Below are 144,179 nucleotides of genomic sequence, written 5' to 3'. Positions count from 1 at the left end.
CTTCAGACCGGTCTCTCCTTACAGCGTTAGAGGGCGGTGCTGTGGGTGTGTCCTGACAGCGGCCCGCGAGCTCATTCTGAGTTTTGACAGCACTGAGGACGGATGTTTCAACGTAAGATGATCAGGGCTTTTTCTTTTTGTTTAACTTTCTGTCAGTGCAGCTAATGGTAGACCGCAAGATAGACTTCGACAAGTATCTTATGCTGGTGTTTTAACGATCGCCGTAAGATAGACATTTGTTTAACTTTTCTAAGTTGGGACAAATGCTAGGTTTTCAATTGTAATGTGAGAAGATTTTACAGCTATCTTATGCTGGTGTTTTAACGGTCTGATATTTTTTATTTCACTTCACGGTAAGAGAACTCGTCTCTATATTATTTAACTTTATGTCTGTTATAAAGTCAAACTTTAAAAAAAAAGCAAGACATAGTTTTTTGATAAATATCTTATTGTTTTAACTAACGCATCCGATTCTTTTTTGTTATAGATAAACGAACGCGCTCGCAACTCTTCTATTTATTTAACTTTGTCAAAGGACCTAGTTTTAAATTCTAATGATAGGAAATAGCGTATCTAATGCTTTTTATTTGTTTTAGTTTTTCCTAAAACTGTTTTAACAAGACTAGTGTCCACTTGTAAGGGAAAAACACACGTACCATCGTAAGATAAAAACGAATCTATATTATTTAACTTTGTATCTGTTTTAAAGTCACAACTTTTTAAAACCGCAAAATAGGTTTAAACGAACGCGCTCACTTCTTCTATTTAACTTTGTCAAACAACTAGTTTTAAGATAGTGTATCTAATGCTTTTTTGTTTTATTTTCTACGTTTTTCCTGTTTTAAGTCTACACTTGTAGGGAAATAAACAGTCTTTGTACGTTTTACGTACATGTTTGATGTTTTTTTTCTTGATATGTATGTGAAAACACTTTAATAAAAACATCCCTTTACCCCATTTAACACAAATTCACCATTTAAAGTTTAAACCACATAACATTGGCCCCACACACACACATACACACACACACACATTGTCATAAATTCTTAAGTTCACCATAAGGTCAATAAAATGGCCGCTTAGAGACGGTGGGGGCTAGGGGTGTACAAAACAGGTGTCCAGTTATGGGAGGGGGGTGGAATTTTTATGAGGGTAATAAATCAACCATTTTGACACAACGTATACTACCATCTCTCTTACAAGTATTGAAGAAAGAAAAGAAGCAGAACTGTTTATAATCAAGTTGGCTCAGAGGAAAGCATTCAGCAGTGAAATCAGAGATATAAAGCAAGGCAAGGAAATAAAACCCAAAGACAAAGTAAACAAACTACACAAACTGAGTCCGTTTGTAGATGAGCATGGGGTGCTTAGGGTTGGAGGACGTTTGACAAGATCTGTTCTTCATCCGCATGTCAAGTATCCTGCTATTGTGCCAAATAAGAGCCATGTATCATCATTGCTTATTAAGCACTACCATGAAAGGATGCATCATCAAGGAAGAGGAATAACTGCCAACGAATTACGATCCAATGGAGTATGGATTATAGGATGCAGTAGTGCAGTTGCCTCACACATTTACAAGTGCACAACATGCAGAAAATACAGAAGGAACACACAAGATCCAAAAATGGCAGATTTGCCAGAGGAAAGAATGGAAATGACACCTCCTTTCACATATTGTGGCATAGATTGTTTTGGACCGTTCTATGTGAAGGAAGTAAGGAAGGAACTAAAGAAATATGGTCTTATTTTCACCTGTATGTGCTCTAGAGCCGTACATATTGAAATGCTTGATGACCTCACTACAGATGCTTTTATCAACGCGGACATGTAAGACAGTTGAGATGTGATCAAGGCACTAACTTCGTAGGTGCAAGAGGAGAGTTCATGAATGCAATGAAGAATTTGGATCATGAACAGTTAAAGGAACATGGATGTGAGTTCATAATGAACTTCCCATCATCAAGCCACATGGGAGGCGTCTGGGAGAGACAGATAAGGATGATCAGAAGTGTTTTAACCGCAATCCTTGACCAGTCTGCTAAACGACTCGACAGTGCCTCGCTCAGAACCTTTCTGTATGAAGTGATGGCTATTATAAATAGTAGACCTCTAACAACCGAGCATTTAAATGACCCAACAAGCCTTGAACCTCTCACGCCCAATCATATTCTTATGATGAAGTCTAACATAATATTCCCACCTCCAGGTGAGTTTGTGAGTCAGGATCTATACTTGCGCAAGAGATGGCGCCAGGTGCAATTTTTGGCAAACGAGTTTTGGTCAAGGTGGAAGAAGGAATATCTCCTTAATCTTCAGCAAAGACAAATATGGCAGAAAGAGAAGAGAAATACGAAGGTTAACGACATTGTCATCCTGCAGGAGGACAGTTCTCCACGTAACCAATGGAGATTGGCCAGGGTGACAGAGGTATATCCAAGCACTGATGGAAAGGTTAGAAAGGTGAAACTGTTAATTAGTGACTCGACCTTAGATAGCCAAGGAAAACGCATTTCCAAGCCAGTCTACCTTGATAGGCCTGTACAAAAGACAGTTTTACTGCTTGAAGCAGAATGAAGGTTATGGTTGCTATTTCATAAATACAGTATTTTGTTACTGTAAGGTTTAAGGCATACTTATGGTTGAAATTAAGGTGTGAAAGGATTTCAATTCTGAAGTTAAATGACAAAATAGTCATTTGGTGGGAGTATAACTGCTATACTTATTTTTTCTGTTATTTAACATGTTTTTGTTATATTTGTTTAATTCAATCATGAATATTGAGTGTTGATGTTAACTAGGAACTAAAGTACATTTTGCGTTGCACTCGGACATTTTAAAAAAGGTGCAACAGGAAAAAACACATATTTGGTCAGAAATTATTCTCTGTGTGTGTATTACAAAGTTACTCGTGTTTGAGTGAAGAAGTAAAAAAGATGGTTTTCATTTTTGTTTTTTGAACCGGATATTTTCAAGTGAACTCATTTCCCTCTTGGTTATATGCAGCCAGCGAGGTATGTGTATTACGTTTGTGTTTCCCGAGTGTATTTGTATTTACCTCTTTATAGTGTATGTGAACAAATCTTTACATTGTTATACTGTAGTTTGACGGTGGATTCATTGATGGTGAATGTGATGTGAAGGATGACAAGAGCAATAAATCCATCAGTAACCAGAACCATGGTGTCGTTTATTTCCTGGAGGGAGTGAAAACCGGTTTACCATAAATAAAACACAAACCCTCCCTGATTTCCTGACCATTAACGCAGTAATTCAACTGATGATATCAGTTTTACAACACACGTCCGAGCTCGTCCAACACGCGTCCGATCTCCAGATGCGTGTCCAACTCGTGACCCCCGGACAACCCCTCTCTCTCTCTCTCTCTCTCTCTCTCTCTTTTGAACAATAATTTTCTTTCTCTAACAGACAAAGAGACTCAATGCTTTGCTGAAGGATTGAAAAAAGAACAAATTATAATTGGTGCTGCTCTTGAAGCAATATACTCGGAAACAATATATATAATATATTTACAATATACATTAAGGTCGTATTTCATGACATTTATAAGCTTGCTGTGTTTTTGTAATCTATGGTATTGTTGTAATCTTTTGAGGTATAATTTTTCCTGATCACTATTGTTCAGTTTCACATGCTTGGTGTGATTTATTTAGAATTTAGGATCATTTAATCGATGTAGTACATAAAATTAAGGTATGTACTTTGTGTATGCCAAATACCTAATGTTTGATTTCGAATTAAAGCTAATTGCGTCAGCAGTAATCTGGTGTGGATGAAAATTGTCTTTTCTCATCAATGTATGATTAGAACACTTATAGGAGTCTGTTAGGATATGTGCTTTATTTTATGAAATAATGCAGCAAATGATTTTATGCACGGAAAACTGAGCCGTGCGGGGCGCCCTACAGAAACACTTGTGATTGGATCAAACAGCCACAGGAAGAATCCGATTGGGTCAGTCGCCCATGGGTGGATCCCAAATCCGTCTCAGCTGTCTCTCTCTGCTTGCTCACGCGCTGTTTGAAACTTCGGTTCCTGCTCTGATCGCGCTGCTAAGCGCTTCTTGCCATTAACATCATGGCTGAGCATTGAACAACGATCAAGACTCAGTCAAACTTCTAAAGAAACTTTAACACCTGAAGCCGAAAACTGAAACGAACTTCCTGAGAGCGTCATCACTTCACAGAGAAACCAACCAATTGCGAGAGGGGTTCCCCGTAAAGACACATCAGCTGCCAATCCAAACCGGGATTCCCTCGGAAGAGCAAAGGAACGGAAACTCAGCTGAAAGCAAGTAAAATCAAACAATATTTCCTAATTCTGCTGGAAACTGGTTGTATTCATCTTTAAGAGTAAAGATAGTGAAGTTCCATGGTTGTGATTCCCTCAGGTTGAAGTTAGAGCTTTCTTGAAAACGAGCATTAGAACCTAAAACTAAACAAATTCATTGTCTGCAGTGTGTGTGTGTGTTTACGTATTCTGTTTTGTGTTATTTAGCTTAGTATTGTGTTAGAGTAGTGAAATAAACTTTGATTCTATTAAGAAATCTCTTGTCTGTTGCTGTGATTTTCAAATCTGAAACTATTTGCCAAAGATCGCGTTACCTACGCTCAAAATTTACCTATGCTAATTTTACTTATGCTAAGATTACCTAATATCAACATTACCTAATCAATTCAGTATTACTGTGGCCACGGAATTAATCTGAATTGTTAAGGCATACTGGTTTAATGCTTGCTGTACAAGTCATTAATGAGGTATGGTCAATAAGGTATAAGTTGGACATTTGGATTAATATCAATTAATCGTATAAATATCGAATCTTAAGAATGATTCCCTAAAAGCTAAAATTAGAACAATAGTTCTAAAGTTACTACATTTGTGCTGATAGCAAAACTGTTAAAGATCCAAAGGAAATAGCAAACTACAGTGCCAATTTTTATAAGAATCTTTATAGTTCAAGGTATTCAGAGCAGACAACGTCCTCATTTCTAGACTTTCTAGTTAATTATGTTAAGGTTATATCTGAAAGTGATAGATTTTTTCTGTGATAGCATTGTTACTCCAGAGGAAGTACAAAGAGCAATTAAGAGTTTGAAAAACAATAAGTCCCCAGGGTGTGATGGACTTATAGCTGAGCTGTACAAATTATTTGCTAATTAACTTACTCCCTTTTTAACTCAGGTTTTTAGAGAAATTATTGAAAAAGAGGCTTTACCTTCTACTTTGATGCAAGGTATCATAACTTTAATTCCTAAACCTAAGAAAGGTCTTACAACTGGCACCCATCACACTCCTTAACAATGACTATAACATTTTTGCCATTAATATTTGCTAAAAGACTTAAAGATTGTTTGGATACTGTTATAGATGAGACTCAGTCTGGATTTACGAGGGATCGACATATAATGAATAATATTAGCTTAGTTTTAGACTTATTGGATTATAGCGATTTGGTGGAACATAATAGTTTTATTCTTTTCCTGGATTTTTTATAAAGCTTTTGATTCAGTTGAACATACATTTATATTTAAATCAGTGGAAAAATTTGGTTTTGGTGAATATTTTTGTAAGGCGGTAAGAACTCTATATTACAACTGTAGTAGCACAATTAAATTAAAATATGGTACTTTTCCTGGATTTTACTGGTATTAGGCAAGGGTGCCCATTATCCCCTTATTTAGTTTGACTAGTTTCCCATATATTCGCTTCTTATATTTCTAATAGCAGTCTTCATGGTATCTCTATTGCTGGCAAACAGATACTAATCAGTCAGCTGGCTGATGATACCACTCTTTTTTTGCAAGACGCTAATCAAGTTCCTTTAGCATTAAAGTATATCCAGCAATTCTCCAAAGCATCAGGCCTGTTCTTGAACCTCTCAAAGTGTGAACTGATGTCCATCAAAAAATGTAATTTGTAATATTCAAATCAAGGATCAAGTATCTTATTTAGGTGTTATTATAACAAAAAATGAATTAGAAAGAAGCTCCTTAAATTTTAATCCATTAATTGAGAGTACTCAGAAAAAACTGAATATGTGGCTCCAACGTGATCTCTCATTGAAGGGAAGAATCTTACTAGCCAAAGCTGAAGGTTTGTCAAGGTTAACATATGCTGCTCTCTCTTTGAATGTTGACACTTCTTAAAAAAATTGATTCAATGCTTCTCAACTTTGTTTGGAAGAATAAAACTCAGTAATCTGTATTTATGAACACCATTGAGAAAGGGAGTTTAAACTTTCTTGATTTCACCACTTTAAACAACATCTTTAAAATAAATTGGATAAAACACTGTATCAATAAACCCTCAGCTATATGGAATCTGATCCCTTATGTTGTTTTTTTCCAAACTAGGTTGTTTAAGTTTCTTATTAATCTGTAACTATAACATCATGAAAATCCCTGTCAAATTATCTCTTTTTCACAGGCAAATGTTATTAGCTTGGTCCCTAATTTTTAAACACAATTTTACACCTCACTCCTATCTAATCTGGAATAACAAGAATCTACTGTATAAACACAAATCAATTTTTTTTAATTGGTTTAGAAATTTTATCTTTTTTTTTTAAAGTCTCATCTTTTCAATCAAAATGGTTCAATCTGTAATTACTCTGAGTTTTTAGCTAAGCATGGAATTCCTGTTAGTCCGAAAGAGTTTGATGCAGTGCCACATGGAGTTCTCATGCTTTTTAAGTGAAGTGAAGTGACATACTGCCAAGTATGGTGACCTATACTTGGAATTCGTGCTCTGCATTTAACCCATCCAACGTGCACACACACAGCAGTGAACACACACACACACCATGAACACACCCAGAGCAGTGGGCAGCCATTTATGCTGCGGCGCCCAGGGAGCAGTTGGGCGTTCGGTGCCTTGCTCAAGGGCACCTCAGTCGTGGTATTGAGGCTTCACATCAGCACATCTCGTCTGCATCTGCAACGAGCTGCTGTACACCGATCCAAGACTTTCGCTCGCATTTCGGGACAGTTGACAAAATTGTAACTTGCTTAATCGGGTCATTGTTGCATCGTCACAAAAATGTATAATTTGCACGTCATTTTAAGCCAATCGGTACTCGCGCGCTCCAGAGGCTGTTTCAAGGCTGAGCGCTCACAGTCACATCCAAAGCCGCCTATAGCGAGTATCATATTGAGTTATTTTACGTAGTTTTTTGTTGAACTCAAGTGGCCAAATACATAAAAAATTACACAAAAATGGCCGTCCTGGCGAGTATCCAGGTTTTTTCTTAAGTAAATGTGAACAGTTGAAAAAACAAACAAAAATTGTTATGTTTACACAAATGGCTAAACAGAGGTCTGTGCTACGGACATGGGTGGATACATGGGAAAGTGTGGAGTGAATGCGTCATCTGTGTCAGAATGTTATGATTGGCCCGGAGTAGACATCTTACGTCAGCACGTTCTGAACTCATACGTGCTCATACCGGTAATTTTCCCTCTGCGTTCACACACAGCAGAATTCCGGCAATTTACTGGTAATGTTATGAACTTCTTCATAAACTAATTTACCGGTTCACACATGATCTCTTTACAGCAATTTACCGGTAATTTTCCGGAAAAATATGTATGTGTGAAAGGGCTTAGAAACTTGTTTTTTCTCAAAATCAGATCTGCTGCTTCTATTGCCTTCAAACGGCTGTAGCTCAGTAATTTTTTATCCGATTCCAACTGTCCGATTCCAACATTCTCCTCCCAACTGTCAACCATCCAGTGTTAATTTTGGCAGGCATTTTTTATTTAGTCTTAGTCTTTATCTTGAGACGAAAATGCTTAATAGTCTTAGTCACATTTTAGTCATTTGAGTCTTTCATAGTTTTAGTCTAGTTTTAGTCATTTGAGTCTTTCATAGTTTTAGTCTAGTTTTAGTCGACGAAAAGTCATTGCATTTTTGTCAACTTTTAGTCAAACTGCAGTTACCAACATTTATTTTGGTAGCTATTTTATATGTAGTATTTAAACAAAAGCAGTCACCAATTCTTCTCTCTTTAGACCAAATCAATTAAGCTTAGTTATGAGAAATTTGAATCAAGGATTGAATTTGGAAAAACTGGAATAAATTTTCATTTTTTGGTAGAAATATAAATTAAACTCATTTTTCAGATACAGTAGGTTTACTTAACAAGTATACATTTATTTAACATCGTTTGTTGGTTAACATTTATGACATAATTAGGAATGCTGTCCATTTAAGACGGAAGGTATGTATGTAATAGCCTACTGACATACATTCAGTTTTCACCCACCTGTTTAAGCTCACTTAAACCATAACGGACTGTATTTCCGTGAGATGCTCTACATGAGAGACATGTGGACTGCTGTGTGTGTATGTGAGCACTGAGAACTGATCGCGCGCTGTATGAGAACTGAAGAAGTGGAGCGCGCGCGAGAGAGAGCAAGCACTTCCATCAGCGCGTTTCCGCCTATCGCACCTTCACTGACTAAGTTAATCGACAATGAATTGTGACTCCCGGGAAAAACGGGACGTCTGGTCACCCACTCCCTAACCCTTCGGTTGCTGAGGCCATTGTTTCAGATCGCTAGTTCGCGTTTTGGTAGCCTATCCGTCCACTGCGGCTGCCATACTGAGACTAGATATGCAAACGCCCCTTATCCAATGACAGGGACGCACATTTTGAAAGACAAGACAGTTACTTAGCCTATAGGATGTATTTTGAATGTCCTGTAGTCCTCAAATAACATTTTAGTCCCGTCTCGTCTTGTTAACGAAGACGCGCATAAATTTCGTCATAGTTTTTATCATCAGATATTAGTTTTAGCTCGTCAACGTCTCGTCTTAGTCACAGAAAAAAGGTTCGTTGACGAATATTTTTCGTCGTCGTCTTAGTCAACGAAATTAACACTGCAACCATCTCTGCATCTGCTGCTGAAACACTCAGATCTGCAGTCTCAGTAGTGGTCACAACATCAACAGATAAAGAGAATACAGAACTCACATAAGGCTTCAATAAATTAACATGACAGACTTGTGTTTTCTTTCGACGATCAGGCGTGTTTAACAAATAGTTGTTATTAGGATAACATTTCATAATCGTATAAGGTCCAGTAAATCTAGCCTGGAATGGACTAGACACAACAGGCAATAAAGCCAACACTTGGTCGTCTACTTGAAAGTTTCTGGACTTAACCTTGCGATCAAACAATCTCTGCATTTTTTTCTGAGACTGCCCTAATTTTCGAAGAGCAATAGCTCTGGCTTCATAGAGTCGATAACGGAAACTGCTCACATAGTCCAAGACATTTTCAGGTGGATCAGACGTTCTCCATTCATCTGCCAAAACAGCAATAGGGCCTCTAACCGTATGTCCGAACACCAACTCATTTGGGCTAAAACCCGTGCTCTCTTGCACAACCTCACGAATAGCCAAAAGCATCCAAGGAAGTCCATCCTCCCAGTCACAGTCAAGTTCAACACAATATGATCTCAAAAGAGACTTAAGAGTCTGGTGGAATCTTTCAAGCCCACCCTGACTCTGAGGATGATAAGCACTCGAAATATTGTGTTTCACTTGGAGTTGTTGCATGACTTTAGAGAATTGTCTGGACATAAAATTTGAGCCCTGATCAGATTGAATGGTTTTTGGAATACCGAAAACAGACATGAAACTCGTTAAAGCCTTTAAAATTGACTTAGTTGTTATCGATCTCAAAGGATAAGCTGCCGGATAACGTGTGGACTGACACATTACAGTGAGCAGATACGCATGCCCAGCCTTTGATCGTGGTAAAGGACCGACGCAATCAACGATCAAATGTTCAAAAGGAGTGGTAACTACAGCAATAGGCTGTAAAGGAGCCAATGGAACCTTTTGATTTGGTTTTCCGGTCATTTGACAAATGTGACAAGACCGTATATAGTTAACCACATCTCTCTTGATTTTAGACCAATAGAACTTCCTTAAAATTCTATCATACGTTTTCCTTACCCCCATATGACCAGCAAGGCCCTGGTGTGATAACTGTAGGACAGCATGACGAAAAATAAGAGGAACTACAATTTGGATCCTAGGATCAAATGAAGTACCAGTCCTCACAGGCTGCTGTCTGCAAAGCAATCCCTCTTGAAGAAAATAGTAAGGAAAGGAAATCTCATTTCCTCCCCCACCAGCACCAACAACCAAAGAGAACAATCCTTCAAGAGTTTCATCTGCCTGCTGTGCTTTGATTAGTTCATCTCGAGTCACACTATAAAGTGGAGACAAAGAACAAGTGTTAACATGGTCATCCCAAATAAATGGTTTTTCAAACATGGAAGCCTTGTCAGTCTGATCGTCAACAGACGGTACTTCATGCACACGAATCTCATCTTCAGTCACGGTGTACATCGTATCAGGTTCTGTTGGAAGAGAATTTTCAAAAGCAATAAAGGTGTCATTAAGAATATTTTCAGGTTCATCAAGCACAGATTTCTTGGCCATCGCTCGAGTTATCGCACATGCAGGAAATAAATTTGGACAGTCAGACGATCCACCCAGTTTCTCTACATCAGAAACTACAATAGGTGGTACATCTGACTTATCCCAGACATTTCCCCCGGCCAAATCATTACCGAGTATGAACGTGACACCAGGAACAGGAAGTCTAGCACGCACTCCAACCACTACATCACCTGACACAAGTTTAGAATTAAAACGGATACGGTGCAGAGGAACTTCCATGTAACTCATTTCAAGCCCCGTGACCAAAACATGAGAACCAGTGGCCGTATGTTCGGACAAAGGCAAAAGTCCCGCTAACAAAAATGACTGCCCTGCCCCAGTATCTCTAAGGATACGAACAGGCACAATTTCTTCACAATCAGGCAAAGAAACACTTCCATCAGTGAGAAATGCCCCAAAGTCAACACCGCCCTTACCGTTCTCCCTCTCAGTGATATCAGTGCATTTATGCTGGTTGAACGGAAAAGAGGAACTCACACATGAAATTAACCCAACAGGTTTAACAGATTTGTCTTTCTTTTTAAGAGCAACACAGTCTGAAATTCGGTGTCCAGGCTTCCTACAATAAAAGCAAACCATTTCACCTTTTGTGCGTGTAACGGAACTATTATCAACAGAAGGCTTTGACACAACGTTCTGATGTACAACCATCCTTTTATTTCTCTCAGAGACACTCAATTTAGATTTGCTCAAATAACTAGCAGATACATGAGTAAGAACAAATTCATCTGCCATAAGAGCAGCATCGGACAATTTAGTCACTTTGTGTTCATTAAGATACATCGCAACAGCACTTGGAACACAATTTTTAAACTCTTCCAAAAGAATGAGCTCTCTTAGTTGTTCCTTAGTTGTAACTTTTACAGAGGAACACCAACGGTCAAACAAATTCTCTTTCACTCTAGCAAACTCAAGATATGTGCACTTCTCAGACTTAAAATGCGTTCTAAATTTCTGGCGATATGCCTCCGGTGCCAATTCATAAGCATGCAAAATAGCAGATTTTACAATTTCATAATCACCACTCTGTTCAATAGTCAGTGCTGAATACACCTCCTGTGCACTACCTACTAAAACACATTGCAATAACAAGGTCCAAAATTCTTTTGGCCACTTCAAGGACTCTGCAACACGTTCAAAATGTTGGAAATACTTCTCTACTTCCTTCTCCAAAAACGGCGGCACTAGTCTAATGTTTTTATAAACATCAAACACAGGTGCAACATGCACAGACTCATCAAGCGACAGAGGAATGGGAATTTCAGCTGTTTTTGCACTCAACTCCAGCTCAAGTTTCCTTAACTGAAACTCTCTTTCCTCCCTTTCTCTTTCCCTTTCCCTTTCAAACTGTAACTCAATTTTCCGTAACTCTAACTGTTGCTGCAATTTCTTTATTTCAAAATCATTTTCCAACTCTTTCTCTTTTAAAGCAAAAACATCCCGTTCCGCACGAAGTTTTTCTGCATCAACATGTAACTGCTTCTCTTGTAAAGCCATCTCGCTAGATTTTACACTTTGACCGACATTACTAAGAGGAAAGGACACCTCAGGGTCAATAACTTGAGCTCTTACCTCTAAAATGCCTCGCTCGGAAAGTGCGCTCTTCACAACTTTCATCAGCGTTTCCTTGAGCTTCTTATCACTGCTCGTTACCTCCACATCAAATTGTTCGGCAATATGCAAGATCTCTTCCTTCGTGCACCTCTCCAATAATATTTCTGAAGGATATGCAAGGAAATTCTCAACTAACGACGACGACGACATGACTGTTTAAAGAAACAGAGCAAACAAACAACAACGCGAACTCACGTGTATTTAGAGCTTTAAAACTGCAAATCCCATCAGCCACTTCGCCAGGGATCGTCACAGAAAACACGCTCCAAATAACAAAAACGCTTACCTTTACAAGATAAATAAAGACTTACCACAAGTCATCTGTCAATTTATCTTGAAACTCGGTAGGCATCGAAAACCCCGATACAGAATACAAAGTATTACCTTATGAATAATGAGAGACTTCAGTTCCTAACCAAAAATAAAACTAACTAAGCCTACCTGCTCTTCAAAGGTGTACCGGACTCGGGGCGGCGTTTAAACGCTGAACTCGAGGACATTTGGTATTTCAAACCAAAAGCCCGAAGCGTACCCCCGACAGAGATTTAAAACCTCCGCCCAGAATAACCTTCAAAAACAAGAAAGGCAAAATAACAAACTAAAATAACAAATAGTGCCTCGATGGAAGGATTAAAACCCAGCTGAGGACACTCTAACTACCTGAAGTCTCCTCATTTACACAGGTAAACACACTGAAAACACTATGCATTTCTTACAAATGTAGAAAATCCGGGACGAGCCCCCAGTTTTGTTACGACCAGCTCGTTTAAAAGCCGTAACAAAATAAGAAGGTCAAAGTCCAAAAGATATTAATACCAATTGTTTTATTTAATTAAAGTAAAACAACAGCAATCAGTAATAACATAAAGCATAAGTCTAGGGATAATAAAGAAATTAACAACAACAAGATATAAGAAATGCAAAAAGGAACATATGTAAGGAGTCAGAAAGAGACACTCTGGAGAAAACATCCCCACAGAGTGCCTGCCTCAAATAACAAAAACCACACTTATATATGCCACTAATTAACAATCAACACTGGGAACACCAATCAGAGCCTGCCACACTCTGCCCAATAGGATCCGGAGAAGACTCAGGGACGTCACAATCTTCTACCGGTTTTTGATTTTTCAGACATTTTGCTGGACATTGTAGTTGGCGGAGCCGAAGCTCTGGTCAAACGCTACAGGAGGCGCAAACGGGGGAAGAGAGCTGGTGCGCTCGTGAAGCTTCATCAGTGCGGATTTTGAACGGCGTTGCCTAGCATCCATCTGGCGAATCTCCGCTCTCTACCCAACAAAACGGACGAACTCCTTCTGCTCTCCCGGACAAACAAGGATTTTTCTAACTCTGCTGCTTTGTGTTTCACGGAAACCTGGCTGAATGGCGACATACCAGCGCAATTCATCTGCCTAATTACTAGCTGATCAGAGCAGATCGGGACACGGAATCAACGGGGAAATCGCGCGGCGGCGGGACGTGCTTTTACATCAATGAGAGGTGGTGTACAGATGTAACTGTGTTAAAGACGATGTGCTGTTCAGATCTAGAAACGCTCTTCATTAACTGCAAGCTGTTCTATTCGCCGCGGGAGTTCTGCTCGTTCATTCTCGTGAGTGTTTACATTCCACCGCAAGCGCACGTGAGCTCAGCTTTACAGAAACTCACTGATCTGATCACAGAGAGTGAGCAACAACACCCAGACTCTGTTTTAATCATTCTCGGGGACTTTAATAAAGCAAATCTCACCCGCGAACTGCCAAAATACAGACAGCACATCACATGTCCCACCAGAGACAGTAATATATTGGATCACTGTTACACAACATAAAGGACGCATATCACTCGGTTCCACGAGCAGCTTTAGGACTCTCTGATCACTGTTTGGTTCATCTTATTCCATCCTACAGGCAGAAACTTAAGTCTGCAAAGCCTGTATTAAGATCTGTTAAAAGATGGACTAACGAAACAGAGCGGGATCTACAAGCCTGTTTCGACCTGACTGATTGGACTGTTTTTGAAGCTGCTGCAAATGATCTGGACGAGCTCACAGAGACTGTAACATCTTATATCAGTTTCTGTGAGGACATGTGCATTCCTACCAGGACTCATCTATTCTACAACAATGATAAACCATAGTTCACTGCCAAACTCAGACAGCTCCGTAAGGCCAAAGAAGATGCTCACAGAAAGGGGGATAAAGTCATGTACAAACAGGCCAAATACACACTGGAAAAGGAGATCAGAGTGGCAAAGAGGAATTATTCTGATAAGCTCAGGAACAAATTCTCTTCCATTGATTCTGCTTCAGTGTGGATAGGAATGAAGGAGATCACCAGCTACAAGACACCATCCCCCAGCACTCTGGAGAATCAACACCTGGCAGACGACTTAAACAAGTTCTTTTGTCGTTTTGAACGATCACCCCACACCCGCCCAGAACACCTCTTCACACAACCATTCACACCTCCAGCAACCCCTCTCTCCCCCACACCTACAATTCAAATCAGCGAAGATGATGTGTGCCAGGTCTTCAGGAAGAACAAAAGAAGGAAAGCACCTGGTCCAGACGGTGTGTCACAAGCCTGCCTAAAAATCTGTGCTGATCAGCTGGACCCCATCTTCACACAGATCTTCAATAGATCACTGGAGCTGTGTGAAGTCCCCTCATGCTTCAAACGCTCCACCATCATCCCCGTCCCAAAGAAACCCAAAATTACTGGACTTAATGACTACAGACCTGTGGCCCTAACGTCTGTAGCCATGAAATCATTCGAAAGATTGGTTTTGGCTTATCTGAAGGACATCACTGGACCCTTACTGGACCCCCTGCAGTTTGCCTACAGAGCAAATAGGTCTGTGGATGATGCAGTCAACATGGGACTGCACTTCATCCTGCAGCATCTGGACAGACCAGGGACTTATGTGAGGATCCTGTTTGTGGACTTCAGCTCCGCTTTTAACACCATTATCACAGAAACCCTTCAAAATAAACTAACTCAGCTCTCCGTCCCCACCTCCGTCTGCCAGTGGATCAACAGCTTCCTGACAGACAGACAGCAGTTAGTAAAGCTTGGTAAATTCACATCCAGCACTCGAACCATCAGCACTGGAGCTCCTCAGGGCTGCGTTCTCTCCCCACTGCTCTTCTCCCTCTACACCAACGACTGCACATCTAAAGACCCCTCTGTCAAGCTCCTGAAGTTTGCAGACGACACCACACTGATCGGCCTTATCCAGGACGGTGACGAGTCTGCTTACAGACAGGAGGTTAAGGAGCTGGCTGTCTGGTGCAGTCTCAATAACCTGGAGCTTAACACGCTCAAAACTGTGGAGATCATTGTGGACTTCAGGAGAAACCCCCCTGCACTCCCCCCACTCACCATCATGAACAGCAGTGTGACTGCAGTGGAGTCATTCAGATTCCTGGGCACCACCATCTCCCAGGACCTGAAGTGGGACATTCACATTGACTCCATTGTCAGGAAGGTTGTACTTTCTTCGCCAGCTGAGGAAGTTCAACCTGCCACAGGACTTACTGAAACAGTTATACTCCGCCATCATCGAATCCATCCTCTGCACCTCAATAACGGTCTTGTTCAGCTCAGCTACCAAATCTGACCTCAGAACAGAGGGTAGTCCGGACTGCTGAGCGAATCATTGGTGCAACCCTCCCCACTCTCCAAGAACTGTACTCATCCAGAGTGAGCAAAAGGGCTGGCAAAATCACTCTGGACCCCTCACATCCAGCACACAACCTCTTTGAACTGTTACCGTCTGGTCGACGCTACAGAGCTCTGTGCACCAGAACGACCAGACACAGGAACAGTTTCTTCCCTCAGTCAATACATCTCATGAACACTCAATAATAAATGTGGAACACAAAACTAATACATTATCCATTCACCACACTCACTTATTTTATTTTTATTTTTCTCATTTCTAATTTGCACATACTTGACCTGTACATACATAGTTGTCTATATTATATATTATATATAGTGTTTTTTTTTTTTTTGCTGCTTTGTACATTGGTTATTGGCAGTGTTGGGGGTAACGCATTACAAGTAACGCGAGTTACGTAATAATATTACTTTTTTCAAATAACTAGTAAAGTAACGCCAGTTACTTTTTACCCATTTATTGACTGACAGTGCGCTGTCATTCTGTTACTGTAGTTCTAGACTAGATGTGAATGTGTATTAATTCATCCCACTCGCAAAAAAATGATTTAGTATTCATCAGAATTAATTCAAATGAAATTCAAACTCAGAATATGACGCAAAAAGAATATGCATCAGAATATGATCCAGTTCAACCATACTAAGCAGCAAAAATGACTTTAGATAAACTAACAATTGTACTTTGTTGTTTTTTTATTGCTGAAGAGTGTTGAACCTTCTTCTCCTGCGTTCTACTGCACAGACGTGAATTTACTCTTCCTTCAGCCTGAGGTCTATTCATTACACTTTTTGGTGTGAAAGGGCTTTTACATTTGCTATAATTAGAACTTTCTTGTATTAAAAACAAGCCCTGCTCGTATTTAAAAAGTAACGCAAAAGTAACGTAACACATTACTTTCCATAAAAAGTAACTAAGTAACGTAATTAGTTACTTTTTTAGGGAGTAACGCAATATTGTAATGCATTACTTTTAAAAGTAACTTTCCCAACACTGGTTATTGGCTATTTCTTGTTATTTTGTTTTTATTACCTGTGTCCTGTCCTGTTACTGTCTTTCTGTTGCACTGTGGAGGTTCTGTCACTACAACAAATTCCTTGTATGTGTAAACATACTTGGCCAATAAAGCTCATTCTGATTCTGATTCTGATTTTGCCAGCACAAACATAAATACCTGAAAGAAGTGACTCGAGACCTCAGTCCACTAATTTGTCCCTTACAGATTTCAAGTTCCTCTCTGAGGCGCTGTTTTCTTCCTGTAGCCCTTCTATTCTTCTTCGCATTTCTTGAACTGATTCATTTACAGGGGCCTTGAAAAGATACATAAGCAGCATAAACATTCAATGGGTCTCATTCACTAATAAGTGCGTACGTTTTTCGTATTTATACGCACATTTGAACTTCTTACGAAAACTTTCCGCCTAATTCACAACACGTGTGTACGCACATGAGCTTGTTCTTAAACTCGTTCTTCTGTTAGTGAATCTGGAGTCTTCTAAAAGAGCGCCCGCGTGCACGAGGTTAGTGATTAGCATAATACACGCCCAAACCAGCTCCATATAAGGGCTTTCCGCAAAGTGGCACTCGTCTAGAGAAAGACAATTATGGCATCGAAACATAAGACAAAGAAAAATAACTTTAACGATAATGAACGTGAGGTTTTGCTGTCGGAGGTGGAAGCCAGAAAAAATGTGCTATTTAAAAGCAACTGAACAGCCATTGGTCACTCTCAGCAAACATATCTGTGCGCCAGAGCCGGCACCAGGGCACCTCCATCGGAGGGCATTTAAATTTCTAGGGGGGGGGGGGGGGGGGTATTCGTGAAGAGCGTGCAATCTGTGATCGCGCGCAGTTGTTGACGCTCGCTAAAGCGTTCAATTGCTTTCTTATGTGCGCTGTTTTATCGGTACTTTCGCTTTCAAAATCGATCGCCGTTCAGCAAGGAGGGGAGAGGATGGAAAGTGGGGAGGCACAGTAACTCGTTTGGGGGGCCACGGCCCACGAGTGCCCCCCTTGGCGCCGGCCCTGCTGTGCGCTCTCTAAAGACGCGCTCTCTCCTTAGAGCACGCGCCGCAATATCTTCAAGCAGTACCAAGTGTGCCATACCTCCAAACACAAGGTGAGAAACAATAATCACCGTTTATATAAGGATAGATCAGGTGATTTGTTGTTTGGACCTATAATTTTTTATATATATATATATCTATTTATATAATTGGACCTCTAATTATACTTTATTATCAATTTTAACGTCTAGTTACTTTTCACCCACCCTGTAAATATATCTAATTATATGTGGGGTTCTTTATACATGCTTATAAGGCCCTGGGCGTACATGATTATTGCGTACGTGTGGTATAAGTTGTTCTTTAATTTTTTCGTACATTTAGAATAAATTTTAGTACGAAAGTTTTTGATGAATCATGATTTATTCGTGAAAACATCCGTACGCACATTTCACGCAAACATTTGTGCGTACGCATGTTTAGTGAATGAGACCCATTGTCTTTTGTGGTATTGTGTTTTGAAAAACTGGAATTGAGAGTGGCAGTACGGTTTTATAGTATTTAGCCTAATATTTTTTGCCTGTTTTCTTGTGGACTTATGTTTAATTAGTTGCTGCATTAAATGCTGTCCAGTCTTTGTTTCTGTTTTTCTTTTTTTATATAAAAGACTGGCAAAAAGAGTATACTTACTGAGGCTGAGCTGACAGTCTTTTCAGCATCATCTGAGCTTTTTCGGTTTTACAATTCTTCATTTTGTTAGCCTACCGGGTACATCAGCACCAGGCTTTATCTTCCCAGTTTATCTATCTCTCTCTTTACAGTTTTTTTGGATTGCTTACACACTAAAATTAAAAGTAGTACACTATTAGTAAAACCTTACACTCAAGAAGCAAAACATCAGCCCATATTTGCACAACTATAAGCACATTGTCAACCTCACACTTGTTGCAAAACTCTACACACAGTGATTTGCAAAACACTAAACACACTTAACATACATTACACACAAAAATCTATCATGAAGTCACTTCCTTGCAATACCAAAGCACTGACTGTCAAATTACCGCACCGTCCAACCAATTGGTTCAACACAGTCATCAGGTGTGCAAACACTTGTTTGCTTAATTGTAGACACACCAATCAGGTGTATAAGCACTATAAAAAGCAGCAGGTGAGTTCATCGGTCTTCAAGCACAATGGAAAGAGTCAGAGAAAGAGTAAGATGACGAGGAGGAGGAAGAGGAATCAACAGAGGAAGAGATGGAGGCCATGCTGGAGGAAGAGGAAGACAAGAAGGTGCTCAAAGAGGACCGAATCTGACAAATGAGATCCGCGCAACACTGGTTGACCACGTTGTCAACCACGGCCTGACGCTGAGGGAGGCTGGACTGCGAGTACAGCCAAATCTAAGCCGATACACAGTGGCAAGTGTGATAAGAACATTTCGACTGGAAAATAGGTATTGTAAAAATATCACCATATCAAAAACATCTGCACGGTTTCAGTAACTGCTTACAGTACTGTATTCTATGCAGTATCAGCACTTCTGTTACCTTTTCCTGTGAAATTACTGTACTATTGTATACTGTTTTCTACATAGGATTGAAGGTCAGGAACGACAAGGGGGAAGGCCTCCTATGTTCACAGAACAGCAAGAGAGGGAGATAGTAAACATGGTTTGGGCCAACAATGCTATAACACTCAATCAGCTCCAAGCTAACATTGTCAATAACCATGCCAGTTTCAACGATATCCATCAGGTCTCAACATCAACACTGGCACGCATCCTAAAATAAAACCATATTCAAATGAAGCAAATTTATCGAGTGCCTTTCGAGCGCAATTCCGAAAGGGTGAAACGACTGCGGCATGATTATGCAGAGGTATGCATTCACTTTAGCAGTGTGATCTTGCATACTGTCTCATAATCTTTTACTGTACTGTAATATGTATACTAGATCTACACTGAACTTCACAATTTTGCCTGACACTGTTCTTCAGGGAGTTTTACGAATGGATGGAGAGGAGATCCAGCATGAGTTCATTTACGTAGATGAGGCTGGGTTCAACCTGACGAGAACACGAAGGAGGGGAAGAAGCATCATTGGCCACAGGGCTATAGTCAATGTCCCAGGGCAACGTGGGGGTAATATAACACTCTGTGCAGCCATTACACAGAATGGGGTCCTCCACCGCCATGCCCATATGGGCCCTTACAACACAGCACTTACATTCTTGGACCAATTGCACAACATAACAGCAGCAAATCAAATCGATCATATGCAATACATTGTTGTCTGGGACAATGTGTCTTTCCACCGCTCTGCTCTGGTTCAGAACTGGTTTCAGCAACATCCACATTTCACCGTCCTATATCTTCCACCATACTCTCCATTCCTCAACCCTATAGAAGAGTTTTTCTCGGCATGGCGGTGGAAGGTATATGATCTTCGTCTCCAGGCTGAGGTACCCCTCATCCAAGCCATGGAGGAGGCCTGTGACCAGATGGAGGTAGCAGCAATGCAAGGATGGATTCGTCATTCAAGACGTTTCTTTCCAAGGTGTCTTGGTAATGACAACATTGCCTGCGATGTTGATGAAAATTCTCTGGCCAGATCCAGCTAGGCGAAGAGACAATGTCTAGGTTTTTTTTTTTTTTTTTTGTAACTGTAAACTTACAGTACAATACGTAAAGTGACATTTTGTTACAGTATTATGAATCTCCATGTCAACATTTTGGGCGTGTTGAGAAATAAATGAGTTTCTTCAGTCTGCAACATTGGTCTTGTGTAGTGTTTGGTGGATTTACTTTATATTTGTGCTTTGTTGATGGTAGCCTACTCTAATCATAGGGAAGTAGAAGTGCTAAAAGTGTTTTAGGTTTATCACAGCAGAGTGTAACTCGTGCAAACAGAGTATAGTAAAATGTGAAACGTGTTTCATATGGTAACAAAGTGTGGTTTTTAAACAGAAGTGTATAGTTTTTACAAGAGTGTTTAATTATGCAAAGGATCTGTAGTGTTTTGCTAATTGGGTGTGTGGTTGTGGTAATTGTGTGTAGTGTTTTGAAAACACGGGCCCTGTTTTGAAAATCGTGCTTAAGCAATCCAAAAAAACTGTAAGCAGGTTTTCATCCAGGCCTGGCTCTGTAATATAAATACACGTCAACAATAGGGCTGTCAGCTGATTGAACTTAGTAGCTGAGATTTTTGTTTTACTCATTAATATCCTTTTAAATGAAAAACAAATTTAACAATTAAAAGCTAGGATAGACAATCTATGTGAATGACAATTCTTATCTAAATATATGTAAGATACAATACGGAACAAAAGTACATTTCTGCAGCAGCACTCTTTACTTGTTTAACTCAGAAAACACATGATAGTGTATTACACCGAACTCAGTATGAATCTTATTAATCTATTAAATCATGAAAACTGGCTATAACTGATCCATCAATGTATTTAAGTTTACGAACATGACATTATTGAACTGGGCCTTTTTGGACAATTTCAGTGTCCAATTTATGAACAAATAACTCTTATGAACCCGCTCTTTTAATGAAGAGTTGTATGTTATTTCCAGTCCGTCTAAATCAAGTTTCGTGTACATTGATAGGCCTACTTGTTAGGCTACTATCTAATCTAAATAGAGTGGTATGAGCTCGCGTGGTAAATAAAACTGACAAATACAACACAGTTAGCATAACATATGCACATAAAAGTACAGCAGAAGCACTTACTCACCAGCAAAATACACGATTCTGGCGATGAACTGAGACGTCTGGTTTCACGCAGCGGGCTGACGATTATTTCCTCGGAGAAATACCATTCTAAATGTTTAGTCGTGAGTGCGTGTCTTCAGTGTAACTAATAGACCTGTTTCGACTATGTTTTCTTCGAAAAAATTAAATAAATTAACAAACTGTCTGGTTCGCGGTTGATAAAGGCTTGAAGACATGGTTCAAAATTCTGCCGCTCGACACAGCAAGATATGTAAAAAAACTGAGCCGTATTGGGTCGGACTGTTCGTACTTTGACTGGACAAACGACCCAACGGAAGGCCAGAGGTGTCGTTTCCGACACTTTTTGTTACCTGAGTCTCAGGCACGAGACAGCTTATGAAAGTAAACATCTGTCGTTTTGTTTTGCTTAATTTTAATAAAGTGATAAAGATTAGAGTAAAAGCTTGTCATACTTTTTATTGATATATTAAAAATAATTTTAACATTAAGAAAATATATTAAAGGTCTACTGAAGTGCCTTGAAATGCACAGCATTATGTGGTGTGCTAAACGTTTAGCCTAATCATTTTCACAAATACGTGCCGTAAAATAAAAAGATATAAAATAACATGAAAATATCCCTTACGAAAATTAACCGTGGTAACAACCAAAAAACATGGTTACTATAGGTAAACCATGAAAAAAAAAAAAAAAATTAAACATGTTTTGCTACACTAACCATAGTTTAACCATGCTTTGTAGTAAAACTGTTATAGGCTACAACTGGTAATAAAAACGTCCAAAAAACACGGTTAGCCTATAGCCTACTTTTACTATGGTACTTTGAATGGTTTGTTTTCCCCCACAGCATGAACGGATATTACATTTTTGTAGGCGTTCCTAGCAATGCCGACCAAGTCTATTATGTTAATGTGAATAATTATACTAATTTATATATATATATATATATATATATATATATATATGGTACACAAATATATATATATATATATATATATATATATATATATATATATATATATATAAACATACCAGTGTTGGGGAAAGTTACTTTTAAAAGTAATGCATTACAATATTGCTTTACTCCCTAAATAATAACTAATTACGTTACTTAGTTACTTTTTGTGGAAAGTAATGTGTTGCGTTACTTTTTAAATCTGGGCAGGGCTTGCTCGTTTGTTTTTAATATAAAAAAGTTATATTTTTTGGCAAACGTAAAAGCCCTTTCACACCAAAAGTGAAATGAATACGCCTCAGGCTGAAGGGAAAGTGAACTCACGTCTGTACAATAGAATGTAGAAGAATCTAGATTTTGCTTATTAGTATGGCTGAATTGGATCACTGAAGGTCAGCAAAAAAGACATTGGTTAATAAAATGGTATTAAATACATAAAGGATATTTGTATTATTTAACATTTAATTATTGCAGGTTTGCGTCATATTCTGAGTTGCATTTCACCGTTTTTATTCATTTTGAGGAATACTAAATCATTTTTTTTTTTGCAAGTGAGATGAATTAATGCATGTTCACATTTATTCTAGAACTACAATGACATATTACTCCTAATTTGTGTCAACATGGGGACAGAAGAGCTGTCAATCAATAAATGGGAAAAAAAATAACTGGCGTTACTAATTTGAAAAAGTAACTCAGATATTTATTGTAAATTAAAAAGTAATGTGTTACTTTACTAGTTACTTGAAAAAAGTAATCTGATTATGTAACTCTCGTTACTTGTAATGCAATGTAATTACATTAATGTAATGCTTGTAATGTTGGGTGTAATGCGTTACACCCAACACTGTATATAACACACACAATACATACTGGACTATATTTCATATCTTAGAAATATTTATGTTGTCATTACATTATACTGTAGTTGTTATAGTTACAATATAACACATTTATCATAAATAAAATTTAAATCATAAAACGAACATTTTTGTGAGAATGTGTTATCTGTGCTAGGGAATTAATTTGTAGTTTAATAACATTTTCAATTATGATAAAGTGAGATCAGACAATTGTTTATATTGTAAAATACTTTAGCAGTTGATTACAGCTTGGCATTTTTATCATATTAATTCAGATCTTATAGAAGCCTTAAAAATATCACATTACTTTATTTGACATACTGCACTCACCTGCATTATATATTTTACCAGGGGGCTGTTCCATAAAAGACGCTAAGAAAAGCGGGGATTAAAGTCCAAAACCTGACTTGAAATAACCTAACAAATCAATCGGGACTAAAGTGGTTCCATAAACGACAATTCAAGTTCACGCAATCTGACTAATGCTATCCAGGTTCAGTGAGTCAGGATAATGTGACGTACACACTTATTCTGAAGCAGCCCTTAATGTCGATCATGGATCAAATCGATCCACCATAGCAAACAGCGAATATTTGTGCTGTTTAACGCATTTGAAACATTGTGTTTTCCTCAGTGCATAACTGATACGTCACAGGTATATTTTTTACATCTGTAAATGTCAGAAAGCCATGCAAATATATCCATTTAGCAGTCAGGAGTGGGCGGGGCTTATGCGAGAGAACGAGCGCTGCCGCTACACAGACAGAGCAGAATAGAATACTAGCGCAAGAATTCTGAATAAAATATACATTCTGCTAAAATATTTGTTGATGGACATTAAATGTGACACATAGAATTTTACTACATATAAGTGTATTTTTATGATAGCAGCAACTGTTAATCACTAGCTCAAATGAGTTAAATGTGTGTTCCTCTTATCAGTTAAAATGTACTCTGATTTCTATTATAAATTTACATTTTTAATTCAGTGATTTTAACTTTTGATTGTGTTTTTATGCTTTAATGCTTTAAAGAGCCATTTTAGATTGTAATGTTTTAATGTTCTAATAACCATAAAAGGTACAGCTGTCATAAATTCAGAGAGAAAGGCTGCATGGCTAGAAACTTCTGATCAACTGAATGCACAAGTATGCTAAAGTGTCATTCGCCTACATTTTGGGCACAATACATTAAATACAGTTGGTTGTAGCCTATTTTTTATTTATTTGATTATTTAAGGTGTATTTTCTGTATACTTTTATTTTTGGACCGATAATAAATTAAACTGACTGTATGTGAGAGAGTCAGTGGTAATATCGATGCGTTCCTATTGGTCAGAGTTAGAGGAGCTCAGCTTAGCCTGACAGTTAGCCTGCTCCGGACCAGGTTAGTTTGCCAGCATAAGTTGCCGGGGTAACTGAGTTTGAACTTTAAGTTTGATTTATGAAACCGAATCTACCAAAAATAAGCCTGACTAACCGAAATAAGCCTGGCTTATACTCTAATCTTGGTTTATGGAACAGCCCCCTGCTAGATGTCATTGTTTTGGAAATATCACACAAAAACAATACAAATACAATACAAATACCACCCATTGTATTTTCTGTAGTAAATTCATGCTATATAGAAAGTGCTATGGTAATCCTGTCATATTTAGCGCTGTTCAAATACTTCAGTAATGCCACATAAAAACAACAGAAAAACCACATACAACATCTAATGGTAAATTCTTGTGATACTGTACAACAGACAGTGCTGTACTCGTATCATATTTAGCTCTGCTAATTTGTTGTGTGGTAAATTTATGTAGTGCTGCTGCAGTACCTGCTGTGGATTACCACAGGAGGTCTATAAAACACAAACAAAAATCACTTTTAATTGTATTGTTATTTTCGTTTGTGTTTTATAGACCCGTAGAACGGTGCATAAAGGGAACTAGTGAGGGAGGGACATAAACAAATGGAAAGCATGTCTGTTCCTGTGAAGGTGACTTTCGTGGACTCTTCATGACTCTCGAAACGTAGAATCAATTGAACCGATTGCTTTAAAAGATTCAATGTTTTGAAACTCTGCACGCTGAGGACATCTGCAGGTTGAAGTGTAAATGCAACGAGAACACAGCATGTTTATTGTTCCACAAAATCATTACAATTTTTGTCATTAACTTACATTTACATTTAGTCATTTAGCAGATTCTTGGCAGATGGTTAGCCTAGGTTCAACGTAGCAAGTTTTTATTTTTGTTATATATATATATATATATATATATATATATATATATATATATATATATATATATATATATATACTCTGTGTGTGTGTGTGTGTGTGTATACAAAAAGAAAGCAGTTAGAAAACGAATAGAGAGTGCAAGTCTTAGAGGGTCAAGTGTTTATTTATTTATTTTTTAGAAAACAAAGAGTGCTAGAGTTAGAGGGTTAAATAAAGATGGAAGAGATGTGCAATTACTAATAAATAATAATGTGTCATTACTATACAGTGTAATGTACAACAAATAAATACAATTAAATATATATCTGTATAATATTTTATTTGTCTAAAATAAGTTATAAAATATCTGCATAATATATAATATCTATACATATATAATATCTATCTATATTTCTGTAAAAGAACTAATAAATACACAATAACCAGGGTTCTGTATCTATCACCAGTATATCAAATTTTCTTCAATCTCATACATTTTTACTAAACGAATTCGCTTGTTCCACAACTAGGCATAGCCATTTTTTACAGAAAAAAATTTATTGTTCCCACAATTAATCAATTTATGCTGCTTCTAAGCAGTTTGAATTAATGCGTTTTGAATGCATATTATTATTTAAATAAAATCTAATTAAACTATGCCGTTTTTGTGTTCAGAAATCTTAACTGTTTCTTGCCTGTTTCATGTACGACCTACAGTTTACTGTTATTATTATTACTGTTGTTATTGCAATTCAAATGAATAAAATTAGGACAAATTTTTTTGTAAACACATACGCCGGTTCAAGGATTCACATATATCTGTCCGAAGCATTGATTCAAAACAAATGATTCGGAAGTTCCCGAACTCGCAAAGCACAAGTGACTCAGAGGGAAAGATGGCGGCTGCCTACTTGAGCCACCATCAGAAGGTCCTACGACTCTACAAGAAATCACTGAGACACATCGAGTCGTGGTGTATTTTCAGGTGAATCCAATTTCTAAATTATAATTGTAGTTTTATTTGTGTGTATGTGCATTTATTGGCTGTTTTGAGGAGACAAACACGGCAATCGATCTTAGCCTGTCCTGCTAATCCTCTGTTGAATTACTGCTAACGTTATACAGTTTAGCACATACTAAAATGAACTGTTGCTACATGTCCTGTCATGCACATTGCATTTATGTTAACTGCCATTACAATGCGCTGGGATGCATTTATTTGGTGGGGATCGCTTTGATCAGACTTTTCTTATACTGGGTGGGTGCAATTATGCAATGCGCAGTTTGTGTAGTGCAATGAAGCGAAATCGCAAGAAGAAAGCGTCTCTAGCTATGGCGTTTGAAAATGTCCAAAAATGTAACTTTGCTCCATGCACTCGTCTTGTTTGTTTTAATTCCATTAAATTTAAGACGCTGACGTGACGTAAATCACGTGAGGCAGACGTCACGCGTCATTCACGTGTTGCAGTGAAGTTATGCTCCTTAAATTTTAATCCATTAATTGAGAGTACTCAGAAAAAACTGAATATGTAGCTCCAATGTAATCTCTCATTGAAGGGAAGAATCTTACTAGCCAAAGCTGAAGGTTTGTCAAGGTTAACATATGCTGCTCTCTCTTTGAATGTTGACACTTCTTTAAAAAATTGATGCAATGCTTCTCAACTTTGTTTGGAAGAATACAACTCATTTTATTAGAAAATCTGTATTTATGAACACCATTGAGAAAGGGGGTTTAAACTTTCTTGATTCCACCACTTTAAATTGGGTAAAAAACTTTATCAATAAGCCCTCATCTATATGGAATCTGATCCCTAATGTTTTTTTTTTCCAAACTAGGTGGTTCAAATTTCTTATAAATCTGTAACATCATGAAAATCCCTGTCAAATTATCTCTTTTTCATAGGCAAATGTTATTAGCTTGGTCCCTCATTTTTAAACCCAATTTTACACCTCACTCGTATCTAATCTGGAATAACAACCCAGCTAACACAAATATGCAACTGTTACGTAACTGCAACGTAATCTGGTGACCAAAGTTACGTCGTGGCGACGTAACTAGTTACGTTGTCAACCGGAAAAGTGAAATGTGCGTACACGTCGCCACGATGTAACTTTGTGACATTGCTAGTTCGTAATTGCGACGTCGTGGCAACGTTGCGGATCAATAGTTGTGTGCTGGTAATCAGTTGGTAATTTATTATAATTATTTATTTTCAATGACCAATTATAACCACATATGAACATATTTCACACAAAAATGTAAATTCTGTCATTTAATTACTTACCTTCATGTCGCTCCAAACCCATAAGACCCTTTTGTGCAGAACACAAATGAAGATATTTTTAACAGATGCCTTGTGTACGCAAAAAACAGCAACAACAAAAATATTATGTTTTTATTCACAAATTATGTATATCCAACGCATTTTCACAAAAGCAGCATGAGATGACCAGTTCTCACGCCAACACAACACTGATGCATCATGGTGCTCTCGTGAACATGTTATTTTGTAAAACATCATTCACATCACTTCATAAATTGAGGTTAAACAACTGGGGCCTGTACCATGATGGTGGCTAAACAACCTCAGGGTTACAGGATTAGTTTTGAGTTGACAAAGCCAAACCAGTTCAATCCATGAAGCTGATCATCAACTTTCTCTGTCAACTTCAGGCTTGATCCTGAGTTAATGGAGCTCGTGCACATGAATGTGTGACATCAGTAATGAGCAGCCAATCACATGCCTTGAAACTGTGATTTACTTCTCACGAGAGTCAGTGCAATTCACTACCAAAGATTAAAAGATTGAACAATATGAAGAATTTAAACACATTTACACAGCAAGATGAAACAATCGATCCATGAAAGAGGAAAACTTATCTTACCATATAAGTGCAAGTAAAATTTGTAAAGTTTATAATATTTATACATATAAAAACACTTAAATTGAAACTTCTATGTAGTCATGTTTACAGCTATTGATTCTAAAACGTATTTATATTGCATATTATCTATATGTTTATATTAATTTAAAATAAAAGGGTTTCAGGGTATAATAATTATATAAATAATAAAAAATAATCATCTCTAAAAATCAGATGATTCTATCTTTAAAAATGTTTTTTATTATGTAGCGTCCATTAATTTGGAGTAAGAGAAACTGGAGGAGTGGCTTTATTGCGTCAGAGATGTCACTTTGCTTGAAGCTGATTGGTCAAATTTTGCTTTGAGATCTCTAAACCAGAACATAACCTGCCCCAGAGCAGGTTAGCTGTGGAGCGCAAGTTACTATGGCGATGAACACTGCTAAAAGCCAAACCACTTTCATGGTACCTAAAACCCAGAGTTGGCGCAAACTAAATGAAACTTACCTGAAAATTTCTCAGATTCTAAATTTTTGGTTTAACTAAGACATTAGGTAAATCGGTTCCCTCAGGCGCACCAGTAGATTTCTGCCAGATCTCTGTTCTTCTGGTTTTTCTGCTCCTTCCACCATCCCAATCCTGGATTGAGCCACGACAGAAGTTTCCACTTTGAATGCTTTAGCCTGGAGGTTTTTTCACCAGCATCTAAAGTGAGAAAGAAAACAATAACCCAAATGTAAAAAAAGTAGTAAAAAAATCTAAAATGTAAAAGCATACACTTGAGTTTTCCCTACTGTTAGAGCATTTCTACCTCAGGGCACAAAAGAGTGGGGACTTTCAGGATAAGAACAATTTTCTAGAATTATCCCTATACAGGGCTCCAGACTGTTTTGTGACCGATTTTTCTGCCGGTGCGAGTAAATTTTGTGAGCACTAGCACGACCACCACATTGCCCCAGCTCATAAGCACTGCTATTTCTGTTGCATATGAGAAACATCAAACAGCAAGCGCAACAAAAGCTAGTGAAACCGCGCTACTACTTTGAGCTGTGCAGTGAGGACCGTTTATCAGCTCAGATCAGTGCAGAGCAAACAAACTTCTCCGAGCTCAGAACAGGTTTACTCAGGAAGCAGTGTTGATTTCGTGTTACTGTACTCTAGAGATCCAGTGAGAAGCACTTGAATTTGCTGCAGAATGAATAAGGTTGCCGTGAGCTCTAGTGAGAAGCATTCAAATTCTGCACAGAAATCTGTTATAAACAGTGCTGACATGTAACGCTAACTAGGGGTGGGCGATATGGGAAAAATATCATATCACGATTTTTTATAGAAATATCACGATTCACGATTTTTTATCCCGATTCTTTGTTAGTTTTACTATTTTGGTTTTACAAGTTGTCTGAGCATTACAGCCAAACTAGAAAGACAAAGATGCATGGCAGATATTTAGGCCAAAGTGGGTGAAGATAAAAAATCTTTGTCATTATTTTATTTTTCTTATTAAAAAATAAGAACAAAGATACACATTACAAATACACATAATATACAAATAAAACAAACAGTGCTTTATTTCCAGGTACAATAGGTGTATTTAGCAGAGCATTCAATGAAATTGAATGAACAAATATAAAAATAAAACACTAGATAGACTGATTCCTAAAGCAACTGTATTAAAGTTTTTCAGTCAAGAATAGTGAGTGATTTTTCTCTTTGTGTTTTGTTGTTTTGTTAACGTTAAATGAATAGTTCCCCCACAAATTAATATTCTGTCATCTGTCTGTCAATTCTGTCATAATGTTGTATTTTTATATCATCATTTACTCAAAAGTTGTTTTAAACCGGAATGAGTTTCTTTCTTCTGCTGAACATTTATAAATGCCATTTTGAAGAAGGTGGAAAACCAAACAGTTGCTGGTCCTCAGTGACTTCCATAGGATTTTTCTTTCCTACTATCAAAGTCAATGTAGACCAGCAACTGTTTGGTTTTCCACTGAGTAAATAATGACAGAAATTCAATTTTAGGGTGAACTATCCCTTTAATGACAGTCGACAGCATGTTTAGTGTCCTGTCCCTTTAAGAGCTGCACGCATCTAATATACAGTACAGGCACGCATCCGTTTCTCTCTTAACTATTTACTTTCATTTTAGAGATAACCAACTCAGTCTGTATGTAAACCTTGTGTGTTTTGACAGTATTAGCGCAAAATATAACTTAGTTGAGTAATCAGGCGCTGTTAGACAGGCGTTTTAGTGCGCGTGCTTCAGGTGTATGCGCTCAGAACAAGCGCACGTCAGACCAGCGCGCGAATTAAACATTTAACCAGCAAGGCTTGTATGCAAATAATGTACTTTTGCGATCGCGAATAAGTGCAGTGTCCTGTCTGAGTAACTCTACTGCTGTATGTCGTGTTGTACAGTACATAGAGACGGCGGCGCCAGAACTGTATTTGACAATGTGCACGGTAGCGCGATACTACGATATTTCTTCAAAAGCAGATCGTGGAGACATTTTTATCGCCCACGATCAAAAATCGTCATATCGCACACCCCTAACGCTAACTATAACCATGGTGTTTCATTACATTATGCATATCAGGGTTTGCACAAACCTTTGAGAGAGAAATTCAAGCACATTTAAGTATTTCACACAGCTATTTACAGCACTTTAAAACTCTAAAAAGCATACAATTAAAATGTTATTTTTAAAGGGATGACCAATATATACTTTGTGGTAAACAAACACATTTGTAAAATTAAAAAAAAGGGGCATCAAATTACCACTATAACCAGTAGATGGCAGCAGAGGAACACTTATAGGCTTATTAGTCATTAATTTCTACTTTTTACTTTACATTTTGAAATGATAAAATCACTATTATAAAATTTTAAATCAAGAAAACAAATTTTGTAAACGTTTGCTCTTTTTTTGTGTATGAAGTAAGAAAAGTCACAAAATGCCTTGAAAAACAAACTTCTCTGACTGAATCACACAAAGCAAGAGAGCTCCTTTTATAATCACTGAAGTTGTTGGTCAGTTCCATATAATACTACAGAAGAATAATGGTACATTTAATAAGCGTAGAATGTTAATTTTCTATATAAAACTTACATTTTGCACGTTACTGTTGTTAATAAAAGTATTTTAAAAGTATAAAAAATGTTGTGATTCCTAACTCAAGCTCAGTGCTTTACTGTCACATGTGCATTACCAATGTGTAATATTACTAGTAACTACACATATTAATGCAAAACTATAATAATTTTATGATTTAATTATCTTTATTTTTAATACTGCCCACACACCACCCCAAGCGCTACCAAATCTGCTTCTGGCGCCACCATCTGTAGAACTTAGTGGCGCTGGTGCCACTGCTCTCAAAAGTTAGTCTGGAGCCCTGCTATATATGCATTGCAAATGTGGTACAATTAAAATTACTATGCAAGTACTAAAAAAAAAAAGTCAGCAGCTGAAATTTTACAAGGATAGTACATAAGAACCGCACCAAAACAGTGACTCTAAAGTGGTTATAAAAACCAAACCAAATATAAATACTGAGAATGTGTTTGACATTAAAAAAGAAAAGAAAAAAGAACTTACACAGCAAAAGATGCAGTGACCTGTGGCTAAATGGCCTTTGGTTTTATGTAGCTGTGATTGACACAAACAAAAGGGGAAAAAAGATAATAGCGTCGCTGAATATGAGTCAAATATTGCATATCTCTGTACAAATTAAAGTGTACTCATTCTTAATGAGTGATTATTAACTAATCAGTATGTCAGGGGTTCTCAACTCTGGCCCTCAAGGTCCACTGTCATACAGAAGGTGCGTCTCAATCAGCTTCATTGTTCGCTAGGTTGTAAATTTAATATATTGTGCACACAAATTCAGGCACTGGTAAGGACAGTGGCTCACTACACACTGGTGACTATTTTCATCCTCATTGTACAACATCACTTATTTTCATCCTCATTGTACAACATCACTACTGACATTTATGCACAACAGTAAAACTGATATATTTTTTTTATGCTATTTTCAGCACATTATGATAAATACTTTGTTACATGTATGTGCAAGATTTCAGTCACGTGTCATTTTGTAGCGAATTATCTCTTAAGTTTTGAGCTTCAGAACTTCCTATAAGGGAACATAGTGAGCATCGATGCTTCCTGGTTTTCACAGCTTTTTTAGGGAGCAAACTAAATTTTGTGATTGAGACAGCCCTTAAACACTGACTACTGAGCAAGGGACCTGAGTGATTCACGCCCAGAGTTTAGGTCCACACCTGATCACGCTCACCTGTTTGTGACTTTATATTTAGTAAAACTGAAGAACTTGATTAGTTTGTTCATGTGCACCGCACTAGGTTGGAGCAAAACTCTGCATGTAAGTGGACCTTGAGAGACAATGTTGAGATCTCCTAACATGACAATTCAGAGAGGCAGGATGACTTCTAGATTGATGACTTACAACACTGGTGTCCAGTCCTGGGCATGGAGGACCAACGTTCTGCAGAGTTTCTGGTGATACTTGATCAACTGCTCAGGTCTGCTTAATTGGGGTTGGAGCTAAACCAAACAAAAAAAAAGAGAAAGACAAAATAGTTAAATTATGATTCATAAATATGCACAACATCTGAAAATGCGCAAAGATGAGAAGAAAGCAATGTGTTTAATGAGAACTTTCAACCCACTGAAAAATAAGAATCAATTCATTTTTATTTATTCTTGTTATTCTTATTATTATTCTTCAAATAAATTATAATTACCTTTTGGTTTATTGATGATTTTCAGTCTCTGAAATAGAAACATTCTATCAATTATGGATGGCATCATACATATGTAACGATATTTAATAGGAGATCTAACACCATGTCTACACCGGATGGCGCAACAAAATGCAATAGAACCTATAATTATATGATGATGTCTACACTGGATGCGGTGCGGTGCAACACAACAAATCCCTGACCGTAAACTGATGCCTCATTCTATTTATGACGTACTGACACAAAGTTCAGATGATTTTCAATGGTCCCTTTGTCGCGTCCAGTGTAGACACGGTTTGAGAGTGTCTAGCTTGGGTATAGAGAATGGGAATCTATGTCATTGTGCATTGCATTCTGGGTATACAATACAAATCACCAGAGGAAAAGATGACTATTTACGTTAATATTTTTAAGAGCTTCTGGCATTTTATTAGAATAAATGAATGAATATTCGAATCCCTTGTGTTATTAAAGATTGTGGTCAGTTATTTATGTTTTTGAAATAAGTCTCTGTTCACCAAGAATGGGGTGGTGATGGCGCAGTGGATAAGACACATGCCTTTGGTGTGAGAGACCAGGGTTCGAATCCACTGTGAGACACAAATGTGTCCCTGAGCAAGACACTTAACCCCTAGTTGCTCCAGAGGCGTGCGACCTCTGACATACTCACCTAAAGGATTATTAGGAACACCATACTAATACTGTGTTTGACCCCCTTTCGCCTTCAGAACTGATTCAACAAGGTGCTGAAAGCATTCTTTAGAAATGTTGGCCCATATTGATAGGATAGCATCTTGCAGTTGATGGAGATTTGTGGGATGCACATCCAGGGCACGAAGCTCCTGTTCCACCACATCCCAAAGATGCTCTATTGGGTTGAGATCTGGTGACTGTGGGGGCCATTTTAGTACAGTGAACTCATTGTCATGTTCAGGAAACCAATTTGAAGTGATTTGAGCTTTGTGACATGGTGCATTATCCTGCTGGAAGTAGCCATCAGAGGATGGGTACATGGTGGTCATAAAGGGATGGACATGGTCAGAAACAATGCTCAGGTAGGCTGTGGCATTTAAACGATGCCCAATTGGCACTAAGGGGCCTAAAGTGTGCCAAGAAAACATCCCCCACACCATTACACCACCACCACCAGCCTGCACAGTGGTAACAAGGCATGATGGATCCATGTTCTCATTCTGTTTACACCAAATTCTGACTCTACCAACTGAATGTCTCAACAGAAATCGAGACTCATCAGACCAGGCAACATTTTTCCAGTCTTCAACCATCCAATTTTGGTGAGCTCGTGCAAATTGTAGCCTCTTTTTCCTATTTGTAGTGGAGATGAGTGGTACCCGGTGGGGTCTTCTGCTGTTGTAGCCCATCCGCCTCAAGGTTGTGCGTGTTGTGGCTTCACAAATGCTTTGCTGCATACCTCGGTTGTAACGAGTGGTTATTTCAGTCAAAGTTGCTCTTCTATCAGCTTGAGTCGGCCCATTCTCCTCTGACCTCTAGCATCAACAAGGCATTTTCGCCCACAGGACTGCCGCATACTGGATGTTTTTCCCTTTTCACACCATTCTTTGTAAACCCTAGAAATGGTTGTGCATGAAAATCCCAGTAACTGAGCAGATTGTGAAATACTCAGACCGGCCCGTCTGGCACCAACAACCATGCCATGCTCAAAATTGCTTACATCACCTTTCTTTCCCATTCTGACATTCAGTTTGGAATTCAGGAGATTGTCTTGACCAGGACCACACCCCTAAATGCATTGAAGCAACTGCCATGTGATTGGTTGATTAGATAATTACATTAATGAGAAATTGAACAGGTGTTCCTAATAATCCTTTAGGTGAGTGTATATAGCAATTGTAAGTCGCTTTGGATAAAAGCGTCAGCTAAATGAATAAATGTAAATGTAAGAAAACTGCATTTATTTGATCATAAATAAAAACAGTAATATTATGAAATATTGTTATTTAAAATAATTTATGCGAATATATTGTAAAATGTAATTTATTCTAGTTTTCGCAAAGCGTGATTTCTGAAGGATCATGTGACACTGAAAACAGGCATAATGATGCTGAAAATACAGCTTTGATCACTTTTTAACCTGTTACCGTTCACCAGAGCGACGTCGCACTGAACGCTCTTTGTTTGCATTAGTGTTGTCAAAAATATCCATTTCGATAAATATCGATACTGAAATATCTGAACAGTACCAATATTAATTTCCTTTAGTATCGATACACCGATACTAGCCGAGCTTTCACTTCTCGCCAAAGGCGCGTGGACAAGCACCACACGTGACCGCACTCGTCTCCTTCGCTCTGGTTAAATAGCAAAAGTGAAGTGAATAGAAAGATGACTGCTCTGGTTGTTAAAGAACACAGCAGGAGCGCTATCTGTAGGGATCTATGATCTCCGCGATGCAGAGACGCACGGAATCCAGTCATAAACACAGAATATACAGTTTAACGCGGAATGTCATGGAATTTGTCAAAGTTTGGATGAATTAATCAAAAGTAGGTCATTACACTTAAATCAAATCGCGATATGGACTAGTATCTGTAAATATTAAGCTGCAAAAGTCGATTTAAATATGAATCCTGCATGTTCTGCGCGTCTCTGTGTGAATGTGCTGCACGTGCGGTTTTGTTTACTATGTGGCGCTCGCGGTGATTTCAGCGTCTGCCGTCTCAATGAGGACATAAATACATCAACAATATCTCCAGAACTGATCTGAAAGGCACTTTACGAGCATTTTGCCATTTTAATTTGAGTAAAACTAGCGTCATATCATACACACACAGAACTTTAGAAGTATTCACGGCAACCCGTCAAAATAAAAGTTCGGATTAACAGCCTATTAAAGACCGTGTGCCAGAAATAGGCTATATTACTATTATTTAGTAGAATGTACATAAGGTAAGAAAAAAATAAAACATTTCATACGGCCCTAAACGTGTCATTTTTGTTACACTTTTAATAAATTAAATGTTAAATTGTATAATTTTCATGATTTTAATGAATTAGACATGCTTTTAGATTAATAGCATTTAATTTGACCATTAAAAAAAAAAGAGTCCAGAAAAATTCATACGGAAAAAAACGGAATCCGGAAAAATTCAAATGGAAAAAATTGAATGTAATATTTTGGTTATGAAGCAAATGAGAATATCAACAAATAGAACTTTGGATTTTAATTAGTACATGGGTCCGTGTAACGGTTTGCAGTTCTTTGTTCAATTTGCAGCATCAAAATTAACCAGATAAAATTTGGCTTCAAACTTTCATTTTTCGTTTTTTTCAAATACCTCACAAACGAATCATTGTCTCTCTGTTTGATTTTCCAGTCTACAAGTTTAGGTTGTGGCATCCGAATAAGATTTTTGAACAAACATAAAACATGACTCGTTATTCTGATTTTCCATTTTTTGTGTTTTGCGCTCGCGGTTGGTCCGTACCATTACTGCCGGGGGACGGAATGGGGGATTACTATAAGCCTGCAGCGGACCCAGAGCGCTGCCGCTTTATGTATAGGCAGGGTGCGATTTGCCGGGGGGACCTTTAATGCTTTAATGTCCCGTTTAAATCAAATGATTCGGGATACGTGCTTTAATGTCCCGTTTAAATCAAATTGTTCGCAATACGCACTTTAAAGTCCCGTTTTGAATCAAATAATTCGCAATACGGGCTTTAAAGTCCCGTTTAAACAACTGATTCGCGATCCGATTGAAGCGCTTCCAAACAGTGGTCTGATTCGGAGTTTCAAAAAGCTCCCTTGATAGGCTACTTTGTTGTTTGCTCGCTTTATCAATTTATTCGTTGTTTGAAATAATCATTACAATTAATAGGCCTAACTTACAATATTTTTATTAAATTGTGATCACGTTAGACAGTTTCAGTCGTTTTAAAAACATTTCATGACGTGACACTCATTACCTGGTATACTTGCCTAAAAAGACTGGTATCTAATGTGCGTTGTTAAACGATTACACTAATAGTTTGGTCAACCTCCGCCTATATGGAGACAGAATATATAGGCTATATTTTGTGTGTGTGTGTTCGGGTTTTTCTATCCCGATGGGGACTGCAACTTGAATGAGCACTGACTCATGGGTCTCCGTAGGAACCTAAATTAGGTCCCCATGGGGAAACAAGTTTATACAGAATGATGTTTCATTTATTTATTTTATTCATATTTTTGTTAAACCAAAAAAAATGCATAAAGTTGTTTTATGTTTATAGGGGAATGTTTAAGGTAAGGGGACATACAGCCATGAAGAACAACAGGAATATTTAAGAAATGCCGTCTAATCCAGGCCACAGACGTTCAGAGATTAGTTACATTCCTGCTCCAACACACTGTAGTTTTCAAATAATATTCTGATTCCTAGCTAAATCAGGTGATATTTAAAAGTGTTCTTTGTTTCTGTGCTGCATCTTTAGAGCAAGTGCTAAGCCCTTTTAGTCCATCCATCCACCAAATGTCATGCCTTCACATGCCTTATAAATGACAGCTGTGCTCACATTTGTTCCCCTTTTATTTGTTAAACCATTAGAGGACTGTGATCTCTACTTCTTATCCAATATTTTGTGTGTAATTACCAATGCAAGTGCCTTATGTTCTATAAATCGTGGAAGTCGTGGCCTAATGGTTAGAGAGTCGGACTTGTAATCCAAAGGTTGCGGGTTCGAGTCTCCGGCCGGCAGGGCTTGTAGGTGGGGGGAGTGAATGTCCAGCGCTCTCTCCACCCTCAATACCACGACTGAGGTGCCCTTGAGCAATACACCGAACCCCCAACTGCTCCCAGTGGGCATAAATGGCTGCCCACTGCTCCGGGTATGTGTTCACGGTGTGTGTGTGTGTTCACTGCTGGGTGTGTGTGTGTGTTCACTGCTGTGTGTGTGTGTGTGCACGTTGGATGGGTTAAATGCAGAGCACGAATTCCGAGTATGGGTCACCATACTTGGCAGTATGTCACTTCACCTTCACCTATAAATGCACTTCTCATTTTTATGTATGCTCATGTTAGATACATTTTAATTTATATTTGAAGATCTAGCTGAGCACTGTCTCTGTTCTTTTCAGGTGTGTTTAACTAGGGTTTAAGATAAACACTGTGACCAAGAATAAACATAGATTAACATACCGGTGGATTAAACAAAGCATGACATAGTAGTGATATGTTCTGCTTCAGCATCATAATTAACAACAATCCTTGGAAATCACTCAGAAAAGATCTGATTAAAGAAATAGGTATGCCTTTAAAGGACAGCTAGATTCTACTGGGTACCAGCACATGAAGGGATTTCTAGAAAAGAAGCTGCAGATGAGTTAGCAAAAGGTTTAAAACAGAGGTGCTCTAGCTCCAACCAGCACCAATATAGTTTCTAGTAATCCCATCTGCTTATCTGGTGTGTTTAATACCAGAACGATATATGAAAGAAAAGGGGTAATGAGAGAGAAAAAAAAGTTAATATTGCACAAGCAGTCCAGTAGATCAGAAAAAAGATCTGAAGAAATGTCAGGAGAGGCATTTGCACTTGGAACAGTAGGTGGCGGTGCGCGCTCTTGACAGAAGAAGCTACGGAATCTGCGTCATTGTCAACGACTGGGCGTGGACACACATCATACAAGAAGGCCAAAAGATGAATGAGTTGTATCAGCTGCAGTTCCTCTACTAACCTGCGGATTATACTTTCGTAATCATCAAGCGCACTCCACTCACACATCGTACAGAAAATCTGTAAAGTCACAGTTAACAGTCACAGTAGCCAATAACTTTTTGCAACTTATTAAAGCGGCAGCGCTCTGGGTCCGCTGCAGGCTTAAAGTAATCCCCCATTCCGTCCCCCGGCAGTAATGGTACGGACCAACGGCGAGCGCAAAACACAAAAAATGGAAAATCAGAATAACGAGTCATGTTTTATGTTTGTTCAAAAATCTTATTCGGATGCCACAACCTAAACTTGTAGACTGGAAAATCAAACAGAGAGACAATTATTCGTTTGTGAGGTATTTGAAAAAAACGAAAAATGAAAGTTTGAAGCCAAATTTTATCTGGTTAATTTTGATGCTGCAAATTGAACAAAGAACTGCAAACCGTTACACGGACCTTACATGTATTAGTAAACGTTAGTTTCAATTAACATTTAACTAAGATTAATAAAAGATTAATAAATAAATCAACAAATGCAGTACCTCAAGACATTTTTTTGTTCATGTAAAATATACCGCATGTTCTCGACTTGTTACATTTATCTTTAAATTAAAAAAATTACCCCCTTAATATTGTGGCAGTTTTTTTCTCCGTGGTATCGAAAATGGTATCGAGTATCGATATTTTTCAAGGTATCGTATCGAAGTTAGAAATTCCAGTATCGTGACAACACTAGTTTGCATGTGTCATTGTTTTCTAATAGAATAAATGAAACGGGACAAAGTTAATCTTGACAAACTATATATCATTCTGAGGGTCTAAGCCTCAAGCATCGACGACAGATCGCTGTTTTTCGATGGAAAGCTTATAAGGAATGAGTGGCACAAATTTGCTACATTTGTGTAAGCAGTACACATCCAAACACGCAGAGTAAAAAAGCCGTACGTACCTTTATCATTGTAATAACGAGCCACAAACGCGTCCACTGCTGAAATCCCAGTTTAGTTAGAGAGGTAAGGGTCCACAGAACAACATCCCAGCGAGCACTTTTAGTCCAGCGAAACAATAACGTTGTAATAAGGATGAATATTCCTTTGTTTACATTTCATTTCTTCAGAGAGTTATTGTTCGCGTCCGTTATGGAATAAATTACGCTCAAAAACAGCGTCTTGGTGGTAAAAAAACAACACGGTGTTGCAGCATACAGTTTTACAAACATAATGAGACCGTCCACGGAAAAAAAAGTCTCAGAAAAGCGGAATATAGATTATTTGAATTTGGCGCTCCCTCCTGCCGGCAGTGACGCAACTGTCATCTGAGCGGGGCGTAACTTAGCGATCTGCTTTATCCATAAAAAACTGTTTTTTTTTCTTCTACATTTTTTATGTGTGTGTGTGTATTGTATGGGGAATGTGGCCGTGTCTGCATGATTATAATATGTATGGACGCACATCAACGTGTTTATTAGCGACTCTATGACGGCTATCATTGTGATTCATTGATCAGCTATTATTGATTATATGGCCCATCTGTATGATTATCATCTGAATGGAAGCACATCAGCATGTGTTTACTGACTCTATGACCATGTCTGGCAATATCACTTCACGTCTGGCAGTGATATTTATCATTGTAATAACGAATAACGAAGAATACTTCAGTATACATACTATATACAAAGCATTTTTTTCTATTTTTTTTTTTCCTTTTTTATTACTCAAATAATTATTTTTGTATTTTTTAGTGCTCAAATAAATCTGTCTATTATTTTATAATTGAAAAACTATGCAGGAACATGTATAATAACTAAAATAGCTTGTATAATTCTGCAATCCATTTGGTGGTTATTTTTCCTCAAACAGGGGGGTGGGGGGACTATAAATAGTTTCAGAAAAAATATTGCAGGAATCTCATTTTTCATGGTATCTTCTTCAAATTTGAAATATGAACTCATGAGACACATGGCTTTCGATCCATTACTTTTTTGGATTGCTCCAGGACTTATTTCATGTATTTGTATATGAAATAAAAAAACATTCAGTGTGGAAAAATATTTTTCAAGGCACGTCAGTGCCTATAACTTTTTATCTTTTTGAGCATTATCAACTCTGGATGATAGATAGTAAAGCCCAGAGTCTCTTCTTTCCAAAGATACCTAATTTGTTTGTGTAAGCACACTTTGTCACAAACTGTTACCATTTTAATTTAGGTAGGTTATTTTCACCTGCGAGGCCCCAAATGGGGGTGAAGGTTAACAGGTTAAAGCATACAGAAATAGAAAATGGTTAAAAAAAGGTAATTTCACAATATTACTGTTTTACTGTATTTTAATCAAATAAATGCAGCAGTGGTGAGCATAAAAGACTTCTTTCGAATACATGACAAATCTGACCCTTAAACTTTAGGCAGTGTATGTTTGAGGTATTACTTACTAGTCATATGGTTCATAATGTCTAGAGATGTTCTTCGACAGGAGATACGCTCCAACTCTAGTGCACAGCCATCAGCGTGGAAGAATCTAGGAACATAAACAATCTCTCACAGAGTCAACAATATTTATTATACAATGCCAGGTTTATTTAAACTATAGCAGAGGTGAAATGCAGAAAACAAAAATAATTAACAGAATATACAATTTAATAACAATGTACATTATAGGTTTACTTATTTAGTAATGCTCTTACAGTGTTACTTATGTTTGGACATCAAAGCCCTTTTAAAATAACTAACAAGCAAACACACACACAATTTTGTAAAAGAAAATTACAGATGCATGGTGATATAGGCAAAATATGTTGTGAAAGATGCATATAAAGTTATTTAAGCTTTCTCAGATCACCTGTGTTTTCTATTTCTCTGTCAGCAGCTTCCTTCAGAAATGGTTTAAATCAGTGTGTAATAGAGGGTTTTTTCTGACACTTCTGAAATCACAGAACAAGTGGTATCAATATGTGTTTAAAGATCCATGGAGACTTCCTCCGCTCCAGCTCAGCGCGCGCACATTAAAGCACGTAGAAGTCACGCAGAATTTATGTAAATATAATATATAATACAATAGCTTTAGAAATGGTAAACATGGTGTAGAAATAACAATGAAAAAACATTGATTAAAAATTAAGGCGTATAAATAGGAATATATTTTTTCGTACACATGCATGCATCATGAACAATTTTTAAACTTTGTTTTATGTATTTTTCAAATATATTTCAATATATTTAACAGTTCTACTTTTCTATGGGTGTAATTAATGTGAATTTATTAATAGGGCCATATAAAGGTAGTTTATTATGGTTTTTGAACTACTGAGATGTTTAATATATTTTTAAGGATGCATTATAGGCATATTAATATTATATAAATGATTGTTAACAGGTGTTAACACACAGCACAAGCGTTTTCAACGAGATAAATTGCCCCCAGTGGGTTTTGCCATGCCAAATATACAGTATATTTACATATAGTTTGCGAATATTAATAACAAATAATCTATGGGATGTGCAGGTTGTGCGGGGACATAACTTGAAACTATTTCTACATCTATTTCTTCACTTCCTATATTAAAAGCAGTCGTCCATATTTGACTTGGTGAAAAGAAACACATTTTATCTTTAAGGAATGTTCAATCTTGTGTCTGAAGTTTAATTAAATAGCATTATGGTAATACGAGGTTGCAGTTACGTTGTCAGTAAGTCATTAAGTCACCAACATATTACGATTAGAGTACCTATCTGGGACGTTCTTGGTTATCTTGTTACGTTAGGAGGATGTACTGACGACATTGTGAGTTGGTAATGGGATGGTAATGAAATTACTTGCATACGACGTTGTGGTTACGTGGTGGGACTATTGGTAAGTCATGAAATTACCAAAAATTACCAATACGTTACGTAACGGTTATGTCTTGTGTTAGCAGGGAAGAATCTACTGTATAAACAGAATTTTTTTTTTTTTTTTTTTTTTTAAATTGGTTTAAAAATGGTATTTTTGTATCTCAACTTTTCAATCAAAATGGTTCAATCTGTAATTAGTTTTTAGAGAGTTTGCAATTGTTGCTGATGCAGTGCCACATGGAGTTCTCATGCTTTTTAGAGGTCTTTCTTTTCCAATCTCATGTCACTCTTTGTAAAACATTTGTTGGAAAACAGTGCCTTTCGTCATCCAAGTCAAAAAACAATAAGAAAATTAGAGTTTTGTTTCAGATGGAGTCTATTTCTGTGCCTTATGTATTGGCTTTCATGATTGTGAAAAAAAGGTGATACTTATTTCATAAACCTTATTTTCTTGTTAGCTAAATATCATATTTATAAATGTAAATTTTCCAAATGTACCCCTCTTTTTGTAAGATTCAAACTTGAATTGAAAATGTATTTTAAATCTATTGAATTCTCCACAGACTTGAATGCAATAAGAGCAGTGGCTTTGTTGAAGGACTTCGCACTTCCTCTGGACTGAAAAACTGAATGACCCTGGACTGTTGTGATTTGACGATGACTATTGTTTTTTTTTCATGCATTCAATAAAAAAAAAAAAAGGTACGTTCACGGCAAAAAAAAAAAAAAAAGGTGCATTCAAGCCGTATTGTAATAACCTTATGGCGTTCGGCTGGGGACTTTAATATGACATTGTTACATGCACTCTCACTGAACGAGACGTCTATGGAAACCAGACGGGGCCAAAAGTCTTTAAACGGAACGCGTGAAATTTGACCGCGTCAACACACACAATTTGTCTGCGTTAACGTGGCAATTTTGAGCACGTTTCTTTTGTACGTGTCGACACGCACATTTTGGCCGTGTTAAAGCATCGATTTTTGCCGCGTTTATTTGGTACGTGTAAAGACACAGTTTGACCTTAAGGCGGCAATTTGGCGCATTTGTGTCTCTACACACACATTCTGACCGTGTTAAGGCACTGCTAGTAAATTAATAAATGTAATGAAATGAGAAATGTAAAGAGTTTTGTTGTTGTTTTCTTTTGATGGGTTATTACTCTCCCAGGTCCCTGTACCTTCTGGTCATTTGAACAAAAATTTAAGCTAGATGTTTCTCTTTTTTTCATGGGTAAAAAAAAAAAGATTATGCATTTTTTTTTTTTTGACAGCTGTCTCGTCACACATGCTCATACCAAAGATACAAAATAAACAAAGATACATCAACAAAATACACAAAACAAACTGTACAAAACATAAAAATAAAACCTGCTGAGAGCAACAAAACAAAACCTGAATACTAGCTTCAAGGTACAACCCGACACGGCCGTCTCGCATCAGACATCAACATAGCTTCAGTATTTGGCTTCACAAACAACAGCCTACGGCCGCCCGTGGCCTGACTCCCCCTTCACACAGGTACCCTCGCATGTATATTCAACCCTCCCACCAAACATCAGCGGAACATACCATCAGCAGGGGTCGCTTAACACCCATGACAGGAAATTTTAGGAAGGAATTTTCAGGAAGTTTAACACAACTTCACTATTCACACATACACATACAACTGATAATCATGATTACGAATATCACAGTTAATCAAACACAAACAATCACACTTAGAATGAGACAATTACCATATCAAAACATTCAAATGAATCCCCGTGCCCATAAATGGTATAACCATTAATTAACAAAGGAATTCCAAATATCACGTCATCAGAACGCACCTCTCCTGAACTCAGGATCACACCGGCAATTCATATTACGAAATGTATTACACAATAAACATATGCAAAACAAAATAAATATGAAACCTTTAACGTCTCTTGTCCCCTTTTTATACTCCACTACAAGACACAATTTGAACCCTAGACATTGGCTCCTTACACATCAAATCATAAACATAAACGGCAAATCCATAAACACAATAACACTGTGAACTGATGTTCACAAGGCAACCTTGTTCATCACACTAGTTTTTTTTTATTTTTTATAAATCATCCAAGCACCCGATTCCTGGCCATTTCTAATATAGATTTGATATGACTAAATATTATTAAATTGTAGAGAAATTCCAGGATCAGTTGCCTCTTCTCATAGGCCTAGTATTTTCATCGGGTCAGTTGTAGAAAAATCTGATTGGTTGATAACTTTTGACATTTTAATCCAGGTGTGAAAAGAATTCATATCTAGTGCAAGAGCACGGAGAGATGTGTGAGTGCACAGGACAAAGTTTGAGCGCGCACACTTGAGCAAGAGGAGAGAGACACGTTTTAAGTATTTTTTTTTTTGTGCGAGAGCAAACGAAATCCGTGTGCGAGCTGGGAAGTTCCTGCTCGTGCATTATATTAATCTACTTTTGCCCTACAAAAATGCGCTCTCGACATTTGGTAGTAAAATAACACCATAACCGATCGTTCTACACGCTGCTGCTTCAAGTCGAACACACCTAATCTCACAGCCGGTCCGTTTTGATGGCACACTTACGCTCACATCCTGTGATCCTGTAAAATCACATTAACTGAGTGAAGCAGACACCAATTCGCAATTTGTATTACAATATTGACTCTCTTTGCTCAAGTTTGCTGACGAAGTTTCAATCAAAGCCACAGCAAAACTGTTTTGAGTCTCCGAGCATCACACAGCAGCGTTTCGTTACCACGTTGAATGAATCCACTCGCTCATTAAAACAGTCATTTACTGCCATCTACTGGTGGTTTGCTTTCATATATAAAAGTATTGCATTTTTATATCAAAAATATATTAAAGATTAATCTTAAATTATTTATGCATTTGAAATTTTGTGGTGTAAATGCATTTATGGCACATCAGCTTCATCAAAGCCAGATGCAAATTAGCACCTGCTATAATCTCTATGTGCAGTGCATTTTTTCCAGTCTTTGACTGGAATCATGTTTGTTGTACTGTCCCTAAATAACTAAATCTAAATAAACGAAAAAATAAAATAAACAACAACATGCAGAGATGGAATTTCATATTTCCATCTGGAATTTCAGATGCTCCACGTGTAAATGATAATTTCTGTGGAACTACTGTGAACGGAGCCACTGTGTGACGCACGTACGTAACCTACACGCTTGTAAATAAAGTGCATATACTGTATTAGAACTGCATCGCATATAATTATTTATTTCATGTAGCCTTGGAAAACTGTCTAATAATGTGTTTTAAGGATTCTCACCTGTGAAATGCGCCACTTCCGGTATTTTGCCGGTAAGTCGACGCGAGCAAAATTAAGTTGAGGATTTTTAAAAATCGAAGTGTCAAATAAAATCAACGAATCGCAACAGCCCTGTTACGTTTTAAAATGTAAAATAAAGCAAAGAAAAAATGAACACTAATCAGGCATAATGTATTTTTCTGTTATTGTATTATTATTTTACAGCAAGAGTCTCAGATCTAACAGACGATTGCGATCGACGGACTGGCCATCACTGTGCTGTAGGCTGCGTAAAAAATTTAAAGGATAAAAACACAATACCCCCAAATGTAAAACAAATCAAAAAGTTTCATAAAACTAACCGGCATGAGTATACCTATAAGCAACACAAACTTCACTAAAGGAATCCTTTCAGAGACATTTATTTATATTTTATAGATTTTGTATTTATACTTTTACAAGGAGTGTAATGAAAGTCAAAATATGTCTAAATTATTATATTATTATATGTTAATATATTTATATACATTATGTGCATATTAAATAAGTTAGCTGGGAAAAAGACAGGCGCACTAAAAACTGCAAAAAAAAAAAAAAAAAAAAGACAGACGCAGACATCACGTCCGTTGAGAGGAGTGAATAAAGGGCAAGTAAATTGTGCATTCAGTCACACACTGCAGTGAGCCATGATACGTGTTAGCGAAAAATAATAATAACTTCACTGCTACACGTGAATCACGTATGACGTCTGGCTCGACACTTCACTTCCACATGTGATTTTCAAATTCACATGACACGAAAATGAAAACATGGAAGAATTGTGTGATCATTACTTAAAAAAATCAAGTTTTAATAATTTTTGTAGTAGCCTAGTAGTAGCAGTATGTACATTCTGCTGAACAATAGGAATATATTTTTGCCGCAGTGTCTTCAAGTTAAACCAAACATTTATTTCGACGGGTTGCCGTGAATACTAGTGATGGCGAGATGAAGCCTCATGAAGCATTGAAGCTTTTCAGCCAAGTGATTCACAAAAGGGTCAATTTCTCTAAGCTTCATTTGCTCACAATACCACCTGGCGGCCAGAGTGTAAAACAAGCAGATACATGTGGCCTGATGTGATCAGTGATGCACTGTATTTTGCGCCAGTTAAGGCTTAGAAATAACAGTGAAGAAATCCATTTCTACATAGATTAATCTATTTATATGAATATAATGTGTATTTTATAGTGGTATGTAATGATTGCATAACATAACTGTATAATAAACCTATTGGCTTGAAATGAATGGGGCTATCAAATGTGTAAATCAAGTCTTTGCTCATAATAGGCAGGAGTGGAAATATTATTAGTCTAAAACTGGAAAGTGGCTGGGTTTAACAGGGCAGAGGACTGTGAATTTACAAGATTCGAACCGCTTCCTGAACCAGTCAGGCCAAGCGAGGCTTCGGACGTCATTGCTCTAAAGCGATTCAAGCCTCGATACACGCTTCACTGAAAGCTAACACACACTCCGAAACCTTGGCACAGAACGTAACATCACCAGTGAATATCTTTACAGTTGTGTGTATATGATATGACACTAGCTTTACTCCAAATGGAACACATCACGTGACATGTTCTCTGCTTGGGGCAACTCAGTTGCAGCTGAGCAAAAATAAACAATGCCGGGAAAATGTCGCTTTAATAATGTTTGGCTTCAATCTGAAAAGTATAATGCATGGCTTGAGAAAGACCAGGACCCGGGACGAGCAAAATGTAGGCTTTGCCATAAAACGTTCGACATTTCCAACATGGGAGAAGCAGCGCTATCTAGCCATGCTAAAGGTGCAAAGCACCAGTCTGCCGCTGCAGCTGCGCAACAGTCAGCTTCCAACCCGATCGCTGGCTTTTTCACCCAGGTGACTAACGTCGTGACACCCTCTGCCAGCTGCAGTGCTTCCCTCTCCTCCACCACAAAGCAAGGGACCATTTTGAGTGCTGTGTCCAGAAACGAAACCCTCACTGCAGAGGTACTGTGGGTGCTAAAAGTGGCTAATTCTCACTATTCTTACAAGTCTTGTTTCCGGTCATGTTCCCCGACAGTCAGATAGCTGCAAGATTTACATGCGGTGAACGCAAGTGCTCATATATGTGTAATTTTGGACTGGCTCCTTATTTTAAGAAACTGACTTTGGCTAGTGTATCAAAGCAACGAGTATATGTCATGTTATTTGATGAAAGCCTGAATCACTATTTACAGGCTAAACAGTTAGACATGCATGTCAGGCTATGGGACGGGTCCGAGGTGAAGACTAAATACATCGGCTCAGAGTTTATGGGCCATTCATCAGCTCAAGACATCGTTGAAAAAATCAGCAACTTGCTTTCTGAGACCGGAATCAAGAATCTTGTCCAAATCTCAATGGACGGGCCGAACGTAAATTGGAAAGTATTTGAAATTCTCCAGAAGCAAGTGCAGAATGATGTGGGAAAGTCACTAATCAACATAGGTTCGTGCGGGTTGCACATACTACACAATGCATTCAGACATTGATGTAAATCCGCTGGATGGGAAGTCGAACACGGACTCTCTAGCCTGTATTGGCTGTTTCATGATTGCCCTGCTCGTCACAAAGATTTTGTGACAGCAACCGGATGTGACACTCCCATGCTCAAGTTTTGCATGCATCAGTGGATTGAAAATTTGAATGTGTCAGAAAGAGGATTGCTGCTCTGGCCACATGTAAAAAAATACATCGACATGGTAGAGAGAGGTGAACTTCTGAATCCAAAAGTGAAGTCGTTTGATGAGGTGAAGATGCGATGTGCTGATCCTCTATTTCCAGTGAAAGTGGAGATATTTAACAGCATTGCGAGAGAAATCGACCCCTTCCTCACCATGTATCAGTCAGACCAGCCCATGCTGCCTTTCCTTTCTGATGACATGTACAAACTGATTAAAGGTAAGGATAAACATGGATTGTGTGATTTGCTAATGTTTTATTGTACACATTGCAGTAATTAGAAATGCATGCAAATATATTAAATTACATTTTTTTCTGTCATTTTTTTTCATTTTGCAACTTATCTAGAGCAAGATATTGCATAAGTTTAAGTAGGTTAAAAAAAGAATAGCGCGTTTTTGTGTTTCGAAATGCGAGACATGCGGCAATGGAATGAATTAAACGCAAATTCTAGAGAAGTTAAAATTTTTTTTTAAATTGAGCGACACCTACTGGCAAAGTGTTATTTTTTTGGTACTTTTCCCCTTATAACAGCAGAAATTACTTTAGATACTCTGTCATAGAGATTAAAATTTTTATATATATATATATATATATATATATATATATATATATATATATATATATATATATATATATATATATATATATATATATATATATATATATAAATATATATAAATATGATTATTTAAAGTAATTGTTTAGACTATATTTCATTTGTCTAGTGTTACACAGTTATTGTAATGTTCCTTCTTGAAGTCCAATAAATTAATTGATATTTAAATGTTTACAAAATGAAAGTGTTTAGCTCAAAAGATCATTTAGAACATTTAATTTGATTGTAAATTTGCAAATTAAGTGATCAAACTGCATAATAAAACCCCTAATTTTAAAAAAAACTTTTTTTGCAGGCCTCATGGGAAGATTTCGGAAAGAAAAGCACTTGCAAGAGGCCACATCTACACTAAAGCTCCTCCAGGTCCCTTTTCAGGACAGCAGTCTGCACAAGGATAGTTCTCAGGTTGATATTGCATTTGCAGCACAAGTCACTCTCAACCAACTCAAGTCTTCCAAAAACATTTCTGAAAGGCAGAGACTAGAGATTAGGATGGACTGCAAGAAACTCTTGATTGCACTCCTTGAGAAGTTGCTGAAAAAGGCTCCAGCGCATCACACATTAGTGAGAAGCATGCAGTGCCTTGACCCGAGACGTATGGCTGAATGTAAAGAACTGTGCGCAAGTCAAATGAGAAGAATGCTGCACATACTTGTAGGAGCTAAACATGTAAATGAGGCTATGTGTGATGACATCCTTCGAGAATTTAGGGAGTTTTGTGATTTGGCTGCTCTTCAGGCTAAATTCAGGGAATTTTACCCGAAAAACACTCGAGTGGACACCCTGTTGCATGAGACAATGGGGACAAAACCATCATTTTCCAAAGTGTGGGATGTTGTGAAAATTCTGCTTGTCTTGTCACATGGACAGGCCAGTGTGGAAAGAGGCTTTTCCATCAACAAACAGTTAATCGTTGAGAATCAGAGGGAGAGGTCTCTGGTGGCTCAGAGGCTCATTGTTGACCATGTCAGATCTGTAGGGGGCATAACCAAGGTAGAAATCACAAAAGAGCTGCTTCTTTCGGCTGCAGGAGCCAGGCAGAAATACCATGGCTACTTGGAAGAGGAGAAGAAAAAGAAAGAACAGCAAGCTGTTGACTTGAAGAGGAAGGCCCTCACAGATGATCTAGAGCAGTGCTTCTCAAAGTCCGGACTCCGGTCCGGATCCGGACCCGGAGGGAATTCAATCCGGACCCGCTTCTATTTCATATTTCAAGAACACTAATTATATTTCCTACTTTTGATAAACACACGTTAAACTTGTAAATCATTTGTTTATTTATTCTTATTTTTTTATGTCTTTTGGAGAAGGTCCGAAATTGCAGGCGAGATATTGAAACGTTTCCTTCATGACATTTGTTGTCATCATGACATCCAGTGAGCGTATGACGTTTGACGTAATCGGGTGACATTTCACCGCTAATATTTTATTTTTTTTTGTTTTGTTTTGCTATCACTTATATTATGGCAATTTGTCTTATAGCAGTGCCCAGTGTATACATTTATTTGTGGCGGCTTGTCACAATATCAAAACTGACCGCTACAAATAGATTTTCCAAAAGGCTTATACTTCGTTGAATAAACTGAGCACTGCGCGTTTCAAAAATAAAATGCTGCGCGGGTGTTTTTATATGAATGTATCTTTTAAAAGAACCGTCCGTTTTCTTCAGAAAAGCTTTGATGTCAATTTTCATTTGGTCTTTCCTGTAATGGCTGATAAAGTAGCGCTTATTTGATTACAGTCGTTACCGGGGAAACAGCTATATATCACGCTCCAACAGCGCCTCCTGCTGGCAGAGAATCAACTTGCATTTGCTAGTCTGCGGGAAACACTGTCTGTCAGCAAACATAAACAAAAAAGCATGCTTCAGAACTGTTTTGAGAAGGTGCTTAAGTTTTGAGCCATGTATTATTACTATGAATTAGGCTACTACTATTACTATCTTATGCCCTGCAATAACCATTTACGCAAACTCTCTTTTGATATAAAGGGAAAAAAAGAGAAAATCGGCCCAAAAAAATCAGCATCATATATCGGCCATAGGCTGCCCTGATTTCTAAATATCGCCATTGGCCAGAGAAAAAACATTATAGGTCGACTTCTACTGCTGACACTTAATTGTTTTGCCACTTTTGCACTTGTTATTAAAGTATTTTGAATGCAAAGGGAACCTTTTTTTTTTTTAAATGAGTGTTTATTTGTTATATGTTATGTATGTTTATTAAAAACACGTTTTGTAATAACCAATTGTTTCGGACCTTTGACACTGATGAAAATTCAGATTTGGACCTTTAAATGTAGACTTTGAGAACCCCTGATCTAGAGGATTTGAAAAAGAAGAGGGCTAGAATGGAGGCAGACATTTGTGCTCTTGAGAAATCAGCAGATGAATATGCTGAAAAGGCAGAATCTTCAAGCAATCTCACCTTTATCACCAAATCCAACAGTTTCCGCCGAACTGCAAAAGAAAAGAAAGCATCTCTGCAGAAAATTGGAAAACAGATTGACGAGAAGCTTGCAGAAATGAAAAAATAAACTCTGTTGATTATTTTTGGGGAATGGATAATTCAAATACAGATGTTAACTTGTTAAAAATGGTTATCCAGTGAAGTTAAATTTCCTTCAGTTAAAGTTAATGACAATGTTGCTGGACACTTTTATTTATTTATTTTTCGGTTTTACATTGTTGTCTCCCATTGATTTATGTTAATAAATGTCTGAGTTGTCAGGGTTTGACATTATTTATTTTTATTGTGTTACTGTGTCAGCATTATTTAAATAAATATTTATTTTGTATTAAACCGCATTGTTTGTTCATTTATTTTATTCAAGATACGCTGTGGTAAATTTGAACATGGATTTTTATTCTTATTTCACGTATATACGCAGACGTTTTATGGAACATTAAGTCATGAATCCACAAACGAGTTACTAGGAGTGCTGCTTGGGTGTTGAGAGATGTATTCCTCTGGTGCTCTTCAGCTTGGAGATCCAAAATGTTTCCCAAATAAACAGTAGTTCTGAGGCACTATATAACAATATAAGTTTAAAAAGCCTTTTAAACTTGGCTATCCATTAAAAACATGCCAACATGTTTCAGCCTCTGTGGCCTTCTTCAGGGCAAATTTAACAGCATTTTTTTGCCCTGAAGAAGGCCACAGATACTGGTAACCAGGTACTGGTATCTTTGGCAGTGTGTGCAGGTGCCAAGTCCTGTTGGAAAATGAAATCTGCATCTCCATAAAGTAGGTCAGCAGCAGGAAGTGCTCTAAAACTTCCTGGTAGACGGCTGCGTTGACCTTGGACCTCAGAAAACACAATGGACCAACACCAGCAGATGACATGGCACCCCAAACCATCAATGACTGTGGAAACTTTATACTGGACCTCAAGCAACGTGGATTATGTGCCTCTCCTCTCTTCCTCCAGACTCTGGGACCTTGATTTCCAAAGGAAATGCAAAATTTACTTTCATCAGAGAACATAACTTTGGATCACTCAGCAGCAGTCCAGTCCTTTTTGTCTTTAGCCCAGGCAAGACGCTTATGACGCTGTCTCTTGTTCAAGAGTGGCTTGACACAAGGAATGCTACAGCTGAAACCCATGTCTTGCATACGTCTGTGCGTGGTGGTTCTTGAAGCACTCCAGCTGCAGTCCACGCTTTGTGAATCTCCCCCACATTTTTGAATGGGTTTTGTTTCACAATCCTCGGTGCGGTTATCCCCATTGCTTGAACACTTTTTTTTCTACCACATCTTGTCCTTCCCTTCGCCTCTCTATTAATGTGCTTGGACACAGAGCTCTGTGAACAGCCGGCCTCTTTAGCAATGACCTTTTGTGTCTTGTCCTCCTTGTGCAAGGTGTCAATGGTCGTCTTTTGGACAACTGTCAAGTCAGCAGTCTTCCCCATGATTGTGTAGCCTACAGAACTAGACTGAGAGACCATTTAAAGGCTTTTGGAGGTGTTTTGAGTTAATTAGCTGATTAGAGTGTGGCACCAGTGGTCTTCAATATTGAACATTTTCAAAATATTCTAATTTTCTGAGATACTGAATTTGGGACTATCATTAGTTGTCAGTTATAATCATCAAAATTAAAGGAAATAAACATTTGAAATATATCAGTCTGTGTGTAATGAATGAATCTAATATACAAGCTTCACTTTTTGAATGGTATTACTGAAATAAATCAACTTTTTCATGATATTCTAATTTTATGACCAGCACCATTTTTATATATAATAAAATATGAGAATATATGTATATATAAATTTATAAACATAAATATTTAAAAATGTATACCATATTGACCCAAATATAAGACGACCCCCCTTATTTCCAGATGTACCTTTTGGAAAAGGATATTTTCATATTGCATATTTTTCCAATTTTTGTTTTAAAAGTATGGTAAATACTGGTAAAATGTACAAACAAAAATATACACTTTTTGATACCATAAAAATAACAGGTAGCCCATCTGAATTATAAAACATTTAGGCTATCCGTCTCATAGTAGGCTAACCTACCAACACTTTATTAACAGTAGAAGTGAAATCTTATTGTAGTCTTCAAATCTGGCTACTGGCTTACGTTTTAAAATCACTTACAGAGGAAGTTTGGTCCCATCAGGCTAACATGACAGTCACGACTCATGCCGCTGTAAGCTTTTCTTTTTCTTCTTTCACTCACGATCTTTACAACACACATTACATTACATATTTCATGGCACACACGTTTTACGCGTATTTGGCACCACCTATTGTTGTTGGGTGTATTATTGACATGTCAAAGTCTAGACCCTGAATATAAGCTGACCACGTTTTTTCACATGCATTTACAAGAAAAAGACACAGTCCTATATTCGTGTCAATGTGGTATATTTACACACATACATACACACGTGGTCAAAATTGTTGGTACTCTTGGTAAATATGATCAAAGGCGGCTGTAAAAATTAATCTGCATTGTTAATCCTTTTGATCTTTTATTTATAAAATTCGCAAAAATCTAACCTTTTATTGGAGAATAAGACTTTAAAAAAAGGGGGGGGGGGGGTGAATATCATTATGAAATAAACATTTTTTCTCTAATACACATTGGCCACAATTAACGGAACCCTTTTATTCAATACTTTTTGAAACCTCCATTTGCCAGTTTAACAGCTCAAATTTTTTTTCCTATAATGCCTGATGATGTTAGAAAACACCTGACAAGAGATCAGAGATGGCCCATTATAAGATTTTTAACAGAGTCAGTCACTTTTTGATTGTTTATCTGTTGGAATTTGATAGAATCATGATGCCATGTGTCTAAACAAGATGTCCAGGACCTCCAGCAGAAATATAGGCCCACAACATTAAAGATACAGCAGTATATTTCATTGTACACACAGGGTACTTTTTTTTATCCCTGTGTGCACCAAACCCATCTTGAGTCTTTTGCTGCAAAAAATAATTTTTTTCAGTTTCATCTGACCATAGAAGCCAGTCCCGTTTGAAGTTCCAGTCGTGTCTGATAACCGAATATGCTGGAGATTGTTTTTGATGAGCCAGGATAATTTTTCTTGAAACCCTCCCGGACAACGTGGTGATGTAGGGGCTGTTTGACAATTTTTAATTTTTTTTTAAAGGTTTTCTGGCCTGCATTAGGATGATATAGATGCATGTCCTCTTCCAGGCAGTTTTGTAACATTTTCTGTTGATTGGAAATGCTTAATTATTGCCCTGATGGTGGAAATGGGAATTTTCACTGCTCTAGCTCTTTTCTTAAAGCCACTTTACTAATTTGCGAAGCTCAATTATCTTTTGCTGCCCATCAGAAATACAAATATCAATACAATATCTCCAAAAATTTGAATATCGTGAAAGTTTTTTTTTTTTGTAACTTATTTAAAAAAGTGGAACTTTCATATATTTTAGATTCATTACATGTAAAGTAAAACATTTCTGTTTAAAATATCCTTTTTTTAATGATCTTATGTAATATTCTAATTTTCTGAGACACTGAATTTTGGATTTTTATTATCCTGTAAGCCATAATCATCAAAATTTCAAGAAATAAAGGCTTGAAATATTTCACTCTGTGTAATGAATCTATATAATATATGGGTTTCACTTTCTGAAATGAGTGACAAAAAATATTGACCTTTTTCACGATATTCAATTTTTTTTTTAGATGTACCTGTATATTCTTTGGTTTTTCTCATTGTGATGGGTGATAGGGAATTTGGACTGTTTTCCCTCCTATTTATATTTCTCTGAAACGAGAAGCCATGGCTGGATAATTTCATGTTCATAATCTCCCTAGAGTGCTCAAAATTGTAAATATGAATGGGAATACAGTGTTTCCCCAATACATTTTTCCAGCAGCGGTGCTGTTACGTGCCGGAGGTTGTTACCAAGCCGCTCGCGGGGGGTCCGAGGGCATGCACCCCCGGAAGATTTTTTTTTTTTTTCAATAACCCCTTAAACCATGACTTCTGGCAAGTTTTGTGGATAGAAATGCACATTTTGAGACATACAAACTTGACATACCATCAACAGAAGGCATTATTATTGCAGCACGTACCTTGAACTGGTCACAAACAAGATTAGGACAGGATTATTCATGTTTTTCTATTGTGTTAATTTTCAGCTGTAAGGTAGAAATAGATAGTGGAAAAATGAAACTGCACAACCCAGAAAAAGATTATTTACAATTTATTGAAGATTTTATCCTAATGGCAAGGGCCACACCCAATCTGTGAGCACTTAATTTTTCTGGGCTTTTCATAGAACATTCATATCATGTAGGGTGTCATATCAGGTGAGTTTTTATTGATCAGATGTTGGGTTATTTTTTTGTGAAAAAAGGTATGTACCAGGTATCTGCATGAAGAGATTTCAGTGTGCCTGGAGCTGTAGGTATACAGAAATCACGTCAATATGTCTTAATGAATGAATAATGGATCTGATTAAAATCACCCTATTCAGTGTGGAAAAGTCACGCTCACAGTTCACACTGGAGATTGGTATGCCACAGGATTTCACCCATCTGAAAAATGAATGGTATTTTCAATACCAGTGAAAATTCACGGTTTTCGGTACCAATTTCGCAGTTCGCTTTCTACTTTCCACAAGCGCTTGCTCGCTCTCCCATGGCGTCTGTCGTTGCTATGCAACCATGAACAGAGGAGCGCAAAACGAGAGTACCGCGTCGCTTTCCGCGCGCCCACATTTGAACTATTTGCATATGAACGTGAATGTGAACGGTCCCTTATGGCAACGTGACATTAGCCTAATCAAAAATAATTTCCATTTGTGGCTCTTTCCTCCTTTCTTGTCAACAAGTGGATTCAGAGCCATCGCATTAGCAGCGCCGCCGGTCGCCATGTTTGTGTTTTTAGGTATGTAAGTGAATGACGTGAATGTCGTGATATTACTGATCCCGCTGCTTAATACATTGTAGGGGAAACACTGGAATATACTTCAGAGATGTTTTACTTATACGAATTTCTAGGGGTACCAATAATTGTGTCCAAAGTATATTTGAGAAAAACATTTACAGTATTTCATAATGAGATTTTCCCCCATTTTCAATTGTTTTAGTTCAATGAAAGGCTAGATTTTTGTGTCATCATCTTTGATCATATTTACCAAGGGTAGCAACAATTCTGACCACGCGTGTATACATGCACGTGTGTGTGTGTGTGTGCATATATATATATATATATATATATATATATATATATTTAATTTTGTTTTTACTTTTTACCCAAATTATGAAAACCCGTGGATATCTATGGCATTTTGGAAGCAATAGTAAATAATACAAGAAAGGGCAGTGGAATCTAATATTTTTCATTACAATACTATATTTTGTTAATAAAAACCATAGTTTCATTTATGTAACCATGATAATGAGTCATCCATGATTTTATTTGTGGTTACTAGGGCTGTGTATTGCCAAGAGTCTGGCGATACGATACGCATCACGATACAGGGGTTGTGATACGATATATTGTGATACATTGCAATACTGTAAGCAAGGCGATTATATTGGGATATTTCTTATTTTAGGAATAGGATATATATATTTTTAGGAAAGCTGTCATTAAGAACACACCACCATATGCAAACCTTAGCAAAAGATAAATAAAAATATAAATAGTTTAACCAGAACACACTGCAGAACAGACTGGGATCTGCATTTGCAATAATCAGTCCCTATAACATTCAACATTATTGAACCACTTTTTGTGCAGTACGAGTAAATGGGGACATATTCAAGTGCTTACATCAGGGGTGTCAAAGTCAAATGGACGGAGGGCCAAATAAAAAATTTAGCTACAAGCCGAGGGCCGGACTGTTCGAATGTTCATTGAAAAATTTTTAAATGACGCATATAGTCTAGTGAACCTAATTGAACCTACTGAAAACCTAACAAATATATTCCAATATGATCAGATAAATAAAGCAATATTTTCTTATGGCTCTGTCAGTAATCTTTAATTTTCAACAGACACAAAAGACAAATTTCCTTTATATAAAAATCCCCATAACATGAACATTAAATGAAAGAAACCGGTATTCAAGGCACCATCAGTAGCCTATATTTTCTATTTTAGCAAAAGTGGGCTAAATTTACTTCAAAGAAAAAAACAATAATAGCAATTTTCTATCATCCACTCAACTGAAATATTTTTAAAATATAATTGGATTGAAATACAATAAAATAAAGTGCAAAAATCTATTAATCAAAAACAACACTTTGTTTAAGGAGAAGTAACATGCAGTGAAAACAAATATTAAACTTTAACTTTTAAACTTGAACTGAGTAAAAACTCTAAATATGTGATTGCACAGTAATGTTCACTTGTTTGAGGTTGATACTTGGTGGTGTCCCATCTTTTCCACAAGTTCATCAATGTTCGGGGTAAGGCTCTGAGCTGAGGAAATCCTCAGAATTGAGTGGAGGTGTTCAGCAGTAAGTCGACTTCTGTGTGATGTTTTGTTCAGGTTCATCAAAGAAAACAGTTGTTCACACAGGTATGTGCTGCCAAACATAGACAACGTTTGAGCAGCCTGGATGCGCAGCTGGGGCATTGTGTCGGGGAGGAAACGGGCGAACTCCGCAGCACCCACTGCCGCATATTTTGCCCTCAGTGCATCATTGCATTGGAGGTCAATCAACTCCATTTGGAGGTTTGGTGGTGAGCTTTCCACGTCAACAGCAAATGGGTTACCGAGCAGTTCCAACCTGCTTTTTTGTGCTTCAAAGTCAGCAAATCGGCGTCGAAAGTCAGCGGCAAGCATACCTATTTTATCAGCCAACTGTGCGCTCGGGAACGCACTGGTAGAGTGCTTCTCTTTCATGGTCTGGCAGCTGGGAAAGTGGCTCAAATTTTCTTTCCGCATCTGCGTCTCCCACAGAGTCAGTTTGGTTTTAAATGCCTTCACTGTACTGTACATATCAGAGATGACATGATCCCGACCCTGCAGCTGCAAGTTCATTGCATTCAGATGACTCGTAATGTCACACAGAAAAGCCATTTCACACAGAAACATTTCGTCTCGGAGTTGTGTTGTGTCTTTCCCTTTGCTGTCCAAGAACAGACAAATCTCCTCACGAAGCTCGAAACATCTTTGAAGCACCTTTCCCTGGCTTAGCCATCGCACCTCTGTGTGATAAGGCAAATCACCATGCTCCGTTTCTAACTCCGTCAGAAATGCCTTGAACTGGCGGTGATTCAAACCTTTGGCTCTGATAAAGTTAACTGTGCGCGTGATGATGCTCATTACATGCTCCATTTTCAAGGCTTTACCGCACAACGCTTCCTGGTGTATGATACAATGATAAACTGTCAGCTCACCTGTCGCGTTTTCCTCTTGCATCTTTTCCCGTATCTTCGCCACCAGTCCGCTCCTGTGTCCACACATCGCAGGTGCTCCGTCGGTTGTCAAACCCACGAGTTTTTCCCAAGGCAGCTCCATCTCATTTACACATCTTGACACCTCTTCATACAAATCATGCCCCGTAGTTGTGCCATGCATAGGACGTAAAGCCAAAAACTCCTCTGTCACGCTTAGGCTGGAGTCCACTCCGCGGATGAAAATTGACAACTGGGCAATGTCAGAAATGTCGGTGCTCTCATCCACAGCCAAGGAATATGCAATGAAATCTTTTCCCTTTTTCACAAGCTGCTCTTTTAGATTGATAGACAACTGGTCTACTCTCTCGGCAATGGTGTTTCTGCTCAGACTCACATTTAAAAAGAGTTGCCTTTTTTCTGGGCAAACTTCGTCACAAACTTTAATCATGCAGTTTTTGATGAAATCCCCCTCCGTAAATGGCCGGGCTGATTTAGCGATCTCTTCTGCCAAAATAAAACTGGCCTTGACAGCAGCCTGGCCTTGTGATTTGGCTTTTTTGAACAGAGCCTGTCGAGATTTGAGGCCTCGTTTTAATTCCTCTGCCTTTTGTAGCCTTTGTTCCATGTCCATATTCTTGTTTTTGTCCGCGTGTTTCGTTTCATAATGTCGTCTCAGATTATACTCTTTCAGTACCGCCACACTTTCTCCACACAGAAGACACACAGGTTTTCCAGCTACCTCCGTGAACATATACTCCGACTCCCACCTTGTTTGAAACCCCCGGTTCTCAGTGTCCACCTTCCGTTTTGCCATTTTTGATGGGTATCTGAAAGTTAATTTTACTGTGATGCTGACGACTGCTGTGCCAATAAATATTGAAATGAAGCAGCCTACTGCTCGGTGCGTCACCGTTGCATTGTGGGAAATGTAGTATTGGTGCGTGTAAAAGATCTGCGGGCTGCCGGCTTGCTGCGGTCTGCGGGCCGGTTCTAATAATAAATCAAGATCATCCCAGGGGCCGTAAAAAACCTTCTCGCGGGCCGGATGTGGCCCGCGGGCCTTGACTCTGACATATGTGGCTTACATGATTCTTTAGTTAAATGTATGAATAAAATGTATTTTATAAAAAGATAAAAAATATATATTTATAGACTCTACTTTAAAGGTTCACAGTTTAAGTTTACAATTGTGACATGCAATGTCATAACATTTTATCTGAACAAAAAATTTAATCTGCTTAATATCAATGAAAAATAAAGTGCGTGCAGGATTCTTAAAGAAAACAAAACAATTGTAAAACAATCAAATAAATACAGATGTTAAGCATTCTCAGAACTTTTCAACTTGGATTTCACAGGTTTTTCAGTTTGTAATTATGCTCCGTGTAGAGTTGCAGAGCCTGAGGCGTGAGCACCACCCAACTGCACAAAACGCCCCCGAATTACGAGAGAAAGCTGCAGCTGCACGGCGACTCTACCATCCGCCACGCCCCGCGCAAAGGCTCTTCAACGCGGGACGCGGCAAGTGGCAGAACCGAGGTTGCGCTCGTGCCGCGGCCCCTGGGCGGACATTACCACAAAAGCCCAAATGGTGCCACACTTCGGCTTTGTACATCGAAACGAGAACTGGAACAATTCTTTCATCTTCCATTACTGGCAGCGAACTATATTAACGCTAACATTAGTGGAGTGTATTTCATGTCACTGTTTAAGTTCAGAGATGAGGACTAGCGGTCGGGATATGAACTCAAAACGAAACAACTGCCATGAATATTGTATGATTTAAAAAAATAAAATCCGATATCGATATTCGGTTTTGGAGAATCGATACAGTATCGCCAAACAAAATATTGCGATACTCACGTGTATCGATATTTTCTTACACCCCTAGTGGTTACATAGGTTTTTGTCTTAATATTCCTAACCATACCATTCACAAAAAGTTATTCTACACTTTCAGGGATAAATATCGTTTCTATGCATGTTTGCTGCGAGCACGCTTTGATGAGAACAAACATGAGAAGGACATGATGAAGGCCACCATGATGCTGAAGGCAGGTGAGGAGGAATTCTGGGCCAATCAGCACCCACAGCCCTACTTGTTCCCAGAGTCACCCGGAGGAACATCCTATGAAAGATATGAGTGCTACAAAGTAAGTGACAAAGTAAAATACATGTTGTGTAGTCTCTGGCAGTTTGCTGCTGTTTTCGTACAGGACTATCTATCCAGGGTTTCCACAGAGCATTGAAAACATTAAAAGTCATTAAATGGACTTAGCTAAAATTAAGGCCTTAAATAGCTAATGGAGTTACCATATGACAAGAATTAATTTCTATTCATTTCCTTATTCTGAAAATAAAACAAAACAAAAAAAAAGCCTATATATTTCACTACGGGAATTAAAAGGGCTATTAAGATAGACTAGATGTGCTGTTTTTAAATCACATGACATTTGAATGTCATGTGAAAATCTTTTTCCCACTGTCACCATCACACGTAAGACACCTGTTGAAGTGCTCCAAAAATTGCTCTATTAACCTCATTTCTAAATATCTCTCTTCAAGGGGGATTTTTTTTGCAGCATATTTAAATCAATTAGATATTTTTATTCACAATTTAACTTTGTCTAGCATAGTTTTACTGTAAATAAAAAAATATTGTTGTGGTGTACCACTGTGGAAAAATAGGTATGTTGTCATATGGCAGTGCTGTACCACAGTGGAATTGCAGGAATTTCCCCATTGGCATTTTTGTAGATAGTTGCATCAATAATATGAATTCACATATTTATTTGAAGTGCTTATTGTAGTATAGTTGTATTTATGTATAAATAACAAAACTATTTATTTTCAGAAAGAAAATATAGTAATATTTTACGGAAGGCCAATAATAGGTCTTCCATGTGATGAGGGTGAAGATGAGTTAGTTTTCACTGAAAGTTAAATGATAGGGATCTACTTATTTTAGTTTTGCATGAGTTCCGAGTATATAAATCTGTCAATTTATAAAATAAACTTATTTGAAAAAATATTTAATGGTTAGAAGAAAATGTATACCATAGAATGTTTGATTTCTACAGGCATCAAAGAAAATTAGATGGTTTTAGAGAAAAATATTACCATTTTATTTGGAATATAGTGCCTTCATAATTAATAACTTTATAATTTTCTGTCGCAAAATATGTACAATGTTGTGATACACTGAACCAGTTTGGTAGTTGGCTCCGAATGGTGCAAAATTGTTGTAATGCTGTATGTTTGGACAGTGGGACACTGGGACATGGAGAAGTAAAACTAAGAGCAGAGAAAGAAATAGTGTAGTGTAATTGAGCAATTTCAGGGAGAATGATTCTGATTTTATTACATTCGTTGTAAATGATGATTGATAATGAATAATGTATTAACAGTAATTTGAAAACAAATGGTAAAAACAAAAAGTGAAAATGGCGCCGCTGTGTTCGGACGCCGTTCAGGCCGCTCCGCTGAGATTTTGTTTTAACTTACTTTTTTACTTACTTTTACTTTCTCTTTTTACACATTCCACGTCGGCACTGATCACCTACAACATAGAAACACTTTTGGACATTGGAAACCGCTACACTAACCTGTTCCAGGACACTTTATCCAGGAATCCTTCATGGCCTCTGGAGATTCTTCGGAACTCGGAGATGAACAATAACCCCCCCGAGGCAACGGATCAAGAAACACCGCGGGAAACGCGCTGGGATTCGAGATAGACTCCACAAAAGGGCTCACAGTCCTCCTCTCCCAAGCATTCTGCTCGCAAATGTCCAATCCTTGGAAAATAAGATGGACGATCTTAGAGCCAGGATTAGTTTCCAACGGGACATAAGGGACTGCAACATCCTTTGTTTGTCAGAAACGTGGCTTTCGTCCATGGTCCCGGACACTGCTGTTATGCCGAGTGATAACTTCTCTGTTTTTCGGACGGACAGAACAGCAGAGGCCGGTAAATCCAGGGGTGGAGTGTGTTTCATGATTAACAAGAAATGGTGTGATCCCAGGAATATCTCCATTCTGTCACGTTCCTGCTCTCCTCATCTGGAACATCTTTCCATTATTTGCCGCCCATTTTAGCTGCCCCGGGAGTTTTCATCGATCATTGTTACTGCTGTGTACATTCCACCACAGGCGGACACCGGCTTGGCTTTGTCTAAACTTCACAATGTGCTCAGCGGCTACATTAACAAACATCCTGACGCTGGATCATTGCTACACTCAGTTCAAGAATGCCTACAAAGCCCGCTCACTACCGGCTTTTGGCAAATCGGACCATGCCGCCATTTTTCTAACACCGGAATACAAACAAAGGCTCGTTCAGGATCCTCCGGTGCAGAGAGTACTGACGCGCTGGTCCTCCCACTCAGAGCCTATACTGCAGGCAGCTCTTGATGACGTCGACTGGGACATGTTCCGGGCGAATTCTTCTGACGTCAGCGAGTTCACGGATGTAGCATTGAGCTTTGTAAACACGCTAACCGAGCAAGCTACAGAAACAATAACTATAAGGACATTCTCCAACCAGAAACCGTGGGTGGACAGAACAATCCGTGCTGCGGTTAACACACTACAATGAGGCTCTTCTGACCGGGAATATGAGCGAGTACAAAGCATCGTGCTATGCTCTCCGACGCGCAGTAAGAGCCGCTAAACACAGATACAGAGAGAGAATGGAGTCTCATTTCCAGCTCAATGACTCTCGACGGATGTGGCAGGGACTGAGGACCATCTGTGCCTTCGGAAACGAATCTTCCGTGGAGGTGAGAGCAGATCTGTTGCTGGCCGACGAGTTAAACACCTTCTTCGGCCGCTTCGATTGCAACGGCGGCGTCGCGTCTCTGCTGACCAGCGCATCAGGAAGCAGCAGGCAGAGCAGCGATGATACTGTAATCACCGTGTCGGAGGATGACGTTCGGAGGGCGCTAAAGAAAGTGAACGTTATGCAAGCAGCCGGACCTGATGGGATAACCGGCCGTGTCCTGCGCCGATCAGCTCGCTGGTTTGTTCACTTCCATCTTTAATGAGTCCCTTGCTACCTCTGTGGTTCCCACCGCATTTACAAAATCTGTCATTATCCCTGTGCCAAAGAACAATAAACCCTCTTGCCTGAATGACTATCGCCCAGTTGCCCTCACATCAATAGTCATGAAGGTTTTTGAGAGACTTGTAAAGAGCCACATCTGCTCCTCCATCCCTGATACTTTGGACCCTCTTCAGTTTGCCTATCGCCCAAACAGATCCACTGACGATGCCATCTCTCACGTCCACCACTCTTCCCTCACACACTTGGACAGCAACAATGGGAATTATGTAAGGCTGCTATTCATTGACTATAGCTCAGCTTTCAACACTATAATCCCCATCAAGCTGGCTTCTAAACTCACAGACCTCGGCCTAAACCCCTCACTCTGTGACTGGATTCAAGACTTCCTCACCGGCAGACCTCAAGTGGTGAAAGTTGGCCAGTTCACCTCAAACTCCATCACCCTCAACGTAGGAGCCCCACAGGGCTGTGTCCTGAGTCCCCTGCTCTACTCTCTCTACACGCATGACTGCGTGTCTTCTCACAGCTCCACATCTATTGTCAAATTCGCTGATGATACTGTGGTTCTGGGCCTCATCTCCAACAATGATGAGACTGCATACTTGGATGAGGTAGAGAGACTCACATCATGCTGCCAGGACAACTGTCTCTCTCTGAATGTGAGCAAAACTAAAGAGCTGATCATGGACTTTAGGAAGAGACAGCAGCAGCCCTACACTCCTCTTATGATCAGTGGGACCCCTGTGGAGAGGGTGAGTAACTTCAAGTACCTCGGTGTAAACATCTCCGAGAACCTGACTTTGACTACACCCATCCAAACACAGGTTAACCCTCTGGGGTCTGAGGTAATTTTGGGGCCCTTGAGATGTGTTGACATGCCCTGATATTTGTGCTTATTTCAGCTACTTATAATATACTATTGACCAACATGTATTTTTTTTGTATTCAGCACAAACTATGCTACAATAATATGTGACCAAGGTGGATGTACATGTTTGCATTTGTTAGAAAAAAAATATTATGTGTGGTTAGTAAGTTTTGGGGAAAAAAATGTAGCTGAAATAAGGCATACAAGCCACACTAAATCGTCCTGAATATGACTTTTGTGTAATCAGTCTTCTACAATTCTACAATTATGTGAAAATCATTCAGCTTACTCGTTCACAGAAAACAATATATTGATTTAAATTTTTAAAGACATGTTTTGTGATCGAAGGCCTATATGCGAGGGAGTGGTAATGGTCTTGAATATTAAGTGATTCTCACCTGAGAGACAAAGGGCCCTCCCCTAAAGCTGCTAATGGGCCATCAGTGTGACTGTGACTGAGGCAGGTAAGAGAGAGAGTGTGAGGAGACTGAAAAAATGGGGTTTTTAAATTATTTGTATTTTATTTACAACACAGTATAATCAAAACATACATAATGAAGATCAAAGACACATTATTGTGCACACTGATCTACCCACAGAGATGTGAACAGACTTTGAGTCATTCCTGCAACAGATTCTGTTCAACAAGTGGAACAAGTACATTACATTTACTTATTTCCATGGATTCAAGAAGAAAAAACATAATCAGTAGTCAAGGATCTTGTTTTACCATAGAATATCAGTGTAGTTGACCATCTGATGTTGGTAGAGCGATCTCAGAGGAAAACATCTTGAAGAAAGTCATCAGGATTCATCTGTGGTTCAGGTACCTGATTCAATAAAATACAAACAACCAAAAACATTTGTGAGCATAGACTCATGCATGCTTTGTACTATTGTACACAAAAAAAATACATTTTATATCTGAGAAACTAATTATTATTGTTTAGTACGTTATTAAAATCTATTTTTGAACAGAGTAGGCTATTAATAATAAACATGTTGTAAACATACTTAGACTCGTAGCATTCATCATGTTACAATGTACTCTCATATTACTTTTATTGTTTTATATAGAGCATGAAAACAACAGTTTGGGGAAAAAAATCCCCCCAAAAAAACAACTATGATTTTGCAGTCATATAGTCTAGTATGCATGATTTTTATAGAAGCTGTTATGATTCTGCAGCCATAGACTCATGTATGCTGTGAACCACAAAAGGATGTAATTTGTACTATAAAAAATATTTTATATCTAAGAAAATATTATTGTTTAGCACGCTATTATAATCTATTTTTGAACAGAGTAGGCTATTAATAATAAACATGTTGTAAACATACTTAGACTTGTAGCATTCATCATGTTACAATATACTCTCATATTATTGTTTTATATAGAGCATGAAAACAACATCGTGCCGTAAGAAATTGAAGTACAATGAATTGTCCATCATATTCAAACACTGTAGTCTGGAATTACAGTTTGGGAAAAACAACTATGATTTTGCAGTCATATAGTCTAGTATGTATGATTTTATAGAAGCTGTTATGATTCTGCAGCCATAGACTCACATATGCTGTGAACTACAAAAGGATGTACTTTGTACCATTAAAAAAAGGATATTTTATATCTGAGAAACTAATTGTTATTGTTTAGCACGATATTAAATCTATTTGTGAACATTAAACATTCTTAGATGCGTAGCATTCATCATGTTGTCGTTTGGGGAAAACCCAACTAAACGCGTTCAGGTTTGTCACAATAACACGCTAACTAATGCAAAAAAGAAGCATTTACTTACTTATCAGATCGATCGATGTATTCTGGAAGAACTCTTGGCTCTTATTCTGAGGTAAATCCAGCCTTTACTCAGCGCGTCTTCTTCCAGAAACAAACAGCAGCAGAGATGAACGGAGTCTCATGACTGTGTTTGTTGTTGGGCGTCTCCAAGCGTGCGCGCGTCACGTGGTTATTTACATGTGAACACGAGGGGGCGGGATCACATTAGAAATAATGAGTTAGACTGGACAGACTGAACATCGTGTCGGTTTCATACGGATTACTTTATCACAGAACATTTGTTTTTGACAACACTTACTTCAGTTGAAAGCAGACACTTTAGGCTTTCTATATATATAACTGTCATGTTTCTGTGTTGAGTATTTGCTGAGTTACACTTCATTTTAGTGACGCGTTACTATAAATATATCGCGGAGAAGACAGACAGCGTACCCTGTTTGTTTTCTTTTTTCCCCAAAACCACAAAGTTTTGTTGTAATCGTGAGTGTACTCAAAAAAAAGTAGACACTTAACAGTTTCGATTGATGTATAACACTTATTTGTGTGACCAAAATCAACAGAGCATTTTTAGTGTCTTTTGCACTTATCTTAAAAAAACCGAGTTCGTATCGCCGGCGATACAGCCGACCCCAAAGGGTTAAGAAAGCCAGGCAAAGACTGTACCATCTGCGACAGCTGAGGAAATTCAGGGTCTCACCAGCAATCCTGAAAACTTTCTATTCAGGGACCATAGAAAGTGTATTGACTCGGTGCATCTCAGTGTGGTATGGAAACAGATCCAATCAGGACTGCAAAGCACTACAGAGAGTTGTGCGCTTAGCTGAGTGCATCTCAGGGTCTGCTCTCCCCACTCTGCAGGACATCTACCTCAAACGCTGCAAAAGTAGAGCTGTTAAAATCATCAAGGACTCAAATCACCCTGGTAACCATCTATTCACTTTGCTTCCATCTGGTAATCGCTTCCGTAGCCTGATGGCAAAGACTGAGAGACTTAGGAGGAGCTTCTTCCCCCAGGCCATCAGGTCGAACTCTGTGTCATAACATCACATGACTCTATGTAAATATCACCATATCAATAAGCTATTCTGAATTTTTTCTACCTCATATTGCAGCTATTTAAATACCCTGTACAACTTTTTGCACATTCCTCTTATTACTAAGTCAACAACATACTGACCAGCACATTTATATTGATATTTTTTTATTTTATTTTTTTCTGATTTTATTTTTTTTTAATATTTGTCTACTTTATAATTGCACTGTCCTTGGAGCGGACCTGACCTACATTTCACTGCTGGTTATACTCTGTATAATTGTGTATGTGACAAATAAAAATCGTGAATCTTGAAATGAGCGCAAAAGCACACAAAAAGAAACTCGGAACAAACATATTGTGGTAAAAATAGTTTATATATTTATAACATGATATAGTCTAGTTAAAGGGGTCATGAACTGAGAAACCAAAATCCCTTGATCTTTTGACATATAAGAGGTCATTGACAAAGTTGAGTTCTGAAACTTACAGGGTGTTTTATAGTACAGTCTAAAAACAGCTCATATTGAAGGCAGTCTGCCAAAACGACAGCTTTTGGAATGTTGTACTCTATAATGTAATAGTGTGGATAAGTGACACTTGCCACCACCCACTGACGCTTTGCTCTCATATTTAGGGGTTCGAGCACATAGCGCTGAGCCCTATTTTAAAGAATGGTCACGTGATCTCCACATAAAACTGATTGTGTAGACAAAACGTAAATCGTAGAGACTTGAAACTTGGAGGGATGGTAGCACTCAAACCGCCTGCAATGTGGCCAAGGCCAATCAGCCTTATGGGGGACGCTACAGCAATTAAAAGTACGAAATCGCTCCTATCTCCTAAACTGTCAGTCACAGGCTCAAGTGTCTTATGTCGTCGGATTTCTTGGCTCATGCCGGAAAAAGCGGTCGCCTCAGATTCGATCATGAGCCTGGTGAAATTTTTGGGTATTTCACATTTTTTGTAAAACCTACTTTTGCAAAGTAGTCCTAGGTTTTTCACTTGATCAGAACCAAACCAGTGCAGAAAGATTCTCTGGAGAGTGAATATCAATAACTATCAAAAAAAAGTTGAATTGTCGACTCATTGTCGCAAAGGAGTGCCAAAACATTACAAAGGGGCTGGGACACTTTTAGTAAAATGCCTATAACTCCTGAATGGAATTAGGGATGGGCATTTTCCAAAAATTCTGTAAGAGTAGCATAAAATTACTTGCATCTGTTGTTATTGTGTTATTGTGACATAACTTGTACACATTTTACTAGTTAGACTTTTCCCAAATTATAATTCCTGACTACATGCATGAAATCAAGTGAAACATTTTGAAACGTGTAATTTAATTGTCTAAATGTCTCACAATGCCAGGATGTTTGTTTAATGTTTTATAACATATAAAACCACAAGATATAAAAGTAGTGTGATTGTTAACACTATGAATGCTTGGCACAAAGGTGTTACTGTTCAAGTCTCAGTGTTCAGATCTGTATGTTCAATCATGTGTCCTTGACCTTCACTGTGTATATTTTTATAATACTGTATTGCAAATAAAATACAAATAATAATCAAAAACCCACATTATTTGACTCTCCTCACACTTTCTTACCTGCCTCATTCACATTCATATCGATGTCCCATTATGGGAGGCCCTTTGTCTCTCAGCTGTGAATCACTAAATATTCATGGCCATTGTCACTCCCTCGCATAAGGGAATTCTATCACAAAACATGTTTTACAGATTTTAATTCAGTATATTGTTTTCTGTGAAGGAGTGAACAGGATAATTTTCACATCATTTTGTAGCAAAAACTCTGGTCTACCACGTTCAGTTCTCAAAAGTCTTGAACAAATATTCTGTATGTGTTTTATGGCCTTATTTCAGTGACTTAAACATTTTTGTTTTTCACTTACAATGCATAAACATTGTTTTCTCAAAAACACAAAACATGTACTTTCATGTTGCTCACATATTATTGTAGCCCAGTTTGTGCCGAATACAGTATTATCAGACTTTAACCATTAATATTTTTTAAGATACTGAAAAAACCCCCACAAATGTCAGGACATGTCAAAGATTCTCCAGGGCCCCAAAACACCCTCAGATCCCAGAGAGTTAAATACATGTGCTTTTAACAACCCAGAGTTTGGTTAGGGTTTTCTTTTTTTTTTTTTTTTTATGTAATACTACTCCTGTTCTGTAGGGGCGCTAGGTAGCCTGCTCCTATGTATTTAGCCAGGTAAAAGTGGAGAATTTACATTTACATTTATTCATTTAGCTGATGCTTTTATCCAAAGCGACTTACAATTGCTATATATGTCAGAGGTCGCACGCCTCTGGAGCAACTAGGGGTTAAGTGTCTTGCTCAGGGACACATTGGTGTCTCACAGTGGATTCGAACCCGGGTCTCTCACACCAAAGGCATGTGTCTTATCCACTGCGCCACCCACCACCACAGAATTTAACATGGTTTGGTGAAGTGGAAGCATGGGCTGTTTCTCAATATGCGTTCTTTAGCGATCTTGCGTCCTTGTGTTCTCGTGTACGTCATTTTTAACTGTCGAAGTTCAGTTCCAATTCTCAAGAATGCAAGTACAGAGGACGCATGAAAGTTCCCAGATGTGTTCTTTATATCGAGGATGTATCGAGTGCAGACTTCAGAGAATCGAGTCGTTAGAAATCCCAGAAGATGCTGCGGGTGGCCGGTGTACGGAAGCCTTTAAGCTTTAAACTCACTCTCGCAAATACTTGACGGCTCTTGAAAATAAACATTTATCGTTTTGATTTGCTTAATTTTAATAACGTGGTAAGACCCATCGAAAGACTGCAGTATTTTTATTGCCATATTAAAATGAATCTTAACATAGTCATATTTCATTCTTCGTTCTCTACTTTCTTGGAATTGAGAAACAGCCATGGTTTGAGTCCAGATTGAGAAACTGTGGCTTTAAGCTCAATCAAGTAGGTGGTGGGTATTTTTTTTTTTTTGGTCTGAGCTATGCTAAACTGACTTGGAACTACCTGTGTATCAAACTGTTTTACTGCATACCTGCCAGCCAAGCAGAATCCAGTATTCAGACAGACCATGGAATAAATATATGTATGCGGAAGAGCAAAATTAATGAAAAATTACAACGGAGGATTGTTTGAATGGTGGATAAAGAACCCTGATTAACTTCCAAACAAATTCAAGCTGATCTGCAGACACAGGGTACAACAGTGTCAGCTCGCACTATCCATCGCCATCTGAATGAAAAGCGACGCTATGGTAGGAAACCCAGGAGGACACCACTGCTGACACAAAGGCATAAAAAAGCAAGACTGGAGTTTGCCAAAACTTGCCAAAACTACAATCCTTTTGGGAGAACATACTGTGGACAGATGAGACAAAAGTAGAGCTTTTTGGTAAAGGACATCATGGCACTGTTTACAGAAAATGAAATGAGACCTTCAAAGAAAAGAACACCGTCCCTACAGTCAAACATGGTGGAGGTTCAAAGATGTTTTGGGGTTGCTTTGCTGCTGCTGGCAATGGATGCCTTGACTATGTGAACGGTATCAAGAAATCTGATGATTACCAAAGAATTTTGGGGCGCAACGTCAGTGTCAGAAAGCTGCATCTCCACCAGAGGTCGTGGGTCTTCCAGCAGGACAATGACCCGAAACAAACTTCAGAGGAGAACTGGCTCAAAATGACTGAGCCTGGTTTCTCCCAAGGTTTTTTTCTCCATTCTGTCACCGATGGAGTTTTGGTTCCTTGCCGCTGTTGCCTCTGGCTTGCTTAGTTGGGGACACTTCATTTCCAGCGATATCGTCGACCTGATTGCAAAGACACTATTTAAACTGAACTGAGCTGGATGATGACATCACTGAATTCAGTAATGAAATGCCTTTTAACTGAATTTTTTTTTTTTTAATCTTTTCATTTTACATTATTGACACTATTTTCCTTTTTTGATATTGTGCAGTTGCTTTGACACAATTTACATTGTTAAAAGCGCTATATAAATAAAGGTGACTTGACTTCAAAACACTCAGAAATGGTTTCAAACAAAGCGCTGGAGAGTTCTGAAATGGCAATGAGTCCAGATCTGAATCCCATAGAACACCTGTGGAGAGATTTCAAAACAGCAGTTGGGAGAAGGCATCCTTCAAATCTGAATGACCTAGAGTAGTTTGCAAAAGAAGAGTGGTCCAAAATTCCAGTAGAGAGGTGTAAGAAACTCATTCATGGTTACAGGAAGCGATTGACTTCAGTTATTTTTTTCCAAAGGGGGTGCTACCAAATATTAAGTTAAGGGTGCCAATCATTTTGTCCAGTGTAATTTTTGGGTTCTGTGTGGAATTGGATCAGATTTGACTTCAGTTTTTTTTAATGTGTCCAATGCAAACAAAAAAATAAATAAACGTGAGTACCAAAACATTTGCAACTGCAACAATTTTCTGAGAGAAGGGTTGCATTTTCTGACAGAATTGCAAGGGTGCCGATATTTTTGCCCATAACTATATACAGTGGGGGATCCCCTGCTGATTTTGTATGTTTGCCCACTGACAAAGAAATGATCAGTCTATAATTTTAGTGGTAGGTTTATTTGAACAGTGAGATCGAATAACAAGAAAAATATCCAGAAAATTGATTTGCGTTTTCATGTAAAATAAGTATTTGATCCCCTTTCAATCAGCAAGATTTCTGGCACCCAGGTGTCTTTTATATAGGTAAGGAGCTGAGATTAGGAGCACTTTCTTAAAGGGAGCCAACCAGGGCATTGAAAATGGTTCGTGGATGGGTATTCCAGCCAGACAATGACCCAAAACACATGGCCAAGGCAACAAAGGAGTGGCTCAAGAAGAAGAACATTAAGGTTCTGGAGTGGCCTAGCCAGTCTCCAGACCTTAATCTCGTAGAAAATCTGTGGAGGGAGCTGAAGGTTCAAGTTGCCAAATGTCAACCTCAGAACCTTAATGACTTGGAGAGGATCTGCAAAGAGGAGTGGGACAAAATCCCTCTTGAGATGTGTGCAAACCTGGTGGCTAAGTACTAAGTCATGTTTGGCGAAGGGGTCAAATACTTATTTGACTCATTAAAATGCAAATCAATTTATAACTTTTTTTGAAATGCGTTTTTCTGGATTTTTTTGTTGTTATTCTGTCTCTCTCTATTTGTTTGTCTTCTGTCTATTGTTGGTATTCTGACAAAGTGAGAAACTGACGGACGATTAGAGCAGATGGTTGGATACATCAACCACGGTCCTGATGTTAACCACCAATCAGTATCAAGTCATGGTCGCCAACGCCTTCGGTTTGGCACCCTGAGAAAGAGAGATTCTGTCTCTCACTGTTAAAATAAACCTACCATTAAAATTATAGACTCATCATTTCTTTGTCAGTTGGCAAACTTACAAAATCAGTAGGGGATCAAATAATTTTTTTCCCCACTGTGCGTGTGTGTGTATATAAAAAAAAAAAAAAAAAAAAAAAAAAAAAAAATATATATATATTTCACATTCAATTTTCAAATTAATGTACAAACAACATATTTGTTTAATGGCATCTTTTTTTATGACTGAAGGCCAATACCACTGATACCAAGTAATACTGATTTCCCTATAAAAAAAAAAATTCCCCTAATATTTAACCATTGACTATAGCCATTAAACATTACATTATGATTAAGAGCTATCAATTTTAACTTTTATTAGACTTTAAAAATAACTTCTAATAAACCCATTATAATAAATGTTATATTTAGCTAGGCTACCTGTGCCCCTCAGCAGAAATATACAGAAATTGAATAAAGTTATCAAACACTAAATTCTAAACTAAATACAGATAAATACTTACAGCTATATAAAAGTTATTCATTTCCTCTTTTTTTCTTTTATTCTTGATGAACAGACATCACCGCAGCTGCTTATTAGGTTATTTGGCTGCTATTTCTTTAAGAGCTGCCGCTGCTAAACGTGATGCCTTAACTGACCACGGCATTGGTTTCCGCGCTTGTTTGACTCGCGCCTGATGCTGAAGTGAAGCTGGAGCGCGTGTCTGAAACGTCTCCGGATTGATGTGATTGTAAAGACATTCTGCAACTGAATAAATGTATTTCTTGTCAAGAAAAAACAGACAGAAACAGCAGTTATGAGTGGGGTGGACAACCCTTGGCTCCAACCATGTGTTAACGGTGTTAAATAATTTTAACGCGTTAAACTGAAAAAATTAATCGCCCCCGTTAATGCGCAAATTTTGACCACTAATATGCATACACATACAGTCATGGCCAAAAATATCGGCACCCTTGGTAAATATGATCAAAGAAGGCTGTGAAAATTAATCTGCATTGTTAATCCTTTTGATCTTTTATTAAAAAATTTCACAAAATTCACAAATCTACCCTTTCATTGGATAAGAATTTAAAATGGGGGGAAATATCATTAGGAAATAAATGTTTTTCTCAAATACACATTGGACACAAGTATTGGCACCCCTTGAAATTCTTATGAGTAAAATATCTCTGAAGTATATTCACATTCATATTCACAATTTTGAGCGCTCCAGGGGGTTTATCAACATGAAATTATCCAGCCATGGCTTCCTGTTTCACAGAAATATAAATAGGAGGGAAAACAAAGCCCAAATTCCCTTAATCATCCATCACAATGAGAAAAACCAAAGAATATATTTCTGATGTGCAGCAAAAGATAATCGAGCTTCACAAATCAGTGAAGTGGCTTTAAGAAAAGAGCTAGAGCAATGAAAATTCCCATTTCCACCATCAGGGCAATAATTAAGAATTTCCAATCAACAGAAAATGTTACGAAACTCCCTGGAAGAGGACTTAAGTCTATATCGTCCTAATGCATGGTGAGAAGGAGAGTTTGAGTGGCTAAACACTCTCCAAGGACCAAAGCTGGAGAATTGCAGAAAATAGTTGTCTCTCGGGGTCAGAAAAACTTAAAAAAAAAAAAAAAAAAAAAAAAAGTCAAACAGCACCTACATCACCTTTGTTGTTTGGGAGGGTTTCAAGAAAAAATTATCCTAGCTCATCCAAAAACAAACTCTAGCACATTCAGTTGTCAGACACGACTGGAACTTAAAATGGGACTGGCATCTATGGTCAGATGAAACTTAAAAACTTAAAAAATTAGCTTTTTAGAAGCAAACACTCTAGATGGGTTTGGTGAACACGGATAAAAAGTACTCCATGTTAACAATGAAATATACTGCTAAATTTGTGATGTTGTGGGCTTATATTTCTGATGGAGGTCCTGGACATCTTGTTTAGACATGGCATCATGTGAAATATTCTATAGGCCTAAAATTAAATCTATAGGCCTAAAAATCTACCTCAGCTTCTGCTCTAAACTATAGGTAGCCCTTTTACCATAAGGTTACAATTAACAACAGAGCCCAAACTTAAATTGAATTACTATTTATTTTTATATAATAATAAACACTCAAATTTAAAAAAGATTGTATGCAAACGTGTAAATTGCACTCAATGCAGTTTTTAAATTAACTTATTATTATAGGCTACAATTTCTATTTGTTGTTGAAATATAATAATTTACACAGTGTCTATCATAACTTGCTTCATAAAATATTTATTTAAATATATGACTACATTACAAAATTTAGACATCACTAACAGGTAGAGCAAAATATAATGACTAGCCTATATAGCCTAGTCTAATATTTTGTGAAATGCTCTTCTCTAGACTTAATTTCTCTGGTGAACGAGCTGTGGACACTGATGACTTGCCTGAGGTAAATGAAATGCTACGTGACATTTTGTTTACAAGCCGTTTTAATCTCATCTTTCCGCGAGTGAAACACCAATCTATTACATGAGGCATGAGATGTTACACTGCAAAAAAAGGCCCTTCTTAAAACAAGCAAAAGTAACTTAAATCTAGTTAAAGTGTACCAAAATCAAGCAAAAAAAATCTGCCAATGGGGTAAGCAAAAAAACGACTTGGTAAGAATTCTTGAAAGTAGCAAAAATATCTAGTCAATAATAAATGCTACTGGATCTTAAAACTAGATACAAATTCTTAAAACCAGACTTTTTAGCTTTTTATAAGAGTTGAGTAAGTTATAATAAACTAGAATATTTTAACTTGAATCTAGTCACTAAAAATACTATGGGTCTTAAAACTAGACAAACATGCTTAAAATTAAACAGATTTCTCTTTTTATAGGCACTGAATAATAATAATTGTAGGAAAAATAATAATTGCCTCAGTCTTGTCGCATACACAACCTCAAACGGCAGTCATTTAAGCTTCAAACAGCAATTACTGAATCATTGTACAGCATTAAAAAGATAGTGATCCAAAAATGAAAATTCATACTCAAACCTTTGTTCTTTCAATCCTGTAAGAGTTTCTTTGTTCTGTTGAATACAGAAGATGATATTTTGGAGAATGTCGGTTGACATTGACAAGTCAATGGCTACCATAAACTGTCTAGTTACCAACATTCTCCAAAATATATTCTTCTGTAGTCAACAGAACAAATAAACTCACACAAGTTTGAAACAACATAAAGGTGAGTAAATGAGGACGATTTTCATTTTTTGGTCCACTATGCCTTTAATGTATGGCAGATTGACGAATGAACATTTTCGTATTAAACAACTGGGGTATAGCAAAACAGGATGAGCAGTCCAAAAGACTGACTAACTAAAACTTTGGCACAGAAAAAAAAAACACTGGCACAGAATGACACTGTAACCTCAAACAGTAGGCCCGTAAGTTACAAACAGTAATTACTCAAATGTATTGCATTACTGTATGTCAGAGACATGAAACACTACTGAAAATGGGGAAAAAACTAACCGCACAAATCAAGTGCAAATGGAAGAAGAAGAAAAAACACTGCAGCTCTCTCACAGCCTCAGACATACAACAGGTTTGAAAAAGTAATTAGTCAACAAACATTCTCCATTCTTGAATGGTCTTTTTGTACGAGGGGGTTGCATCCTGCTTGTGGAACGCATCTCTCAGAACTTGTGTTTGCAACACAGACAAGAGTGTTGCAAGACACTTTATATATGTGAGATGGAATGCCTAGTAATAGGCCGGGAGGTAGAGAGGCCCCTCGTGGAGCAAGTCTTTCTCAAATGTTAGAACTGGGGTTGTACCTACAACCACCATGCAGTTCTCCTCACCAACCAGCAAGACATGAGTGGAAAATGCGCGCCTGTGGATGTAGGTATCTGGATCCTCTGAAGGCTAGAAAACCAAATATAAAAAATACAGAATTTAGATTGCACACACATCAGCAATCAAAACAAGATCTGTGTCACCATTCACTTTTATAGAATTTTATTCCTACAATGGAAGTGAATGCTGATCCAGATCTGTTGGGTTATCAACATTGTTTAAAATATATTGTGTAATATATTGGCTGAATGCACAAGATTGAGTGCAAATAAAATCAGTGATGAAAATTTTAATATAATTCATATTTTTGTGGTAATTATTATTCTTTTATTAAATGTTACAAATCTCCAAAAAAGTGTTTAAATGAGCATTGTATGTTTACTTAATTGTAATTCATGTTGTGTCTTACCAGGTAATGGGGGAAGTCGTGGCCAAATGGTTAGAGAGTCAGACTTGTAATCCAAAGGTTGCGGGTTCGAGTCCCCGGCCGGCAGAAATTGTAGGTGGGGGGAGTGAATGTCTCTCTCCACCCTCAATACCACGACTGAGGTGCCCTTGAGCAAGGCACCGAACCCCCAACTGCTCCCCGGGCGCTGCAGCATTAAATGGCTGCCCACTGCTCCGGGTGTATGTTCACGGTGTGTGTGTGTTCACTGCTGTGTGTGTGCACGTTGGATGGGTTAAATGCAGAGCACGAATTCCGAGTATGGGTCACTTCACTTCACTTCAATGGATAAGTTGTATTAATATGTCATTATGTGACACATTGAGTAGGAATTTGACATAATTACATGATTTGCTCATTAATTCATATAATTAGTCACTAATAATTATGTAGCAATATTTGCTGAGAAAAACCCAAATAAAAATGCCCCAAATAAACAAAAGATTAATTATCCTTTTAGACAGTGATGTAGACGACAACACAAAAAAGTGGCCTTTCAAAACATTAATGTTGTATGTTTTAATTCTGACTCTCCTCATTAATTCAGCCCATTCTTGCATTCTGTCTGGAATATGTTTCTAACCTCTGCATCACATTGTTATTAAAAGTTAAGAATCTCATGTTGTCCCAGATGTTTGACTTTCTTTCTTCAGATGAACACAAGCAAAGATTTTTAGTCTGATTTTTAATGCAAGGGGACAGGACCACTTCAGAAACCACACAAAGTGAACGCGACGGTGAAGTTTAAAATGTTGTTTCATTAACGGGTTGTATGAGTTACTGTCATATTCACTTTGAGTAGTTTTTGAAGTGTCATTTTTGGACGTCCCATACTTGTCTTATAAGAAGAGAGATTGTTTAATTTAGATGATTTAGATCTTATTTTGTGTTCATCTGATGAATAAAAGTCATATATGCGGCTGGTGTGTGGTGAGCGCACTGGCACCGTTGTACTGTGGCTGCCGTCGCATCATCCAGGTGGATAATGCACACTGTTGGTGGTTGAGGAGCGACCCCCTACATGATTGTTAAGCACTTTGGGTGTACAGCGATATTCAGTAAAGCGCTATATAAAAACATCATTCATTCATTCAGTCATCTATATATATATATATATATGTGTGAATGAATGGAAAGGATGGAGTCTAATGTGCAATGTATTTTATAAGACTATTTATCTTTAATGGCAAAAAACAAGACATTTTCTTGAAATAAGCTTTTTTTTTTTTTTTTTTTTTTTTTTTTTTTTACTTAGATTTCAGTTTTTGCAGTGTAGTTCATGTTTTTCACATTAAAACTAGTAGTAAAGAGGAAGGGATGATCGTGTGTGCCGCTGCCGTCAGAACTGAGGCATGTATACAGCGACCTGTCTCACCTCTACCGAACCTAACTGAAAGACACGTACCAAAAATACGTGTACCGTTACACCCCTAATGTATTATCATACAGTACAAAAAATGACATTTTATATCTGAGATACTAAATAATTATTGTTAAGCTTATTGTAAACCTGCATTTAAACAGATATATGCAAACTGAGTATTTCACAGTTAAGATTAGTATATATCTATAGTATAGATAGGTGTTTTATAGTATATAGAACATAAACATCCTCACGTCGTACAACATTTAGATGCAATGAAAGGTTGCCCATCATATTTCAAAATGTTGCATTCGATTTCACGCATTTTAGACTGAAATTATAGTTTGGGAAAAGACCAACTTAATAAATGTGTTCAAGTTTAAGATGTTCAAGAATGATTAAGTCTTAAAAAAAAACATGACTTGCTCACTCCATTACTTGCATCACTAAATTGGCTGCCGGTGCTTGTTGTGATGCAGGTTTAGTTATTTTAATTGTGCCTATTTTGTTATGTGATGTGTGTTGTCATGTGTGACTATGTCATGTTTTTTATATAATTTGATTGTGCTATTGTGAAGCACTTTGGGCAACCTGGTGTTGTATTAAACTGTGCTATATAAATAAATAAACAAGAACAAACAAGTTTGTCACAATAACACGTTGTCTAATGCCAATAATAAACATTACTTTCTCTGCATAAATTATGTCCTCTGTTGGCTCAAGCCATGCATCGCTTCGCTTTCTTCACAAGACTTTCCTCTCAGCCTGTCTTCTCCCAAAAATGAAAAGTAACTGAGATGAACATGTTGCTGCTTTGTTTACAGAGGTGATATGGGCATTTACATGTTGGCATATCTCAGGTGGATATTTTTAATATCAATAGCGCAAACAGCGTGTGGGCGTGATCACATTAGAGATAATGTGCTCAGACAGGAAAAACTTGGCCTCTTGTAGGATTTAATTTATCACAGAATATTTGTTTTCTATAAGACTTACTTCATTTAAAAGTAGACATTAAGCAACTTTTATGTGTCCAATCAAAAATGACAGAGCAGTTTAAGTTCTTTTCGCTGTTGTCAGAAAATAGTGCAAGTGCTCCCACCGGCGCTTTTGGCGACCCTAGACGGTTAAGTGAGAGAACATATGTAACATAATGTTTACAAAATTATTTTATTACGTAAATTTATTTATTTATCTTTTTTTCTTTTTTTGCATTAAAAAAGTACCGATTTTTGTTTGTATTTGCTGCCAATTATAGTTCTTAGAAAGAAAATCAGAATCTGCGAAAATCTGTATCAGCAGGTCACACTTACAAAAAAAGAGAATCAATTGCAGTCAGAGAATCTCAAATTTTTTTCTGGCAGTTTTGGCTTTATTTGGACCAAATTTGTTGACAATCAGTTGGGTGGAGTTAATGAATCTCATTAGAAGAACAGTAAAACGGCCAGAGGCTACATGATTTGTAATGTCATTTTCAGTTATTAATTACCTGTACACTTACATCTCCACTTTTCTAGGTTCCCGAATGGTGTCTAGATCATTGGCATCCCTCAGAGAAATCCATGTACCCTGACTACTTTGCTAAGAGGGAACAGTGGAAAAAGCTGCGGGTTCAGAGCTGGGATAAAGAGGTTTGCATGATCATGTCTTTCTGTGGCCTTTTGCACAAACCAGATGCTTTGCTGTCAGGGTTGTTGACGAGACCTTCATCACACTCATGGGAGGTTAAATGACATCGCCTAATTTTTCAATGGTGGAGTACAACTAAAATTACTTTGTATGTCCTTTAACTCACCATGAAATCAACGTGCACACCTGTTGCACTTAACATTCCAGGCCTGAGCACACTTAACGTCATTATGATGCAACTTTTTGTTTGGAAGAAAAGCACTCTTTGCTAATAGATTTATCATTAATGCAATGCAGTGATTCTTCACTCAGCTGTGCTGCACATATCAGAAGATTATTATGGAGACAGGGTTGAGGGATGAATTTGCAGCTTTACTCACAAACTAAAATTCCTGGTCATCCATAAGTTGAGAACTAGACCTGTTATAAACCTAAATGTACTTGAATGATTTAAAAATAAAAAAGAATATTGTCCAAGTAGCAGAGATAGAAACTAAAATCTGTGACTCATAATGACACATTGTAATTATTCAAGTTCAAGTCAAGTTCAAGTCAGCTTTATTGTCAATTCTTCCACATGTACAGCACATACATACAGAGAATTGAAATTGCATTACTCTCAGACCCTTGGTGCATACAGTTAACATTAAACACGTTCAGATACAGATAAATACAGTTTAAACATATGTACATACAACTATACAAATATACAAATGAGGATATTGTAGAAAAAAATAAGAATTAGATCGATAAAGTGGCATAAGGCGCATGGCAGATAGAGTGCAAAACCAGTTAAATAAAAACAACACTGTGTAGATATATTTGTAGTGCAAAAGAGCTTATCAGTCTGAGGACATTGTAGAAAAATAAAAAAGAGAGATAGATAAAGTGCATAAGGCACATGGCAGAATAGATGGAGTGCAAACCAGTTGAATGTACAAAAACAAAACTGTGCAGATTTGTTTTGCTTTGTTTTGTTATGAGTGTAGTGCAAGAAGAGCTTATCAGTCTGTTAAAGTGACAAGTCGAAGTGACTGTTCGGATAGATTTTTGTCAGACTATCCGAAGAGGTAATTTGCAGTCAATGTTGGATGGGTAGTGATCAGCCAATGCTGCACAAGTGACAGGTGCCGGTCACAGTTTGTTGGTCGGTGGGGGGGGTCCTATGGGTGTGTGGGGGGGGGTGTCACAGAGTCAGAGTTCCTAGTGTGTTGCTGTGTTAAATGGGGGTGAAAGAGGGGAGGGGGGGCAAGGACGGGAGGGAGTTCAGCTTGATGTATGAAGCTGTCCTTCAGTCTGCTGGTCCTCGCCTGGAGACTCCGCAGTGTCCTCCCTGATGGCAGCAGACTGAAGAAGCTGTGTGTCGGCTGGGTGGGATCACCTGCAATGCGGAGGGCTCTGCGGGTGAGACGGGTGTTGTAAATGTCCTGGAGGGAGGGGAGAGAGACACCAACGATCTTCTCAGCTGCTCTCACTATGCGTTGAAGTGACTTGCGGCAGGATGCGTTGCAAGCGCCATACCACACAGTGATGCAGCTAGTTAGGATGCTCTCGATGGTGCCTCTGTACAAGGTGCACATGATGGGGGCCGGGGCTCTGGCTCTTCTGAGTTTGCGGAGGAAGTAGAGACGCTGCTGTGCTTTCTTGGCCAGTGCTACAGTGTTGTTAGTCCAGGAGAGGTCCTCAGTGATGTGCACACCCAGGAACTTGGTGCTGCTCACTCTCTCCACAGTCGCGCCGTTGATGGTCAGAGGGGCATGCTGAGTGTGTACTCTCCTGAAGTCAACAACAATCTCCTTCGTCTTCTTCACATTCAGAGAGAGATTGTTGTCACTGCACCACCCGGCCAGGCGGCTCACCTCGCTCCTGTAGTTTGTCTCATCTCTGTTGCTGATGAGACCCACCACAGTCGTGTCATCCGCAAACTTAATGAAAATGTTGGAGTTGTGTGATGGTGTGCAGTCGTGGGTCAGCAGAGTGAAGAGGAGGGGGCTCAGCACACATCCTTGGGGGGCCCCAGTGTTCAGTGTGATGGTGCTGGATGTGTTACTGCCGACCCGTACTGCTTGAGGTCTCCCGGTCAGGAAGTCCAACAGCCAGTTGCACAGAGAGGTATTGAGCCCCAGCTGGGCCAGTTTGTGAGTGAGCTGTTGAGGGATGATTGTGTTGAATGCTGAACTGAAGTCTATGAACAGCATCCTGACATATGAGTCTTTTTTCTCCAGATGTGTGAGGGCTGGGTGGAGGGCAGTGGTGATGGCATCATCGGTCGAGCGGTTGGACCTATATGCAAACTGGAAGGGGTCCAGGGAGGGGGGGAGGACAGACTTGATGTGGTGCAAGACTAGCCGTTCAAAGCACTTCATGAGGATGGGAGTGAGTGCTATTGGACGGTAGTCATTGAAGCAGGATGGAGATCCTGCTTCAATGAGTCACAGATTGAAGTGTGGTTATATAAATGAACAACAAACAGTAACAATATCTTTGTGTCATTTCAATTGAAATGTAATCCAGTGTTTCCCATTAATTTACTACTTTGGTGGCCACCACAGTTTCATAATAAACTGAAAATATTTTTACACTTTTCTAGGGGTGACCCCGAATAGTCGATGATTCGATGCTTCGATAGGAGGAGACTGATTCGACTCACAGTCGAATATTCGCGGGGTGTTATGATCATGCCATTTTGGCTATATGGGGGTGCTCAGATGTCTAATTTCACATAGAACTACCAGTTTTCTCCCAATAAGTTAGTATACAGCCTATTGTGATAATGCTGTAAATAAGAATCTGAAAAGAAGGAAGGTTTAAATAAATATTTTAACGTGCGTGAATAAATCCAACCACCCCTATAGATTTAAGCTTCACTTTCCATAATCCTTGACAGACAGAGGAGCATCTTGGCGGCAGGGATTTAAATCTTTAACAAGACTCAAATCCAAGACTGGATTTTTTCGATCAGGTAGGGTACAAGTGATTTCAGACACATCAGAAACATTTCAGCCGGTTTATATATAGTGTATATATTATTTATCTTGTATAAGAGTATAAGATGCAGTAAGTGCTTCATTGTAGCCTACTAAACGGTGATTATCTCTTCAGTGTGCAGCGCGAGCACTACAAACAACAATGCACAATTTTAATAACTATGACTGGGACTGTCATATACATAACATTATAATGAGAACACTATTATAAGAAAACGCTGCAAATTTTTAGTGTTTAGTTGCCTGTTTCTGCATGTTGTTGTGAGAAGAACGCGTCCACAAAACGAGTTAACGCCGAGCAGACACGTTTATTTATGCATTTGTGGGATTTTGTGCAGATAGGCTATAAGTCTAATATTAACGTTATGTTGTATAAATAACAAAGCATATGAGATAAATTATACGTTAAATCCCATTGATTATAAACCTGCTATCAAATGCTTCACTCTACTGGTCATCTTCAGGGCGTGCGGCTCAAAATGGAAATGCAGAACATTAATAACTACTATTAATAACTGTCATTTACATAGGCTAACGTTATAATGAGAGCACTATTGTAAAAAATTAATTCTCAGGGTTTCGCTTTTGTTTAATGTTAACTATCTTTTAATCAAAACATTATCTGCGAGGCGTCCGTTACACCTTTTTCCCTGTGTGTTAACATCAGTATTTATGACTAGCCATTTATAATCAAAAGGGAATTGTATATAAATAATTACAATTAATTATGATTAATTACAATTATTTATATTGGCTGACAGTAATAACTGTAGCAGGAATAAATTGCCATCAACTAATCTGTTCGTCCAGCGAACATTCACTGTATATTCATATCAACTCTAAGATTGGCCACAGAAAATACTTTCCTAAGCATTAATACATTAGAGCATGTAGTAAGGATCAAAAATCGTAAAGGGACATTAATTTGCAAGGCAGAATCAGAAACTCGTGTAATTTGTGCACAAGAGTTTTATTGACTAAACACTAAAGCAAACAATTCTAACTAACAAACATACATACAATCACTCAAAATCAAATCAAATCAAATCACTTTTATTGTCACATCACCACAGCACATGTGCCTTCGTGAGTGAAATTCTTGAGAGCGTGCTCCAGACAGTGCAGAAACAATTTACATATAGACATTACCATACATACGTACAGACTTATACAGATGACAATGTGTAATATACACATACATATACTCAGTACACACAGTGTACTATTAGACAGACATACAGTTACCGATACACATTATACACAGTATGTAGAACACATTCTACGTTATATACACACAGTAATATGCGAAGATGCAGCAGATTATATATAAACCGGATGTGCAAATGTCATGGATGTGCATTGGATGGTATCCAGTGCTGGCAAAAAGATTGTTGTATTTGTGCAGTAGTGTACTGGTAGTCCAGTTTGAACTGTATGGAATTAAAGTGCAGTGCGTGGTATATTGTAAAGTGGGAGTATGCTGTAGGGTGTATTAGTTTTGACTGTTCATTAGCCTGATAGCCTGAGGAAAAAAGCTATCCCTCAGTCGGCTAGTGCGGGATCGGATGCTGCGGAGACGTCTTCCTGAGGGCAGCAGAGAGAGCAGTCTGTGGGACGGGTGGCTGGAGTCATTGATGATCCTCCGGGCTTTCTTTATACACCGCCTGGTGTAGATGTCCTGGAGGGAGGGAAGCTCACCTCCAACAATGTGACGGGCAGTTCGCACGACCCTTTGCAGAGCTTTGCGGTTGCCAGCAGTGCTGTTTCCAAACCAGGCGGTGATGCAGCCCGTCAGGATGCTCTCCACAGTGCAGGTGTAGAATGATCTGAGGATGCTGGGGCTCATTCCAAACTTCCTCAGCCGTCTCAGGAAGAAGAGGCGTTGGTGTGTCTTCTTCGGCACTGCATCTGTGTGAGCGGACCATGTGAGATCCTCAGTGATGTGAACACCGAGGAATTTGAAACTGTTTACTCGCTCCACAGGTGTCATGTTGATGGTGATGGGTGTGTGTTCTCTGCTCTGTCTCCTGAAATCCACCACCAGCTCCTTGGTCTTGTCGATGTTGAGTGAGAGGTGGTTCTCTTGACACCATTTAGTCAGGGTTCTCACCTCCTCTCTGTAGGCCGTCTCATCGTTGTCAGTGATCAGGCCTATCACCGTTGTGTCGTCAGCAAATTTGACGATGACGTTGGAGCTGTGTGTTGCTGTACAGTCATGTGTGTACAGGGAGTACAGGAGTGGGCTGAGGACGCAGCCCTGAGGAGCACCAGTGTTGAGGGTCAGCGGGGATGAAGTGTTGTTGCCCATTCTGACCACCTGACATCTGCCTGTCAGGAAGTCCAGGATCCAGCTGCACAGAGATCCGTTTAGTCCCAGAGTCTGGAGCTTCTCAACCAGTGTGGCAGGCACTATGGTATTGAATGCTGAGCTGTAGTCCACAAACAGCATTCTCACATAGGTGTTCTTATTTTCCAGGTGGGAGAGAGCAGTGTGCAGGGTGAAGGCAATAGCATCGTCTGTGGAACGGTTTCTGCGATATGCAAATTGTAGGGGATCCAGTGAGTCAGGCAGCACAGAGCAGATGTAGTCTCTGATGAGTTTCTCAAAGCACTTGCTGAAGATGGGTGTCAGAGCAATGGGCCTCCAGTCATTCAAGCATGTGATTTTATTTTTCTTTGGTATGGGCACAATGGTGGATTTTTTGAAGCATGCGGGAACCACAGACAGAGAGAGGGAAAGGTTAAAAATGTCTGTGAAAACCCCGGCCAGTTGGAATGCGCATGCTCGGAGCACACGGCCTGGGATGCCATCGGGACCCACAGCCTTGCGGATGTTCACCCGTCGGAAGGATCGGGTTACATCTGCGACAGAAAAGGAAAGTGCGCTCGCCTCTTCTGCTACAGCCACGGGAGCGCGCTCTGTGGGCGGTGTTGTGAGCCTCGAAACGAGCATAAAAGTGATTAAGTTCGTCCGGTACAGAGGCGGCAATGTTCACAGTAGCTGGTTTATTCCCTCTGAAATCTGTGATGTTATTGATACCCTGCCACATGCTTCTTGCGTTGTTGGTTTTGAATTGTTCTTCAACTTTGTTTTTATATTGTCGTTTGGCAGCTTTGATTGATTTCCTGAGATCGTAACTGGCTTGTTTGTGATCGTCAGAGTTTCCGGATTTAAAGGCAAATGTCCGCGCTGACAAGGCTGCTCGAACATCGCTGTTAATCCACGGTTTTTGGGTGGGGTAGATGCGGATTGTTTTTGTTGGTACTACATCCTCTACACACTTCCTGATGAAACACGTTACAGTATCTGAGTACGCCTCTATGTCGTCATCAGACGCTGCCCGGAACATGTCCCAGTCCACGTGATCAAAACAGTCCTGTAGTATAGCGTCTGATTGGTCCGACCAGCATTGAATTGTCCTGAGGGCGGGTGCTTCTCGTTTCAGTTTCTGCTTATAAGCAGGCAGGAGCAGAACGGAAGTGTGATCCGATTTGCCGAAAGGTGGGCGGGGGAGCGATTTGTAGGCGTCCCGGAATGGAGAGTAGCAGTGGTCAAGTACACGATCACCACGCGTGTTGATGGTGATGTGTTGAAAGTATTTTGGAGCTATTGTTCTGAAGTTGGCTTTGTTGAAGTCCCCCGTAACAATAAACGCCGCGTCTGGGTACGCGGTTTCCTGCTCGCTTATATTCCCATGCAGTTCCTTGAGTGACTGGTCTGTGTTGGCTTGAGGGGGAATGTAAACAGCTGTGATTATGATCGCTGTAAATTCCCTCGGTAGCCAGAATGGTGGACACAGAAGCATATGAAATTCCAGATCAGGGGAGCAGGAGGATTTAATAGAGTGTTGGTTCCTTTCATCACACCACGAGTTGTTGATAAAGAAACAGACGCCCCCACCTCTGCTTTTCCCTGTGAGCTCTTTCGTTCTGTCCGAGCGGTGCACGGAGAACCCCGTAAGCTCGATGGCTGAGTCTGGAACCACTGCAGACATCCAGGTTTCTGTGAGGCAAATAATGCAGCAGTCCCTTGTTTCCCGTTGGTATGAGATTTACATTTACATTTACATTTATTCATTTAGCTGACGCTTTTATCCAAAGCGACTTACAATTGCTATATATGTCAGAGGTCGCACGCCTCTGGAGCAACTAGGGGTTAAGTGTCTTGCTCAGGGACACATTGGTGTCTCACAGTGGATTCGAACCCGGGTATCTCACACCAAAGGCATGTGTCTTATCCACTGCGCCACCACCACCCCATGAGATGCGTGCCCGCAGTTCACAGAGTTTGTTGTCCAGTGACTGAACGTTAGCCAGCAAAATAGTTGGGAGAGGAGGTCGGAGGGGACGGCGTCTGAGTCTGACAAGGACGCCGGCTCTCTTCCCCCTTTTCCGGCGGCGTTTCCTCGGTCGCGATCGTGCAGCCCAGACAAAGGGCTCTGATGCGGTGTCTGTAAACAAGGCGCCGGCGTTCAGGAACTCAAAGTCCGGTTTGCGTTGCGCGACGAAGGAACCAATGTTTAAAAGCGTGTGTCTATCATAGACAGTTATACTGACAACATCTAACACGTGAAACAACAAAATAACAAATAAAACATAAGAAACATAAGAAAAACTGCAGAGTTTTCTTGGAGCTCGCAACACGGCTGCCATGCTCGGCGCCATCTTGGATTCATTTGTCTTGGATTTATTCATACATGGGGAAAGGGCAAATGAGAGTTGATGGATGAAACCATCAGGAAACCAGAGAATGAATCTATGAAAAGAGTCCGTTAACCACCTGAATAAAACCATCAGTGCCATTTATAACAGGGACTATAGCTTATTGTAATGATGGCGCTGAGGCAGAGTTAGAATCCATTCGCAGAAGTTTATTAAAAGGGGTTTCAACAAACAGAACTGTGAAGTCAGGTAAGAGGTCTATACCAGTATCACAGTTGAGTCCGTTGATACACACAGGGGCAATCCAGAAGGCGGAAATCAGTAGGCAGGCAAAGAGTTCGTACACAAACATCAGTCCAAACGAGCAAACAAGGCAGAGGGGCAAATCCAGGAAATCAGAGTCAAGGTCAACAGGCAGAGTTATACACAGCAAGGCAATGAATGAGAAGGACAATGGTAAACGCTTGGTAAGGCAGGTAAACTGGCAATACTTCTCAGTTTGACATGTGCTCAGTCTCTGGCTTATAAAGCAACAAACAGGAAGTGGCAGTAGAGGAAGCAGAGGGAGTGGCAAGCAGTCAGTACTCTGGTGAGAGCTTCCTCTGCTGGTTTGGTGTTACAGAATCTCCCCCCCCCCCCCCCCGAGGAGCAACTCCTGGGGCTCTACGTGGTTGTCCCCGTGGTCTAGGTGCTGGTCGGTCGGGTCTGGCTCTGTGAAAATCCTTGATGAGAGAGGGATCTAGGATATCCCGGGTGACTACCCAGGATCTCTCCTCAGGTCCGTAGCCCTCCCAGTCCACAAGATATTGGAGCTGACCCCTTCTCCTTGAATCCAGCAATATGTTCACCCTGTAAGCGGGGTTCCTGTCAATGTCCAGAGGGGGTGGTTGCTCTAGGATTGTGGCTCCGGGGTCAGCCTCCGGGTGGACCGGTTTGAGAAGGGAAACATGAAAGTTAGGGGAGATCCGATAGTTAGTAGGAAGCTCGAGCTGGTAAGTTACTTCATTAATATGTTTAAGAATCTTGAAAGGGCCAACATACCTGGGGCTGAGCTTCTTACAGGGCAGCCGCAACTTGATGTCCCTCGTGGAGAGCCAGACCCGTTGTCCTGGTTGGTAGGGAGGGTGTGGACGCCGTCGCCTGTTAGCCTGGAACTCCTGTGTTCGTACAGTTTGCTGGAGGCGGACGTGAGCGCTGTCCCACACCCTCTCACTACGCTGTATCCATTCGTCCACAGCAGGGACTGAAGAAGGTTCGCCAGACCACGGGAACAAAGGGGGTTGGAACCCCAGGACGCACTGAAAGGGGGTGAGACCTGTAGATGAGTGGGTTATGGAGTTTTGAGCATATTCTGCCCATGGTAGGAATTCTGACCATCGATGTTGTTCGCGGCTGCAGTAGGTGCGTAAGTACCGGCCAATTTCTTGGTTGAGGCGTTCTACCTGACCGTTGGATTGCGGGTGATACCCTGACGTGAGACTCACATTGATATCGAGGTGTTTGCAGAACGCTCTCCACACTTGGGATGTGAATTGGGTGCCTCAGTCGCTGACTATATCCTCTGGTAGGCCATAGATTCGAAAGACATGGTTGAACAGGGCCAGAGCTGTTTCCATTGATGTGGGGAGACCCTTTAGGGGAATTAGTCGGCAGGACTTTGAAAATCGGTCGATGATAACCAGTATAGTAGTGAAACCATCAGAAAGGGGTAGATCTGTTACGAAGTCTATGGAGAGGTGAGACCATGGACGTTGTGGTATGGGAAGGGGGCGAAGGAGACAAGATGGTAGTTCTTTGGGTGTTTTAGATTGTGCACAGACTTGGCAGGCTTTAACGTAAGCAGTGATATCTTGAGTCATGGATGGCCACCAGAAGGAGTTTTTAACCAGTTGGAGGGTACGAGAAATTCCAGGGTGACCTGAGCTGATGGAGGTGTGGACCCATTGCATGATACGTGGCCGCATGTTGTGAGGGATGTACTGTTTGTTAGGGGGGCAGTTATTTGGGGTAGGTTCATTCTGCTGGGCTTTTTGCAATTCTTCCATGATATCCCAGGTTACTGGGGCTATGATTACACTAGGAGGAAGAATTGGTTCTGGGGAGGAATTCTCGGTATATGGGTCATGCCGTCTGGAAAGTGCATCTGCCTTGCTGTTCTTGCTGCCTGGTCGATAGGTGACTGAAAATTGAAATCGAGTGAAGAACAAGGCCCATCGAGCTTGACGTGGATCGAGTCGTTTAGCGTTCTTGATGTATTCCAGATTTTTGTGATCAGTGATTATTTTAAAAGGGTGAAGAGCGCCCTCGAGCCAATGTCTCCACTCCTCCATGGCAGCTTTCATGGAAATAAGTTCTTTGTTGCCAATATCGTAATTTCGTTCCGCTGCGGTTAATTTCCTTGAGAAAAAGGCACAGGGAAATAATTTACCTGGTTGCCCATGCCGTTGGGATAAGACTGCTCCGATTCCGTAGTCCGAGGCATCGACTTCTAACACGAAGGGTAAGTTCGGGTCAGGGTGTTTCAGGATGGGTGCGGTCGTGAATCTCTCCTTAAGAGATGTGAAGGCCTTTGTGGACTCCTCTGTCCACCGTAACTTCTTGGGTTTATTTTTGAGTAGGGAGGTTAAAGGAGTTGAGACAAGACTATAATTACGAATGAAACGTCGATAAAAGTTTGCAAAGCCAAGGAAACGTTGGAGTTCCTTGATTGTGTTGGGTTGTGGCCATTCGGTGACTGCCTTGACCTTGGTCTTATCCATTCTTACTCCTGCGTGGCTGATGTGATATCCCAAGAAAATGGTTTGTTTTACATGAAACTCACACTTCTCTGCTTTAACGTATAGCTGGTTATCCAGGAGCCGTTTGAGGACAGTTCTCACGAGGGTGATATGTTCCTTTTCTGTCTTGGAGTATATCAAGATGTCATCAATGTAAGCGATTACGTACTGGTTCAGCAAATCCCTGAAAATCTCGTTAATGAAGAATTGAAACACTGCTGGTGAGTTGGCAAGTCCATAGGGCATGACCTGATATTCATAGTGCCCCCTAGTGGTGAGGAAGGCGGTCTTCCATTCATCTCCTTTTTTGATCCTGATTAGGTTATATGCGCTTCTTAAGTCTAGCTTGGTGTAAATATGGGCCTCACGTAGCTGTTCTAGGGCAGAGGGGACTAAGGGAAGTGGGTAGCGGAATTTTAGGGTTACCTGATTCAGCCCTCTGTAGTCAATGCAAGGCCTCAGTCCACCATCCTTCTTTTCCACAAAGAAGAAGCCTGCAGCAGCTGGTGATGTGGATGGTCGGATGAACCCTGAATTCATGGCTTCGTCGATGTATTCTTCCATGGCTTGATTCTTGGTTCTTGACAATGGGTAGACTTTGCTCTTGGGTGGCATGGCATTTGGAAGTAGATCGATGGCACAATCCCATGGACGGTGAGGTGGTAGCTGTGTAGCTTTGGATTTGCTGAATACTTCTGATAGATCATTATAGCAGGAAGGGATGTCTACTGTTTTACTGGTCTGGGGGCTTTCAATACTGGTAGCAGAGTAGTTAAGCAGTGATTAAAGCAGAAAGGTGACCAGCGATGAAGCTCACCACTCTGCCATGAGATGTCAGGGTCATGGATAGCCAGGGATGTCCCAGAATGACATCATGATGTGATGAGTCAACCACGTATAGGGTTATGGATTCCTGATGAAGGAGGCCTACAGTCATTGTGAGAGTTCTAGTTCGGTGGGTGATGCCCTCTCCTATGAGGGTGTGATCAATGGCCTTGATTCTTATAGGGGGAATGCAGGGTTGAGTGAGGAGATCATGTTGCTTGATGAGGTGGCTACTAATGAGGTTGAGTGCTGCACCAGAGTCGATCATAGCTGTAAGTTCAATAGAAGCACCATCAGTCTTGAGGGTGATAGGGAGCCGAAGCGACTTATTTGTAAGAAGAAAGTAATGGTCAGTGTTTACCGTGGGTGTAGATTGGCGCTTGTGGGGACAGCCGGAGCAACGGTGACCTGTTTCACCACAGCAGAAGCAGAGTTGAAGTTGTCGACGCCGGATCCTTTCTTCTTCAGATACTTTGGTGTTACCAAGTTGCATGGGTTCATGACAGGGAGTGGGTTCAGCATACTGAATTGTTTGGCCTGTAAGCAGTGGTTCACCTCGAGATCCTCTGTTGTGCTTACATTTAGGAGCTTGCCTCATTAGGTTATTGATTTTGATGGTGAGTGTTACAAAGTCAGAGAATGAAAGATTTTCACTCAAGTAATATTGCCACTAGTTGTCGGTATTTCATTGTTAATAAAGGAGCCTTTTATTCAATCTATTCATTCAAAATGCTTCATTCATTCATTTAGGAATAAAATGAAGTGGCTGTCTATGATAATTGGTCATTGAATTGTTGTCTATAATAATGGGTCTTTCAAAGACTGATTCATTCAGGAATGGTACACCACTCTATGCACCTACTGCAAGTCAGTCACACAGTGGTTCTGTGACTTTGGTTTAGTTGGCAGAGAAAATAACAATTTTGTATGCCATCAGTTAGCTGGCCAATACTCAATATTAATTAAATAAACTCAGCTTATTGTCTAAAACTACCTATGTTCACATAAACTGATAGTGGTCTGCACATGTCTACAATACATTCTCCCAACGCTTAAGTGCATCGTGCAGATTTGCCACACAGATTTTAATAGGTGGTTAGCTATAATAAATCAGGTGGTGTACCAACGATGTAGGCTAGTAGGTAGTTGTGAGTGCAGGTGCAAAGTAAATTAATATTTATGAGATAAACTAATATATCACGGGCAGGTTGCAGAATTTATGCCTACACAAAAGAAAGTTCTGTCTAGGCCCTGTATGAAGGTAAATCAGTAGCTAAACTCGAGAGCTTGCTGATTTGAATGTGAGAACTTGTCATATTAATATTTGTATTTGTAAGTTCTGATGTGAAAAGCTGAATCTTTTGATTTGCACACACAATAATCAAAACATACGTGTTTTGAATTCGAAGTTGCAAATTAATAGCTACAAATGTGTAAAATGACATTCACATAAACAAAATTGCAGACACAAATGTGTACATCATATTTACTTTTGCACTTTCATTTAGTTTTGCTGTACACCCTCAAGTCAGCACTTACAGCCTCTCAGATCTGGCAGTACAACTTCAAATCTTAGCGCTTTGACTTTTGCTACTCATTTTGCACTATTCCTGTTGCAAAACTCACTTGTGCACTTGTAAATGCAGACGTGGGAGCGCAGAGCCGGGGGCGGGACAAGTTTTCAAAAAGACCTGCACATGAACAACGCCAGTCAGCGCGACTTGCCCTGCAGAAAGAAACATGTTTTTTATGCATATGTATCAGTCAGTCAGTCAATATTATTTGTATAGCGCTTTTAACAATGCAAATTGTCTCAAAGCAGCTTTACATGGGCTTGATATAAAGATGGGTGGTGGGTGGCTTTATATCAGCTTTACAGTATTTAGACAGGGAAATAGTGTTGAAATAGTGTCATTCTCCTCTGACCAGACAAAATCAGCAGTTTAAATCTAGGCTAAAGCAGAATCAGATTGTGCAAAGGACTCATCTGGTTCCTGTGGTCTTGTCCCGATGGCCTTCTTGGAGACAGGGTCTTCACTGGGGATCAGTCTCTGGGGCTCCATTTAGGTGTCCTGGCTGTAGAGGTCCCCTCTAGGTGCTGATCCACCATCTGATCTGGGTACGGACTGGATCCGGGTGGCTCCAGTGACCATCTGATCTGGATACAGTCTGGATTTGGGTGGCTACGGTTACCTCGGAATAAGCGCAGATGCCATTCTTCTAACGATGTAACAAATACATTGAGTGTTTTGGGAAGTGTTCCCTGTTCCGGTTGACCTAATTAATGCAGCCTAATAATCCTTTAACGGATTTGAATGATAGAAATGCGATGGTGTATTACGTGTAAACCAGGTTAAAGAGATGGGTCTTTAATCTACATTTAAACTGACAGAGTGTGTCTGCTTCCCGAACAGTGTTAGGTAGATTGTTCCAGAGTTTGGGTGCTAAATAGGAAAACGATCTCCCGCCCGCAGTTGATTTTGATATTCTAGGCCAGAGTTTTGAGATCGCAGCGGATGTGAAGGGCTATAATGCGATAAGAGCTCACTCAAATACTGAGGTGCCATACCATTCAGGGCCTTATAGGTAATTAGCAAGATCTTAAAATGTATACAATGTTTAGCCAGTGCAGTGTTGACAGAACCGGGCTAATATGGTCATACTTCCTGGTTCTAGTAAGAACTCTAGCTGCTGCATTTTGAATCAGCTGGAGTTTGTTTATTAAACGTGAAGAGCAACCACCCAATAAAGCATTACAATAATCTAGCCTCGAGGTCATGAATGCATGAATTAATGTTTCTGCATTTGACACTGAGAGCATAGGTCGTAATTTAGATATATTTTTAAGATGGAAAAATGCAATGTATCAGTTATTTGTAAAACACTGGAAAATATTTTCATTGAATATCCTTAGCTTTTATATGATTTTAAGACACTGCATTCATCTTGTCATTCATGTATTATCTGGTAGACCAATAATGCAACATCCTTCGTATGTATATCAGACTACATATTGCAGAGTAATATCACTGTACCAGAGATTTACATTTACATTTATGCATTTAATAGACGCTTTTATCCAAAGCGACTTACATTGCATTCAAGTTACAGTTTTTACATTTTATCAGCTCTTGCTTTCCCTGGGAATCGAACCCATGACCTTGGCATTGCTAGCGCCATGCTCTACTATTTGAGCTACAGGAAAGCCCAGTAGATTTGCAACATAACTGTTATTTTTATTATTATTTTTAAATTTTATTTTCAAATTTGCTTGTCAGTAATGAACCTTTTTAAATGCAACATAAAATCAAACTTATAAAAACGTAGTGTTTGATAATGTCTAAATGTACATTAAAAAGTAAAACCTGAAAAGAAATATGCAGTTATGAACTGCAATATTGTTTTGAGCAACTAGAATTGAGCTAAATAGCCTACATGTATTTTATTAAACAGACATAAGGGCATCTAGTGACATTACATAGGAATATTATCTTTCTGGCCACCAAATGCCTCTGATTTGCCTCTTTGCACTGGAAAACATTTTCTCTATTTTAATACTAAATACTACACTAATTGTAATTTAAATAATAAGCATATTAGAAAATGTTATAGGCCTTTTAAATGGTCATTCATGGATCATTGTGCATATTATTTAGTAAAATCTCCTCAAATTAACTAAACAGAACTGAGCTGAAATGTAATACAGTTATTTTATTGGTTAAAAGTTACACTTAAGGTGTTTGGCCATATTTGACTGCCAAGAAGAATGAGAACATAATGCTGTCTCATTCCCCAGAATAAAATCCTATTGTAAAGTATAGTCAGCGTAGTTATGAATGCACAATCAATTGTTTCTCAGTGGCTCTGGTACAGCGATATTACTCTGTAATGTTCAGTAGAATATACATATGAAAGATGTTGCATTATTTGTCTACGAGATAATACCTGTATGACAAGATGAATGCTGTGGTTTAAAATCCTGTAAAAGCTAAGGATATTCAATGAAAATAGTTTCCAGTGTTTTACAAATAACTGATACATATGCATAAAAAACATTTCTTTCTGCAGGGCTGGTGTTGTTCATTGGTCAGGCATCAACCAATAAAATGTCTTAATTCGCAGCCCAGCCCCGCCCCGGCTCTGCGCTCTCATGTCTGCATTTACAAGTGCACAAGTGAGTTTTGCAACAGGAATACCGCAAAAGGAGTAGCAAAAAAAGCGCTAAGATTTGAAGTTGTACTGCCAGATCTGAGAGGTTGCAAGTGCTGACTTGAGGTTTTACAGCGAAACTGAAGTAAAGCGCAAAAGTAAATATGTCATACACATTTGTGTCATGTCATTCTGCACATTTGTAACTATTAATCTGCAACTTCGACTTCAAAACACGGGTGTTTTATTTATTGTCTGTGTGTTCAAATCGAAAGATTCAGCTTTTCAGACCAGAGCTGTGAGTGTAAATTTCAATTTACAAATACGAATGTTAATATGACAATTTCTCTCATTCAGATCAACAAGCTCTTGTGTTTTGCTACTGATTTACCTTCATAGCCCTGCCTCGGTACGGTTTGTGTCAAGCCATTAGTTAATCTGGCTGTTTGATGAAGAGAAAGAGATCAAATGTAGTAGAAATAAACATGTTAAGAATCCATTGAAGCGGAGGACTCTTATTATGTTTTATTAAGGACTATTATTATGTTGTAATGTTTGGTTGACCAATCAGTGGAGAGGGGTGTTTCATTCCCACCCACATGTAGAGATCGAATATTCAAGTTTTTTATTTGTTTTCTATCCCTGAATGTAAAAAACAAAAAATGACTAGCTCATTGGCTTACTTACCAAATGGTAGCCACCTTCTTCTTCTATTCAGCTACTACATCTATCCATGTTAAAAAAAAAGTTAAGGTTGTCCACTATAAGCAAGGAATAAAACTGCAGCTGCACTCTTTTACAGGCTGCTTTGTGTATTGCTGTTACTGGGGAAACCGTTGTATTTCTGCCATGCCGAAAGTGCCACCTGCTGGCAGAGAATGAATGTGAAATGAATTTTCAATAAGCTTGTTGTTTTTGTTTAAACCAATGTGAGTATCGAGCCAAGTTTTTACCCTGCAAACACGCAGAGCTGTAAATGTGAACTGGTGGATTGATAAGATGATAATGCATTAAAAAAATGTAAATGGATAAATGTATTTTTTAATTAATAGAATTTATTGATAATTATTTAAATTAATATAATAATTGATACTTTTGACTCATCCATTTTCTTAATGGTTTAAAGGTTGAAATGTGAAGTGTATCATTTTATAAAACTATAAAACTTTTTGTAAACTTGTCTGAACTGTAAATCATGCTTTTATAGTCATTTTACAGTTTAATATGTTACTATGGACATTGCCCTACCCTGCTCATATGGTATTAATTTTATTTGTGCAGGTCTTTAAAAAAAGTCTTAAATTTGAGCTTAAAAATCCTGCAGAAACCCTGTTTTTCATATACGTTATTTTAGACTGCAGTTGTTACAATAGTAATATATTACTGTCTTAGGGGATAGTATTGCCATTACTAATATTAATATAAAAGTAATATGATTAATATTATCATATTTTAATTGTTTGGCTTATTAAAACATTTGAAGGTTTGAATGTAGACTGAGACACTATTATAAGTAAAAAAAAAAGAAAAGGTTTACATCCACCCACCTTTAAGTCCAAGTACAGGTCGATGCAAAAACTTTTTACTGTATTCAATATGGACACTGGAAAATGGACTGGAGCACTTAATTTTGAACTCTTAAAGTGCACTTGATACATTTAAATTTAGTATGTACAATGGCAGTTAATTACAATAACTAGTTGAAAGAACTATTACTAAAAAATAGAACAAAGTCTTGAGAACCGACTCCACCTCAGAGACTGACTCAACTTGGACCTCAAAGACTTAGAATTGACTTTAAAGACTTGTGAACATGTCTGCCAAGTGGTAATATAATATGTTTGTTGTTGATATATATATATATATTTACAAAAAGCATTTCTTGTGTGCAAAATAAATGTATATGTTTCACAAATGCAAAACACAAGTCATATACAGCTGCATCTCAAAAAATTTGAATATCGTGAAAAAGTTCTTTTTTTGGTTAGACACTATCATAAGTAAAAAAAAAAAAAAAAAAGAGAAGGTTTACATCCACCTTTAAGTACAAGTACAGGTTGATGCAAAAACTTTTTACTGTATTCAATATGGATGTTTATGTATATTCAATGTTCATAAAATGTTTCACAAATGCAAAACATCATGTTGAGGCTTAATTTCACTTATTTCAAAAAGTGAATATTTCATATATTCTAGATTCATTATATGAAGTAAAACATTTAAAAAGTTTTTTTATTTTTTTTATTTTGATGATTAGAGCTTACAGCTCATGAAAGTCAAAAATCCAGTATCTCAAAATATTCGAATATTTACTTTTGAGTTTCATTAAATGACCATCCCTACAGTATAAATTCCAGGAATCTCTTGTTCTATGAGACCACAATAATGGGGAAGACTGATGACTTGGCAGTGGTCCAGAAGACAATCATTGACACCCTACATAAAGAGGGCAAGTCACAGAAGGTCCTTACTGAAAGGGGTGGCTGTTTACAGAGTCTACTAGTTGTTCTGAAACAGAAACAACGTCAGAAGCATCTTACCTGGGCTAAGGAGAAAAAAAACTGGACTGTTGCTCAGTGGTCCAATGTCCTCTTTTCAGATAAAAGTAAATTTTGCATTTCGTTTGGAAATCATGGTCTGGAGTGTGGAGGAAGACTGGAGAGGCACAGAATCCAAGCTGCTTGAAGTCCAGTGTGAAGTTTCTGAAGTGATTTGGGGTGCCGTGACGTCTGCTGGTGTTGGTCCATTGTGTTTTATCAAGTCCAAAGGCAATGCAGCCATCTACCAGGAAATTTTGGAGCACTTTATGCTTCCATCTGCTGACAAGCTTTATGGAGATGCTGATTTCCTTTTCCGCAGGACTTTAGCACCTGCCCACAGCGCCAAAACCACTTCCAAGTGGTTTGCTGACCATGACATTACTGTGCTTGATTGGCCAGCCAACAAGCCTGACTTTAACCCCATATGGAATCTATGGGATATTTTCAAGAGAAAGATGAGAAACAGTGGGTCTAACAATACAGACGAGCTGAAGGCTCAACAGTGCCTCAGCAGAGCCACAGGCTGATCGCTTCCATGCCACACCTCACAGATGTCGTCATTTCTGCTATAAAGGAGCCCCGACCAAGCATTGAGAGCATAAATTAACATACTTTAAAGAACTTGAACTTTTCTGTTTTGCAAATCCTTTTTTTTGATTGATCTTAGGAAATATTCTAATATTTTGAGATACTGGATTTTTGGCTTTCATGAGCTGTAAGCTCTAATCATCAAAATTAAAACAAAAATGTAATGTTACATGTAGGCATAATGAATCTAGAATATATGAGTTTCACTTTTTGAAATAAGTTACCAAAAAAAAAACTTTTTCACAATATTCTAATTTTTTGAGATGCACCTGTATGTATAACTGTGGACAAAAAGTTTTGAATGTTTAAAATTTTAGTTTATTATTGAATCTGTATCCTATGTGGCTCCATCATACTCTTTAGCCAAACCACTACTATTCAACCAGTAATAACCTGCTGAGGGCACAGGACTCATGAAGCACGGCTTTGCACGCCAATAGTAGGTCTTATCATTGGGAGATACCAAGGTCAGCAGCCTCTACCATTTGAGAAAGTGTAATGGCCAACTTGGATCATGTGTGCCTAAACCAATCATATTATATCCTTGAAGTTAGGGATGAGCGATATGACTAAAGTCTTATTTCACGGTATGAGAATGATTATGATAATGAAATTTTATTACACAATAATGTAACATTTGGACCAATCAGACACACAACTATTTGTTATATTTAACAAATAATCTATTATGCCCCCTCACCCGACCAAAAGGCCAACTATGAGGGTCTGTGGACCCTTCCCCCGAAATGCATCTAACACCTAAGAAGGTAGAACAGGCCTCTGATTCCATGGCAACCCATCTGATGACACTAGTTTTATTGCTCAAAGGAATGCGGGCAGAGCAACTCACTTCATTTCCCCTTAGGAAAGAGACATGTACTCTTCTCTAATTAATTCATAGAAAAACCTTTCTTTGAATGAACACGCATATCTGATGGTTTAACTCGGGTGGTTAAATGACTCTTTCCATAACTGCATTCCCTGGTTTTCCTGATGGCTTCATCCATCAACTTTCATTTGCCCTTTCCCCATGTATGAGTGATTGTATGTTTGTTATACTAGTCTGTGTTAGTGTTTAGTTAATAAATCTCTTATGCACAAATGACATGAGTTTCTGATTCTGCCTGGCAAATGAATGTCCCTTTACGATTTTTGATCCTTACTACATGCTCTAATGTATTAATACTTAGGAAAGTATTTTCTGTGGCCAAGAAACTGAATGTTTGCTGGACAAACAGATTAGATGATGGCAATTTAATTCTGCAACAGTTATTACTGTCATCCGATATAAATAATTGTAATTAATCATAATTAATTGTAATTATTTATATACAATTCCCTTTTGAGCTTATAAATTGCTACAATAACGACATATCTTAGTATAGCAATTCATTTTATTTTATTTTTGTCATTAAAAATAAGAACAAAGCAAATCACAAACACAATAGAACAAAAATACAAATTAAATAGACTTAAGTTTTTCAGCTACAGTAGGTTTATTTAAAGTGCCCCTATTATGGATTTTTGAAAATGACCTTCCATGCAGTGTGTAAGAGCTGTAAGTGAATGAAAACATCCTGCAAAGCTTTAAATCTGAAAGTGCACCGTGTATAAAGTTATTGTCTCTCAAAAGAAAGAGTCGACTCTGAATCATTGAAACAGTGAAATTTGTTTTTAAACAAATCCAGTCCCAAGACGTTTCATGTTGATGTCAACATGAAACATTAACATATTGCCCGCCCACTTGTTGGTCTTTTCAAGTTGGTCTGAATGAAAATGCAAATTCATACTTTGCCACTAGGTGCCACTTTTGGAGCGTTAAAATAGCTGATAGATGGTTGTACACAAAGCAGCACTGCACTCACAAACTTGCTTTATCAGGCATTATAGGCATGATGAAATTAAAACTAGACTAATTGGACCAATCATTTGGGAGTCGTTGAACAAGTAATGTAAAAATAAATGCGTATTATAAGACAATGAAAGTGTTTTTGACCTAACATGCATGTCAACCTGTTGTTGGGGACTCCCAAAACCAAAATATGAACCTTTCATTACCCATAATAGGGGCACTTTAACATGTAAGAAATAGCCTGCAACAGAAACTGAATAATCATGTGTATAATTAAAATGCTGCAATCTTTTTTTTTTTTTTTTTTTTTTATAATATTTTTATTAGAATTTTGTATACAAGTAACAAAACAAAACAAACAAAAAAAAACAGACAGAAAAAAAAATACAGAATAGAAACCACAAGCAAAACAGAACACAGACACACAAAAACACAAAAAAAAACAAAACAGGGCATATTTAAAAACAACAATAATTAAGTACACTGCTGCACCGCTGGCACTAGAATCTCAACACAAGTACTAAACAGAGATGGTGAAGGTGGTTGGCACTTTATGAACTCCCTTGCTGGTCAAAATCCGTATTGTATTTGTCAAGGTGAGCCAAAAATGGCTGCCAAATATCTGAAAATTTATTAAGTTTGTCCATCATGGCATAGCGGACCTTCTCCATATGCAATATACCAATGAGCTCATTTAACCAGATCCTAAACTGAGGCACAGTATCTGACTTCCAAAGTTGTAAAATCATTTTCTTTGCAACTACCATTCCATACATAATTGTGCTTTGCATTGAAACACTGTGTTTAAGTAGAGAAGGAGAAACCCCAAACAATGCAATCATTGGGTCAGGTTCAAATACACAGCTGTACATGTCAGAAAACCATTTAAATATGTTACACCAAAAATTATACAGTTTCGGACAAGTCCAAAAGATGTGAGTCAGAGAGCCCTCCGCAGATTTACATCGGTCACAAAGCGATGAAATGGTGGGAAAGATTCTGTGCAATTTGGTCTTTGAGTAGTGAAGCCTGTGCATCACCTTAAATTGAATTAACTGATGCCTGGTGCTAATAGAACAAGATCGGATCCTACCAAGGCCCTCCCCCCAAACATCATCTCCAATCTGCATTCCCAACTCCTCCTCCCAGGAGTTTTTCAAAGAGTGTGTAGCATAAACTGTTCGTTCAGAGAATATATTTACAAAGCCAGAGACCAATTTTCTAGAATCAGGTGGGCCCAACAAAAGCTTATAGATCATTTTATCTTCCGGAAGAGACTCAAAGTTAGGCACACATTGACGAACATAATTTCTAATCTGCAAGTATCGGAAAAAATGTGTTGCGGGAAGAGAAAACTTATTTTGTAACTGTGCAAATGTGGCAAACTGTTTATTAATATACAGATCTTTCAAAGTGACCACACCCTTTAGCCTCCAACTGTTAAAAGACCCGTCCGAGAGGGATGGAGAGAATGCATGATTGCGATATACTGGAGCATGGATAGAAGTGTCTGGTAGTCTGCAGTCCTTTCTAATTTGCTGCCATATTTTTAAGCAATTAAAGATAATCATATTATCCATCTTAACAGTTGCAGGAGGGCTGGGTGTTGAGAAAAGAAGTGCCGGAAGAGAACTATTTTTGACATCACTCATTTCAATGGCAACCCAGGGGGGAGTCTCGGCAGATACCTCCATATTATATCCTTCCTGCCAATAAACCAGAGCTCTGGCATTCGCTGCCCAGTAATAATGCAGAAAATTTGGCAGTCCTAACCCACCCATTTTCCCTGGTTTATGTAGATGAGTTTTTGAAATTCTGTGCGCTTTAAAGCCCCAAATAAAAGGAAGAATTATCGAATCCAAAGATTTGAAAAAAGATTGTGCCAAAAAAATAGGTAAATTTTGAAAAAGATACAAGAGCCTTGGCAAGGAAACCATCTTAATAGCATTTATACGACCCACCATAGAAAGAGGAAGAGTCCTCCATTTTTCAATGTCCCTCTTCAGTTTCTCCAATGTCTCAAGAAAATTCAGCTTAAAAATTAGTTTAGGGTCTTTCGGCAAAACTACGCCAAGATACTTCAGCCTGTTTGTAATTTTGAACGGGAGATTATGCAAAAATTCAGTATTGAGATCCGCGCCCAGTGACATGAACTCACTCTTCTGCCAGTTAATTGTATATCTGGAAACTTCACCAAATGTATTAATAAGATCCAGCAGTACAGGAACTGATTTCTCTGGTTGTGATATAAAAAGAACAACGTCGTCCGCGTATAGGGAAATATGGTGATCCACATTACTCAGTCGGATGGGTTCAATAGAAGGGTGATTCCTGATACTAATGGCAAGAGGCTCAATAGCAATGGCAAAGAGCAATGGGCTGAGGGGGCAGCCCTGGCGTGTCCCGCGGTGTAATCGGAACGGCAATGATCTTTCTTGATTCGTGAGAATGGAGGAAGATGGATGAGCATATAGCATTGTGATCCATCCTCGAGCCCTTACTATACCTATGATACATTATATTCATCAATCTTCTGACATTAAAAAAGGAAAATCTATTTGGGACAAAGCCAGTTTGATCAGTGTGAATGATGGATGATATATATTTATTTAACCTATTTGCTAATAACTTGGTAAAAATTTTAATATCTGAGTTCAGTAGTGCGATAGGACGAAACGATGAAGGTTCAGCTTCGTCCCTACCTTCTTTTAATAACAGTGAAATATTAGCTTCATACAATGTGGGTGGAAATTTCTGGGTTCCAAATGAATGATTGAACATCCTCAAAAGAAGGGGAGCGATCTTCATAGAAAATGTTTTATACAGTTCAATTCCGAAACCATCTGGGCCAGCAGCCTTGCCATTGGGAAATGATTTTAAAGCATCCAGAATCTCCTGCGTGGAAATGTCAGAATTCAAAGCTTCACAAGCTGCCGCACTTAATTTAGGGAGTCTTAGATGCTCCAGCCAGTCAGAAACATTCCCTTTTGCTTTTGACATATATAACTCTTCATAATATTCCCTAAAACGATTGTTTATACTTTTAGGATCAATAATTAGTTCTCCTGTCTTTGATTTAATCTTATGAATGGCTCTACTAGCTTGCAAGCCTCTCAACTGTTGGGCCAGTAATTTATGGGGCTTATCCCCCAACTCGAAGTGTTTCTGCCTGATCTTAAACAATTGATCGCATATCTGACTGGACAGGATAGTGTTATATTCATATTTGAGTTTAATATTTTGTAAGGTGGAAGGGCTGGAGGAAGACCTGTAGACAAGTTCCAACTGCGAAAGTTCAATTTCGATTTCTGACAGTCTCTTTCGCCGTTCCTTTTTCAGAGAAGATTCAAAAGATATTATGTGACCCCGAATCACAGCTTTAAAAGTTACCCATAAAGTGGAGTCTGTGACTTCAGAATTGTCATTACTCTCTAGGAATTCTGAGATCTTAGTGGATAAATATTGACAAAATGATGCATCGGAAAACAATGATGGGTGGAGACTCCAGGTAAACTGCTGCTTTTTATGATTAAGATCAAAGACCAATGAAGTAGGAGAGTGGTCAGAAATGAGAATATTATGATATTTTGAGGCAATAACGTTGGATATCAATTTAGAGTCAATTAAAAAATAATCTATTCTCGAAAAGGACTTGTGCATTTGTGAGAAAAAAGAATAATCTCTATCTGTAGGATGTCCAAGCCTCCAAATATCAACTAGATTCATAGAAGTCATTAAGTCATTTAAAACCATGGAGGAGGTAGATATTTGACTTGACTGGGCTGACCTATCCAAACGGCTGTCAAGGACACAGTTGAAATCACCACCCACAATTAAATGTGTATCCGAAAGATCAGGCAGTGAACTAAATATCTTACGGAAGAAAGCTGGGTCATCAAAATTTGGACCGTATACATTAAGGAGCGTAACATGAAATGAGTGAATGTAGCCAGTTACCAAAATAAACCGGCCATTTGGGTCACTCACAGTAGAAACATGCCTAAAAGGAACAGTCTTGCGGATCAGAATCGCCACTCCCCGGGCTTTACTGGAGAATGTGGACTGAAAAATCTGATTGGCCCAACTACATCTGAGTAACTTTTCCTTTGTGGGTCTGATATGCGTTTCTTGCAAATAAACTACATCAGCAGATAGAGATTTTAAATGAGAGAACACTTTAGCTCGCTTGAGAACGTGACCCAGGCCGCGCACATTCCAACTAGTGAAAGTGATGCCACCACCTGGCGAAAGTGTATCAGGATGCATACAGATTTTGCATAGTAGCAGCGTACAAATGAAGTGCCCTAATAAAATAATAAGAAAGACAAGAGGAACACATGAAAACGAGCAAGAACATCACCCTCCTCCCCCCCTCCCACTTTCCCAAACAAAGTGAGACTACAAACCCAACATACTCTCTTGGGGGCTGCCGGACCATACAGGAACAACTAACCAGCCACTAAGTTAACGCAGGGACCCCGCGCCCTCTCCACTAATGAGGACAAGTGTTTGTGAAAATCAACAATGAAAGTTATATATGTTAACGCAAATACACACATACTTTACAAGCTGTCATATAAATGTCCCGGTTGATGTACAAACAGCATAAAAAACACATACCAAAAGTCAAGACAAAGTCTCTGCAAAAGCCTCAGCATCCTGTGGGGACGTAAAAACTCTGTCTATGGTGTCACTGGAGACTCGCAGCCGTGCCGGGTAAATTAAACCGCTCCTCACACCTGCATCTCGGAGTCGTTTGCGGACGGAATCAAATGCCTGTCGTTGCTTCATCACCTCCGCTGGGTAATCAGGAAAGAAGTGAACCGCTTTGCCGTTGTAGCGCAGAGGAAACTGCTGGCGGGCCAGTAGTAGTATTTTCTCCTTCAGTTGGAAATGATGAATCCGTGCTATCATTACGCGCGGGCACGCGTCATCCTCAGAGAGCCGTCTTCCCAGCCGATGAGCCCGGTCCACTTCCAACGGATTGGGAAAGTTGTCAGCGCCCAGCAGCTCAGGGATGAACTTGGCCAAAAACTCCGTTGGATGTCCGTTCTCGATTTTCTCAGGCAAGCCGATGATTTTAATATTCTGCCGCCGGGAGCGAGCCTCCAGGTCGGTTACTTTCAAACGAAGCATTTCGTTTTCTGACTGCATTTTCGTACACTGCTGCTCAACAAGCGAGAGGCTGCGGTCATACTCCGAGCTAGCATTTTCCACCTCCTGTATTCGATTACCGAGACTCGCCAGCGTTGCCTGGGTGGATGCCAAGGATGCCTCCAAGTCGTTGAAACGGTCATTCATCGTCTTGCTCATACTTCGTATCGCTGCGAGGATGCTCGATTCAGACTCCAGAGCAGACTCGTTGGCTAATTCTGGAGTTGCAGCAGCTAGCTCCGCACATGGCTGGCCATCATCAGCCTCACTTGAGGCTTTCTCTTGCCGCTTCCCTCTTTCAGATTTTGGTTTTGTCATCCTGAGGCACTTAGATGAAAGTATTTATGAGGCGAAACCGGGAAATTAGGTGAAGTATTAAATAAATGACCGAATTATTTCAAACGTGGAGAGGAGCCCTGGAAAAAAACGACTACTCCATGCTGTGCTCACTAGCGCCCCCCAAAATGCTGCAATCTTCACAGTACGAATCAAATATGAACTGATTTTTATTAAAGAGCCAAAAGTGATTCAGTCAGTAGTAGTGACTGATTTTCTTTTTTTGTTTGATTAACATTGACAGACATCAGCAGGTAAATTACACTGCTGTCCCCTTAAGATTGAATAAAAAATAAAAAAGGAACGCTGCCTTTAGAGCTGGAGATGAGGAGGGCCTGAAGACAGCTAGGGCCAACCTTTCCTGCATCATCAGAGAGGCCAAGAGACAGTACTCCAGGAGGATAGCCCATCGTTTCAGCGACAGCAGAGACACTCGGAGCCTGTGGCAGGGGATACAGACCATTACGGACTACAAGCCCCCACCACAGACCTGTGACAGCACCATCCCCCTGCTGAACGAGCTGAATGCCTTCTTTCCTCACTTTGAGGCACAAAACAGCACCACTGCACAGAAGACTCCACCTCCTCCCGGCGACCAGGTGATGACGCTGTCCCCGGACAGTGTGAGGAGATCCCTCAGTAGGATCAATGCACGCAAAGCTCCGGGTCCTGACAACATTCCTGGGCGTGTACTGAGAGACTGTGCAGTGGAACTCACTGATGTCTTCACAGACATTTTCAACATCTCACTAAATCAGGCTGTTGTCCCCACATGCTTCAAAGCTACCACCATCATTCCAGTCCCTAAGAAGTCATCTCCATCCTGCTTCAATGACTACTGTCCAGTCGCACTTACTCCAATTCTCATGAAGTGCTTTGAACGGCTAGTCATGCACCACATCAAGTCTGTCCTCCCCCCCTGCCTGGACCCCTTCCAGTTTGCATATAGGTCCAACCGCTCGACCGATGATGCCATCGCCACTGCCCTCCACCCAGCCCTCACACATCTGGACAAAAAAGACACATATGTCAGGATGCTGTTCATAGACTTCAGTTCAGCATTCAACACAATCATCCCTCAACAGCTCACTCACAAACTGGTCCAGCTGAGGCTCAACCCCTCTGCAACTGGCTGTTGGACTTCCACATTCCCAGGACCTTCCACCCCCCCACCCACTTAAAAACTGTGACCAGCACCTGTCATTTGTGCAGCATTGGACTGATCAATACCTCATCCAGCATTGACTGCAAACTACCTCTTCAGATAGTCTGATAAAAAGACTATTGTTTTGTCACTTTAACAGACTGATAAGCTCTTCTTGCACTACACATATATCTGCACAGTTTTGTTTTATTTTGTTTTATTTAACTGGTTTGCACTCTATCTATTCTGCCATGTGCCTTATGCCACTTTATTTATCTCTTTTTATTTTTCTACAATGTCCTCAGACTGATAAGCTCCTCTTGCACTATACGTATATATACACTCTATACATATACACATATATTTGCACAGTTTTGTTTTATTTAACTGGTTTGCACTCTATCTGCCATGTGCCTTATGCCAGTTTATCTATCTCTTTTTATTTTTCTACAATGTCCTCATTGTATATCTGTATAGTTGTATGTACATATGTTTAAACTGTATTTATCTGTATTTGAACGTCTACTGTCAGTGTCTTAAATGTTAACTGTATGCACCAAGGGTCTGAGAGTACCGCAATTTCAATTCTCTGTATGTATGTGCCGTACATGTGGAAGAATTGACAATAAAGCAGACTTGATTGACTTGACTTGAATGCATGAATCCAATATACTGAAACACCAAATTTGGGAAAATTCAATAAAAAGATTTGTCTACTACAAGTTTTTGCATTTATTTAACATATAACCACCTGTGTTTACGTAGATTCATGATTACATGCCAAGAGAGGTGGCTATCTGTGCTCACGGTTCAGGTGTATGTCAGTGTGTGAGGGGTGTGAGTTTTTTCATTGCTTATTGCACTTAATAACTTTATTAAACAAATGCTGTTTGAGAAAGGCAGCTTTCTGTGTGCATATAAGGTGTATATAACTTTTAACTAGTACTGTGCTATGCGGAGATATTTGCATACTGAAAAATAAAAGACAAAATCTCTAAGGATAGACACTTTATACCAATGGTAATGATACATACTGTCATACCACCCAGCCCTAATTCATATTTTAAATTGGGGAGTTTTGAGTTCTAAAACTTGCAGCATGTATTTATTATAGGGTAAACCCATTTAAATATCAAGAATGTGAGTAAATATCAAGAAAATCCATTCATATCCATTTCATGACTTTCATAATGCTTTAATAGCATTGCACAAATCTGTCACTTAGAGGAGAGGACAAACACATGTAAAAACCAATTAAAATAAGTAAAAATGTGAATTTGACTATATTTGATGAAACATCCATTGTGGCAGTCAGATGGGGTGGAGTAATAGAGGCACTCAAACTTGCAAGCTCACCATCTCAGCCCAGTGATATTGTTTTTTTTCATATATCTGCAGCGATATATGTTAACAAATGTGTTTATATACAGCAATAACAGATTAACCAATAACTGCATCTTCAAACTTTTGTAACAAATTTTCTCAAGTGAGATGAACATAATCAATCATAACGGGTTGTTATCAATTATATATTCATCTTCAGGAATTAACTGTAGCATTAATAGTACAATAAAATGATTTGTTCATCCGCAGTATGGACAGTTTTAATCGTCTATTGACTCTAAGGAAAATTATTTCTCTGGCCACGAAGAATAATTTCCTTACTAGTACATTGCTCGTAACAAAACCGGAATGTTAAAGTGACCTCGTTCTGTGAGCAGCAGACACAGACAACCAAGCGTGAATACATATGGATGTTTATTAAACTACACTACAGGGGAACATGCAACATCGAACTAGACACAAACATACACACATTGTTTAATGCAAGGAAGGCATGGAGAGAGAGAGGGAGAGGGAGAGCTCTCGCTCGCACGCAAGAAAGTAATGGCAGGATTTACCCATCATTTAAACCCAATAATGCTGTGATGCTGTTATAACCAATCACCTTAATTAAGAGGGGTCGAAGCCTAGAAGCGCATCTAAATAGTTAACAAACGGTTACTTGCACTGGTTTGTTGATGCTGAGTAAAGTGTCCTGCTGCATGTATAATGCGTAGATTCCTGATGAATTCCTTTAGGAGTGAAAGCTTCGTCATTCCAGCCATGGGTTCATTGGTCCGAAGTGAATCGACAAAGTTACTGGACTTAAAACTGCCAGAAGCTCGGACTCCCCCCCGAAAGGGGAGTCGTGAGATTTCCAAGGTGATATGTGTGCCTCCAGGGCACCGAAAGTAAAAGAGAACACCTCGGCTTTTGGGTGTGGGAGAAATTTGATCTGGTTTCCCTGTAACACCCATTTTGGTTAGTTTGACAATAACAAGGCACATAGTTTCAGCGGGAAAGTGTTTCTTTGTCCCACTTGACACCTCATTTGCATGTTTTATGACTGTTCTGCTCAAACGGTGTAATTCTTCCCACAGTACATTAAAAATAGTATGATGCATTTCACAATCACATAGTGTACATCATTGTTTGAGAAATAAAGAGCAGATCATTTTGATATCAAGAAAGAGACATCTAAAGATATTAAACCAGAGATACATTCATACACCTGAATATAAGCTCTAAACAGATCTTACTAATACAAATAACGAGTGGTCACTAGGCTAATATAATAAGGAAACATACAAACAACACATGCATATACCATATACCTTGTAACTGATTAATTATGGTCTAAATAAAGGAAATGTCTCTATGCATGTGTGTTATGTATGTTGTAATCGTGGAGGTAGTCCACTGGTCAGCCAGGCTGTAGGTGTCTGGTATCGAGGGTCATTTAGTGCTCTGGAATGTGTTTGAAGTCCGATGGAGAGAAAAGATAGTAGTCTGTTTAGCATCTTTTTGACAGTGGGGGGACAACCATTGGCAATTTAGCACCCATATAAAGGTTGAATGTGGGTCCAGGTCTGTGAATTATATGCAAATGTCAAAAGGCTAAAAGGGGTCTCTTAAGAGTCCCAAGTCCCAACAACCATCAAGGATCATAAGCAGATGTTACACTTTTGCTTAATTATTGGTTTGCTTACAAAATGCCAATGGGACACAAATCTTAGATACTAATGATTCTTCCCTACACCAACTCCTGCTCAACCACTTAAAATGGGTTTTATTGTAACATCATGCTCGTTTCAAACTGGACGTGCAAGCAGAGCGGAAGCAGTATGCAGCCATTGTACTTTGACACTGGCAGCATTTATAGTGCACAACTGAACCACTGCTCATTGTGTAGCCCTCCAGTTTCCATCAGCCTGTCATTCCATCAGCTTTTCTTTGCAATACTGTGTACCGCATACTGTGCTATGGAACGCTAGTTTCCCACCTCCATGTGAACCATCTTCCCTATGTGCTGTGTTAATTAATCTTCAATTTCAGCTATACTTTTTTTTTTTTCATCATTCAAATCCTCAATCAACTCATGTTTATAGTCAGGGTTTTGTTGCATAAACTCTTGAACTGCTTGTGAAATGTCACATTTCCTTGAGTAGGAAACAAAATACATCGTCAGTAGCTAATGCTATTAGGAGCATTCTCCAAGTTGATGATTGTCTGAACCCCATATTATACAATCATTATTCTGTAATATTCATTGATTGATGGAGCAAACACCAGTGCCTCAAAACATGCAAAGAATACAAAGAAATTGTAGCAGTAACGACGTCTGGCACACACAGCACCTTGTTTCCCTAGTCAAGGAATCAGGATTACAGAGTTATGTAACCAAGACATTCCCTTTCCCATAGCTGATGCTATGGGAAGACTATACCACAGCACCATACCACAGAGTGACTGCCAGTTTATCAGCCCATTAACATATTTAGAGACTAATAGAAGAACTGACGCTGGTTTAAACCAAAACCTGGGAACTAGAAGTCAAGTGCATGTCCAGATTATAAAATCTGACACAATTGAGCAAAGAGGTCAGCATATGGCCACACAATTTTCCTTTAAATGCACACCTTTAGATAATGTGGATTTACTCTGATTTATGCCACTGAATATAATGATGTAAATTTCATTAAAAATTAATCTCACTGAATATACTTTATATATATATATATATATATACAGTGCCCTCCAAAAGTATTGGAACAGTAAGGCCAATTCCTTTATTTTTGCTATAGACTGAAATGATGAATATGAGATGAGAGACTGACATTTCAGCTTTTTATTTACAGGTATTTTCATCTGGATCTGATACACAACTTAGAACATAGCACCTTTTGTTTGAACCCACCTATTTTTCATGTTACCAAAAGTATTGGAACAGATAGAATTAACATAGATTAAAGTGAAAAAGACTTAATATTTAGTTGCAAATCCTTTGCTTTCAATAACTGCAATCAATAACTGCATCAAGCCTATAACCCATTGACATCACCAAACTTTTGTATTCTTCTTTTGTGATGCTTTTCCAGGCTTTCACCGCACACCCTCTTTCAGTTTTGGGGGGTTACTCCCTTCAGGCTTTTCTTTAGCAGGTAAAATGCATACTCTACAGGGTGGAGATTGACTTGGCCAGTCTAAAACCTTCCACTTCTTGCTAGAGCCCTGCATTTCGGCCCGGAATGCAGGGCTCTAGTTTTTAACTTAATAAAAAAACTAAACAAAATATAATAATTTTGCCATTACACACAAAACTGAACTATTGTAATAGTCGACACAATAGTATAAACTGTTTTAGGAGAAGGGGGGTTATTCTGATAAGCTGTCGGACGTGGGCTGGGCTAGGGCTTGAGCGTCTCGGGCCAGGGCCGGGCTAGGGCCTAAATTTGAGGTCTGTGCGGGCTCTACTTCTTGCCCCTGATGAACTCCTTTATTGTTTTAAGTTTTTTTTATGTTGTTCCTATGTTTTGGGTCATTATCTTGCTGCATGATGAAGGATATCCCAATCAGTTTGATTGCATCTTTCTGTAAATTGTCAGACAAAATATTTCTTTAGACTTCTGAGTTAATTTTGCTGCTGCCATCATGTGTTACATCATTAATGAAGATTAATGAGCCTGTCCCAGAAGAAGCGATGAAAGCCCATGCCATTACATTACTTGTGTAATGTGTACTATAATGTACACCTGTGTACACTGTGTTTGTGTATGTTTATGTCATGAGCATTTCCTTTCTTTCTCCAAACTTTAGCCTTTCCATCACTTTGGTCCATAAAATCAGTCCATAAAATCTTGTCCCAGAATTTTTGAGGCTCGTCTCCTATTCTTCTTGCTAATGAGTGGTTTGCATCTTCTGGTGTAGCCTCTGTACTTTTGTTCATGAAGTCTTCTGCGAACAGTAGTTTGTGATACCTTCACTCCTGCCCTCTGGAGGTTGTTGCAGATGTCACTAACAGTTGTTTTAGGGTCTTTCTTTACAGCTGTCACAATGTTTCTGTCATCAACTGCAGATGTTTTCCTTGATCTACCCGTTTGAGGTGTGTTACTTAGTACACCCGTGGTTTCTTTATTCCTCAGGAGATTCCAAATGGTTGCACTTGCTATTGCCAGTGTTTGTGCAATGGTTTGATTGATTTTTCATCTTCTCTCAGCTTCACAATTGCTCGTTTTTCACCCATAGACACCGCTCTGGTTTTCATGTTGGTTACACGTCTAACTAACTATACATGCAGTCTGCATGGATCTGAAACTGAGCACAGACATTCAGTGCTATTTATTGTTTGAATAATCAATTAATAGAACACACCAGGGCAACAAAACACACCTGTCAGTCACATGTTCCAGTACTTTTGGTAACATGAAAAATGGGTGGGTTCAAACAAAAGGTGCTATCTTCTAAGTTGTGTATCAGATCCAGATGAAAATACATGTAAATAAAAGCTGAAATGTTAATCTCTCATCTCATATTCATCTTTTGATGTCAAACCCAAATGTTTACAGTCTACAGCAAAAATAAAGGAATTGGCCTTACTGTTCCAATACGTTTGGAGGGCACTGCATATATAATATTTTAAGTACTGCTCTTAAAAGGCTAATTTGTGAAAGATAAAATAAATCTTAACAATCTTCTAAAATTATTTTTTAAAGGTCCAGCAGCTGCAAACTGAAACCTCTGCTGACGGCCCTAAATCTGAGGCCCTGCCCCCGGCCCGCAAGGAAGGAGACCTCCCACCCCTGTGGTGGCAGTTTGTCACTCGTCCCAGAGAGCGTCCCATGTAAGGATGCTACGAAGATCATTTAGAATAGGTGTTTGAAACAGCCCTGTGTTTGTCAAACAACACTATGCCCTCAATCCTAAATAAAGTTTTATGCAAATAAATTTCCTTGTATTCATTTGCTGTTTTTTTTTTTTTTTTTATCTTTTATCTATCTAGTTCTAACTTGAATGGTGGTGGATGATAGGTCCTTAATGCAATCTGCTAGCAATCACATTGTTTAATACATGGCACAAGCTGATGGGTCTCTACTCCTCCTGCAGCCAACAAGCTTGCTTGTTCAATATTGAAGTTCCTCTAAAATTCTACATCTTTAGTGAAAATGTCAGTATTATATTTCATTATTCCAATTCACAAAACATTGTGCATGGTCTGCATTATTAATTCCTATTTTAAGCAAACATACAAAAGGTTCAAAATTATATTTGATGTAACTTAGATGTAAAATATGTATTTTGCATGAACTTGAGAAGACAATGGCTGATTTTCCACCGCCAGTGCAAGACAGAGCTATCAACAGGCCCTGGCAAATGGCCTCAAACCTTGAAGCCATGAGGCTAAAATGGGTCTCAGTGAGCCAATGGGTCTCATTTACTAATAACTGCAAAGATTACATAGGGGTTTTCGGTATGGGTCAAACATTTTCGGTATGGGTCTTTCAGTACACGTATTCATACCAAAAAGTTTCTGTATGGGTCTTTCGGTTCGGTAGGCATGTGTACCAAACAAATCATTTTTTTTTTTCATGAAATTAAGACAATAAATGCCGTTTTGGCGCTCTTTGATATGGTGTGACAGATAGCTGTATGAGCGTCTCAGTTTAATAAACGGCAGCGTGGGGCGCGAGTGAGCGTGATAACCACTTCCTCTTTACTTCTAGTTTTAACATAAAACAAACATCAATAAATATCTCATGCCTCATGTAATCGCTCAATCAGTGTATCAGTTGCGGAAAGACATGATTAAAACAGCTTGTAAACAAAATGCCACACAACATTTAATTTACCTCTGGCAAGTCATCAGTGTCCACCGCTCGTTAGTTCACTAGAGAAATTAAGTCTAGAGAAGAGCATTTTGCAAAATATTAGTCTATATCTTTATTTATTTTTATTATTTTTATTTTTATTTTAATTTGAGTGTTGATTATCATAGTTAAAAAATAAATAGTAGCCTATTTAAATTTAAGTTTGGGCTCTGTTATTAATTGTAACCTTCCTAATATAAAAGGGCTCAGTATAGTTTAGAGCAGAAGCTGAGGTAGATTTTTATAGATTTTATTATGATATGAGGTAGATTTAAAGAAAATTGTAATTATTATTGAATTTATGTAAAGAAAGAGCAATTTGTTCTGTAAACCATAGTTTAATAAAAAAAAAAAAAAAAAAAAAAAAACAGTTTGTGTTTAGGTTTTTTCCTCCTGGTGTACCTAAACCATACCGAACCGTGATGTCAAAATCGAGGTACGTGCCGAAACGTCATGTTTGTGTACTGTTACACCTGTTGCACATATAGTGGTGTGTATACATAAAAGTGTTGGCCCCCTTCCTGATTTTTTAATTTTTTTGGATGTTTGTCACACTTTAATGTTTCAGATCATCAAACAAATTTAAATATAATCAAAGATAACACAAGTAAACACAACATGCAGTTTTTGAATGAAGTTTTTTATTATGAAGGGAAAACAAAATTCAGACCCACATGGCCCTGTGTGAAAAAGTGCTTGTCCCCTAAACCTAATAACTGGTTGGGCCATCCTTAGCATTAACAACTGCAATCAAGCGTTTGCGATAACTTGCAATGAGTCTGTTACAACGCTATGGAGGAATTTTGGCCCACTCATCTTGGCAGAATTGTTGTAATTCAGCCACATTGGAGGGTTTTTGAGCATAAACCGCCTTTTTAAGGTCATGCCACAGCATCTCAGTAGGATTCAGGTCAGGACTTTGACTAGGCCACTCCAAAGTCTTCATTTTTATTTATTTTTTTCAGAGGTGGATTTGCTGGTCTGTTTTGGATCATTGTCCTGCTGCAGAACCCAAGTTCACTTCAGCTTGAGGTCACGAACAGATGGCCGATTATTGTCCTTCAGGATTTTTTTGTAGACAGCTGAATTCATGGTTCCATTTATCACAGCAAGTCTTCCAGGTCCTGAAGCAGCAAAACAGCCCCAGACCATCACACTACCACCACCATATTTTACTGTTGGTATGATGTTCTTTTTCTGAAATGCTGTGTTACTTTTACGCCAGATGTAATGGGACACACACCTTTCAAAAAGTTAAACTTTTGTCTCGTCAGTCCACAGAGTATTTTCCCAAAAGTCTTGGGTATCATCAAGATGTTTTCTGGCAAATCTGAGACGAGCCTTTGTTCTTTTTGCTCAGCAGCGGTTTTCGTCTTGGAACTCTGCCATGCAGGCCATTTTTGCCCAGTCTTTTTGCACACTTTTCACACAGGGCCATGTGGGTTTGGATTTAGTTTTCCCTTCATAAAAAAACCCCTTAATTTAAAAACTGTATGTTGTGTTTACTTGTGTTATCTTTGATTAATATTTAAATTTGTTTGATCTGAAACAATAAAGTGTGACAAACGAAATAAAATAAAAAAAATCAGGAAGGGGGCCAGCACTTTTTCACATATATATATATATATATATATATATATAGTCACAGAGTCACAGGAGGAGCACACGACAGACACAGTGGGTGTGGTGTCAGGCCTCGGAGAGGCTTTTATTTAACAGAAAATCAACATAAAATATCCAAAACTGGGAATATAGTGTCCAAAATAAATGGGGGATCTGGTGTCCTCATTGTGCTGGGGAATCGTGAAAGGAAGTGCAGTGTCCGAGAACGAAGGTAAGAGGAAGGTAAGGGGCGGAGTCTGGCAGATACATGCACCCCCCTCTCTGGTTCGGGGCGGCGGCTTCTTCACAGTGGCTCATTAGCCTCGGCGCATGAGGAAAATAACAGCCCGTCATCCTGGCCCGTCGCTCCGTTCCAGACCGCAGGTCCGGCAGCTCGCATATCTGGCAGCACGGGAGTCCCTCTACGCTCCCTTCTAGAGCCCATGAGGCATCCAGTGTGCATGCATGGAGGAAGAGACCAGTCTCTCAAGGAGAGGTGTCCTCAGCATTTTACAGCTGCGGTGACGAGGCTCCATTCACTTCAGATGAGCCTCATCACACGCCGCCAGACCTGGCTGTTTCTGTGCCCCTCCTCTCTCAAACACCCACTCCTGTTGGGAGCCTGGTGAAGGGCGGCAATTAAGGGATGGGGTGATGATGATAATTATGGGGGAGGAAGCTGACTCAGACAAATGAAAATACAAACTTCTGGCATGAAACTCTAGATGGTGCAGTCCGATAGATCTAACTCCATATGACATAATGACATCAAGTCACAGCTAATTGGTTCTCTCCTATATCGGTAGCCAATGAGCTCGCTACTCACTTGTGGTAGCAGTTTGCAGGGCACTTCAGAAACCCTCCACCTTCCCCAGCTCCACCTGTATAGATCTGCTATGGGTTGATCATGTATGCTATGGGGGTTATTCGTGTTATATGTGGAGCAGCAGTATTTCTTACATGCTTACATCAGAATGTTGTGGAAGTATTGGCAGTAGCAAGTCTCGGTACTTGCCCTGCCACAGAAGCAGCAGTGTAGCAGATCTATTCCGCCAAGACCAAATACATTAACATTGTCATGTACATTACCATACCAATCCCTTTGAGAGTTGCCATGACAGAACTACATTTTTTGTATCTTACATGTACTAAGCTACTGAGCTATGCTTTCAACCTGCAACCTACCAACTTTTCTCCTTTTTTATCAAAATGTGCTTTTTACCTGGCCAACAATTATTTTTGAATCAAGCAATCATTTAGTTGTCTCATCTCGTTGTCCTGGTCTCCGCTGATATTCAGGGCTGTAGAGGTAATCTCTCTGATCCACCATTGTTTGTGGAACACAAATGATCTATTTTCTCTCATCTCAGAACAGTATGTCTGCAGTGCATCTGCTATGGTAACAAGGTAACTTTGATCAAATTTACTTAAACAAAACAATTAGTTGTTACCTTTATCCATTTACATTCACCAGGATCTTCATATTTACATTTAACCATCTTAACAAATGACCCAAAAATGATGAGCACATGATCAGAATACAAAGTGTATTATATATAGATATATTTTATCCAGTGTTTTGTGTTCCCTCAGCCTTATGCTCCCTGAATCTTATGTTCCATTGGGTACATCGGGTGTTATGGGAAGTGATCCAGTTTACGGTTGACCTAATAAATGCAGCCTAACAATCCTTTAATGGTTTTGAATAATAGAAATGTGTTAGTGTGTTATGTGTAAGCCAGGTTAAAGAGATGGGTCTTTAATCTATAATGCATGTGGAAAGTATTCATAGCACTTCACTTTGTCCACATTTTATGTTGCAGCCTTATTCCAAAATGGATTCAATTCATTATTTTCCTCAAAATTCTACAAACAATACCCCATAATTACAATGTGAAAGAAGTTTGTTTGAAAACAGCAAATGTATAAAAAAAAACACATGTACATAAGTATTCACAGCCTTTGCTCAATGCTTTGTTGAAACATCTTTGGTACCAATTACAGCCTCAAATATTTTTGGGTATGATGCGACAAGCTTTGATCATCATTTGGCAATTACCTTCTCCTCGCCTCTTCATTTCTCAAGCTCTGTCAGGTTGGATGGGGGTAGATCCACATTTTCAGGTTTCTCCAGAAATATTTGATTGGGTTCAATCCCAGGCTGTGTCTGGGCCATTCAAGGACATTCACAGAGCTGTCTATAAGCCACTCTTGCTGTGTGCTTAGGATCATTGTCCTATTGGAAGGTGAACCTTCTGCCCAGTGTAACATTTGGACCAATCAGACACACAAATATTTTTTATATTTAACAAATAATCCCTTATGCCCCCTCACCTAACCAAAAGGCCAACTATGAGGGTCTGTGGACCCTTCCCCCAGAATGCATCTAACACCTTGGAAGGCAGAACAGGCCTCTGGTTCCATGGCAAACCATCTGATAACACTTGTTTTTTTGCTCAAAGGAATGTGGGAACTCACTTCTTTTCCCCTTAAGAACTCTTCTCTAATTAATTAATAGAAAAATCTTTCTTTGAATGAACACACACATCTTCAGGTCATTGTGTAAATTATTGCTGTTCTTGTACATGTTTTTGTGTATTGTACCCTGTTTTATGCATGCTTATGATAGAACACTAGTTAATATTACCTCATGTATATCATGTTTGGTCTCTATCAGTTCGTCTTCGGATGATCTATTTGAGAGTGTATATTACAGGTGATGGTCATAAAATTAGAATATCATGAAAAAGTTGATTTATTTCAGTAATACCATTAAAAAAGTGAAACTTGTATATTAGATTAATTCATTACACACAGACTGATATATTTCAAATGTTTATTTCCTTTAATTTTGATGATTATAACTGACAACTAATGAAAGTCCCAAATTCAGTATCTCAGAAAATTAGACTATCAATTAAGACCAATGCAAAAAAAAATGATTTTTAGAAATGTTGGCCAACTGAAAAGTATGAACATGAAAAGTATGAGATTTAGTTGGTGCTCCTTTGGCCTGGATTACTGCAGAAATGCGGCGTGGCAGTGACAGTCTGTGGCACTGCTCAGGTGTTATGAGCATATTGCTATGTTGCTCTGATAGTGGCCTTCAGCTCTTCTGAATTGTTGGGTCTGGCGTATTGCATCTTCCTCTTCACAATACCCCATAGGTTTTCTATGGCGTTAAGGTCAGGCGAGTTTGCTAGCCAATCAAGAACAGGGATACCATGGTCCTTAAACCAGGTACTGGTAGCTTTGGCAGTGTGTGCAGGTGCCAAGTCCTGTTGGAAAATGAAATCTGCATCTCCATAAAGTTGGTCAGCAGCAGGAAGCATGAAGTGCTCTAAAACTTCCTGGTAGACGGCTGCGTTAACCTTGGACCTCAGAAAACACAATGGACCAACACCAGCAGATGACATGGCACCCCAAACCATCAATGACTGTGGAAACTTTACACTGGACCTCAAGCAACGTGGATTATGTGCCTCTCCTCTCTTCCTCCAGACTCTGGGACCTTGATTTCCAAAGGAAATGCAAAATTTACTTTCATCAGAGAACATAACTTTGGACCACTCAGCAGCAGTCCAGTCCTTTTTGTCTTTAGCCCAGGCAAGACGCTCCTTACGCTGTCTCTATTTCAAGAGTGGCTTGACACAAGGAATGCGACAGCTGAAACCCATGTCTTGCATACATCTGTGCGTGGTGGTTCTTGAAGCACTGACTCCAGCTGCAGTCCACTCTTTGTGAATCTCCCCCACATTTTTGAATGGGTTTTGTTTCACAATCCTCTCCAGGGTGCGGTTATCCCTATTGCTTGTACACTTTTTTCTACCACATCTGGTCCTTCCCTTCGCCTCTCTATTAATGTGCTTGGACACAGAGCTCTGTGAACAGCCAGCCTCTTTAGCAATGACCTTTTGTGTCTTGCCCTCCTTGTGCAAGGTGTCAATGGTCGTCTTTTGGACAACTGTCAAGTCAGCAGTCTTCCCCATGATTGTGTAGCCTACAGAACTAGACTGAGAGACCATTTAAAGGCTTTTGCAGGTGTTTTGAGTTAATTAGCTTATTAGAGTGTGGCACCAGGTGTCTTCAATATTGAACATTTTCACAATATTCTAATTTTCTGAGATACTGAATTTGGGGCTTTCATTAGTTGTCAGTTATAATCATCAAAATTAAAGGAAATAAACATTTGAAATATATCAGTCTGTGTGTAATGAATGAATCTAATATACAAGTTTCACTTTTTGAATGGTATTACTGAAATCAACTTTTTCATGATATTCTAATTTTATGACCAGCACCTGTATATGTCGATACCTATGCAACATATAAGTTTTCTAAGAATCTTTAATAGTTTGTATATCAACGTCCAATCCGGTTCATATGCAAATTACCATGCATGGAGACAAAGAGTCGTAAACTTTCCCTCCAAAAGTTCAAGTCACCATAGGCTCTTTGACCCCCCCCCCCAGAGATGTGACCTCTAAAGCAGATAAAGCTCTCACATCATGTGACGCCCCGGCAGTCTGCGTTTTTGTTAGATCCTAAGAGGATGTAAGCTAGAACTTTTTCTGGACCCTCTAAGTTTTTGTGCCAGGCCTTGCGGCCTTGACTTTCCATTCAACCAAGGATCCTGGGACCTCAGCAGATCTTTTTCTTAGCTCTTTTCCCTTTCTACCTGGGAAGAAACTCCCTACTACCACCGAGCCAGAAAAACATCTTTTGAGGTTCATCACCCTTCAAACCTGGAAGAACTTGAAAAACTCCAACACCACCAAACCTTCAAACCACCAGAACTTTCATCCGAGACTGCATATGGACACACAAGGTAAAGCAAGTATCATACATTTAACTAAACGAAACAGAGGTTTAGTATAAGTTATAAATGGTGCTGATGGTTTGATTCAGGTGGTTAACTGACTAGTTTGTGTTAGTGTTTAGTTAATAAAAGTTGTGTTACATCTATGACTTTGTTCCTTAGGATTGGTCCTGGACATAATGGGAGTCTGCTGGTGGTTGGACTGGAGAAGAGGCCTGGACTATAAATTCCCTGGCATTCCACTGGAGGGAGCTCTCTGCCTCTTTGATCGATTGCTCATGATTGTTGTGATACTGTGCTAGCTGGTGAATATGTGGTTGCGACAGATTGTGTTTTCTGTTCCAGCCGAGTGCCTTTATTGACCTGTGTGAGCCTTATCTTTAGGACATTGATGTCTTGTTAAACCATGTTTGTAAGTTCTTAACTGTATTGTGGAGCAGTAGGGGGTGAGTGCCTTGTTTCTTTTGTAGGCCTTTCGGCCGTTACTTTTTCTCCTGTTTATTGGGCAGATAAGGAGATAGGGAATTTGATTGTATGTTTTGTTTCTTTTATTTTGATCTGTAGGGAAGGTAGTTCTTTTGTGGGGAAGTTAGTTTCTGTTTGTTTATTATTTTGGCATTAGCTCACCCCTGAAGATTTTGCTTCTGGTTATTTTGGTTTTCGTATGTTTTGAATGTATTGTTTGTGTATCTCAGTTGAGAAAGGCGGATACAACTGCAACAAAGACGAATAAGAAAGCAAGGAAAGAAAAATAAAATGATCAATTCAGATGAAGTGGTTGTGTTATTTATGTTACACTCTGACCTAGACCAGGGATCGTAACAGTTGTGTGCACAAAATTACATGAGTTTCTGATTCTACCTTGCATATTAATGTCCCTTTACGATTATTGATCCTTACTACATGCTCTAATGTATTAATACTTAGGAAAGTATTTTCTGTGGCCAAGAAGATATCCTTTCTTAGAGTTTATATGAACTTACACTGAATGTTCACTGGACGAACAGATTAGGTGATGTCAATTTAATTCTGCTACAGTTACTGTCACCCAATATAAATAATTGTAATTAATCATAATTAATTGTAATTATATATACTGTGTGTATATATATATACAATTCCCCTTTGAGCTATATAAATTTCTCTATCTGAAGAGTCCCTGCTGCTGAAAATAGCCCCACAGCGTGAGGCTGCAACCAGTACACTTTACTTTTGGTATGGTAGTCTGCAGGTGATGAGGTTCATTAGACCAGAAAATCTTGTTCCTCAGAGTTTGAGGGTCCTTTAAGTGCTTTATTTTTTGCAAATTCCAAGTGTGTTTTCATGTGTCTTAACTGAAGAAGGGATTGAGTTTGGCCACACCACCATAAAGCCCAGATCAGTGGAGTGTTGCAGTAATGTTTGTCATTAGGTGTGTTCGACTTGAAGCGGCACTGCGCAGTATGATCAGTGTATGGCATCAAAGTACACACCTTTTCTTTTCGAAGGCCACACCGCTGAAGTGCACAAAGGACCCTTCGAAGTGCATGAAGGCCACTCCGCCTTCGCAGGATTTCCTAATTGCACCACCAGGGGTTCCCGATTACTGCTCTGTCACATAGCAACGGTGCGAGAAGAGAGCTGCCATCCTGACAGGACAGGTGGAGCCAGAATTGCTCGTTTTTGTTTTTATGTTTTACGTCATAATGGCGGAGACGGTGATGTAGCTACCTCAAGCTTAGCCAAGACCAAGGCCAGGTAAGTTACACTGGTTTGCTGCATCCTTACTTGCCGGATTACAACTTTAAATGCAGGTATTGGGTTGGAGTTTACTTGAATAATGTAATGATACATTGACTGATATCTTACAAACATACTTTTATACAGTTTATTTTCTTGACCATGGTGATCATATGTAGACAGGTTTACAACCCGGATTTTTTAGGCAGTTAGCCTAAGTATAAAAATAAAACTGAATTAAAAAAATTAAATAGAGCATTTTACAGCTCAATGTTCAGTGGCAGCTGTGACAGCTGATCAGTGCTCTGTATGGCCAGTCCGATTCCTTCAGATGCAGCCTTTGATATAGTTATCAACAATTGGTTAATATTCTGACAATAAATGTTGTTACTTTCATTTTCAAAATAATCAGTGGTGGACTGTAAGGAAGTACATTCGTTAAGTATTCTCGTACAAGTGTGAAGTACAACGGTTTCTTTTTTTTTCTCACAGGTCAGCAACACTACAAAAATATGGTGTTTTACAACATGATGCATTGTTGTAGATTAAACTACCCAACAATATGAAGTAGGCAACTTTAAATTTAATAACCTTGAACATATTCAGATGTAAAATGCAACATACATTAATATTGCATTTAGGTGTTGCTATGCGGTTGCTAAGGTACACAGGTCTGTTTCTAGGGTGTTGTCAGTCTGAATGACATAAACAAACCCCCATATCTCTATGACATTCAGATTTGAAGATACACCTCTTTGGGTCTGCGTTGCTGGGCCATCAATAATGGTTTATAGGGTGTGGCTAGGAAGGGCCAGTGGTGGTTCATGATTGGTTGTTTGCTGTCCCGAGTCAAAAACACCCACCCCCATGTCTCTACAACACTGTGATCTAAAGATATCCATCTGGCCCTTTTTTAATGGCAGTCTAAGGAATCGGTTACTAGGGTTCTCTAAATGGTTGCTAGGGCGTGGCTTGAAAGCGTCATAATGATCCAGAGAGTCTGATTGGTTGGCTGAGTAAAATGAGCCCACCCCCATGTCTCTACGACATTGTGATGCAGAGTTATGTTCAGTGCAAAATTCCCATGTATATTACCATATTAGGAAAAACGTGTGTTCAGATGCTGTTTCATGGGCCATCCCTCACCACATGACAAGTTTGACATACTTGTCAAAGGGGCAACTTTGGGGCGCACTTGCACCTCAGGGGTACAACTTATACCCCATTGTGGGGTATGTTCTCGCACAGCTTGATAGCCTCTTCAAATGTGGTGATTCACAAGTTTCAACGAAATTCTCGCTCTGAGCTGCGAGTCGTCAAATTTGGACGCAATGCATTGTCTATGGGATTTTTTGTCTGATTTTTCGCCCTCTGTACGATCATCGTACACCCGATCATTTATAAAAGTCATAGCACCTCAATAGGCTGCACGATTTGACGCCTGTTAGCTAGGGTACTTGGGGTGGTTGCTAGGGTGTTGCTATGCGGTTGCTAGGGTACCCAGGATTGTTGCTAGGGCCGTTGCTAGGGTATACAGGGGGGTTGCTATGTGGTTGCTATGGTACTTGGGGTGGTTGCTAGGGTGTTGCTATACAGTTGCTAAGGTGTCCAGGGTGGTTGCTAGGGTGAATGGGATGGTTGCTAGGGTGCTGCTATGTGGTAGCTATGGTACCCAGGGTGGTTGCTAGGGTGTTGTATGTGGTTGCTAAGGTACTTGGGTTGGTTGCTAGGGCACCCAGGGTGGTTGCTAGGGCGGTTTCTAGTGTATCCAGGATGGTTGCTAGGACCGTTGCTAGGATACCCAGAGTGGTTGCTAGGGTACTTAGGGTGGTTGCTAGGGTACTTGTGGAGGTTGCTAGGGTACCTGGGGTGTTGCTAGGCAGTTTCTTTTTCACAGATCGTTACTATGGAGTTTTATAGATTTCTTAACATGTTCTGGGGCCGGATTCACAAAACATTCTTAAGAAGAAATTTCTTCTAACTGCCATTTTCTTCTTATTTTTTAACTTAAGAAAAAAGATAAGAATATTCTTAAGAAGAATGTTTGGGAATACAAAATATTCTTAACTTTTTTCTTAAGATTGTTCTTAAGACAAAACGTAAAACTTCTTAAAAATCATCTTAAATAACTTCTCAAAGTTAAGATAACTGCCAACTAGTCGTAGATCCATAAAGGGTAAGATTTTTAATGAAATTATTATATTATATTATATTATATTAGACATTTTAAATATTATATATTACAAAATTATAAAACTTATAACATTCTGTGTAACTACTACAATATTTTACTTGTATAAAATAGCATAGTTGGCTTATTAGATGTTTGTGTTCCAGATGGAAATACTATGGGTTGTCAACAGGGAGCCAGAACCAGAAAGGCCTCTTAGAGACAGAGCAGATCCTCTCACCCTTCCTGACCATGTTCTGCTTAGACTTTATAGGCTTCCAAGAAACTCAGTAATGTATCTTGCACATATTCTGCGAGATAATTTGCAGCGAAAAACAAAAAGGTCCTCTCCCCTTCTCGTTATACTGCAGATAATGTTTGCCCTACGCTTTTTTGCTTCTGGGTCATTTCAAGCAGTTTTAAGTAATACTGTGGGAATTAGTCAATCTAGCATAAGCCGAATTGTCTTCAACGTGTCAAGGGTTCTCAGCAGAATGGCGAAGAACTTCAAGTTTCCATCTACAGTGGCAGAGCAAATCCTCATTAAACACAAATTCTTTGAGATTGCAGCATTTCCAAATGTATTGGGTGCAGTGGATGGGACACACATTGCCATTAAGGTAAATAATATGTAATACATGAATTAGTTAGATTAACATTATTTCTTTTTAACTTCCTTTCAATATTTATCTTTGTAGGCACCATCTGATGATGAAGAACTGTATGTCAACAGGAAGAATTTTCATTCAATTAATGCCCAGATAGTCTGTGATGCTTCACTGAAAATAACAAACCTTGTAGCAAAATGGCCTGGGAGTACCCATGATTCTTTCATACTCACCAACTCAGCGCTGGGTCAACATTTCAGTGAAGGCCAAATCTCTGATGGGTGGCTATTAGGTAAATAGTATATTTTTTATACACTTGAACACATTTTTTATTAAACACATTTCCAGTGCAGCAATTAATATGAAATTTTGACCAGATGTTGGTATTAACTCAAGAAATCTACACAGATAAAGAAATCATAAAATTACAATCCATAAAAAAGTTATATTTAATGAAGTGAAATAGGAGAAGAAAAAAGTATTGAACACACAAAGAAAAAGCAGTACACCAAGGCAAGTCAAAGCAAGACAACATCTGATTTCACTAATTAGTTCAACCTCCTATTTGTGCAAATTAGAATCAGCCAGGTTATTGCAGGTTAATCAGTTAGAAAAAGCCTTACCCACCTCTGAATGCAACTATACAAACATCTCATGATGGGTAGAGGCAAAGAGCTGTCCCAAGACCTTCGCAACAAGATTGTTGTGCTGCATAAAAATGGTAGTGGTTATAGACGGATTTCACAACTCCTAAATGTTCTTGTAAGCACCATTGGGTCCATTATACACAAGTGGAAAGAAAAAAACTCCATCATCAACCTGCCACACAAAGGAACTCCTCGAAAGATTTCTGATCAGGGAGTCAGAAGGTTAATCAGAAGAGTAATCCAAGAGCCAAGGACCACTCGGAAAGAGCTACAGAGAGACTTGGAAGCAGCAGGTACAGTTGTCACAGAGAAAACTATAGGCAATGCACTCCACCGCCACGGCCTCCATGCACGCTCACCTCGGAAGACTCCATTTTTGAAGAAAAGGCATGTTGAAGCTCGTTTGATGTTTGCTACAAAACATTTGGACAACCCTGTGAATTACTGGGAGAATGTAGTCTGGTCAGATGAGACAAAAATGTAACTTTTTGGCAATAATACCAAAAGGCAATATGACTCTAAAAATACCATACCAACAGTGAAGTTTGGAGGTGGAAGCATCATGGTATGGGGCTGTTTTTCTTCTCATGGTACTGGCAGAATCCATGTTATTGAAGGGAAGATGAATGGAGCCATGTACCGGGAAATTCTTGAGGTGAATCTGTTACCATCTGCCAGGATGATGAGGATGAGACATGGATGGACATTCCAGCAGGACAATGATCCAAAACATACTGCAAAGGAGACTCGGTCAGGAGGCCCAGTCAATCACCAGACTTAACCCCAATATCACGATTCACAAGAGAGCCCCGCGGAACATTCAAGATTTGAAGACAGCCTGTTTAGAAGAATGGACCAAAATCCCACCTGCGCACTGTGAACGATTAGTTTGTTCATACAGGAAGTGTCTTGAAGCTGTTACTGCAAACAAAGGCTTTTCCACCAAGTATTAAGTATAATCTCAGTTAGTGTGTTCAATACTTTTTTCCAGTGTCATTTCACTTTATTACACATAACTTTTTTATGGATTGTTATATTCAATATTTTTTCTCTGTGTAGATATCTTGGGTTAATATCAACATCTGGTCAAAATTTCATGTGAATTGCTGCACTGGAAATGTGTTTAATAAAAAATTTGTTCAAGTGTTGAATAATTATTTCCCCCACTGTATATACTTTTTTTTTGGCATATCAACCACAAATTAATTTGACATATTACATTGATTATCTTTTTCAGTCTCATGTTTTCTATGTTTTTAGTAAATTCTATGCTTTTAGTGTCTTCTTTCAAAAGTGAACACATGCTAAAAAAAATCATGAATAAATATTTTAGTTTGGGAATGCCATTGTTACGTTTGTGTTCAGTTAGCAGAAAATACCTGTGTTTTACAGGGGACAGTGGCTACCCCTTAAGACCTTGGGCTGATGACTCCAATTCTTCATCCAGCATCAGAGGCACATGAAAGATACAACAGGGCACAAAGTAAAACGAGGGGAGTAGTGGAGAGATGCATTGGAGTTCTGAAATCTAGATTCTGATGCATTGATCACTCTGGTGGAGTGCTCTTGTACACACCTGAGAGGGCATGCCAAATTATTACAGCAGTGTGTGTGTACTGCATAATATATGCCAGATGCATCGTGTGCCACTTCCCAACATTTCAGAGGCCCCTGATGAGCCTGACGAGCCTCTGAGGGATGTAGAAAACCTTCCAAGCAACTCAGGAATGCAAGCACGCAATAATCTAATAGCACAACGATTCACCTGAGAAAAACTAATAATGCTTTACTGTTACTTTAAAAACACACCACATTCACTGTTATTTTAAAAACTTCACTGCATTTGTTCATAAAACATTTGACACATTTGATTTTTCATATAAAAAATATATTTTATTTTCAAGTAAATTATTACAATACAATCAAATTATTAAAATTCTGTCATAAAATATATATTTATATTATAATATTATAAGATATATTTCTTGAACTACAATTCTACAGAATACATATTTGTATGTAATGTATATAATATTTGTAAATAATAAACATTTGTTGAATTAATGCAGTTTACATTTCTTTATTTCTAGTGTTTGTCTCTCTATTTCCAGCATCTCTCTCTCCACCTGAAGCAACTCCTCCTGAACTTTTCGGAGTGCAGCAACTTCTTTCAGCAGCTGGGTCTGTATGTCAATCATCTACTCTGTGCGGAACCTTTTTGGCTTGGGAGTTTGGCACAGAGGAGGGTTGCCATCTAACAGGATCTGGGATAAATTCATCTCAGGCTCCAGGGGGGGCCTTAAACAAAATAAATGCAACTTTCATGACACATATATGCAAAGATATACTAATTATAAAATTCATGATGCACAGATTACCTCTTCAACTTCTCTCTCACCAGCAAGGTCCAATGTGGAAGGTGAAACAACCGGCAGGAGCTCCAAAGTCAAGGTCACTGCATAGCAAATAAAGCATTACCCTTGGCACTTGCTGACTTGTTTGATATAGGCCTACTGTGTTTGGGTTAAAACAACGTGAAAAGTTATAATTAATAATTACGTTTTAACAGTTGAGCAAACATTAAATCCGGCTATTGTAGATAGCGTCTGTAACTAGCAATGTTTCATTAAAAAAATACTACTAACTTATGTGAATAATAAAAACAAGCAGCTGATGTTCACTGTACCTAACAAATGTGACAACTGCTTATATTCTGTATCCACACCGGATTTGACACCTGTCACTGCTGTATCTCCGATGACTGACATAAACTTCTCTTCAAATGCGTCCAGAATAATAGACGCTGATCCACCACCTGTCATTTTTTGCTCCTTTGATCTCGCTGCTCCTTTTTTTTTTAACTGCCGACTTTAAGTCTGCCCATTTCTTTTTCACCCCATCCACATCTCTAATGGAGTTGGCCACCGCTGAAACGGCCTCCGCCACCCGTTCCCATGCGCGTCGCTTACTTTGCATCGAGATACTGTTATCCAGTCTCCCAAGGAGTACTTTGTTCCTTGCACTAATTTCCTCGATAAGAACCTCCATCTCTTGCCTAGTGAAGTTTTTGTTTCTTTTCTTGTCATCCATGTCAAATTAGCTGAGTAGTTTATGCTTTTCTGCGAGTAAATTTCTCTTTTGGCGGTTAATGTCGTTAAATGGACACATCTCACGCGCTTTACATTCAAATACTTGACGGGGATGTGGCTGCTACTTTAAAACAGGATAATAAAGTGATACAATTAAAATGTAGCGGTAATTAATTTGTTGTTGCTCATTTTTTTTTTTTTTTTTTTTTTCTTAAGACTGATCTTTAGTTTGGTATCACGTAGAAACATGTGAAGAGGCTATTTGGAGAGGCTATCAAGCTGTGAGAGAACATAACCCGCAATGGGGTATAAGTTGTACCCCTGGGGCACAAGAGACATACTATGGTGAGGGACGGCCAATGAAACAGCACACGTTTTTCCTACTATGGTAATTTACATAGGAATATTGCATTGAACATAACTCTGCATCACAAAGTCATGGAGACACGGGAGTGGGCTCATTTTACTCAGACAACCAATCAGACTCTCAGGATCATTGTGATGTTGTCAAGCCACACCCTAGCAACCGTTTAGGGCACCCTAGCAACTGATACCTTAGACTGCCATTAGAAAAGCCCAGATGGATATCTTTGGATCACAGTGTCATAGAGACATGGGGGTGGGCTCGTTTCATTCGGGGCAGCAAACAGCCAATCATGCATCACCTTAACCTCTTCCTAGCCACACCCTAGCAACCATTTAGGGCACCCTAGCAACTGATCCCATAGACCGCCATTCTCATTTTACTCACACAACCAATAAGACTCTCCGGATCGCTGTGAAGCTGTCAAGCCGCGGCTTAGCAACCATTTAGAGCACCCTAGCAACTGATCATATAGACTGCCATTATAAAGAATAACTTATTGATTATAGTGATATTTAAATAGAGTCATGTGATGTCATGAAACCGATTTAGAGTTTAGGAGCCTGATGGCCTGCGGGAAGAAGCTTCTCCTAAGTCTCTCAGTTTTTGCCATCAGGCTACGGAAGCGCTTACCAGATGGAAGCAAAGTGAATAGTCGGTTAGCAGGGTGATTTGAGTCCTTGAAGATTTTAACAGCTCTATTTTTGCAGCATTTGAGGTAGATGTCCTGCAGAGAGGGGAGAGCAGACCCTGAGATGCGCTCAGCTAAGCGCACAATTCTCTGTAGTGCTTTGCAGTCCTGATTGGAGCTGTTTCCATACCACACTGAGATGCACTGAGTCAATACACTTTCTATGGTCCCTGAATAGAAAGTTTTCAGGATTGCTGGTGAGACCCTGAATTTCCTCAGCTGACGCAGATGGTACAGTCTTTGCCTGGCTTTCTTAACCTGTGTTTGGATGTGTGTAGTCCAAGTTCTCGGAGATGTTTACACCGAGGTACTTGAAGCTACTCACCCTCTCCACAGGGGTCCCACTGATCATAAGAGGAGTGTAGGGCTGCTGCTGTCTCTTCCTAAAGTCCATGATCAGCTCTTTAGTTTTGCTCACATTCAGAGAGAGACAGTTGTCCTGGCACCATGATGTGAGTCTCTCTACCTCATCCAAGTATGCGGTCTCATCGTTGTTGGAGATGAGGCCCAGAACCACAGTATCATCAGCGAATTTGACAATAGATGTGGAGCTGTGAGAGGACACGCAGTCATGCGTGTAGAGAGAGTAGAGCAGGGGACTTAGGACACAGCCCTGTGGGGCACCTATGTTCAGAGTGATGGAGTTTGAGGTGAACTGGCCAACTTTCACCACTTGAGGTCTGTCGGTGAGGAAGTCTTGAATCCAGTCACAGAGTGAGGAGTTTAGGCCGAGGTCTGTGATTTTAGATGCCAGCTTGATGGGGACTATAGTGTTGAAAGCTGAGCTATAGTCAATGAATAGCAGCCTTACATAATTCCCATTGTTGCTGTCCATGTGTGTGAGGGAAGAGTGGAGAACGTGAGAAATGGCATCGTCCGTGGATCTGTTTGGGCGATAGGCAAACTGAAGAGGGTCCAAAGTATCAGGGATGGAGGAGCAGATGTGGCTCTTTACAAGTCTCTCAAAAACCTTCATGACTATAGATGTGAGGGCAACTGGGCGATAGTCATTCAGGCAAGAGGGTTTATTGTTCTTTGGCACAGGGATAATAATGGATTTTTTGAATGAAGTGGGAACCACGGAGGTAGCAAGGGACTCATTAAAGATGGAAGTGAACAAACCAGCGAGCTGATCGGCAGGACCTCAGAACACGGCCGGTTATCCCATCAGGTCCGGCTGCTTTCCTGACGTTCACTCTCTTTAGCGCCCTCCGAACCTCATCCTCCGACACGGTGATTACAGGATCGTCGCTGCTCTGCCTGCTGCTTCCTGACGCACTGGTCGGCAGAAACGCGCCGCCGCCGTTGCCATCGAAGCGGCCGTAGAAGATGTTTAACTCGTCTGCCAGCAACGGATCTGCTCTCACCTCCGCGGAGGTTTTGTTTCCGAAGTCACAGATGGTCCTCAGTCCCTCCCACATCCGTCGAGAGTTGTTGAGCTGGAAATGAGACTCAATTCTCTCTCTGTATCTGTGTTTGGCACGGATTGTTCTGTCCACCCACGGTTTCTGATTGGAGAATGTCCTTATCGTTATTGTTTCAGTAGCTTGCTCGGTTAGCGTGTTTACAAAACTTAATGCTACATCCGTGAACTCGCTGACGTCAGAAGAACTCGCCCGGAACATGTCCCAGTCGACGTCATCAAGCGCCGCCTGCAGCATAGTCTCTGAGTGGGAGGACCAGCGCGTCACTACTCTCTGCACCGGAGGTTCCTGAACGAGCCTTTGTTTGTATCCCGGTGTTAGAAAAATGGCGGCATGGTCCGATTTGCCAAAAGTGAGCGGGCTTTGTAGGCATCCTTGAACTGAGTGTAGCAATGATCCAGTGTGTTTGGTCCTCTAGTTGGACAGGATACGTGTTGATGGAAGTTCGGCATGACCTGCCTGAGGTTGGCTTTGTCAAAGTCCCCCGCGATGATAAAGGCAGCGTCAGGATGTTTGTTAATGTAGCCGCTGAGCACATCGTGAAGCTTAGACAAAGCCAAGCCGGTGTCCACCTGTGGTGGAATGTACACAGCAGTAACAATGATCGATGAAAACTCCCGGGGCAGATAAAATGGGCGGCAAATAATGGAAAGATGTTCCAGATGAGGCGAGCAGGAACGCGACAGAATGGAGATATTCCTGGGATCACACCATTTCTTGTTGATCATGAAACATACTCCTCCACCCCTGGATTTACCGGCCTCTGCTGTTCTGTCCGTCCGAAAGACAGAGAAGTTATCACTTGGCATTACAGCAGTGTCCGGGACCGAGGACGAAAGCCACGTTTCTGACAAACAAAGGATGTTACAGTCCCTTATGTCCCGTTGGAAACTAATCCTGGCTCTAAGATCGTCCATCTTATTCTCCAAGGATTGGACATTAGCGAGGAGAATGCTTGGAAGAGGAGGATTGTGAGCCCTTTTCCTGAGTCTGACTCGAATTCCAGCGCGCTTCCCGCTGTGTTTCTTGATCCGTCGCCTCGGGGGGTTATTGTTCGTCTCCGCGTTCCGAAGAATCTCCAGAGGCCACGCAGGATTCGTGGATAAAGTGTCCTGAAGCAGGTTGGTGTAGCAGTTTCCAATGTCCAAAAGTATGGACTCTCTCTTTTCTAGCACTTTAGATACGGTTGCTCCTTTATGCTTAAGGAAGATTAAGCATAAAGGAGCAAGTAGTTTCTGCTACATCATCAAGCTTTTCTGCGCTGTTGGATATGCTGAGGAATTGAGATAAATCAGGAAGAATATTTACAAAGCAGTCTTTTGTGGTAGAAGTGATGGTTCTACCATACTTGGAGTACAATACAACAAGGAGTATAATTTACAACAAGGAGTATAATTTACAATTTTAGCTATATGGAGTTTAAACAAGACTAGATAATGATCTGAGATATCATCACTTTGCTTCAGAATTTCAATACAATTAACATCAATTGCATGTCACAATATTAAATCTAGAGTATGATTTCGACAATGAGTAGGTTCTGAGACATGTTGTCTAACCCCAATAGAGTTCAGAATGTCTATGAATGCTGATCCTAATGCATCTTTTTTATTATCAATGTGGATATTAAAATTGCCAACAATTAAGATTTTATCTGCAGCCAGCACTAACTCAGATAGAAAATCAGCAAATTCTTTAATAAAGTCTGTATGGTGCCCTGGTGGCCTGTATACAGTAGCCTGTACAAACATCACAGGGAATTTATCAGTAACACTTGTTTATTTGGATAATGTTATATGAAGCACCATTACTTCAAAGGAGTTATACTTAAAGCCTGCCCTCTGAGAAATACTGAGAATATTGCTATAAATTGTAGCAACACCTCCCCCTTTACCTGTTGGATGCGGTTCATTTTTGTAAAAGTAACCTTGGGGCGTAGACTCGTTCAAAATAATGTATTCATCTGGTTTTAGCCAGGTTTCTGTCAAACAGAGCACATCTAGGTTATGATCAGTGATCATATCATTTACAAAAAGCGCTTTCGTAGAAAGGGACCTGATATTCAGTAAGCCAAGCTTTATCATTTGTTTCTCTGTATTATATATATATATATTTTTTTTTTATTTGTTGAATGTCAATTAAATTGTTACTCTTAAATCAGTTTGGACGTTTTTTGTATTTTCTAGTTCGGGGAACAGACACAGTCTCTATAGTGTGATATCTAGGTGAAACAGTCTCTATGGGCTGAGAATTAACTGACTTCTGTGATGTGAGGCGGCTAGCAGACGGTCGGTTTAGCCAGTCTGTCTGCTTCCTGACCTGGGCCCCAGTTAGTCAAGGACGACTCTAAGACTATGTGCCATATTTCTAGAGAGAAGAGTGGCACCACCCCAGGAGGGATGAAGACCATTTCTTTTCCACAGGTCAGGTCTACCCCAAAATCTCGTCCAATTGACCTATCGGTAAGCCCCTCCCCTCGAATGCAGACTAGCCAATGGCAGTAGAGTATCAGTTGCATGGGAGGCGGACCTCGGACATCTTTATGTTTCAGCGCCATAGAGAATCATTGGAAGATCTGAAGCTTGCATTGGTTTTATGGGGTTTATGCTTCAAAAATGGAAAAACAATGTGCCTGGGGTACTTGTAACACTGATTCCAGGTATCCTGAGAGGATGGGAAATATAATTTATTTTATTACATTTCCTGAATCCAAAAAAAAAAGAAAAATATCCCTAAATTTAACCCCAATACAAATGAAGACAAAAACGTTTATTTTCTGGTTGTCTCACTCATTATGTTACAATTTTCATCTGTTCAAACATAACATTAATATTATCTTGTGCTTTAGCAAGGTATCTCTGGCTAAAATCTCTGGGTGGTGATGGCGCAGTGGATAAGACGCATGCCTTTGGTGTGAGAGACCCGGGTTCGAATCCACTGTGAGACACCAATGTGTCCCTGAGCAAGACACTTAACCCCTTAGTTGCTCCAGAGGCGTGCAACCTCTGACATATCAATTGTAAGTCGCTTTGGATAAAAGCATCAGCTAAATTAATAAATGTAAATGTAAAACTAGCTAACAATCCAACTCATTTAACCCATCCAACGTGCACACACACAGCAGTGAACACACACACACACACACCGTGAACACACACCCGGAGCAATGGATTGTATGCTGCGGCGCCCAGGGAGCAGTTGGGGGTTCGGTGCCTTGCTCAAGGACACCTCAGTCGTGGTATTGAGGGTGGAGAAAGCGCTGGACATTCACTCCCCCCACCTACAATCCCTGCCGGCCCGAGACTCGAAACCACAACCTTTGGATTATGAGTCCGACTCTCCCCACAAGGTCTACATTTCAGTGCCTCTCCATATTAAACTGGTTAAATGTACATTAATTTAATCGTGCCCTGCGGTACATGAACAGTGTTGATCCTGCATGTTGTCATCCGCGATCGTGATGACCGACCATAATATGATACTTCTCCCGCTTGCATTGTGATCTGTAAACCCTCGCTTCGAGTTACCCACCGTATTTATTTTTAAATATTTTATAAATCCCTCCATGGAATATTAATTCCCATTTGGTGGCCTTCTGTGTCCAAAATTGTGCAAAAACATCGTGGGACAAGGTTTTCACACTTAAGCGGTCATTGTAAGACAGTGAGCAACTCCGTTTGTTTGTCCAAGGGAGCAACAGTAACTAAAGCCGCTTTTCCACCAAAGGAACTTTTCCCAGGAACTAGGGACTTTGGACCGGTATTCGTTGTATTTTCACCGCAGGAACCAGGATCTAAATAAAGTTCCTCGAGAGGTAGTACTTTTTCAAAGGTCCAGAACTTTCGGGGGTGGGACTTGGGCGCTGAACATGCTGATTGGTTGAGTTCACGCAGCATTGTATTTCAACCACCATATATTTGCATATTCTTTTTTTTTTTTAATTACTGTAATTGTGTCATGAAATGTAGTTTTAAAAGTATTTCAGGCGAGAATGTAGTTTAAAACTCAAATCTGCGGTTTATTTATAAAAACAGCGCCTATTTGAAAATGTGCTTTGCCAATTTCGGAGACGTGAGCTCCACACAATCACTGGGCGCTCAGTGCTCATGTATCCCAAAGAGAGAAGCATAACCTCGGCTAGTCCTTCTGACATTTGCCGCTGGCTCTGATGTCTCTGTAGTGGTTAAACATAAGTTATACTTCGTTTTGGGTAAATCTAACAGGTAATCTTTGGTCTTCATTCTATTGTTCTATTAATACGTTAAAATAAAAATGAAAACAGGCTATGTTTGATATAATATTTCGTTTCATTGTAATGTACGTTCCCTGAACTACATTTCTGCGGCTATTAATATGTTTAAATGAAAATGAAATGAGGCAGTGGTGTTTGATATCATATTTCATCGTATTGTAAATACAGTGAGGAAAATTGCAGTAGCCGAGGTGAGCTGACTGATGTTATCAAGTACGCTGCTGTTCCATTTAAAGAATTACCGGACTTGCATTGTTCTGTCTGCGGGAGTTCACACTCCCAAGTCTAACTCATGAAGTCCGAACTACCGAGGACACAAGTCCGAAATTTTTGTACTTGGCATTCAGAAACGCACGCAGACCTAACGTTACGTCACCAGACTATTTGCCTAATCTTCTCGGTACTTTAGACCGCGATGGAAATGCAGACAGCAACAGGTCTGGTTGAAAAAAGTTCCTGGGACATATTGTTCCAGGTAATTTCAGTGGAAAAGCGGATTAAGGGGGGCGGCCCCGCCCCCCTTAATCCGCTTTTCCACTGAAATTACCTGCCATTGAGTGACGACAGTCTGCTTTGAATCTCTTCACCCCGGTAAGCAGGGAGCGGACCAGAGCATATTACAGTGTCTGACATCGTACTTGCAAGTTCACACACCTCTTTTTATCATTATATTTAGTGATCGCCGACTGGCAGAGTCGAACATCATTAGCGCCGACGTGAAAAACAATCTCACTGAATTTACGTTCAGCATTAGCCAGCACTTTTAAATTTGCCAAGATGTCAGGCGCTCTGGCTCCTGGTAAATATTGGACTATGGTGACTGGTGTCTCTATTTTCACGTTCCGTACAATAGATTCACCAATAAGCAGTTTCATCAGGTTTCTCAGTGGGTGCGTCACTGAGTGGGGAGAACCTGTTTGATGTTTGATCGGAACGGAAGAGCGGTGTTTTGACCCGCAACTATGCCAACTGACAGTCACCCAGTTGCCCTGCTGCATGGGCTCTACCGGACCCGAACAATGTACAGGACTCCCTGAGCTAGTCGCATCCAAAGCAGTATCTACAGCCCTCATGTTCTTACTATCCTCAACTAAAGTTTGGATGCATGTCTTTAGTTCTAAAATCTTCTCTGTCAACCAAACTATTTCCCTGCATTTATCACGTGAATCCCTTGTCGCCGACAGAGAGTGATAAACTATGTGGCAAACAGTGCAAAAAACAATAGCAGGAGAAGAAGCCATTACTCACCGTGAATGATGAATTTACACTTATCGCTGTTGTTTGATGAACTTGTGAAAAACAGAGTGAGAGAGAAATGAAATGGAGCGAGAAAAAATAAAATAATAGGCGTGAATAGAAACGCGAATGGAACCACGAGTGACAAGCTAACCAACTAACGAATGCTAACGCGCTACAGGTGCGCTGCACTCACGGTTTTAAAAACGAACGATCAAATTAGTTAGATTAGTTTGATAGATAATACCAGGAATATGGTGGGAATTAAGTTATATTTGATCACTTTAAACAACAGAGAGTGAAAGTAAGATAGAGATTCAACAGAAAAGCGAAGCTACACGGAGCTACAATCGCAAACCTCTCAGCAGCACGACAGACAGCATCATGACTACATTGTAGAGTCAGGCTCTGGACCAGATACAGCTTACTTTCATTCTTTGTCTGTCTGTCTCTCTTCACCAATTATTGGCATTATTGCCAAACTATTTTCCTGTCTGACTCTGTAAAGCTGCTTTGACACAATCAGTATTGCATAAAGTGCTATATAAATAAAGGTGACGACGTTATATACTGTAACACCTGGTTCATTTTTTTCTTTGACTTCTGCCTCATTTTAAAGATGTAATTGTTAACAGTAGTGATATTTGTAAATGTTTGTTTGCTAACATTTTGTTTAGCTTGTTTAGTTTTTTCTTGGTTCATTAAACAAAATTTAAACTGAATTTTGCAGCTGTATTACAGATGTAATATTTGTCAACTGGAGCTTTAAAGGGATAGTGCACCCAAAAATGAAAATTTGCTGATCGTCAGGTCATCCAAGATGTAGGTGACCTTTTTCTTTAAGCCTATATGTTTAGACTGTATGAAAAATGTTATAAATGGACACTGTTATTAAATAAAGGCTATTATGTGTTGCAATGTGTGTGTTTTTAGTGATTGATAAACACCAGTTAATCATTTTTAATAATTTTGTTAAACTATAAAAATATGTTTATGTAGTTCCCCAGCAATTTCTTATGATGCCCAAATAATAAATCTTAGTTGAGGTAACATAAAACACATGGAGTAAATTATTAAATTTTAATTGACATAACTTCCTGTAGTTTTCTAAATGTTTGACCAATTAAAACATTGGTAACACTTTAGAATAGGGAACACTTATTCACTATTATCTACGACTTTTCCCTCAATAAATCCCTAATTTGCTGCTTATTAATAGTTAAGGTAGTTGCTTATTAAGGTATTTGTTAAGTTTAGGTATTGGGTAGGATTAGGGATGTAGAATAAGGTCATGTAGAATTAGACATTAATGTGCTTAATTACTACTAATAAATGGCTAATATTCTAGTAATATGCATGCTAATAAGCAACTAGTTAAGAGACCCTAAAATAAAGTGTTACCAAAACATTTTAGTTGAATGGACTATAAAAGTAGTTCAGTAAAGGTTGAGCCAACTAATAAATAATTCAGATAACACTTTGACTTGAAGTAAGAAATTGACTGAACGTAAAATTTCTGTGGAACTAGTTGCTAAATAATTATTAGTTGAAACCGCTTGAAATTTTTTAGTGTGGTCACGAAGGAAGTCATTTTACCACAGCTATGATGCCAACGCAGAACCAGACTCGGAGCCATGACAGCATGGCCATGGAGAATCCTCGTTCTGTCACGACAATCAATGGTGACAGAACGAGGATTCGCAGACATCCTCCATAGCCGTGACAGGGCCGGACGAGGATTCTCAGGCGGCCTCCATAGCCATGACAGGGCAGGACGAGGAATCACAGATGGCCTCCATAGCCGTGACAGGGCAAGCCGAGGAATCACCAAGGGCCTCCATAGTCGTGACAGGGCAAGCCGAGGAATCACCGAGGGCCTCCATAGCCGTGACAGGGCAGGACGAGGATTCACAGACGGCCTCCATAGCCGTGACAGGGCAGGACAAGGATTTACAGATGGCTTCCATAGCCGTGACAGGGCAGGACGAGAGTTCAGGGACAGCCTTTCTGGCTGCGACAGGACAGACAAAGAGTTGGTGAATGGATACCACCGACACCTCCGAAGGTTCTGCAGCGGTTGCCGCCACCTCTGGAGGTTCTACAATGGTAACAATCTCTTTGACCGCGACACGACAGGCTGAGAGTACATTGCTGGGCGCCACCACCATAAAAAGAGCTGAAGCGAGCACCGCCACTTCGGGAGGTTCTGCAGCATGTGCCGCCACCTCTGGAGAAGCTGCAGCGGGTGCCATCGCCTGGGGCAGTTCTGAAGTGGTGTACGCAGCCCAAACGCAATATAAAGCGATCCCCATCATGGGAAGCGCTTCGGACAGGGGAATTAGTGCAGGAACAGGAGGGCTAAATTTAGCTGGTTTGCAGATACCAGCTGCACGTGCAGACACCAGTGGTGCATCCCTCACACTGAATACTAGACTAGGATACTGAAGGACTGACCTTGAATATCTAGTTGTGGCAGACAGGACGTGACAAGACTCTGGTTGATCAGCGGTGACGTGAAGAGAGTCTGGAAGGTCAGCGGTGACGTGAAGAGACTTTGGAAGGTCAGCGGAGACATGAAGAGACTCTGGAAGGTCCGCGGAGATGTGAAGAGACTCGTGACGATCAGCTGAGAGGTAACTAGACTCACGACAATCAATGGTGACTTGACTTGGCTCATGACTGGCAGCAATGGCATGACGGGGTGTTGTTGTGTCCGCCATTTTGCGATCAGGTTCCACTGTTGCCGGCATTTTGTGAGCGCACTCTGGTGCAGCCACCATTCCAGTCAAAGACGCGGTGTCACGTTCCTCCTCCGCGACACCCACAGTGAATGGAGAGCCAACACACAACAAAGCATAGTCCACAAACTGACAGAGTGATGAACGCGGACCCTCGCATCTAAGCTTAGACCGAAGGGGTTGATTTATGCCATCATAGAAAATCTCTATCAAAATAATGTCTGGTAAATCTGAATAGTGAGCAATGGCTAAAAATTCTCGAATATGGCTTTCCAACAATCGTGTGTCTTGCTTAATAGCAAATAATATACGTGTTGTATCCACACCTGGCCAGTGTTTCTCTGAACAGCTGCCGGATCCTTGTATGGCCGTGTATTCTGTAATGGGGTGAAAGTGACGTGAGACGTGCGGATCCGTCCCTCAATTAAATTTGTTACTCTTAATTTGGTTTGGACGTTTTCTGTATTTTCTAGTTCGGGGAACAGACACAGTCTCTATAGTGTGATATCTGGGTGAAGGAGTCTCTATGTGCTGAGAATTAACTGACTTTTGTTACGTAAGGCGGCTAGCAGAGTCGGTTTAGCCAGTCTGTCTGATTCCTGACCTGGGCCCCAGTCAGTCAATTACGAACTCTAAGACTATGTGCCATATTTCTAGAGAGAAGAGTGGCACCACCCCAGGTGGGATGAACACCATCTCTTTTCAACAGGTCAGGTCTGCCCCAAAAACTCTGTCCAACTGTCTATAAAGTCTATGCTATTCTGCGGGCACCACTTAGACATCCAGCCATTGAGTGACGACAGTCTGCTATGAATCTCATCGCCACGGTAAGCAGGGAGCGGACCAGAGCATATTACAGTGTCTGACATCGTACTTGCAAGTTCACACACCGACTGGCGAAGTCAAACATCATTAGCGCCGACGTGGATTACAATCTTAATGAATTTACGCTTAGCATTAGCCAGCACTTTTAAATTTGGCAAGATGTCAGGCGCTCTGGCTCCCGGTAAACAATGGACTATGGTGGCTGGTGTCCCTATTTTCACGTTCCGTACAATAGAATCGCCAATAACCAGAGCACTTTCATCAGGTTTCTCAGTGGGTGCCTTACTGAGTGGGGAGAACCTGTTTGATGATCTGATCGGAACAGGAGAGGCGACCTTTTTTGGCAGTTGGACAAAAGACCACGAACCGGATTCATGACAGAGCCCCACTCAGTGGCAGGGCACCAAGGCAGAGCAGACGGGACTAGATCTTACCAGGGCGGAGCAGACGGGACAGAAGCCCACCAAGGTGGAGCAGACGGGACAGAAGCCAACCAGGGCGAAGCAGAAGACCTCCACGGCAGAGCAGGCAGGGCAGAAGACCACCAGACCAGAGCAGAAGACCACCACGGCAGAGCAGAAAACCACCAGACCTGAGCAGAAGACCACCACGGCGGAGCAGATGACCACCAGACCTGAGCAGATGAAGCAGAAGACCACCACGGCAGAGCAGAAGGCTACCAGAGCGGGACCGAAGACCACTAGACTGGAACAGAGGGAACTGTAAACCAAGGCCAGGACTGGGACCTAGGAAACACCGAGACACAGGAAACAGACAGAGAAGTTTGGGCCCCAAGAGCCAAGGCATGGAACACAAAAAGTTCATCAATAATTTCCTGAGATGACAGTTCACAATCAAGCTCATTGACAGAAACTGAACTTGATGACAGTTCATAAATAGTCTCTATGGCAGAGCCAACACGAGAGACCTGGGATGCATTGATAGTCTATGACTCATGACAGACGGGTTTAAGGGTACAAAGATGGGTTTCTGGTTTGTGACAGACAGGGCAACAAACTCGGTTTTGGCCTCCTTGAGAGTAGTTGGACAGACAGACAGTTCAATATTAGACTCATGGAATGGAACAGGACATACAGATAATTCAGAATTAAACACTTGGGGGTGGTGGTCCGGCAGACAGGTCAAAACCGGGTGCATGGACTAAGACTGGACTGGTAGACATTTCAGTAAGTGACATTAAACTGGTAGACAATTTACACTCAGACTCATAAATTAAAATTGGACAGACAGAGAGCTCAGAATCAAACTCATTGACGGAAACTGCATAGACAGACTGTTCACTAGGGGTATCTTTGGCAATGACAGAGTTAGCGGGGAATACAGAAAGTTCATTTAAAGTTTCCATGGACGTGACAGGCAAGACAGACAGCTCGAACTCAGACACATTAGATGAGACTAAACGGATGGACAGTTCAAAATCAGCCACCATGGCTGATTCAGCACATGAAAAGAGTTCAGAGATGGCCTCCTCGGCCGGTTCAGAACAGGGCAAAAGTTCATACGTGGCATCTGTAGCCCTGACAGGACGAGACGAGGATTCACAGATGGCCTCCTTAGCCATGACAGGACAAGAGTTCAGGGAGAGCCCTTTTGGCTGCGACAGGACAGGCGAAGAGTTCACAGACAGCCTCCATAGCCGCGAAAGGACAGGACAAGGATTCGCAGATGGCCTCCATAGTCGTGACAGGACAGGACGAGGATACGCAGACGGCCTCCATAGCTGTGACAGGACAGGACGAGGATTCGCAGATGGCCTCCATAGCCGCGAAAGGACAGGACGAGGATTCGCAGATGGCCTCCATAGTCGTGACAGGACAGGACGAGGATACGCAGACGGCCTGCATAGCCGTGACAGGACAGGACGAGGATTTGCAGACAGTCTCCATAGCCGTGACACGGCAGGATGAGGAATCACAGACGGCCTCCATAGCCGTGACAGGCTATTATCTGACTGGCGCCGAACATGGTTGGTTTGGTTTGTTGCTCCTTGGTACTTTTTCTGTTTTGTTTGTTTGTCCTGTCTTAAGCAACGTTTTTCCGATCAGCTTCACTAGAAACAAACGGTAACACTTTATATCGATAGTCCACTTTAGACATTCTACTAGCAGTAAGTAACTTTGCAACTACATGTCAACTAGCAGTCATTAGAGTATTAGTAGACTGCCTGCTTAATATCTTCTAACAGTTTATTTTGATTGGTCCACAACATACAATATACTGACTATTAGAAACTTTGCAAGTATATGTCAACTTACTCTACTAACCCTAAACCTACCCTATTGAGAGTTAGTAGACATGTAGTTGCAAATTAATGAGAATTAGTTGACATGTAGTTGACATGTAGTTACAAAGTTACTTATAGTTAGTAGAATGTCTAAAGTGGACTATCGAAATAAAGTGTAACCAAACAAACTCTTGGATATAAGAAATAGCACACGAGATAACCTTTTGCAGACGTTTGAACATTCGGACGTTTTACTGGACATTTTAGTTGGAGGAGCTGCGTTTCTATACAAGTGCTCCAGGCGACGCAAGTGAGGGAAGCATGCTGGTGCAGTCGTGAAATCCAGACAGCACGGTTTAAGGACTCCGCTATCGAGTATTCACCTGGCGAATCTCCGCTCCCTTGCAAATAAATCAGACGAACTACAACTCCTCACCCATCACAAAAAAAAGGACTTTTTAAACTCTTCTGCGCTGTTTCACGGAAACCTGGCTGAACGGATCTATCCCGGACAGCGCGCTACATCTAGACGGATTTTAGCTATTCAGAGCAGACCGCATCACAGAGTCGTCACCGGGGAAAACGAGAGGCGGTGGATTATGTTTTTATATCAATGAAGGCTGGTGTACAGACATGACAGTTTTAAAGAAGATGTGCTGCCCAAACTTGGAAGTTCTCTTTATTAACTGCAAGCCTTTTTATTCGCCGTGTGAGTTTTCCTCTTTTATTCTGGTGAGTGTGTACATTCCTCCTGACGCGCGTGTGAGCGCCGCGCTAGAACTGTTGGCCGACCAAATCACACACACAGAGCAGCATTACCCGGACTCTTTCATTATTATTCTCGGTGATTTTAATAAAGCTAATCTCACCCGCGAACTGCCTAAATACAGACAACACATCACGTGCCCCACCAGGGATAGCAATATACTGGGCCATTGCTACACTGTTTTAAAGGATGCGTATCACTCTGTCCCCCGTGCAGCACTGGGAATCTCTGATCA

The 144,179-nt window shown here is 39.4% G+C and overlaps 1 protein-coding gene across 1 annotated transcript; it reads left to right on the top strand.

Annotated features, from left to right (window-relative positions):
- The first annotated feature begins 26,434 nt into the window (after nt 1-26,434).
- On the top strand, nt 26,435-113,822 carry LOC306878059 (NADH dehydrogenase [ubiquinone] 1 beta subcomplex subunit 9-like). Its single transcript, XM_079430155.1, has 4 exons — nt 26,435-26,562; nt 61,146-61,338; nt 80,437-80,550; nt 113,598-113,822. Exons 1-4 carry the CDS (start codon nt 26,474-26,476, stop codon nt 113,727-113,729), a joined length of 528 nt encoding a protein of 175 aa, XP_079286281.1. The 5' UTR covers nt 26,435-26,473; the 3' UTR covers nt 113,730-113,822.
- Nucleotides 113,823-144,179: the final 30,357 nt, after the last annotated feature.

Source organism: Barbus barbus (genome assembly GCF_936440315.1).
Source record: "Barbus barbus genome assembly, chromosome: 12".
Lineage (NCBI taxonomy): Eukaryota > Metazoa > Chordata > Actinopteri > Cypriniformes > Cyprinidae > Barbus > Barbus barbus.
The sequence above is the reverse complement of the archived record's forward strand: the minus strand, read 5'-3'. Positions and strand labels throughout refer to the sequence as shown.

Excerpts from the sequence above, each read along its gene's own strand:
- LOC306878059 (XM_079430155.1), top strand. The coding sequence starts at position 26,474 with ATGGCGGCTGCCTACTTGAGCCACCATCAGAAGGTCCTACGACTCTAC. Across the intron at positions 26,563-61,145 it reads GAGTCGTGGTGTATTTTCAG|GGATAAATATCGTTTCTATG; the intron begins GTGAATCCAATT and ends CTACACTTTCAG. Across the intron at positions 61,339-80,436 it reads AAAGATATGAGTGCTACAAA|GTTCCCGAATGGTGTCTAGA; the intron begins GTAAGTGACAAA and ends CCACTTTTCTAG.